Source organism: Budorcas taxicolor, chromosome 3 (genome assembly GCF_023091745.1).
Source record: "Budorcas taxicolor isolate Tak-1 chromosome 3, Takin1.1, whole genome shotgun sequence".
NCBI lineage: Eukaryota > Metazoa > Chordata > Mammalia > Artiodactyla > Bovidae > Budorcas > Budorcas taxicolor.
This window is the reverse complement of record NC_068912.1, coordinates 15794542-15930374: the sequence shown is the minus strand read 5'-3', so window position 1 is coordinate 15930374 and position 135833 is coordinate 15794542. Positions and strand designations below refer to the sequence as shown.

Here is a 135833-nt window from a genome sequence, read left to right as displayed (position 1 = left end):
GATCATCGAAAAAGCAAGAGAGTTCCAGGAAAACATCTATTTCTGCTTTATTGACTATGCCAAAGCCTTTGACTGTGTGGATCACAATAAACTGTGGAAAATTCTGAGAGAGATGGGAATACCAGACCACCTGACCCGCCTCTTGAGAAATCTGTATGCAGGTCAGGAAGCAACAGTTAGAACTGGACATGGAACAACAGACTGGTTCCAAATAGGAAAAGGAGTACATCAAGGCTGTATATTGTCACCCTGATTATTTAACTTATCTGCAGAGTACATCATGAGAAACACTGGACTGGAAGAAACACAAGCTGGAATCAAGATTGCCGGGAGAAATATCAATAACCTCAGATATGCAGATGACACCACCCTTATGGCAGAAAGTGAAGAGGAACTCAAAAGCCTCTTGATGAAAGTGAAAGAGGAGAGTGAAAAAGTTGGCTTAAAGCTCAACATTCAGAAAACGAAGATCATGGCATATGGTCCCATCACTTCACGGGAAATAGATGGGGAAACAGTGGAAACAGTGTCAGACTTTATTGTTTGGGGCTCCAAAATCACTGCAGATGGTGACTGCAGCCATGAAATTAAAAGACACTTACTCCTTGGAAGAAAAGTTATGACCAACCTAGATAGCATATTCAAAAGCAGAGATATTACTTTGCCGACTAAGGTCCATCTAGTCAAGGCTATGGTTTTTCCTGTGGTCATGTATGGATGTGAGAGTTGCACTGTGAAGAAGGCTGAGCACTGAAGAATTGATGCTTTTGAACTGTGGTGTTGGAGAAGACTCTTGAGAGTCCCTTGGACTGCAAGGAGGTCCAACCAGTCCATTTTGAAGGAGATCAGCCCTGGGATTTCTTTGGAAGGAATGATGCTAAAGCTGAAACTCCAGTACTTTGGACACCTCATGCGAAGAGTTGACCCATTGGAAAAGACTCTGATGCTGGGAGGGATTGGGGGCAGGAGGAGAAGGGGACGACCCAGGATGAGATGGCTGGATGGCATCACGGACTCGATGGACATGAGCCTGAGTGAACTCCGGGAGATGGTGATAGACAGGGAGGCCTGGCATGCTGCAATTCCTGGGGTTGCAAAGAGTCGGACACGACTGAGCGACTGAACTGAACTGAACTGAAACTTATACAATGCTGTATGTCAATTATATCTCAAAACTGGAAGAAAAAATAACTTTGAAATAACAAAATATATTTAAAGAGTTCATCTCTACTGTCCCAGAGCAGGAAATGAAGAATCAGTTTAGAGCTCGAGGCAATAGATGAATACCTGGCACAGAATGGTAACTGTTAGGCATTCTGTTCACTTTGGCTGGTGGGACGCTTTGGAGCTTGCCCAGGACAAACCTGCCCCACGTGCTCCACTTGCCTTCTTGTTTGTAGGAAAACATTAGCCTCCTAGGCTTTCCCCGAGTTCCAAAGAATAAATTTAACCAGAGAAGTGAGGAAATGTAGAAACAAAGGAAAACAGTCAAGCAAGACAAAATAATAATAGTTTAGCCATTAAATGAAGTTCAGGACTTTCAGTTCCTCCTCTAGGGCTATAGACAATATCTTGAGCCATATCCTTTGAGCTGTTTTGCAGATACTGAAATCCCCACAGGTGGAAGATGTTAACTATATGCTGTCCCAGACCAGCTGGAACCAGAAGGTTCATGATGTTGACTCCAGATTACCTCACCACCCACCAAGCAGAAGAATGTCCATGAGCTGATCACGTACCCTACAACCCCCCCTCCCTCACCCTGTCTGGAAAAACCTTTCTCAGAAAAGCACGCAGGAGTGCAGGTCTTTTAAGAACTAGATGCCTGGACTCCTTGCTTGGTACCCTACAATAAACTCTGCCCCCTCTTTCACCACAACTTGGTGTCAATCAACTGGCTTTACATTGCATAGACAAGCAGACCCAATTTTGGTTCTGTTAACAGGAACACAAAGTATGCCTGGCATTGTCTGAGCTCAAGGGATGGCCACCTTCCCTGTGGCTCTACCCCTGCGCGCGCGTACACTGCTCAGCACACAGCTGAAGGCCTGGAGCGAATGCTCTGCGGATCTCCAGAACTCTGTCTCCACGCAGCTCTCTTCTCTGCAGTGTCCTGGCCTGTGGACTGCTCACCGCGGCCTCCCCACATTCCCAGCTCCCTCTCCTCAACTCTGGGAGACCACCAGGCTCAGCCTGGACGCCCGCCCCCGCCTCCCCGCCCAGCCCCCCCCCACACACACATCCCCGCCTGGAAATTCTCTTCAGGCAGTAATCTGGGGAAATCTTAGAGTTCATCCTGTTTGTTTTCTGTCTCTCAGGGATCACCATCCTGTTCTGCTGTTGTCCATTGTCTGAATATCATTGTTTCATATGGTTTGTCCATTTTTTAGTTGTTTAATGCAGGAAAGTAGAGGATAGTCCCTATTATCCCTCTGTGGATGGAAACAGAAGTTGGCCTATGACTTTGGGGGGCTTCCCTGGTGGCTCAGTGGTAAATTCCTGCCAATGCAGAACTGGGGAGATGTGAGTTTGATCTCTGGGTTGGGAAGATCCCCTGAGAAGGAAATGGCAACCCACTCCAGTATTCTTACCTGGAAAATCCCATGGACAGAGGAGCCTGTTGGGCTACAGTCCATGGGGTCAAAAAAAGTCAGACACAATTTGGCGACTGAGCACGCGTGCTCTGCCTTTGGAGGAGCCAGAAAGTCGGTCAGTCCCGTTGCTGGGTCCTGCCCGACTCTGTGCGACCCCATGGACTGCGACACACCAGGCTTCCCTGTCCATCACCACCTCCCAGAGCTTGCTCAAACTCATGTCCACTGAGTCGGTGATGCCATTCCAACCATCTCATCCTCTGTCGTCCCCTTCTCCTCCTGCCTTCAATCTTTCCCAGCATCAGGGTCTTTTCCAAGGAGTCAGTTCTTCACATCAGGCAGCCAAAGTATTGGAGCTGCAGCTTCAGCATCAGTTGAGACTTTGTTGTAAACACGACTTTGATTGCTTCTTGGGCCTTCTTCAGTCCCCTTTAACACTTCTGGCTGCAATGCTGCTGCTGCTAAGTCGCTTCAGTTGTGTCTGACTCTGTGCGACCCCATAGACGGCAGCCCACCAGGCTCCTCTGTCCCAGGGGTTCTCCAGGCAAGAGTATTGGAGTGGGTTGCCATTGCCTTCTCTGGCTGCAATAACCGGCATAAACACTCCTGTGTATCACATTCCATTGTATCTTCCTACTGAAAAGGGGGAGGCTTTATATTGTAATGTACACACCACCTATTTTAATTGTGTATAATTAACTTTGTCTTATCACAGGAATGCATTACGTAGTTTAGAAAGTCAAATAGGACAAAATAACTTTGTTGAAAAACAATAGCCCCTGTCACACTCCTCCCTAATTCCCAGTCCCTACGCCCAGGGGCAACCGCCCTCAAAATTTCTAGTTGCTTTCTCTGATATTCACCTCCATATTTCTAAACAATCTGATTTAGCAAGTACTGCTCTTTGCTCTTTCTGTTTTTTAATCTTTCTCTATGACTTTCTCATCTGGAAGGTGAGGATTTAGTTCTCCGTGTCTTACCCCTCAGCGCACAAACACATGCACGCTGCTGCTACTTTCCCAGTATCATTAAATCCAAACTTAAAGTTAATTCAATATTTAGCATTTAGATAGATGCTAAGTATTTAGACAGTTATGAAACTGTAGTAATTATTCACGGTTGAGCCAAGTAATATACTATGGTCCATTCTATTTCTTAAAAAACTGTATATTTTCTTTGTAGTTAATAATTATCTGGAAAGGCCAACAACCCAGTAGAGAAATGGCCAAAGAACATAAATATTTCACAGAAAAGAAATGCAAATGGCTCTTAAATTATTAAAAAGATGCTCAATCTCACACATAAGATAAATGAAAATTAAAACTACATTGAGATAGCATTTCCCATTTATCAGCTTGGCAAAAATCCAAGAGTTTACAACACAGTCTGCGAATGAGGCTTCAGGGAACAGGCATTTTCATATATTGCCAGTGGGATGGCAAAACAGCACAACTCACATGGAGCGGGATTTGGAGATATCAAGCAAAATTACAAACGCATTTACCCTTTCACCCAGCAATCCCACTTCAGGGAATTTGTCCGGCAGCTATAGCAGCACACACTTGAAACGATGTGTGTATATAGTTATTCATTGTGGCATTCATTTACAACAGTAAAGTACTGGAAAAAAACCAAGCGTCTTTGTAAAGAGAGCTGGTCAAATAAACTACTGTACACCCACACAATGGAACACTAAGCCACTTGACAGAAGAATGAAGACGTTTTCCACGGAAAGTTCTCCAGGATATAATGGAAAATGAAAATAGCGAAGTGTAGAACAATGTATATAGAGTATTTAAAAAATAAGACAGTATCAGGACTTCCCCAGGGTCTAGTGGTCCACCTTCCAACACAGGCAGTGCAGGTTCATGGAATTAAGATCCAGCAGGCTGCGTTGCACCCAAAAAAATTAAAGAAGAGTCTATTCATATTGACACATACCTTATTTAAAAAATACTGGAACTTAATATGAATATAATTAGCATACTGAACTGTACACTTGAAAATGATTATGATAATAATTTTATTTGGTTTTTCGTGCATGCTCAGTCACTCAGTTGTGTCTGACTCTTTGCCACCCCATGGGCTATAGCCTGCCAGGCTCCTCTGCCCATGGAATTTTCCAGGCAAGAATACTGGAGTGGGTTACCACTTCATCCTCCAGGGAATCTTCCTGACCCCAGGACTGAACCCACATCTGTGTCTTTTGCACTGCAGGCAGATTCTTCATGTGTTTTTTTACCACAATTAAAAAAAAAAATTCGGAAGCGTCTATGAGAAGTTAACATAACATGGTTGCTTATTTGGGAGGAAACCATGTGCATAAAGTCATTTATTTTGCTCTTTTTTTGGCTGTGCTGGGACTTCATTGCTGGGAGGGCTTTTCAAATATTGTCTGGACTTATTTTTATTTTCTTCTTCTGATCACTCACTTATCCCCAAACCCTCTTCCTCTCAATGTGGTCATACTCACCCAGTAGCTTGGCAGCATCCTTTTTCTTGGAGACAGCCTTCTGGAGTCCTTCACTCTCCTACTCTAATCTGGGTTGGCTGGCCCTTGGTTCTGCTGCACAGCTACACCTTTGAGTTTACCTTCACCGACAGTCTGAGAATTCTCTTCCCCTTTTTCCTGTGTTAGAGCCCTGTTTCCTGGATCCCATGTCCCGTTCTGTTTACTTCTTCTTTGTGGACATATTCTCAAGAACTTCCTGGGAAACATTTGTTTTGCTTTCTGTGTTTAAGTGTCTTGAAGTGCTCGTGATCCTAATCCCATCCTTAATTGCTAGTTTGCCTGGAGTAGAATCTTAGGTTGGGAAACATTTTCCCTTAGGATATCAAGGTCTCCTAGTTTCTAGCATTGCTACTGAGAAATCTAAGACTAATTCCTGAGCTTTTGTGTGAATGCAAATCTTTTATCACTCTCCCTTTAAAAGTTTGGGGCTTCCCTGGTGGCTCAGATAGTAAAGAATCCACCTGCAATGCAGTTCGATCCCTGGGTCAGGAAGATCCCCTGGAGGAGGGCATGGCAACCCATTCCAGTATTCTTGCCTGGAGAATCCCATGGACAGAGGAGCCTGACGGGCTACAGTCCATGTGGTCGCAAAGAGCTGTATGCGACTGAGGGATTAAGGCTTTCAGTTTTCCAAAATTTTGGTTGTTAGAAAGTTTCTAGTATTATTTATTTGATAGAATGTGCTCAGTCGCATCTGACTGTCTGTGGCCCCATGGACTCTAGCCCATCAGGCTCCTCTGTCCATGGAATTTTCCAGGCAAGAATGCTGAAGCAAGTTGCCATTTTCTACTCTAGAGGATCTTCCTGACCCAGGGATAGAACCTGCCTCTCTTGGGTCTCCTGCATTGGCAGGCGGATTCTTTATCACTAGCTCTACCTAGGAAGCCCCCATTATTTCTTGGATAGCTTCCTCCCATCTCCTTTCCCTTATTAGTTGGATATATTAGTCTCCTGGGTTGCCTCTCTAATTCTTATATTTCCTCCCCTACTGCCCAATGCCTTGTTTTCTTCTGCTTTCTTAGAGATTTCCTCAGCTAGACTTTCCATTCCTTTGGTTAATTGTTTTCACTAATTTATATCTAATTTCTGATTAAAGTTCTAATTGGTTTTTAATATGATCTTGTTATTTCATGAATCTTCTGGAAAAATATTAGTTACCATTTTTGAAAGATTTCTTGTTTTCTTTGTGATTTCTTTTTCTCTATGTGCTTTATCTCTTTCTTTTTCCCACTGGATCCCTCTTCAAATGCCTGCTGATCCTTAGCTATCCATTCATACTATCCATCCAGTCAAAGACATGATTTTTCCAGTAGTCATGTATGGATGTGAGAGTTGAACCATAAAGAAGGCTGAGCACCAAAGAATTGATGCTTTTGAACTGTGGTGTTGGAGAAGACTCTTGAGAGTCTCTTGGACTGCAAGATCAAACCAGTCAATCGTAAAGGAAATCAGTCCTGAATATTCATTGGAAGGACTGATGCTGAAGCCGAAGCTCCAATACTTTGACCACCTGATGCGAAGAGCCGACTCACTGGAAAAGACCCTGATGTTGGGAAAGATTGAAGGCAGGAGAAGAAGAGGACCACAGAGGATGAGATGGTTGGATGGTATCACCGACTCAATGGACATGAGTTTAAACAAGCTCTGGGAGATGGTGAAGGACAGGGAAGCCTGGCACGCTGTAGTCCATGGGGTTACAAAGAGTCGGACACAACTGAGCAACTGAACAACATGTGCTTTATTTCCCATTGGGTCCCTCCTCAAATGCCTCAAATGCTTGGATATCCATTCACACTTCAGCATGAGGCACAAAAAAATCTGTTGGGTAACTGTATGTACTAGCTGGGTCCTGACTATACTCCAACAGAATACTAGCTCTTCAAGGCAAAGATCTTGTTGACCTAAAAAAAAAAAAAAGCACAATGTGAATGTTGTGAGATAACTTTTATTTGGGAAAAAATGAGGACTTCAGCCTGGAGACAGCACCTCAGATTTAGCCCCGAGAAACTACTCCAAAGAGGCAGCGGAGGGGAAAGGTCAGTATATATGTGATTTTGGTGAAGGGGGAGTACATGGAACCAAGCACATATTTTTCCAGAAAGTTTCTACTAGTCTTGTGAAGCTTTTTCTAGTCACGAGGAACAGTCATCACCAGGAAGGACTTTAGTGTTTTTCTAGATATAGGGAGATACCAGAATTGGGCTCATAAAACTGGCTCCTGAAAATATCTAACTATCTGAAGACCTGCCTTGCCGGTCCCCCCTCCCCCACCACCACCCACACCAGCGCAGAGTGCCTCATCTCTGCCCTGCACCCTGAACTTCTTCCAGCGGGTGTTGAAGGTCAGCAGCTGCAGCAGTACACGATTTAGTCCTTGCAGAGGGAGACGGCAAGTGCCCGTGGCAAGGGCCAATTTGTAGTCAACAGTCTACATCAGCTTTGTTTACAAATAGAGCACCTAGTAGATTGTCTGACGCCAAGTAGATGCTCAACAAATATTTGTAGAAGGAAGAAAGGGAGGGGAAGATGGAAGGAGTGAGGACAGAAGCAAAGAGGGAGGGAAACAAGGACATCGAGAGCTTCCCTGGTGGCTCAGATGGTAAAGAGAGAAAAAGCGTGTCCGACGCTTTGCGACCCCATGGACCGCAGCCTACCAGGCTCCTCCGTCCATGGGATTCCCCAGGCAAGAATTCTGGAGTGGGTTGCCATTTCCTTCTCCAGGGGATCTTCCCGAGTTTCCCACATTGGAGGCAGACGCTTTAACCTCTGAGGCACCAGGGAAGCCCTAAGGAATCTGCCTGCAATGCAGGGGCCCTGGGTTTGATCTCTGGGTCAGGAAAATCCTCTGAAGAAGAGAATGGAAAGCCACTCCAGTATTCTTGCCTGGGAAATCCTATGAACAGAGGAGCCTGGCGGGCTACCGTTCATGGGGTCACAAAGAGTCAGACACAACTGGCTAACTAACAGCCCTAAGTAGAGGCTTTCTGATCTTTTCTGAAAGGTTAGCCTTTTCTTTGGGACCATTCTCTGGGACATTTTCCAGAAAAGAATGCTCTAATTTTGTTCCTGGGAGTGCAACCTTAGCTTTCAGGAAGCAGGTAGGGAAAGACGCAAGGGGTGGCATCATTCAGTACACAGATTATTTTTATTCATATGCTCCTTTTACCTATTTTTGCCTGGTGTTCCTAAGGCTAGATTATTTTTCCAAATCCTATCTTCCCAGCAATGTTCCCTACAGTAGGGGAAAGAGTCCTTGACTCATGAAACTTAAAATCAACTGAGAAGAAACATAAGCAAAAAAGAATATATATATATATATTAATATATACATGCTTGCTCAGTCTCCACGTCATGTCTGACTCTTTGCGACCCCATGCACTGTAGTCCGCCAGGCTCCTCTGTCCATGGGATTTCCCAGGCATGAATACTGGAGTTGAGTTGCTATTTCCTTCTCCAGCGGATCTTCCCGATCCAGGGAAGATCCATATATACATGTATGTGTGTGTGTGTGTGCAATAAATATATTAAGCCTGTTTTAAATATGAATACATATATGTGTGTATATAAATGTCAAATAATGACAGGTGCTATGAGGAAAATAGAGCAAAATGAGAGGATGAAGATGAGTAGGAGTGCATGTATGTGACCTTCCCAGCTCATGCAGGCTTGTTATCATAAAAGACATCTCAATGGAGGCAACATAATGACTAAGTGTATATCTTGGGGAAAAGTTTTCCAGCCTGACATTCAAAGTACAAATTCTCGGAGGCAACAGTATAGTTAAGGAGGTCAAAGAGCATCAAGAAAGCCAGTGTGGTTGGACAATGGTGAGTAAGGAGGAAAACAGTTTGAGATAAGATGGAGGAGGGAGCCAGGGGTCAGATAATGAAGAGGTTGATAGGTCACAGTGAGAACCTGAATTGTACTGTGTGACTGGGAGCCACAGGAGGGTTTGGCCAGGGGAGCCCAGGATAAAATTTACATCGAAAAGGATCTCTTGGTGGTCGTGTACAGAACAGGATTACAGGAGTGAGAGAGGAAGCTGGGAGCCCAGAGGGGAGGCTATGACCTAGACCCAGGTGAGAGGTGCCCGTGCCCTGCCCAAGTGGTTGAGGTCAGATTCTGGAAGGCAGACCTGACCAGATTCAATGAGGACTGGATGAGAGAGAGGGCAGTCGAAGACAACTCCTGTTTCACTTTGTTTCAGTTTTGGCAACTAGGTGGTGCCATTTGCTGAGGAAGGAGTTGCTAGGTGAGGAACGGGTTTGGGGGTAGAAATCAAGAGTGTGTTTTGACCATCCCAAGAGTCTGGGATGCCAATCAGATCCTGATGGAGATGTCACGTAAGCAGCAGATCTGCAAGCGTGATGATTAAGAGGAGCTTTGGGTTAGATATAAATGTGTGAGTAGGGATTCCCTGGCGGTCTATGGGTAGGGCTTGCAGAGGCATAGTTGTTTCACTTCTGAGGATGCAGGAAAGAGTTGGGTGCCTAACTGCCCTAGGGCCCCCTTCCTTAAACCCATCTCTATTACCAGCCCTGAGCCAGACTGTGCCTTGAGAGATGCCATACTCTTCCAAAACCCTTTGACAAGAGTTCATTCTGCAGGCATCCGCCTTAGAGCTTTTTCATTTCTCAAAAAAATCAGTTCCCACTCCTTCACCTTTTGCTCATCTTCCAAAATGTGCTAAACCTCTCATACTTGAAGGAACTATGTTATTATTATTATATAATGATTCATAGTCATTCTAGTATGGTTTTAAGAAATAGACATGTGTGATTAACCCCTCATGTTTCCACAAGTCTTTTTGAAGGACAGGATTTGTGTGTCACTACAGAAAAAGCTGAGGATTCAAGGTCAGACAGACTGAGTTCCAGTCCCAGCTCCACCATCTACAGATCTGCCAGACTGGAAAGGCTTTTAACTCCCTCCATCCCCACTCTGGTGGCTCAGATGGTAAAGAATCTGACTGCCATATAGGAGACCTGGATTCGATCCCTGGTCAGGAAGATCCCTTGGAAAAGGGAATGGCAACCCACTCTAGTATTCTTGCCTGGAGAATTCCATGGACAGAGGAGCCTGGTGGGGTATAGTCCATGGGGTGGCAAAGACTCGACTGAGCGACACTTTCACTTTCTTCCCACTCTAGTATGGAGATGATACCTACTGTTTGGTAATCATGAGGAAAGATTGGTACCTTTGCTCTCCCATCCCCTCATAGAACAGTCCCCCAACATGGAACTGTGTTCAATGTCATGTGCCAGCCTGGATGGGAGGGGAGTTTGGGGGAGAATGGATACATGTATGTGTGTGGCTGAGTCCCTTCACTATCCACCTGAAACTGTCACAACATTTTTAATCAGCTATACCCCAATACAAAATATTTTTGGTGTTAAAAAAACTATATTAAAAAAAAAGCAGCTCCCCAGAATACATATGTTAGAATGGGAATAAAAATAGACAAAAGGGGAATAAGAAGAAAGAACCAGCCAGACTATGAAGGTGAAGGCCCACCCCCTTGCTCAGATGTATTCACAGCTATAACCATTCACGCTCATCAGTCACTTCTTTCTTCCCTGGGAACAAAATGTGCTTGACCATGATGCATTTGTCTAACTTCGGAGCACAAGCGAGGAAGTAACATTAATATGATAATTGAGGTCCAAACCACAAAGGAGCTGCATTTCCATTTGGTGATCATAAATCTATCTGCCCTCACCCCCACTCCCAGATCCTCTGCGTCTGGGTGAAGAACACCCATGGAGATTGGATATCGGAAATGGCTGCTCAGTTATGCCTAACATCTTTGCAAAAAGGACCACGCTGCTGCTGCTGCTAAGCTGCTTCAGTCGTGTCTGACTCTGTGCAACCCCATAGATGGCAGCACACCAGGCCCCCCTGTCCCTGGGATTCTCCAGGCAAGAACACTGGAGTGGGTTGCCATTTCCTTCTCCAATGCGTGAAAGTGAAAAGTGAAAGTGAAGTTGCTCAGTCGTGTCCGACTCTTAGCAACCCCATGGACTGCAGCCTACCAGGCTCCCCTGTCCATGGGATTTTCCAGGCAAGAGTACTGGAGTGGGGTGCCATTGGTAGCTTCCTATAGTTGCTTCCTGAGCTTAAGCCAAAACCAAAAACTCCAGAGGAGTATGGGTATCCTCAGTCCTGGCCAGCCCCAGGTCTCTGCCACATGCTAGGTAGACACTAAGCATCCTACACCACGCTCTACGGCAGGTGGTGTCAGAGAGGATTTTGCTTGCTGATGAGTTTCACAGTATTGGAATGAACAAAGCTAAGTTATCCACACACTAAAGCAAACGGCACTTGAGACATTTCTAGAAGTCTAGAAACTTCCTTGATCTTGTCTGAAAACCCATGTCTCTATCTTGATGTTGTTTAGGACTCTTTTTTTTTGGCGTGGCTCATGGAAATCTTAGTTCCCCAAGCAGGGTTCGAACCCACACCCCCTCCAGTGGAAGGAAATGTGGAGTCTTAACCACTGCACTTGCAAAAGTCCAGCCCCAAATCAATTCTGATACTGGTTGGTACTCCTTTGGAGAACCACCGTCCATAACAATAAATGTGGGCAGCTGCCGCTGTGGGTCAGGAACTGGCAGAAACCTAGGGAGCAGCAGCATGGGCATGGCTTCATTCCTGCCCACATGGACTGAAAGGGTGGTGCCACTGTGTACCAGCTGGGTGGTCTTCATGCTCCTTAGGCCTCTCTGATGATGCTAATTCCAGCCACGTAAGGTTAGTGTGAGGGCTAATCTGGCAGGTTGTGTAACCCTACATGCCTGACATATTATAGATGCTCAGCAAAAGGTCACTATTATTAAGGATAATAAGTAATAGTGGTACTGTTTCCTAGATGACAAACAAATATCAAAGTCATGAAAGTTTACAGAAGTTCAAAGGGTGGGGCTTACTAACTTGACCCGGGAGACTTTGTGAAGGAAATTGCAACTTGACATACAGTTGTCAGATAAACTACAGAACCCCCAGTTGAACTGGAATTTCAGATAAGCAATGAATACTTTCTTAGTGTACGTATGTCCCAAATATTACACAAGACATACTTATAATAAAATATTCTTCATTGTTTATCTGAAATTCCAGTTTAATTGGGCATGCTCCGTTTTTATTTGCTAAATCTGGTAAACCTAATCTGGAAGAAAAGGTGGCATAGATGGGATGGAAGAAGAGGATGGGGAACCCCCACAAGTTAAGTGGAAGAACTACCACATGTTTTTACACCTGTCGGGTGCTGTGCTGAGCCATTTACAGGAGTATCCCAAACTCTTGTAAAGAAAGTGAAAGTGTTAGTCACTCGGTCCTGACTCTGTGACCCCATGGACTGTAGCCCACCTCTGTCCATGGAATTCTCCAGGAAAGAATACTGGAGTGGGTAGCCGTTCCCTCCTCCAGGGGATCTTCCTGACTCAGGGATCAAACCCAGGTCTCCTGTATTGCAGGCAGATTCTATTACGGCTGCAGATGAGGGAACTGAGACTCAAGACTCAAGGACTGAGACCTGAGACCCATTAAATCCCCACCCCACCCCCACCCCATCTGCCTGGCTCCTAAGCACCTGTCTCTTTGCAAGCACCACATCCTCCCAGGGGGCAGCCAGGAAGCAAAGAAAAAAGAGTGTGAATACCCACCTTCATGAGAGAGCCCACCCCACGCATCTGTTCCAGCTCTGTTCCAACACAGCCTCATTTCTGAACACTCAGGAGCCTTCAATTTTTGTTTTTTGTAATTTTTTTTTTGAGAGCTGAATACAGCAGCTAGGCTTATAGATTGCCCCTCCCTTTAACATTTCTATTTAACCAGGATACATTTGGGGTGCCTTTCAATTATTCATACGAATCAAGTGTTTTTTCCACTCTCAGTTTTGAGTTCCACGTTATCCATCCCAGAAACCACAGCAGGGAATGGTGCCCAGTTGCCAGAGTGTCACCATCCTTCATCAATCAGATGCCAGGAAATTTCATTATAAAGACAAATTTACCACAGGTCATCTTGCCCTCCCACAAAAGCTATCCCCAAACAAAGGATTGATTCTCTAAGAAGATAAACGTTATATATCAGAACTACAATAACCTAATACCATATTTTCTTCAAATCAGATTTTGAATTTCACTGGTTCTATATGCAGCATAATTACAGCAACACTCTAAATGGGGCAAAGTTCAAAGAGTATGAAATAAAGATACCCTAAAGTGTGATGGCTTTTACCAAATTAGTTCTGTGCTAATGCAGGGTCTTTATTTGCTGCAAAGTAATCTTCTTTAAAAAAAAAAAAAAAACAAAACCAACATGCAGCTTAATTTCACAAACACTATCCGAGAGCCCACTCTGGGCACAGACTGCAAGGGAGACTCTGGGAGCCAAGTCAGTTCTGGCCCTCCAAGGATGTGTGACAGGGAACGGACACATATTCAGCTAAATTTCAGAAAGGAAGGAACGAAGTAAACATTGTAAAAGACAAAATGTCATGGGGGCCCAGAAGAGGGAGTGATTAATTCACACTGCGGGGAGGTGGTACCGAGCCAGCTGGGAAGGATGACTAGGACTCTGACAGCTGGGGAAGGCATCCAGGCAGAGGGAACAGCTTAAGCAAACGTGGAAGGCCATGGTGAGCAGGACTGATCATCATCTAACTGATCAGAATGTGTAGGGCGACATTCTAATTATTCTATGTTGTCAAATATCATCACACCTACTCGCTTCAGAAGTAAAAAAATCACATACCTGCATGATTACCCCTATAGGCCTTTAACTAATGATGTACAAGCAGGGTGGTGTTTTAAAAAGATGCTAATTTCCCAGACTAAACCACCCTCCCGGGTCCCTGGGCCCTTTACACACATTCCATCGCGAGAAACACATACCCTGGCCAACAACAGACTCCTTTCTTGCCCCTGATTCTCGTCACTTCTCGGCATCACTACCTCTAAACTCCCTCGTTAACACATACTCCAGGCCACACAGGCACACATATTACCGAGTCCCCATACGCAGTGCCAGACAGGAAACACATTTGGAGGATTTTAAACAATTTTAAAATGTGCCTTCAAATTTTACAACTTGCTTTACTCGCCTGAGGGAGGAACCAAGACCCTTGTATAACTATCACCCCAAACAGGAATGCTCTACATCCCACCCAGCTTGGGGATCTTGCTTGTTCTATGTGAGGCTCAGGGTGGCTGTAGGGGGTTTTGTTTATTTTGATTTTTCTTTTTTTCATTTCATCTGTGTCTTCTGTGAACACTGGCTTTTTCAGTCGTGTTTATTTTATAGGCACTCCCAGTAGCCGATGGGACAGAAGCAGCGTTCCTTTTTCAGGACATGAGCCACACAAGCATCCCAGGACAAAACTATTAATCAGGCTCCTGGTAGACTTATGAGGAAACTTCTCAAGGATATAGCTTCCTACCTTGAGTTGGACAGTTCCTAGAATGAGGGTGGCTGCGGCCAGAGAGGACCTCAGAGCAGAGTCTGGGGCACCTGGAGGGTGCTGGCTGAGACGAACCCCTCTCAGCCCCGCAGCGTCTGGCCCGGTGTCTTTATCTGCAGAAGACCCTCAGGAAGCCCCCCCGGCTGCTTCACTCACTTTCCCTCTCACTGGTTCACAAACCAGAGTCTCCAGCTAACTTGGCTGTTAATTGTTGTATTTTTTAATCACCCTTGTTGTTGTCTTTATTCAGTCACTCAATCATGTCTGACTCTCTGCGACCCCATGGACTGTAGCCTGCCAGGTTCCTCTGTCCATGGGATTACCCCAGCATGAATATGGGAGTGGGTTGCCATTTCCTTCTCCAGGGGATCGTCCCAACCCAGGGATCAAACCAACATCCCCTGCACTGGCAAGTGGATTCTTTACCACTGAGCCAGCAGAGAAGCCCTTTTAATCACCTTTCAGTTCATTTCAGTTGCTCAGTTGTGTCTGACTCTTTGCGACCCCAGGAATCACAGCACGCCAGGCCTCCCTGTCTATCAGCAACTCCCGGAGTTCACTCAGACTCACGTCCATCGAGTCGGTGATGCCATCCAGCCATCTCATCCTCTGTTGTCCCCTTCTCCTCCTGCCCTCAATCCCTCCCAGCATCAGAGTCTTTTCCAATAAGTCAACTCTTCGCATGAGGTGGCCAAAGTACTGGAGTTTCAGCTTTAGCATCAGTCCTTCCAAAGAAATCCCAGGGCTGATCTCCTTCAAAATGGACTGGTTGGACCTCCTTGCAGTCCAAGGGACTCTCAAGAGTCTTCTCCAACACCACAGTTCAAAAGCATCAATTCTTCGGTGCTCAGCCTTCTTCACAGTGCAACTCTCACATCCATACATGACCACTGGAAAAACCATAGCCTTGACTAGACGGACCTTAGTCGGCAAAGTAATGTCTCTGCTTTTGAATATGCTATCTAGGTTGGTCATAACTTTTCTTCCAAGGAGTAAGTGTCTTTTAATTTCATGGCTGCAATCACCATCTGCAGTGATTTGGGAGCCCAAAAAAATAAAGTCTGACACTGTTTCCCCATCTATTTCCCATGAAGTGATGGGACCAGATGCCATGATATTCGTTTTCTGAATGTTGAGCTTTAGGCCAACTTTTTCACTCTCCTCTTTCACTTTCATCAAGAGGCTTTTGAGTTCCTCTTCACTTTATGCCATAAGGGTGGTGTCATCTGCATATCTGAGGTTATTGATATTTCTCCTGGCAATCTTGATTCCAGCTTGTGTTTCTTCCAGTCCAGTGTTTCTCATGATGTGCTCTGCATATAGTTAAACAAGCAGGGTGACAATATACAGCCTTGACGTACTCCTTTTCCTATTTGGAACCAGTCTGTTGTTCCATGTCCAGTTCTAACTGCTGCTTCCTGACCTGCATACAGATTTCTCAAGAGGCAGGTCAGGTGGTCTGGTATTCCCATCTCTTTCAGAATTTTCCAGTTTATTGTTATCCACACAGTATAATATGCACACAATAACAGTCATATGATTGACTTTCTCAACAAATGTATTCACCCCTGTAATCACCACCCAGTCAAGATAAAGAACATTTCTATCTCCCAAAAGACTTCCTTCATGCCTCTCTTCCAGTCAGTATCCCCAGCCCCACCCTCAGCCCCTATCCCAGGAAACCACTGAGCTGCTTTCTGTCCCTGTAGATTACCTACCAGTTCTAAAGTCAATTAGAAAAGACCTTGATTCATTGGAAAAGACCCTGATGCTGGGAAAGATTGAAGGCAGGAGGAGAAGGGGACGACAGAGCATGAGATGGTTGGGCGGCATCACCGACTCAATGGACATGAGTTTGAACAAGCTCCAGGAGTTGGTGATGGACAGGGAGGCCTGGGGTGCAGTCCATGGGGTCACAAAGAGTGGGACGTGACTGAGGGAATAAACTGAGCTGAAAGTTAATTAACCTTTTCTGGAGGGGCATTGTCACTGGCTGGGTGGTGTCAGACATTGCCTCCCTCCCAGCACCCTCCCCTTCTCCAATTCTACAGAGGACCCAGGTGCATCTAATGACACATGGGGTTTTTTTTTCTTTTTTGGAAGGACAAGGACGAAAGAGTTCTGTTTAAAACAGGAGTGTGGGAAGAGATAGAGACTAGTTGGAGGGAGGAGGAGGTCTCGGGTCCATCCTTGCCTAGTAGAAGGGTAGGGGCAGAAGACAGATAACTGGGTTTGATAAGGGCTTTGATAAGGAAGATAGTGATGGACAGGGAAGCCTGGTGTGCTTCTGACATAGACACTTAGTGAGTGAACAACAACAACAACAAAGGGCCTTTGGTGCCTCGGGGTTGATTCCAGGCCTTTGGTGACTAAGCTGAGCATAGAATTGGAGAGAGGGCCCACCCCCCACCCACCTTGCCAGGGGCCCAGCTCTGCCTGGAGCTGGGGATTGACAGCTGTGTCCTCGGGCCCCCTCACTGTTATCCTTGGCTGCCCTGGCCTGGGGCAGATCTCTTTGCCTGAGCTTTCTGCTGAGGGGCTGGGCTGGGCTGCTGTGGCAGGAGGGGCTGCAGCAGGTCACTCACCAAAAGCCTTGTGTGTGCCCTGGGGCTGGCAATCGCCAAGCAGCTGGAAAAGAACACCTCACAGGAGGGCCCTTGCTGGAGGGGCTGAACAAGCGCCCCAAAGGCTCCGTGGCAAAGCTGCTGTCCTCAGAGAGGCGTATGGCAAGGTGGCAAATATGCCAACCATCCTCAGCCTAGCCCCAGGGAAGCCTGTCGGGCCTCATACACTGAAGTAGTTGCGGAATGAAAAGTGAAGAACTGACTCACCAAACAACATCATGTGGAAACGCCAGCGGCCTTTCTCAGGGACCTTCCCCATCCCCTGATGGAGGTGACACGGGAGAGGAGAGGGAGATGCCCGCCGCCCCACACCCTACCAGCAGCAAAGCCCTGCACCCAGCAGGACACCTGCAGCGCGGCGTGCACAGACACGGTGATGAGCCCACGTGCAGCGCCCCGTGGGGACCATCAGCATTATTTGAGGGGGACTTAGCAGGGGGCTGGAGGTCCAATGTCAGCAGGTAGGAGCCAGAGCCAGTTGTGTTGGAATTCATTACTGTCACTGTGAGCCCTCTGTAATAAAAATCATAATAATTACCATCATAATAGCTAATCCTGAGGTTTTTCCATATGCCAGACATACCAGCTTTTCTAAGTACTTTGCATACATTATCTCATTTAATCCTCTCTGTGATCCTTTGGGTGGACCCTGTTATTATCATCCTCATTGAATTAAAAGAGGAAACTGAGGCACCAAGGTCATATCCTACTAAGTGACAGAGTTAGAATTTGAATCTCTATAATCAGCATCCAAAGCCCAAGCTCTTAGCTTGGGTGAGGCCTGGGAACAGGCTCTCACAACTTCTTCCAATACCTCTCAGCCTCTTCCCACTGTCATCTCCCTACCTGCCTCCACTCACAAATAGCTGTTCCTCCCTTGGCCAAGACGAACTCCTACCCTCCCTCCTGAACCCCATCCCCACACATCCTTCCTGGGGCCTGCTTATTCAGTTTCCACAATGTATTTCCAGGCCCTCTCCAACAGTTTTCTTCTCTTTATCTATAACCGGGCCCCGATTTCTCCATTCAAAAAAGATCCTTCCCTCCATTCTGAAAACCTCTCAAGCTACCAAGCTCCTCTTGAGGAAATCTGCTTGTGTGCTTGCCCAGTGTCCATTTTCCCTTCTGGGAACAGAAGCCCAGTTTTCCTGTGGGACCCCCCGTTTCATCCTCAGTCCACCTCCCAGGTCTGTTAGCCAGCCACTATCTCGAGCCTGTCCCAGCCTGTCCCAGCCTGCCACAGTACAGTAGCCCCCAGCCACAGGGATTGGTCTGGGGATGGGAATGTGATCCAATGAAGACAACGCGAGTTCTCTTTGGGCTCTTACTGAAACATTAAAGACGTTCTCCTTCGGGGATGACTACGGTGATGGGTTGCTCGCCTGAAGCCTGCATTTGGCCTTCTTGACAAATACACCTGGGCTCCCTCACTCTTTCATGATTCCTGCCTGGCTCCCTGCAGGCACTGTTCCAGTTAGCTCTCCACCGTCTCACATCAATTCCAGGGCTTCAGACCCTAATCCTCTGCTTCTTCACCACACTTCTAGCTCAAAGCACTGTCCTCAGGCTCAGTCCCTAGTAAGAAACTTCTTCTCAATCCATTCTCCAGGTTTTTCCAAGCACTTTAAACTTCACCTCCTGAAACAGAGCGTCTCCCAAAGTACACATCTGCAAATGATCCTTCTAATCTCCCAGGCTTTAGACCTTGTTATCATCAGCAACTCGCTCTGTACCCATCCAGGTTCTGGCTTGCCAGTGACAGAAACCGACTACTTAAAGCAGAAAAAATGATTTATTGGAAGGAATTCCAGTAGTTCACACAGTGGCCGGAAAGGCTGGGAACCTACCTTGGGAGATGGGCAGGGATCAAAGCACATGGGGCAGCCCAACGTAGAGAACTACAGCCAGGATCAAAGGAAGGGTGTAAGAAGAAATGAATTCTAACTCCTCACATCTCTGGGCCCTTCCTTTATACACAGCAAGAACCCTGGGTTGAAGCATCTGGTTGACTGAGCTCTAACAGAAAAGACTGGGAGAGCAAGGATTTTATCTGCAGGCTTCCACGGTCCTGCCTCCCACCTGGGCTGCACACGCTGAACTAACAACTCCTGTCTTTCTGCCGCCTCCAAACAGCTGCTATGTCATGCAGAGATAATTTCCAGAGTGGTCTGTGCCCCCAGTGGGCTGCACTAGTGGCCTCTCTCTAGAAACAGTGGGATAGTATGGTGCAGTGGTTAAATCAGGATCCACCAGCCCGATTGCCTTGTTTCAGATTCTCGCTTCGCCACTTACTAGCTGTGTGACCTGGGGAAGTTAGGAACTTCTCTGTGCTTTCACTTCGCTCATTTGTAAAATGAAGGGATGATAATACTCCTGATCTCTTATGATGATTGCGAGGTGTAAGGGTTTAATGTACGCAAAGTGCTTCCAATGAGCCTGGGATGGAAAACATGTTCATAAACGTGAGCTGATATTATTCCCACGGCAACCTGCCCACTATCCACTCCCAGGTCTCCAAACCTCCCCTCTCTCTCTGCCTTCCCTCAGGCTAGGGTGGATTCCCCAAGGAAACACAAGGAAACACAACCCCCTCCCTCCGCTTGTCTCTGAGGCCATACTGGTTTGCCTGCTCCAGCCCAGTCTGGACTGTCCTCAGTCCAGTTAAAAGCAGTTTCCCTGTGAGCCACACCACCACAGGGCCTCCTCCAGGATGTCTGTCCAGACGCCTCCCGACACGGGGACTCACACCCACATGAGGAGCTCTTTCTTCAGTCACACGGCACAGGGTCAGAGGGCACCGGAAGCACACCCTGAGGCAAGCACACCCTGAGGCAAGCACACCCTGAGGTATTTAGCACTCTCCGCCTGTATTCCCGTGATTTGCCCACGCCTGCCCCTCCTCTCCGCGCGGTTCCAGCCCCCTTCCCTGTGCCCAGCCCCGAGCTGTGTCACCCTTCCATGCTGCGTGCCTTTCTCCCATCATTCCTCAATCCCTACACCTCTTTAAGACCCAGCTCAGGATCCCTAGGACCCAGCAGTGACTGACCCACAGTCAGCGGATGAAGAGGGTGAAGGAGGGGACAAGATGGAGCCGGGGGAGCAATAAACAGGGAAGGGGACAGATTCACTCCCCGTCTCCTTCCCCTTGCCCCTGCAGGTCGGGGAGAGAGGCCTGTACTGTCTCCCTGGGCATGGAATGCCCTTGCCCACCATCTCTACCTGGGGAACCCTCAAAAGGATTTTTTCCCCCATTCACCTCTGCCCCCCTGCACCTCAGAGCTCTTGGCTGCTGTGTCCCTCCGGCATTTATCAAGTACTGCCTGGCAGAACAAATATTTGTGCTCCTAAGACTCCTCCCCCCTTGCCTTTCCTGGCTCCCCCTCTTCACCCCCATTTCTTCACAGCACATTTCTCCCCAGTCAGCCCAGGTAAAGAAAAACACACACCAGTCCTTACTGACAGTCTGGTCCCCCAGGCTTAGCACCAGGCCCCTCATAGCTGTTATTTCCTTTGATCCAAATAATTTTTAAAAAAAGGAAATAAAGCAGTCTCGCCCCCATTTTACAGATGAAAACAATGGCGGCTCCATGTCATCAAACATCTTTTCCAAGTTTTCACAGCTAGGACTCAGACCCAGCTCTCGAGGGCACTGCTCTCTCTCCTGCTCACAGGTTGCCTTACCCAGCTTTCCCTGCAGTGCCTCGGTGCCTAGTCACTCAGTTGTGTCTGACTCTTTGCCACCCCATGGACTGTAGCCCACCAGGCTTCTCTGTCCATGGGATTCTCCAGGCAAGAATACTGGAGGGGCTAGTCATTCCCTTCTCCAGGGGCTCTTCCCGACTGAGATCAAACTCACATCTTCAGTGTCTCCTGCATTGGCAGTTGAGTTCTTTACCACTGAGCTACCTTGGAAGCCCCTGCAGTGCCTAATAGAGTACCTAATAAACAAACACCTGACCTCAAAAAATGTTTGGTGAAGTGGAAAGTGAGCCATTTTCTGGACATTTACTGCCTGCAGGGACAGGCCAGGGCCCAGGGCGGGCTGCAGCCCTGGAAGACTGATACCATCAGCCTGACCCAGGCCCCTCCCCTCTCACCTCCCTCTTCCCCGTCTCTCCCAAGGGCTCTGGGGAGGGAAGGAGCTGCCCCTCTCCACCCTCTTCCTTTCCCTTCACCATACATACTCCCCTCCTTTTGCCCACAACAAATTCAGCACTTTGGGCCCAGGGCCTTTCCTTTATACCCAGGACAGTTGGGCAGTGAGGTGTGGGGAAGGAATAAGGTGGTGTGAACCCAGCCTTACTGAGGCTACCCCTGCCCTCTGGATGCTGAATACCATCATCTTTCCGAGCCTCAGTTTCCTCAACTAGTCAGTGATGGCCTTTGCCCGCCTCAAAATGTGTAGGAGTCTATAAAGGTGAAATAGTAACGTGATAAAATACACAGCTGAAAACACTGGAAGATCATAAAATATTACACAAATGTAAGGGGTTCCAAGCTGGCTGTCACATGGGCATTAAACTATAACCTCTCCAAGATATTTACCATAAAAATTTCCAGAGCCATGGGGAAAAGAACTGTGAAGTGTGCTTGCTCCTAAGACTTAACTTCTATGAGTGATTTTGTTTTTCATTTGTGCTTCTCCAAGTTTTCTGCATTGATCATGTATTTCTTCCATAATTAGAAAAAAAAGTTACATAAAAATAATACCTCTGGGGAAAGAAAAAAATAATACCTCTGAAATAAAAGTGTCTAAACTCCCGCTTTTACACTATGTTATAGTGAAAGACTGGGGAGAAAGGAGGTATAGGCGGGCAGAGGAGTAGAAATGAGGTTTATCATCAGCTGATAAACCTGGGGTAAATGTCTTCCTGCCCACCCTCACCTGGCTTTTCTACCCCAGAGAACCCAGGCTGAGTAGCTGGGAAGGAAGAATTTCTTTCCGGTTAGAATCACAGGGCAAGGATTCCTGGCTCCCATCCCCTACCGCTGCCCTTAGACACCTCCACCTGGAAATTCCAGTGACCCCTCAAATGCAACACGTCTGCACAGGCACTGTTCAGTGCTCATCCCTGCTCCCAGGCTAACAAGACCCCTGTTTCTTTGGGGAACAGAGCAGATTCCATTTGGGGGAGGGGGCCCCAGGCTCATCCCCAGCCCTTCAGAACAGTCGCTTCTCCTTCACAGATGCTGGTGTAGCCATGGACACAGCTCTGTCCCCTGAGAGCAAGCTGTCTAGAAAGCTGCTAGGACAGATTTTCTTATCAGATAAAAAGAGCTCCTTAGGAAGAGAGACTCTCTTGCTCCCCCCCACCCCCCCCACAGCCCCCCCCCCCGCCGCCCGCCTTCATCCTGTGGCTCCTGTAGCTCGAATGTAGCTCATAACCAGAGTCATGAGGACAGCAGGGCAGAGAGGCAGACAGCACTGGGTCTTTGACGACACTGTTGAGCTGCTGACCCACATCAAAAGACTTTGGTGTGGGGGAAACATAAACCATCTTTTTATTATTATTTTTGGCCACGCCATGCAGCTTGTGAAATCTCAGTTTCCGGATGAGAGATTGAATCTGGGCCATGGCAGCGAAAGCGCCAAATTCTAATCACTGGACCTGCAGAGAAGTCCCCAAACCTCTTGTTTAAACTGCTAGAAGTTGGGCGTTCTGTTATGCAGCTGAAATCACTCCTAAAGATACAATGTCCAAAACTTTCCTCTTCATTTGTCCCTCCTGGGTCTGCCCCTGGCCTCCTTGTCCTGTATGTCAGTGGCACTCCCACCCACCAGGCATCCCAGACTCCTCCCTATCTCCCGCCTGTGGCTCCTCCAACTCTGTTTAGTCTGCCCTCTGCTCTCCCCTCTCTGCCCCTCCTCACTCCACCGAGCTCCTGCAGCTCAGGCCTAACCAGCACCCCTGCCTCTGAGCCTCCTCTTCTACCCACATTCTGTTAACTGCGATGATTTTCCTAAAACACAAATCTGATGTTTCCTACTTAAGCATCTATGGACTACAGAATAATGCTCACGATCCGGGGCATGGCATTTAAGGCCCTTGGCAACATGGCCCCAAACCACTTTCTGCTTTCACCTCCTGCCACACTGCCCCAGACCAGTTCTGTAATTTCAGCTATACCAGAGTATTCACTGCACAACTCTCACCTCTCTACTTGTGCTTCTTGTTCCCTTATCCCTGAATGTGAATTTCTACTTATCTTTCAAAACCCATTTCAAATATCTCCTCCAGAATCAGCCAGGCTGGCAAAGACTCAAAGGCAGGCAGAGGAAAAAACATATATATCCCTTTCCTTGTGAAGCACTCCTGACCCCAAAGAAACATCCTTCCTCTGTGATCCCACGGCCTGTTGTTCCATTTATACCTCTACTATAATCCTTATTTTATATTCTCAGTATATATCTGCAAGCAGATTAGATTCCTTTAGGACAAAGATATGTTTCAGAGCCCCCAGGACTTCCCAGTACAGAAGCTGATGTAAGTGACTAATTAATTTTTGGTGGACGAGGCAGCATTAAAAAAAACAAAAAACAAAAACAAAAACAAAAAAACCTTCCTGTTGCTTTCTAGGCAGAAATTACGGCCCTATCTTCCTTAACACTACTCCTCCCATCTCCCTCCCACTCCCCATCCTGCCCAACCTCCTTTTCCCTGCAGGGGACTCCCAAGGGAAGAATTCCATCTTCTCCCAGAGTTTGGCCCTCTTTTGAGTTGGATGTGGAGGAGAGATAGATCCATTAGGTTCTAGCCAAAAGAATCTGGTTTTGGTTTGGCAGTATCAAAAGTATTTCCCAAGAGTTCGATCCCTTGGTTGGGAAGGTCCCCTGGAGGAGGGCACAGCAACCCACTCCAATGCTCTTGCCTGGAGAATCCCATGGAGAGAAGAGCCTGGAAAGCTGCAGTCCACAGGGTTGTATAGAGTTGGACACAACTGAAGCGACGTAGCACACACACATATCCATGAAATTCTCCAAAATCCAGATAATCTTATGCCCCGGTATCATCTGAAACTGCAAGCTCCAGTAGAGGAGGGCCCTCACCTACTGTCCTCCACTGAGGATCCAGCCCCAGTTCAGAGCCTGGTCCAGAGCAGATGTGCCACAAGAACTTGTTGAATGAAAGTCAACCTCAGAGTTATTTGCAAGTTCTAGGAAACAGCTCGATTGCTCAGTGGCTGAGGACTACTTGAATGTGGGGATGTGTTTATTTATCTCTACTCTGCCCCATTACAACAGCAATCTCTGAACCATTCAAGGAACACTATGCTGTGGTTAAAAATACTGTTTACAAAGAGGTTATACATGAAAATATTTTCTGTCATAAAGTTAAAGGGCAGAAAAAGAATTACACAATAGAAGTGAATCATATTTAACACAATTCCTAAAGACAAAGAAGCAAAACCTCATAGACTAAAGGCTGGCAGGGAAGGGTTGAAGATATTCATAGTAGCTGGTAGCTCCCCTTATTCTCCTGTCCTCTTTTTCAACTTCTGAAAAACACACGCACATATCACTAATAAAATGGGAAACATACACTTTGTTCTTTTTTAAAGATGTGGGGAGTGGGGCAGAGGCTGCTCCAAGCTCAGGATCACCTTCCCTGCACCCTCCCCATCACCTCACTGCCCAGGTTAGCTGTGCCCCAAGGCCTTGTGCTTTGGTCCTTCCCCACCCCAAACCACAGGGGGCTCAGCAAGGGAGTAGCAATCAAGTAGCTCCGCTGTTCCCCAGTGGAAATGGTACCTCCAGGCCAACAGTGCCCCCATAGGTGGACAGCACCTCCCTCCAGAGGCCAAGCCTCCCCCAGAGCACTCAGAGAGTTAATCTGTCTCTGAGGAATTCCCAGAAAGGACTCATAAGGGGAATTTCCCAGACAGGCAGGCAGACAGACAGACACCTCAGACAGCTCCCCGACACTGAGCCCAGATGTTCGCCTGAGGGTGGCGGTGCTGAGAGCCAACACAGGCGCACGACTTTGTGGTGAGAGGTAACCCAAAGCAAGAACCAAGACTAGACCCGCCTGGGCAGGCTGGGGGCTGCGATGAGGGAGGGCACTGGGCTAACTTGGTCTTGGTCTGCAGGTCGTCTCCGAGCCGAAGTCCCTTCAGTCTCGGTCTGGATCGCTCAGTGCCTGCAACTCTCCTCCCAGTCCACCAGGTGTCGCAGCGGCTCTCGAAGTGTCCAGGCAGCGCGAGTGCGCATTGTGGCTCTGAAATCTCGGCTTTTCCACTTAGCAAGTTTGTTGATAAATGGTGGCTTGTCTGTTTCCCCTATTGGCCTAAGGATTAACCAAGGGCAAGGGTTTTACCCTAAACGCAGTCTTATCCTCGGTGTTCATCACAACAGCCAGGATCTAGAGGCGCCCCATTAGTTTGCATGAAAGATCCCCGTACGCACAAACCCAGGAATAGAAGAGTGATGAGCTCCAAGCCTTAAGAGAGACTATTGGGGACAGTGCCAAGCTGGGGAAAGAGGGCTCCGCGTTCCGTTCGTGTGCCCCGAATTTCCCCCCACCTCTTCTCCACCCGAGTTGCTCCAGTCCTAGACGCAGGCAGGGCGGGAACGGACGTGGCCCCGCCGGGCTGGGCCGAGCGAGCCCGAACCTGCCCGGTCTGAGCGGCGCAGCCCAGGGACCCCACACGTTCCCGCCCAGAAATCCCGGCGGTCAAAAAAACTGAGGAGGGGGGATGTACCCCAAACCGTCTCCTCCAGGGGGCAGTTGTGGACCACCCTCTCTGAAGAACCATCACCCCTTCCGGTTTGTTTTCAGAGCAGTACATCTTGCAGAAGTAACACTGAATAGTGATTTCACTTACTCAACAAATATTTCTTGACCGCCTACTACGTGTGCTAGGTGCTATGCCAGGCGCTGGCAATACAGCAGTGAACAAGCAAAAACCCCTGCCCTCGTGGGACTTCGAGCCTTTGGGACAAGAGCAGGGGGATGGGGTTATCTAGCCGGGGACACGTGAGTGGACGACACCCAGGTGTCCTCCCAAGTGAGCAAAACGCGCGTGAGGTGCACTGCCCTGGGGCTGGTCGGCGGGTAGACTTCGGCCCCGGCGGGAGGGGTGGCTGCACTTGGGATAAACGCGTGGCCGGGCACGTCGCCTGGGGCAGGTGCGTGCGAGGGGGTGGGGGCCTTGCGCAAAGCCTGGCCCGGACCTGGCCGTAGGGTTACCCGGCCAAATACCTAATCCGCGCGGGGGTAAATATTTATCCTACGCGCGATGAATCGAAACGAGTCGGGCCTCCAGCAGCCTGAGCCCCACGCGGGGTGGGACCCGCCCGGGCCCTCCCTCAACCCCAGGCTCCTCCCCGGCAGGGGTCAGCGCCCGACTAGCCGCGGCGTCCCGGCACCGCCCCCTCCCGCCCCGCCCCCCCCCCCCCCCCCCCCCAGGTAATTACAGGCGTTGTGGCCAGGCCTGTAAAAGAAGAGGATGAAACAGCTTGGGCACTGGGGAAGCTGGGCCCGAGCTTCTAGGGGCAGAATGGGGGAGAGGCGGCGGGGTGGGGGGGGGGGGGCGGGGCGGGTCTGCAGCTTCCCGCTTTGCGCAGCCGCATGGAAGGGCTGGCCAGGGGTGCACACAGACTCGCAAAATCAACTCTGGGCGGGCATACAGTCACACAATCGCACACAGGAACCACCAAAGGCACGCAGGCACACAGCACTGGGACCTCCAGCTCCAGATTCTCTCTCTCTCTCTCTCTCTCTCTCTCACACACACACACCCCCCCACACACACACACCCCTAATCAAACACCTGCCCGCCCTCTCCACCCCGAGAGCTGGGAGGCAGACACCCCACCCCCCAATCCCCCACTCCAGACGGCAGCAGACCCCAGCGGAGAGAGGAGCCCCGAGAGGCGAATTCCAGCGGGTTTGTTTACACGGCTCGGGGGGGAGGGGGCCGAGTTGGATACTGGGGCCCGATGGACTGGAAGACCCAGCCCAAACTGGGCCAGACACAGCCGCCACCCAGCCTGGGACGCCGCGCACAAACACCCCTTCCGGGCCTTCAGCCCGCAGCCCCGGCTCGCCAGTGCACGTTTCCCCCTCCTCTTCACACACTGTTCACAGACATTAGCATACGTTCGTCAAAGTTTCACACGCTTCCCCACAGGCGGCTGTGATACTACTCACAAATGTTTTCACGCTTGCGCGCCATCACACGTATTTACACATGCCAGATGCACGTGTGGTTTCAGTTTGTCACCCTTCAGGCCGATTCTCAGTCCATATTCAAAGTCTGTTCGCATGGTACACACGTGTCGGCGCGCACACACACACACAGGTCACTAGTGCCCTTTGGAGCCCTAGAAACAAGAGCGAACCCCCTCGGGGGCCCACGAACCCTTGTTCCTCCCTCTCACAGGCACTGACGGTCAAAGGCGCCCTTAGCCCTAGCCGCACACGTTACACACTTGATCACACACAGGGTCGCACTTTATTCCCGGCATCTAGGCGATGACACAATCTCCCGAACAAAGACAACATTGACAGACCCAACAAAAACAAACAGCCTCGTGTGTGGGGAGGGGTAGCCGAGCAGAGAGTCCGGGAAGGGGGTGGATAGGAGGAAAGTGTGGGAACGCGGGCGCCCAAGCCCGGGCGTACAAGGCTCGGGAAAGGCGCGGGACCTGTCCACAACCTCGCACCCGCCAAGATCGGCGCGCGGCGCCGCCAGCCAGGCCAGACACCCGCCAGTTCGCAGACCCGCATGTGGAATGCGTTCCCTTCTCCCGCACGCGACTGCGCCCGGGACACAGACCCACAAAGCTTCACGCGGACCCACGAGTGAGCAAACACAGCGCCGAGCAGATTTACCGGGCAGAGGTGCGCGCCCCGCGCCCCGCTCCCCTCCCCCTGCTCTCCCCTCCCCCCCTCCCCCCCCCCTCCACCTCCCCAGCCCCCAGGCCCCGGGCAGCCGCGCGCCGGGCGGGGCGGGGGCGGGGCGGGGTGTCGGGCGGCGCCGGCCCAAAAGGCGGAGTCGCGAAGCGGAGGGGCCAGAGCTACGAGCGCCGTGCTGACTGCGCTGCCGAGAAACCCTGCGGGAATCCAGACTCGGAGGAGCCCCTCGTCCCCGCCCGGCCTGGCCAGGCCCCGCGCTATGGAGTTCCTCTGGGCCTCTCTCTTGGGTCTGTGCTGCAGTCTGGCCGCTGCTAACCGCCACACCGTCTTCTGGAACAGTTCAAACCCCAAGTAAGCCCGAGTCACCGGCCGACAGCCTGGACGCCCGGTTGGCACCGCTCCCCCCTTCCAGGTTAACTGTCCCGCCCGGCCCCTAACCTGAGTCTTGGGGAGGTGACCAGCGGCGGGAGGGCTCCCATAGATTTTCTTCTCGACCATAACCAGGAGTTCCACCCCAGGGCAGGGCCCTGCCCGCATCTGCTTGCACCGTACGGTCTCTGCCTCTCTTTTCCTTCCCTCTGCTACAGCTGTTACTTCTGTTAGGTGGGAAGTTAGACAAGAGCAACAACGGGAGGCCTCGCTGAAAGGGATGCAAGCTGATCTCTAAAATCCATCCCAGACACACCCAGGAGAGCTCACTGATGTGCTACAAAAAAACCACAGAGACCTTTCAACGCCTGCACATGCGCCCTAGGCACACAGTGGATACAAAATAACCGCAGGGGCTTCTCCAAGTAACCTTAGGCAGTTAGGAGCCCAGTAAGAGCTCATGAATATTCTACATCTAAGTGTAACAGACCAAATTATGGGAAGACAAAAACAACACAGCCTGCTGTTATATGACTTACAATTGTCAATCGGCCTTGAGTGTATGCCCGTTTGCATTCCCTGTCATTCACTGGTGGTGGGTACAAGCTCTGCTTTGGACCCGCCATAACCATAAGGAGAAGACTGGACGTATGAAAGGGGGAAGCCTTACTGGAAGGGTAAGGAAGGCTCTTTTGAGGATCAGTCTGTTCCCATGTCTTAGGAGTGTCTGTGTAGTAAAAGATCTGTCTGCTTGAGCTGAACTGAGCTGTAACTTGTCTGTTGCCCTACACCCTTTAGACTGTCAGTCCTTTCGAGGCTGAACACCTCCTGCCTCTGGCAGGAGCGCTCTCTCTGACCTTCAGGGCTCTTATTCTAAGCCCTTCCACCACAAAGGCCTCTATGTATTTGGGCATTTACCTACGCTGACAGGTCTTGACATCCGGAGTAAGAAGAATTCTTAGAGTAATCCTGGAAAGACCCTTCAGGAAGGACCTGGGCTTGCCTGAATGCAGTGTTTATTCTGATTTTAAGGTGTCCCTGGAATGCGCCCCCCCCCCCAAGGGTCTTCTGAGGTGGCAGGAGTGAGGCATATGCTGTGTGTGGGTAGGCTTGAAGGAGTCACCTGTATCTGAGGTTCAGGTAGTAAAACTGAAAAGAAGGGGAGAGACAGAGGTCATGGGGATGGTTCCGGAGGACAGGAAGGGGTTAAAAGAGTTACAAAGGGCTCTGGGTGGGAAGGAGTTAATTTCTCCTGGGCAGCTTTAGGGCTGTGAGGCAAATGGTACCGGGAGGAAGAAGCTCCCATCGGATTCTTTGTTCTTGAGTTTTCTGAAGTTAGGGGAACAATATTTGTGGGAAAACAGGAGAGGTGGGTAGGGTGGAATAAGGAGAGGAGAGCTAGGCAACTTGGGGTCAGGGGAAAACACTCGACTTGGCTGGGCCACCCCCAGCCCTAGCAGGCCTACCCCCCACTCCCCTCGAGAAATAGATTGTGCCAGTTTCCTCTGACCTTGGGGCAGCATTGCCTGGTGGGGGGTCTGTTGGGAAGGGAAGGAACAGACAGCTACCTGCCAAGCGAAAGGGGCAATCCCCTCTTGCCCATGGGTCTGATAGGACTGTAGTCAGTGCTCCCCCATCTCACCTCTTGCGGCCTGTTCTTGCTTCTTTGACCCAATCTTGTCCTAGAGGGAGGGAGCAAAGTCCCTGTTTATGCCCATGCCAGGTGTTGGCTGCAGGAGGAGGAGGGGACAGGAAGCCGTGAGTAGGGGGAGGACCCTGGCCTTTTCCGTTCCCAAGCTCCCACGTTTCCTCTCTTTCAGGAAGGAGCCTCTTCCTTGCCCCCCCTCCCCGCCTTCCCTGACGCCGCTGCCCCCCTTTCCCAGATAGTGAGCAAGAGTCAAAGGAGTGCTAAGTGGAGCCGATTGTAGCCCCAGGAGGAGGGTGATGGGTGCTCCCACCCAACATAACTTCTGCCCTGTCCATCTGGACACACACTGCTATGCCCAGGACTAAAGGGAAGGCAGCCCAGAGCAGTCCACAAGCAGCCAAGCCAAGCCCAGCCTGAGGGCAGGCATGAGGTGGCAGTGAGCTGGGCGGGCGAGAGGCTGGCAGGGGTGACTCAGGGCAGTGGGCATCAGCCCTGGGATCTCCAGGCCCCAGGCAGGGGCAGCGTGGGAAGAAGGGCAGTGCCGCCTGAACTGTGCACTGGCCTCCTTAGTACTCCAGGGACAGGAACACCCCCTCTGATTCAGACCTGTCAGCTCCCTTTGCCTGAAGTGGGCACTGGGCCATCCTGAGGGTCCTGGAGGCTGACCACATTTGATGAGGGAAATTTTCACAGGTTCTCATGAATACTGGGGCGGGTGGCAGAGGTAGATGAGGAATGAGTCAGTGCCCGTCACGGGAATGGAGGAAAGACGCCAGGCCCAGAGCTGAAATACCTGTTCTGAAATGGCTTCTATGTTTATCTCTCCAGAGAGGAATTTTAAAAGCCTCTCTCTGCTCCTCTCTCTCTTTTCCCCAGGGTGGGGGAAGGGCCTTGGTAAGCCTAGCCGATGTGCTAGCATGCTCCTGTAGGGCCATGACCCTCTTAAGGGTCATGCTGACTGGGCAGTGGGTGCCCACCTCAGAGGCCTCTTGGCCTAACCCCTGCCCCGACCCCCCACCCATGCCCCTGGCTTTGGTTTGAAGCAAGTTGGCAGCCAGCTCTGCTGAGTCTCTAGCTGGCAGTGCTTGGGGGGATTTGGAGAAGCTGACCGGCTTGGGAAAGGGAGGTGGGGAGGCCCTTTTCCCCTCTACTAGGACCCCACCCAGACTGGAGCCAGGTGTCTAGAGCTGGGTGGGGGAGGGGCCGGTGGGCAGTCAGGCTGGAGCCTGTGGAGCCTGGGGGGAATGGGCTGGGGGAGGGGAGCTAGCCCCACCTTGGGAAGAAGGAGGGCCTTCTCTAGAGCTCATTTCACAGGAGGTGAATGTATGGCTTTTGGAGACAAAAGAACAAGAGAGGTTTTGGGGTGCTTTGAGAGAAGTGGACCAGGAAAGCTAAGCACTGATTTGAGAAGGGGGGGATTTGAGGGGACTGGAAGAATTGATGAAAGCAATTTAACTTAAAAGGACTGGGCATTATGTGTGGGCGTGGATGTCCTGGGTATTGGGAGAAAAGTTAAGTTGAACAATATGAGATATAGTCAGTGGGTCAAGGGGAAAATGAGAGGAGTAAGAAAAGTGAAAACAGATTGTTGGGTGCCAAGCACTAGCATGGGAAAGAGAAAAGGTTACGTGAATTTTGATTACTGAATGGGCCAGGAGGGTCTCAGGCTGAGGTCTAACAGCATTTAAAGGAACAAGTGGTAGAACAGAGCTGGAGAAATATTGATAGGTAGAAGAGGGAGCTGAGCAAGTATTTAGAAGCCCATCCTTGGGTAAATATCAGGGACGTTATGGGAAGAGCTTTGATACCTGAAAGATACCAAGTGGATGCTATTTAGAGGATTAGTGGCAGACAATGATGGTGAGGGGAATGTTTGGAGATAGTGGAAAGATATTTCAGAGATCAAGATCAGTAAATACTAGGAGTTAAGACTTTTTAAGAAATCTTTGGGGTAGGGTCCAGTATGAAATGTGAGGGGTCATGTAAATATTCAGAAGCTCAAAGGCTCTGGCCTGGCTTCTGAGTGACCACCCACTCTCTCCACCTTTGTGCATGCCCAGGTTTTGGAATGAGGACTACACAGTACATGTGCGGATAGATGACTACCTGGACATCATCTGTCCTCATTACGAGGATAACTCTGTGCCAGATGCGGCCATGGAGCAGTACACACTGTACCTGGTGGAGCACGAGCAGTACCAGCTGTGCCAACCCCAACTCAAGGACCCTGCCCGCTGGTTCTGCAAGAATCCCAAAGCCAAGCATGGCCCGGAGAAGCTGTCTGAGAAGTTCCACCGCTTCACAGGTTTTACCCTGAGCAAGGATTTCAAAGAGGGACACAACTACTACTATATCTGTGAGTACCCGTGAGGCATGCACACAGGTCCACAGACTCGGGGACACACCTGACATGATGCATACACTTCAGTACATGCTTAGTGGGGAGGCAAGCAGCAGACAGCCCCTTCCAATCCTGAATTCTATTTTTATTCATTCCCATTATAAATGCAGAGTGAGCTTCTACTGTGTCCTGGGCACTCTGCTTGGCACTATCGTCACAGAGATAAATAAAACACTGCAGGGTCTCTGTCCTCCAGAATCTAGAAAGGGACATACATCTATTAATACCATTAGAACAGGGGGATATGGTAGCTCTGAGCTCAGGGGCCCTGAGAAAATGACTTGAACACCTGCCAGTCTGGGGGAGAGGGGTGCACCTCATAGAAGGCTTCCTGGGGAAGATGACCCAAGAGTTTAGGGCAAGCAGAGGAGCTGCAGACAAGAGGTCATGTACAAAGACAGCATGACATCCTCAGGGAACTCCAAATGGTTCAGACTGACTGGAGTAGGAGGGACACTTGGAAGTGGGGAGACAGCAGCCTGGAGAAGTACACAGGTTAGGGCATGGGGACCCAAGAAGTGCTAAGGACTTTATCCTGAGGGCAGATTTTAGGAACTGTAAGATCAACTTTGTGTAGAATGGATCCAGGCCTCACCCTATCAGGGGGCTTAGGGAGAGCAAGGACATGGTGGCTGGGAGGAGTGGAGAACGGACTGTGGGGAAGGGACAGTGTCTGTGTTCTTTTTATCATCACTTCGAAAGTCAAGGGTTATCCCCAAGAATGGGAATTTGGACTGAACTTGGGGTAGAAAGTGGGCAGAAACTTTCTGGGCAAGTGGGAAGGTGAGAATCAAAGATCAGAGGGAAGAGAGGGGTTAAAATGAGCAGGGACCAAGAAAGCAGGGCCAGAGGCATTTGTACTTATATTTTCTTCCAACAAAGTTTCCCTTCCTTAAAACTCTCTGGATTTATTTTGTAGCCAAGCCCATCCACAACCAGGAAGACCGTTGCTTGAGGCTGAAGGTGATGATCGCTGGCAAAATCAGTGAGTGTCAGGGTCCTGTGGGCCTTCTTTCTCCATCCTGTCCTGGGCCAGGTCGAGAGATCTGGGATGGTTGGGAAATCCCGTTGCCCAGTCCAGCCAACACTTCCACTCCTTTGCTTCCTGCGTGTACCAAGTCACCTGACCTATGACCACCCTTATCTTTCAGCTCACAGCCCTCAGGCCCATGCCAATGCACAAGAGAAGAGACTTCCAGCAGGTAGGTGGCTGGAGAAAATTGGGCCTGGGGCACAAAACAGGGTCTGCTTGAAGAGACTGGGTATAAAAAGTGACTCCTTTGCCAGGCAGGGGCAGGGGAAACCTCGCTGGACTGAGGGCCAGTGCCAGCAGTAGGGCCACTCACCTTGGAGGCCTTTGCCCTCTCATCTTGCAGATGACCCGGAGGTGCAGGTTCTGCATAGCATCGGTCACAGCGCCGCCCCTCGCCTCTTCCCACTAGCCTGGGCTGTGCTGCTCCTGCCATTGCTGCTGCTGCAAATCCCATGAGGGTGTGCACCACATCTATTGTAAGGATTGGAACCAGGCTGAGGAGGCAGGCGGGCCTCCCTCACCTACCTGGGGCCCCTCCCAAGGCCCCAGTCCTGGGAACCACTCCCACCACATGCTCAAGCTGCCACCCAGCAGCCTCAAAACGGGTCGATATTTAGGGTTTCAACCCTAAGGAGGTCAGAGAGCCTGACAGTGCCATTCCCCACTCTGCATCAGAGGGATGGACAAAGAAGTGGAGACAGTCCTTTCCCCTCCGTTCCTGCCCTTAAGCCAAAGAAACAAGCTAGACGGACATGGCCTCCTAAGGGCACCGTGGGAGCCGAACTGGAAAGGGCTTGGGGGTCACAAGATGGACACTGAGCTTCGCAAAGATGCCCCTTCTATGGAGAGCCAGGATGGCTCTGAAGGAAGAGCAAGAGACAGTTTCCTGCTTGGGAGCCAGGGACAGGAGAAGCAGCATGCTTGCTTGGGTTGACCCAGCATCTCCCCCAGGACTTGCCTCTGTGGAGCTGCCACAGGGAGGTCTGTAGTCAGACACTGCATCCTCTCTCATCCTGGGACATCACTCTGCAGAGCTGCACCAGCAGGGGGGCTGTGCCAACCTGTTCTTAAGAGTGTAACTGTAAGGGCAGTGCCCATGTGCAGAGTCTATGCCTAGTCTGTAGCCTGAAGGGCAGGGCCCACAAGTACGGAATGTATATGAACTTGATGTGTGTCTATGCTGATTTCTACAACTGGAGTTTTTTTTATACAGTGTTCTTTGTCTCAAAATAAAGGAATGTGTTTGTTTTTTTGGACATGATTTTCTGCCCCTCCTTCCTAATTTATGACCATTGAGTCCTGCTGCTTGCCAGGCTCTGCACTATATCAGTAGCAAGGGGGGTTGAAGTCTTTTTCCTCTCTAGAAATAATGCCTTTCACCAGCCCATAAGGGTGAGTGTTTCCTCCTCTGAGGTTTGTCCAGGACAGGAGTGCTCCCTACAGCAGTTCCAGGCTGCACCCCACTCTGGAAGTTCCTTCTGTCCAACCGCTGCCCTACTCCCACCCTCTCAGCGCTGGGCTTCGGCATACTTACTCTTCAGGTACTCACGCTGCTGGGTGAGTCAAGGCAGCCGCTTGGAACGCCAGCTGAGGCATGCGGCCCGCCTCACAGCCCGACCAGCAAAGACGTGTGGGAGGCTGGGAGGGAAAGTTCCCAGCAGCAAGCTGGTTGGACTGGGGCGGGGGGGTGGGAGGGATGTCAGTGATACATTTGGCCAGTGGATTCGCCAAGTCACAGAAAGTTGGCAGTGTTGGCTGCAGGGGGAGGGCATTTCACAAAGACTCGGTGATTCCTGGCAGTTCCAGTTATTTAGGGAAGAAACCGGAAACAGGCTTCAGCAAACGGGGAAAAATCTCCCAAACTCTGGCCAACTTGAAGCTGTGAGCTAGGGTCCTGCATCGGAAGCATGCTGAAGTCTGCCTAGCAAGCTTTTGTTTCAGTTCTACCACGTAGGCTCGCTGGCCAGGGGGAGAGTTGAGGCTAGGGGTCTAGGTGATCCAAGGAGTAAGCAGAGAGTGTGGAGCCGTTGATGCCAGGACAAACCCGCGGAGCCTTAGGAAAGGGGCCTTACGAAAAATAGCAACGTGAAGACCCTAAACGCTGCGCAGGGTCGGGACACGCCCTCGGAGAGGCGGGGCCTGAGCTCGAGCTTGAGGTTCTAGGGGTGGGCCAGGTTCCGGTTCAGTTTCCGGGGGGACCGCCGAGCGCGCAGGGGCGGAGCCAGGGGCGCGAAGGGGCGGGGCTCCGGCGTCTGGGGCTCCGGATCGTGCTAGCTGGCCCCGGGCGCGGAGAGCGGGATCTGCCACTCGGGGAGGGATGGAGGCGGGCGGATTGGCCGACTCGCTTCTTTCTGGAGCTTGCGTGCTCTTCACCCTCGGCATGTTCTCCACCGGCCTGTGAGAGAGCGGAGGGGCTGGGCTGGGGCAGGACCAGGAAGTCAGGAAAGGAGAGAGAGGGGTCAGAGACGTGGCCGCTCTGTCAGGTTACATCTGGAACCTAGGATCAAAGTGGAATCGGGTCGAGGGGAACGGGGTACAAGGGCAAGGCTGGTCATTTGACCTGAGAGAGAAGGCCAGGGAGTTGAGGGTAGGGCTGGGGATCTGCGGTTGTCCGGAAAGGATGACAGGCATCGGGGATTTCGACTCCCCAGCAGCCTGGCTATCCCTTTCCACCTCTCCCCCCTGCCTTCGGGGCCCCGTTACAGCTCGGACCTCAAGCACATGCGGATGACCCGGAGCGTGGACAGTGTCCAGTTCCTGCCCTTTCTCACCACGGATGTCAAGTGAGAGGGGGCGATGCCTGCTGGGGGGAAGGCTGTCTGAGGGAGGCTGGGGAGGGGTGAGGAGGAATGTGGACGAGGCCCCTTGGGCCCCCCCCCCCCCCGTTCACACTCAACCCCGCGGGACAATGTCCCTCCCCTGCACCCTGCAGCAACCTGAGTTGGCTGAGTTATGGGGCCTTGAAGGGAAACTGGACGCTAATCGTCGTGAACGCCGTGGGTGCTGTGCTTCAGACTCTGTATATCTTGGTGTATCTGCACTACTGCCATCGGAAGGTAGAGGCCCTTCCTCTGCTGCACGCCCTGCCCTGCCTTGCTGGCAAGGCAAACACTGTTTTTCCTAGAAGACTATAACAGGCTGGCACTGCCACCTTTTCCTGGAAGACCCCTTCAGCCTTGCAGTCCTCCTTCCGCCATAAAGTCAGCCTTCTGAGATTCACATATTGTCCCCATTCTGGCAAAGCTGATAGCTCTGCCAAGCCTCAAAGTGCCTTGCTGCCCAACAGAGTGAAAAGAGATTTTTGTCTCCACAGTTCCTTCAAAGCCAGTGCCAGTGGCTGCAAGTGAGATGATTAGCTCTGCTTCCCCATTCACACAAGCATTAAGCTCCTACTCTGTAGCAAGCTCACCCCAAAAAGACAACTTTCCCGCTCTTAGAAACCTCCAGGGTTTGGGTAGATCAGACCTGTGCTGAAGTCACTGGTGGGAAAGAGGCTATGGCAAGTGCCATACTGGAGGCTTAGGCAAAGGCTGGCTCCCCCACTGGAGCATGGGTGAGGGTGGGATGAATTAATTCCAGCAGCAGTCAGAGGGCTCCTGGCACATCCAGAAGTATAGCTACTCTCTCTTCTGTAGCGTGCCGTGCTCCTTCAGACTACAACCCTGCTGGGAGTCCTTGTCCTGGGTTTTGCCTACTTTTGGCTCCTGGTGCCTGACCCTGAGATGCGGCTTCAGCACCTGGGCCTCTTCTGCAGTGTCTTCACCATCAGTATGTACCTCTCACCACTAGCTGACTTGGTGAGTGGGGGTGTCCGGGGAGGTAAGGGAGATAAATCTCCCACAGACAGAGACTGTAGCTTTCAGTCCAGGGGAAGGGCAGACCCAAATCCTGGAAGGAGACAGGGCAGTGGGGCTGGGTGAGTGGGAGGCAGGAGGGAAAGGCTGGGTAACAGATCATGGGGGCTGTTTGACCTTTTGGGTTTTTTTGACGAAATTCTGGGCAAAGTGGGAGATTTACCATGTGCCTGGTCAGGAGTGTCTTTCATCCTTTCCCATAGGCCAAGGTCATTCGTACTAAATCAACCCAGCGTCTCTCCTTTTCACTCACCATTGCCACCCTCCTCACCTCTGCCTCCTGGACACTCTATGGGTTTCGACTAAAAGATCCCTACATTGTGGTAAGCAGAACAAGGGCAGGGTGACAGGTGTGTGTGAGGTGGAAAAGCAGCTCCTCTCCTCACAGCAGTCCTTGTGATTTCAGGTGCCCAACCTTCCAGGAATTCTCACCAGCTTCATTCGCTTCTGGCTTTTTTGGAAGTACTCCCCAGGAGCGAGACAGGAACTATCGGCTTCTACAAACCTGAGGGAGTTCACCTGACCACTGGGCACCTATAATGCCAACCTATTACCAAAGAAACTTTCTTGTTTCAGCCGCTCCTGCTGGTTAGCTCCACAGGGGCAGTGGTTTGTGGTAAAGAAAAAAATGCTTTGAGAATCCAGGGACTAAAGAAAGAGCTTTAGTTAGAACATTGGATGGAACCTGGAGATAAATTCACTTTTTTTTTCAAGATTGTATTTTTTAATTTTGGAGGTTGGGGGGGGGGAATCTTTAGAATGTGCCTTAAAATAAACTGTTCCCTACCCCCCTGCCCATCAAGACTCCTTCTATATTCAGGGATAATATTCAGGGATATAATTCAGGGATAATCCACCTGGTTTGGTAAAGGATAGAGGGGCACTGTCTGACTCACAGTTGCTCTTGGACTGGTAGGGTTAGGCTTGGGTGTTATGAAGAACTGACTTCAAGAAATCTCTCCTAACAGGGCTAAAAGGACCAGGAAAGTGAAATGACTTTTCCATTCTGAGAGATCTTGAGAAAGGGGGTCTGTGCCTCCTTCAGAGCAAAAAGGAAGAAGCACCAGCAAAATGCAAAAGATAAAGGCTGAGAGAGCCTCAAGAAGCCTCTCAACAGTTAGTACACATCTGTTCCCAGCATCCATACTCAAACCAAACAAGCTTAGAAAATAAACTGGTCCTTTAATGGGGAATGGGAGAACAGGCTGTCCGGGAGGCAATCGGAGTTAGGGGGTCAGAAGCGAAGTCCCCTGCGGGTCAAGTCGGCTCTGGCCTCTTGGATCTGGCTCTGCAGCTCGCGGGCGGCGTCCTCGCAGTCGTGAAAAGTAGCGACACGGTAGCCCACGGTGCCCAGGGCATAGCAGCCGGCAGATACCAGCAAGTAGGCGGGCAGTGGCCACAGGACCTCCCGGCAAGACGAAGGCAGCTCCAGGCCCAAGGCTCCCATAGTCAGGGCCGCCCAGGCGGAGCCCAGGAGCGCCAGCCCCCACAGCCACTGCGCTAATTTCGTCATGGACACTGCGGGAAGAGGAAGCAGAGCTCGAGGTCCCTGACACCCCGCGACCTGCTCTTCATCTGAGACCACTCCCTGTCCTTCTCCCTCACCCACCTTCCAAACCACCTTACCTCAGGGACTGCCCCAACGATCCCGCCCTCCCCAGTCGGCCCTCCACCTACACTTACCTACCCGCCCGCCGTCTTCCCGGCTCCACACAGCGCCGACGTCAACTTCCGGAATCCTCCGCGGCTCGCGCTCCGCCGCCGCGCTGTCTTCTGGGAGTTGTAGTCCTCGAGGGGTGCCCGGCCACGGTCTTGACCTAAGCTGCACTCAGCAGACTCTGCTGCTGCAGCTGCAGCCTGGGCCGGAAGCGCTTTCAGTGCTCCTGCTCTCCCTTGAGACCCCGCTCAAAGCTGGCGTGGGGCTTGTAGACAACCTAAAGACACCCTTAAATCCTGCAACAAGGTGGGAATGTAATATCGTTCCCCTTAAACTCACTTCTCTTGCACAAAAATTCTACTCATTCATTCATTCACTTATTTACGCTTTTTATTCATTCATTCAGTGGAACGTTTTTTGAGCGTCACGCTAGACTTTGGAGAAATAGAGATGTCAAGACACAGCCCCTTCTCTGGTGGAGGGAAGAAAGCAGGAGTCAAGAAAACAGATGCATTGGCAACTAAACGTGGTGCTCTGAGATAGGTGTTAGAACAGAGTTGTCATACGTTAAAAGAGAAATTCAAAGACGCAACCGGTAGGATTTGGAGCCAGGGGACGAAGTGCTCCAGGAAGGTGTCTTTAAGGGAAAACACTTGTAGGGACAGAGCAATCACCTGGTGTGTTTAGGGTATTAAGAGAAGGTGTGTATACAGCTTTCAGAATTTGGGGGATGAATTCATGGCAGGTGTATAGAAAACCAAGTAAAAAAACATCACTCATTATCAGAGAAATGCAAATCAAAACCACAATGAGGTACTATCTCACGCAGGCCAGAATGGATGCTATCCAAAAGTCTACAAGCAATAAATGCTGGAGAGGGTGTGGAGAAAAGGGAACCCTCTTACACTGTTGGTGGGAATGCAAACTAGTTCAGCCACTATGGAGAACAGTGTGGAGATTCCTTAAAAAACTGGAAATAGAACTGCCGTATGACCCAGCAATCCCACTGCTGGGCAGACACACCGAGGAAACCAGAATTGAGACATGTGTACCCCAATGTTCATCACAGCATTGTCTATAATAGCCAGGACATGGCAGCAACCTAGATGTCCATCAACAGATGAATGGATAAGAAAGTTGTGGTACATATACTCAATGGAGGATTACTCAGCCATTAAAAAGGATACATTTGAATCAGTTCTAATGAGGTAGATGAAACTGGAGCCTATTATACAGAGTGAAGTAAGTCAGAAAGAAAAACACAAATACAGTATGCTGCTGCTGCTGAGTCGCTTCAGTTGTGTCCAGTTCTCCAGGCAAGAACACTAGAGTGGGTTGCCATTTCCTTCTCCAATGCATGAAAGTGAAAAGTGAAAGTGGAGTTGCTCAGTCGTGTCTGACTCTTCGAGACCCCAGAGACGGCAGCCCACCAGGCTCCCCTGTCCCTTGGATTTGCCAGGCAGGAGTACTAGAGTGGGGTGCCATTGCCTTCTCCACAAATACAGTATACTAACACCTATATATGGAACTTAGAAAGATGGTAACCCTATATGCGAGACAGAAAAAGAGACACGATGTATAGAACAGTGTTTTGAACTCTGTGGGAGAAGGCGAGGATGGGATGATCTGAGAGAATAGCACTGAAACATGTGTATTATCATCATATGTGAAACAGATCACCAGTCCAGGTTCGATGCATGAGGCAGGGTGCTCAGGGCTTGTGCACTGGGATGACCCACAGGGATGGGATGGGGAGGGAGGTGGGAGGGCGGTTCAGGATGGGGAACACATGTACACCCATGGCTGATTCATATCAATGAATGGCAAAAACCACTCCAATACTGTAAAGTAATTAGCCTCCAACTAAAATAAATAAATTAAAATAAAAAAAGTGATCCAGTTATACATTAAAAAAAAAAGTTCAGGCATGGAGTTCCCTGGTAGTCCAGTGGCTAAGACTCTGTGCCCGCACGGCAGGGGGCCTCAGGTTAGATCCCTGGTCAGGAGACTAGAGCGCGTTTGCTGCAACTAAGACCCAGTCCAGCCCAATAAATGAATAAACATTAAGAAAAGGAAAATAAAAGGTCAGGCAATTATCAACTTCGGGAAAACAAAGAGTTATCAAAGGAAAGAAAGAGAATGCCTGTCTGATAAAGACCACTAAGAACATAACTGTAAGTGGACAGTTGGGTTTATTTACTTGCTACTACAAGAGAGAGCACGAACCAAAGGCACTGTGGAGACGCTCATCAAACAAAGGAAAAAGCCAAATCATTACAGAGTATGGGAAACAGTTGAGTTCAGATGATATTTAAATGAAGTAGTATTTTGATAGGTTCAAGGTAAGCACAGATTAAGTGAAGGAGTTAACAACAGCCTAGACTGAGAAGTAAACTGTGGGTCCACTTGGAAACTACAAAGTTTAGTTAAATAAGTTTAGATAATTATGTAATAGATAACTACATAATTAAGATAAATGTGGAATGATATGTCCAAAACCCCAATATCTGAAGCTTTGCACCTAGGTTGGAAATTGAGGCTGCTTCTCTTTATCAAAGTAATCAACATGGGTTAACCCTCCAGCAAGAGCAGGGTATGTCCCATTCTCACTTTTTGATTTCAAAGAGAAAAGTTGTGACTGTATGATTTTAGAGAATGAAGTTTCTCAGCCCCATGTCCCCAAGGTTAATTAATAAAATCAGTTTTGACAGATTCACAGAGTCTTAGTACAAACACTACATAACTCAGTGTGTAGAATATTTTCACAGCCATAATAATGTAAACACAAGCGTTGATTTAACTTAAATTTGGAATATATTTAAATTGAGAGGGTGGGGGGAGGGGAGTATATGAGGAATCAGGATTAGAGAGAACTATATCCTCATTTTCCATGGCAGGCAATTGATTGATTATATCTAAAACAGAAAAAAAGAAGTAATAGCATGAGCATGTTATTTAGAAATATAGAGGGAAGTACAAAAGGAAAGCATCTTAGAAACTTGGGAGTAGTTTACGGAGGAGTATGTATAGAGGCAGGAAATGGAGCAAGGGACTGTTATTTTTCTTTCCTTTATTTTTATTATTATTATTTTTTAATTTTTATTTTTACTTTATTTTGCTTTACAGTACTGCATTGGTTTTGCCATACACTGACATGAATCAGCCACAGGTGTACATGAGTTCCCAATCCTGAACCCCCCTCCCACCTCCCACCCCATATAATCTCTCTGGATTATCCCTTAATTTTTTTTCTTTCCTTTATTTTTAAAAGGTATTTATTGATTTATTTGGCTGTGCTGAGTCTTAGTTGTGGCATGTGGGATCTAGTTCCCTGATCAGGAACTGAAACCTGGCCCCCTGCATTATGAGATTGTAGCCTTAGCCTCTGGCCCACCAGAGAAATCCCTGTTATTTTCACTATCTTATAGAACTAGATGGCCTTTTAAACTATGCAAATTCCTTTGTTAAAGTAAAAATTAAGGCAAAATTAAAATATTTTCAGAAACCTGCCATATGAGCTTCAAAGGCCCACCCCAACTCCCTTCTCCATTCTTCCCCAAATCCTACTGGTTACCCATTCATGACCTCACTAGTCACACTGACTTTCAACACAGTTCAAGAGGCAGGCATCAGCCTTGCAGATCCAGAAATTCTATCTTGTTCACCCATAGTAGACCTGGCCTTGAAAGATTGCCACTCCCCAGAAAATTTGGAGGGGGAAGATAATGAGAAGGAGCTTGCCTTACAACACATGAAAACAGATAATAAATTATAATGTCATAATAATAATCAGCAGAAGATTAAACATTCATTGAGGGGCCATTATGTATCATGTCCTATGTGACATTGCATGTTTGATTTTCACAACAGGCTGCAAAAGGTACTTTTATTAATATATCCCCAGGTATGAATGAGGAAACCAAAGCAGAGAAGGTAAAAGGTAAGTAACTTGCCTGAGGTCATGCAGGTAGTAAGTAGCAGACTGTTCCAACTGACTCAAAACTTTGTGCTTAGTAATTTCATCTTCCTCAGTTACTGGTATAGGAATGGGCAGATAGTATCGTCATAGCAGCTGACATTCATTGATTGATTACTCTGTGCCAGGCACTCTAATAGGTACTTTATATGCATAATCTCACTCAATCTTCACAGCTACCCTATGAAGTAGGTATTATTATTATTATCTCCATTTCACAAATGAGGAAACTGAGGCACACCCCAGATAATCAGACGGTAGAGCCTGCTAACTATGTCACTATGGTAGCACATCTTCTTACCTAGATCAAGGGGTTTCTCTGGCGGCTCAGTGGCAAAGATCCACCTGCCAGTGCAGGAGACACGAGTCCAGTCCCTGGGCCAGAAGATCCTCTGGAGAAGGAAATGGCAACCCATTCCAGTATTCTTGCCTGGGAAATCCCATGGACAGAGGACCCTGGAGGGCTACAGTCCATGGGGGTCACAAAAGAGTCAGACACAACTAAATAACAGCTACCGAGATCAATGGAACAAAATAAAAAGTGAAGAAATGGGCTTCCCTTGTGGTCCAGCGGTTAAGAATCCACCTTGCAATGCAAGGGACACCCAATTTGATCCCTGATCTGGGAAGATCCCACATGCCGCAGGTCATCTAAGCCCTGTGCCACAACTACTGAGCCTGCGCTCCACAGCAAGAGAAGCCACCACAGCGAGAAGCCCAGGCACCTCAGTAAAGAGTGTCCCCCACTCACTGCAACTGGAGAAAGCCCACGTGCAACAGTGAAGATCCAGAACAGCCAAAAATAAACTAAATATCTTTTTTAAAGTGAGAAAAAAAAGATCAAACATATACCATTTCAGCATATGATAGAAATGGCATCTCAAGTGAGGAAAGAGGAATTATTTGGAAAACACTTGCCACAAGCTTAGCATTTGGAGGGCCTTCCTGGTGACTCAGATGGTAAAGAAATCTGACGGTAGTGCGGGAGTTCTATCCCTGAGGAAAATCCCCTGGAGAAGGACATAGGAACTCATTCCAGTATTCTTGCCTGGGAAATCCCATAGACAGAGGAGCCTGGTGGGCTACAGTCCATGGGGTTGCAAAGAGTCAGACATGACTGAGCGACTAACACTTTAGCATTTGGAAAAGTAAGTTAGATTTCAACCTAACATCTTAGAAATAAATTCCCAGTGCATTAAACAAAACAATGTGAAAGTGAAACACTCAATATGCCACGGTTGGCATACTTATTGTGTGGCTACATGTTTCTCAGATGTCCAGCTCAGGCATCATGTCCTCCTGTTGTAGCCACGGTTTCTGGGAAACAAACTCACTCAAGGACGATGCGGATAGTGGAGGGCAGTTTATTACAAACGTGGGCCCAAGGCAGAGTCTACTCCTAGCCAAGGACCCCGACCAGTTTTTTGCGAAAACCTTATATACCCTAAGTATACGTGCCCAAACCCACCTCCCCAAATTCCCTGAAACTAGTCTGAACAAAAGAAAAGAAAGATACAATCAAAGTTAACCTGTGATTCATATGCCTTAAGCCTAGGTAGTTAACAGTGGACAATTATCAATAGGCCTGTGGTCATACCCCAATAAGCATAATAGAATTTATGATTCTATTTGGTTACACAGATAATAAGGGTATTCTTTTAGGGGACAGAGCCCTGGGGCTCTTCCATCGAGGGGTGGAGGGGGGTCTGATTTTCCAGTTGGTATGTCGTTTCCATAGACACTGGGCATATAGCTCAAAATCCACAGTCCGGCCCAAGATGGTGTCCTGATTTCAAGATGGAGCCTGTTCTGTCTGTTTCCTCCTTCACTCCAAGCAGCCTTCCTGCACCTTGACCCTGTTTTGCTGGTTAGACACCATCTTCCTCTTCTGAGCTTCCACAGACTCTCTTTCATAGATGGCACTTTCCATGTTGAGCTGTAGGTGTTTTGTGTCTTTGCTTGGCCCACCTAGGAACATTGTAACTCCAGGACCAAGCACAGTGTGGGAAACCCAAAGGGCTTCTATAAATGTAGGATGGGGAACAGAAGGAAGGACAGGTTAGCATTTGATAGTCTCCAGGAAAACTGACCCAGCTCTTCTGATCCCAGGAAATATAACTACTGCGGAGACTCCTGTCTGCTAGACACGGGGCCTTCGGCTTTGTATAGCACTGGACAAAAGCCAGCAGATTCTTATGGTCCAGTGCCTCTCTCTTCAATCTTTCTGCAGAACATCACTCTTCTGCTGTCACAGCAGGCCACAAATACAAGTGATTATGGCAGGGTATTGAGAAATGGAATATTTCCTGCCATATCAGTAAACAAGGTTGTCACAGTCGTCAGCAATGCAAGCCCTCCAAATGTTAATTTCTGAGCCCCTAGGGCACCGGAGAAGGAGAATACCTGTGATTCAGCAGACATCAGGCTGCAGCCACTCCGTGCAGCAAGCACTGAGGAACTCAGGATGTGAAAAACACAGGATGCTGGCCCCAGATAGCTGAGATGAACATGAAAGGAATGATTTCAGTGAGCCCGGACTGTTGCACCCTCCCATACATAGAAAAGCACTAAATTCCTTCACTTGAGGTATCTGGTTCTTTAATTCACAATAAATAATTTTGATGTTCAGAATACCTGCTCCTTGTTGCACATATCGATGTAACCTGACCTCTCCCCTGCCTCCTTGGAGCAGTTCTCTCAGGGTTCCTTGAGATTCTGTTTTCTGGGCTTGAAGTCCTAAAAATTCTCACCGAATAAAACATAACTCTCAACTTTTAGGTTGTGACTGTTTTTTAAGTTGACAATAGGAAAGGCAGTGCAGCTTGGGGGCTAAAAGTTTGACCTTTTAGAGTCCAGAAGTCCTGAGGTTGTGTCCTGGCTCTTTCCACTCCTTAGCTGTGTGGCCTTGGGCAAGTAGCTTAACCTCTCTGAGCTTCAGTTTTCTCGTGCTTTTTGGAGTTCTCTCCTTTGGCAAGCTTTAGTTTCCGAGAGACATAAATTCCAGAGATGTAAATCTGGAATCTTTATGCTAAACTAACGATGGGAGAATAAGCAAAATTACATGCAACATGGAGGAAGGGATTGACTGTTGCAGGGAAGACGTGCGCCTCTATGAAAGAGGCCCTGAAGCCCGAGGTGATATGGGAAAGATGAGTGAGAGACTTGAAGCAGGGGCTGGGGGTGGAGTGTACAAAGCAAAGGGAAAGCCTGAACAAAGGCTGGGGGGCTTGAGTTCATAGTGAGTAATCCTTTGTGTCCATCTCTGGTGCAAGACTGCCTCGTGGAAGAGTGGCAGGAGCTGAGGCTGGGAAGGCTGGCCAGGGTCAGGCTATCTAAGAAAGACCCCTGGAAAGTGTTTGTGTTGGGGCTGGTCCCTCAGGTCAGCAGCTTCCCCCATTAGAGGAGAGGGAGGTTGTGGTGTGTGTCCTGTCAGGCAGCCAAGCTTTCTGGATGCCCACAGGTGCCATGGTGATTACTGGGTCCTTGAAGAAGTTTCCAGGTGATTAGGTTGTGTTGATTCCATCAGCGTCCCCCGGGCAACTGCAGCTCCATCAGAGTGACAGGACAGACAGACATGCAATCAACAAAAAAACATACAGACGGAAATTACAGCCAGGCTTTCAGGGGAAATGATGGGTCAGAGATTGTGCCCCCGATTGGAGAACGGAGAGTCAGGTGAATCAGAGGAGACCAAGATGGGAAAAGATGATAGCCTGAGGGAGGAGGGACACAGGACCAAGCCTGGCAGCTGAGAGAGACACTGAGGATTCAGCAGCTTGGAGGTAATGTAATCTGGAGGCTGAATTTCAGCAAAGAGCTCACAGTATGACAATGGTGTGTGGCTAGCAGGGTTCTTGATTATTATTATTATTTTTTTAATTTCGTTTTACTTCTTTGGTTCCACCAGGTCTTCTTTGCAGCATGTGGAATCTAGTTCCCTGATCAGGAATCAAATCCAGGTCCCCTGCACTGGGACCTTGGTGTCTTACCACTGGACCACCAGGGAAGTCCCAGGTTCTTGATTCTTTTAACAAACATGTATTGAGCACCCCCTATACTATACATCAAGCAGTATTCTAGTGACTAGAAAGGGACGAAATCTCTGCTTTCAATGAGGCCTGCAGTGAAAACAAACTGCTTCAACAAAATGATGGGAGACGGACAGGAAACACCTATTGAATATATCAAATAGTGAGAAATTCTGTGAAGAAAAATATAGCTAAGTGAGGGGCTAAAGGATGACAGTGTACCATATTATATAGTAGGGTCAGAAGGGAGTCTCTGAAAGGGAAGCATTTGCATGGAGACCTGAATGAGACCACGGACGGAGACAGAAGTGTAGATAACTGCCAGACAGCTGTTCTGGGCAGTGGGAACAGCATGTGCAAAGGCCGTGAAGTGTCACAGGAGACACGCAAGGGCTTGGGGTGGAATGGACGAGTGTGGAGAAGAGTTTGAGGCAATGAGGTCAGAGGCAGTGGGGGCCATGTGCTGTGTTGGAACTACACTGATTAAGCATCATGGCAAATATCACTGGACCTGAACTTCAACTCCAGCTCTGCCTTCCCTTATAATTCTGAGCAGGTTATTTTAGCCTCTATTTCACTTTACCCCATTTCATTTCACTAAAACAGGTGTATTAGAATTCTCCAGAGAACCAGAACCAGTAGGAGATACATGTGTGAAATTTATTTTAAGGTCTTGGTTCATGGGGTTGTTCAGTTCAGTTCAGTCGCTCAGTCGTGTCCGACTCTTTGCGATCCCATGAATCGCAGCACGCCAGGCCTCCCTGTCCATCACCAACTCCCGGAGTTCACTCAGACTCACGTCCATCGAGTCGGTGATGCCATCCAGCCATCTCATCCGTTGTTGTCCCCTTCTCCTCCTGCCCCCAATTCCCCCCAGCATCAGGGTCTTTTCCAATAAGTCAACTCTTCGCATGAGGTGGCCAAAGTACTGAGTTTCAGCTTTAGCATCATTCCTTCCAAAGAACACCCAGGACTGATCTCCTTTAGGATGGACTGGTTGGATCTCCTTGCAGTCCAAGGGACTCTCAAGAGTCTTCTCCAACACCATGGTTCAAAAGCATCAATTCTTCAGCCCTCAGCTTTCTTCACAGTCCAACTCTCACATCCACACATGACCACTGGAAAAACCATAGCCTTGACTAGATGGATCGTTGTTGGCAAAGTAATGTTTCTGCTTTTGAATATGCTTCTAGGTTGGTCATAACTTTCCTTCCAAGGAGTAAGCGTCTTTTAATTTCATGGCTGCAATCTCCATCTGCAGTGATTTTGGAGCCCCCCAAAATAAAGTCTGACCCTGTTTCTATTGTTTCCCCATCTATTTCCCATGAAGTGATGGGACCAGATGCCATGATCTTCGTTTTCCCAATGTTGAGCTTTAAGCCAACTTTTTCAGTCTCCTCTTTCACTTTCATCAAGAGGCTCTTTAGTTCCTCTTCACTTTCTACCATAAGGGTGGTGTCCTCTGCATATCTGAGGTGATTGATAATTCTCCCGGCAATCTTGATTCCAGCTTGTGCTTCTTCCAGCCCAGCGTTTCTCATGATGTACTCTGCATAAAAGTTAAATAAGCAGGGTGACAATATACAGCCTTCACATACTCCTTTTCCTATTTGGAACCAGTCTGTTGTTCCATGTCCAGTTCTAACTGTTGCTTCCTGGCCTGCATACAGATTTCTCAAGAGGCAGGTCAGGTGGTCTGGTATTCCCATCTCTTTCAGAATTTTCCACAGTTTATTGTGATCCACACAGTCAAAGGCTTTGGCATAGTCAATAAAGCAGAAATAGATGTTTTTCTGGAACTCTTTTGCTTTTTCCAAGATCCAGCAGATGTTGGCAATTTGATCTCTGGTTCCTCTGCCTTTTCTAAAACCAGCTTGAACATCTGGAAGTTCACGGTTCACATATTGCTGAAGCCTGGCTTGGAGAATTTTGGGCATTACTTTACTAGGGTGTGAGATGAGTGTAATTGTGTGGCAGTTTGAGCATTCTTTGGCATTGCCTTTCTTTGGGATTGGAATGAAAACTGACCTTTTCCAGTCCCATGGCCACTGCTGAGTTTTCCAAATTTGTTGGCATATTGAGTGCAGCACTTTCACAGCTGGCTCAGATCATGAACTCATTATTGCCAAATTCAGACTTAAATTGAAGAAAGTAGGGAAAACCATTAGACCGTTCAGGTATGACCTAAATCAAATCCCTTATGATTATACAGTGGAAGTGAGAAATAGATTTAAGGGACTAGATCTGATCGAGTGCTTGATGAACTATGGACGGGGGTTCATGACACTGTACAGGAGACAGGGATCAAGACCATCCTCGTGGGGTGTACAGGCTGGCAAACCCAAAGTCTACAAGGTCTTCCTCCGTCTTGACTTCATCCTGACCAGAGCTGGAAACAGTGGGGAAAGGGCCAGGTCCCAGGCCACGTGAGCACAGACCAGTAAGAGCATCCAGCAGACCAGAGCAGCTCAGGTCCCAGGGTTATCTGCCACTGAATTCCCTCCATCTCTGCAGAGGTCAGTCTTTTGTTCGATGTGGTCCTTCAGTGCATTGGATGAGGGCCAACCACGTTATGGAGGGCAATCTGCTTTACTCCGATTTTAAGTGTAAATCTCATTCAAAAACACCCTCAAGAAACATCCAGAGTGGGAATTTCCTGGTAGTGCAGTGGTTAGAACGCATCCTTTTCATGGCAGCGGGCACAAGTTCAATCCCTGGTCAGGGAACTAAGATCTCACATGTCACGTGGCATCCCCAAAAAAGGAACATCCAGACTAATGTTTGACCCAATATCCAGGCAATGTGGCCCAACCGGGTTGACATATAAAGTACACAGTAAGAATATCAATCTTATAAGGTTGAGGTAAGTGATAAAATTGAGAATATCTGCAAAGCACTAAGTTGGCTGAAAAGGTCGTGGTTGCTGTAAGGGACAAAAATGACATTTGTCAAATGTCTAGTGGATTGAGTGCTATGCTAGGGTCTTCCACGTTGTTATTGAATTCCAGTCCTCTTTACCACAATCTGAAGCAGGTATTATCCTCATTTTACAGGTGAGGAATTTAACTCAGCTTGCACAAGGACCCTCAGCTGGTGTCAGAGTGGAACTAGAACTCAGGTCTGTCTGATTTCAAGACCTGGGCTCTTTCCTACTGTCCCACAGATGTCCAGAACCTGTAGCCGTCAGCGTCAGAAAAAAGGCCTCCATCACAGGGCCTTCGCCTGAGGCTCCACGGTAAAGAATCTGCCTGCAATGCAGGAGACGTAGGAGACTGTTTTAACCCCTGGGTCGGGAAGATCCCCTGGTGAAGGAAATGGCAACCCACTCCAGTATTCTTGCCAGAAGAGTCTGGTAGGCTATAGTCTGTGGGGTCACAAAGAGTCAGACACCACGGAGCATTCACACCCAAGGGCTGGAGATGGGCTGAGAGCAGGAAGGGGAAGGGTCTCCCTGGAGGATGAGCCTAAACCCTCACACAAGCGTACAGGCACTTCAATCCAGAAAGTGCTCTGAAGTAGGCTGTAAGCCCTCGTGGCAACTCTTGGCCCAGAACAGGGGTGTGCGGGAAGAGTTTTCTGTGGGGTCTTGACTTGTGGAGAAGAATCTCTTTTCAGTGCCCCCTGATGGTGTGGCTTCAGCCTAAAAGTGGGGGAAACTTCCAGCTTATTTGAGGTGAGGGGAATTCTCAGAGAAGGGCTCCTCACAGCCCATAAGGGCCATTTGGCTCAGGCCTCATTGTCACACAGGGCCTCAAATTTAGGCTTCGGATGTTACTTCTAGGTGTGGTTTCAGACAGTCTCCCTGTCACTCTCCCACAGAACAGAAAGAAGGATACAGTACACAAGATTTAACTTTTATTATGGAATTTTTTCAAGTACATACAAAAGTAGAAAGAATCCTAATAACTGATATGCCCATTATCATAGAATGTTACATTATAAAGTCAGGTCTGCAGTTCCCTGTGAAGGAAACATCCCAGGTAGGAGAGCTGGAAGGAAGGAGGCCTAGCCCAAGTGCCCAGGGCTGCAGAGGCTGGGGCGGGAATGGGGGGCTCTTCGTGGCTCAGGGAAAGGCGGGGGGGATGCGGGCCCACAGCTCTGAAGTCTGCTTCCTGCCCCAGGACAGGAATTTTGCACTTTGCCCTCCACCCCAGGTGATGTGGTGCCCAATTCTAGAGCCAATTAGGCGGCTTCTCTGCCAGGGCAGGAACTCAACCAAATACCACTTACAGTGCAACCTATGGTGGCCAGTTTGCTCTCAGCCCCCAGGGAGCAGGGAGGTGGGATTTGGGAGCAGGATCTTGGCCTTGCCCCGAGAAACTTACAGTCTGCTGCCAGGGAGGCAAAGAAATGTACCTGTGGTGAAGCAATCAAGTGCCACTAACTGTGCCTGCACAAGGGTTCCGGCTATTATTTGCTTAGGAGGCGACCCTGTGAGTGACCCTAAGTCAAGGAGCAGTGTGCACAGGGCAGGCCAGTCCGGAGGTCCCTGAGGGCAGGGCCTCCAGCTTCCCGTTCTTTCCCGGTTCCCACAGTGCCCAGGGCTCCGTCAAGCTACAATGAGTTTCAATACTGGCTTTTGACTGAAACTTTTCCCTTTGTCTCTATCTCTGTCTCTCAGAAGCTCTGTCTCTACCAGTCTCTGGTTCTCTCTTGTTTCCCAACATCCTTCCCCTGGGGAGCAGAGCTTGGGGGGGGGGGGTGCTGGGCAGTGGGAACAGGACTGCGTCCTGTTCTCACCAAGGACAATAAGGTCCGGAAAGGGCTGGAGCCAAGGCCTGGCGCAGACTCCCCCTCCCTCCCTGCCCTGGGCGCCCCCTTCCCTGCAGACCCTCGATATGCCCTTAAATGCCAGGCATCCCCTCCTGCCAGCGCCAGTCCTAGGGGGGTTCAGCCTCTGTCCGGGCAGGGGAGCCCCCTCGTCTCACCTTCCCACCGCCCTCTTCTTAGGTGGCATCACCTCCTGCCCCAAGGAGTCCATCTCTGGGACAGGAGCCCACCCTGTGTTATTTACTCCTGTTTCCGGAGCAGGCAGCGGGTGTCAGGGCCACGTGTGAGGGAGCAGGAGGAAACATCTGGCTTCCCCCGGTCCTCCAGGGGTGGACTGCCCCTCTCTCCCCTAGGCCTCCAGCCTCCAGGGTGGAGCAGAGCCCCAGGCGTCCTGGGGCCAAGAGGTTAGCACCTTTGCCCTTCTCACCTTCAGATTTCCAGAAGCTCTGATGGCCTCACGCCCCCTTATTTAATGATGGTGTTAGATGGCTGGGATACCCCTGTTAGGGTTAATTGGCAGGTCAGGTGCAGGCAGCCGGTGAGGCACCCCAAGGACAGGCTGGGTGGAGAGCTGATGTCGGCGCCAGCCTGCCTGATAAATGTACCCATTCCCTGAGGAAGGGATCATTATTCCTGGCCACATACTGTCCCTGAGGCCTACGCAGTGGGTGGCAGCAGGTGCCCAGATCCCTTGGCGTTGTCCTGACACCTGCTTTAGGCTCCTCCCCAACCTCCAGTAACCTGGCCCCCGCTCTCATCTTGGAAGGTATGATGCCCCCAGGCGGTCAGATTCCCCACCGTGTTGGTGCTCACTTGGGCTGGCACCTGCCCTTCTGCCCACTCCAGGACAGGGTTTGACAGACTGAGACCTAGAACTAATCCAGCTTCCTGCAGGTCCAGGACCCTTTGGGGGCACCATTTCTTCTCCCCAAGGGTCCCACATATGGTAACCCTCCCCCCCCCCCAACCATCACTAGCTAAGTCAAAGCCTAGGACTACCATTCCTTCTCAGGAAGGCTCTGGTCTCCACTGAACTGTCTTTGCCTCCACTCATAGCCAGGAGCAAGGAGACTTGATTCAGGTTTTAGCCAGTCTCTCATGTCCTCCAAAAGTTGGCTTCCACTGGAGAGACTCAGCAAGAACCTTAAGAGCCAGCAGGAACTTTCTAAGCCCTCAATGCCAACTTGCAGGTGAGTGTTGCCAGTCTCCTGGAGGAAGACATGAGCTCGCGGCACCCTCTGCAGGTAACCTGGGCAAACTGCATAGTGTTCCCTCAGCCTAGAGACAGAGGTGAAAGGGTCTGGATTCTGGCTACAAATGGGGAGGGTGGGGATGTCTAATTCTGGACCAGAGTTCCTTTGACTCACTTTTTCACCTTCACTGGGTCTCATTCCCTAACTCAGGCACATCCCATGTACGGAATTTTCTGTTCCAGGAGGGCAGGTTCTTTCATTCAACCAACCCTCTAGTCCTCACTGCCCATCACCAGGCTCTCTGGAGAATATCAAGCTGACCAAGGCACAGTAAGCACCCTAAAGCCCACACCACCCAAGAGGGAGGGTGCCTAGGTGCTCCAAAGGACAGACACTCTGGTCAGAGAGGCACTTCTCATGGCACAGCATGGACAAAGACCTGAGAAGTCACATTCCCTCACTTCCACTAAGGCTGGCTCCAAGGTTGGTGGCCTTGTCCCTATCGTTCTATATACTTTGCTATTATAAAAACTTACGATGCTTCCTAGTCCTTTGGTTACCAGACAAGAAAAATATGAAGGCACTCAGACCAAAGAGGATAGAGACAGTGATCAACCTGGGAGTCTTTCTAAATACAGGCATACGTCCATGCTGGAGAACACATAGGCTTAGGAGGGCAACATCAGTAGGAAATTCCCACCTGCAGACTTGGAGCAGAAGGGCAGAGGGCTCGTTTGCTCAGGGTGGAGAGCTGGAATAACAAAGCCCCCAGAGGTGTAAATGGAACCCCATGGACACACACAGGGGTGAGGGGCCTTTCCCTCCTTTATTCCTCTGTTTCAAGATCTATTCCAGCTCCGATGAGCAGGCCTTAATGCATTGCAGTCTTCACCTCTTTTCCCAAAGGGCAAGACTGTAGATCATTCTCACGCTTTTCCTCTATGAGACTCTTACACATGCATATGCCACCCCAGCTCCTGGCAAAGTGCCTGGCACTGATGGCACTCAATAAACAGCTGGTAAAAATGAACCTTGGAGGAAGGAAAGCTCCTCCATCCCCAAGGACTGAAAGCAGCAGGTGCCCATCTGTCCCAGCATTCTGCACACACCCATGTACACTCATGGGCAGGAGAGGCCTACAGTGTATCACAGCTCAGAGCTACAAAGAATCAACTTTATTAGACATTCAGGGTCAATTTCTCTTTTTGCCCTTGCCCGTAACCTTGGCTGGTGTGAGGACTGGAGCTGTCGCCTGGTACAGAGTGGAAGAGATCTTGTTGATGTAGTACAGACCAACCATGGAGAAGATGAAGCTACAGGGTGAAGAAAAACAGTCATGGCATTAGTGGGCATGCTGCTAGCCTGGTGCCTCCTACAGCAGACACCAGCATGAGGGAAAGAATCTAGGCTCAGCTTTAGGAAAATGCGGAAGGGGACAGGAGGGAGAACAGAGCAGGAGGGAGGTATGGGGAAGTCTGGAACCATCACAGGAGGGTCAAGTGCCAAAGGGCAGGATGCTACACCCTTTATCCAGCTGTCAGGCACTTACCAAGTGGTGACACAGACTCTGTGGATGAGCCCTGATGCAAAGAGAGCCAACAGGAGGCAGAGGAGAACTGGGGAGGCAAAAGGTGACAAGAAGGGTGGTGGTCAGAATGGAAACACCAGGCATTCATATGTAGGGTCTAGGAGAAATCTGGGGCTCTCTGAATCTTGGGGGACCTGCTTAGAGAGGTTAAGGCATGACAGCAGGGGGACATCAGATGGCCTTATCGATACCCAGGACATGGAAGTACCAGATGCATTCTCATTTCCAGCTCTGCCCCAAATATCACCTAACTTTACTAGCCTGGCTTGCGTCCATAAAAGGAAAGATGACAGCAGAGTCTGAAGGGTAAGGCCTGCTTGCATTTGAGGAAGAGGGTCATGGCCTTTTCAACAGAAGCCAGCCAAAGGGGATCAATTCACTAAACTGGCTGGCCAGTGCTGCAACTGAGGGCCTCACTCCCTGGACATAAAGTGGAGAGCAGAGTGTCTGGACACACACCCATGGGGGCAGAAAAGGGTCTCCAGACAGCTAGAGTAGGACTGGAGAGAAGGTGGGAGGGCAGATACCAAGGGCAATCCCACCTGCCCAGCTGAGGAGGGCAGGTGAAGAGGGCCAAGCAGCTTGCCCCACGACAGAGGTTTCTTTCAGAAGAAAATGAAGACAATACACACAGAAAGAAAACCTAATAGAGAGATGTTCTGAAGCTGCTGTATGGAAGGAGCTCTGGAAGCCTGCAGAGGGGCCAGGTGAAGAGGGCAAGAGGTAAGGAGGGTGAAGAAATGAGGACCACAGTGACAGGTGAAGGCTTCACAGGAGACGGCATCTGCTATCAATCTGGGGCATGTGGCATCCTTAGGTGATCTGGCCTTGATGCCTAATTTGCTTTATGAACTTAATTCTCCATACGTAACTAAATCATCAATTCTTGATTACATGAGCAATAACAAGGATCCTTTCAAATGGAAAACAATCTAACAGTTACTCTACTTTGGTGAGGATTCCTGCTGACACAGAAAGCTGGTGTATCTAATACTTTAGGCTCTTCACAATCATCTCAAACAAATACAATTCACTAGTATTGGGTCCATGTCACCTTGGAACCCTTCAATGAATTTGGCCCTTCTTTTTCTGGTGGAAATAAAGAACACCCTCCTTGGATATATTCATTACAGGCCCAGACCTGCCTATTCCCTCAAACCTTCCCCGGAAACTGGCCAGAAAGTAAATGAGTTTCTTGCTCTCAGAAGCCCTTTCTCCTAGCTCCAATTCCAGGAGTAAAAAGTACTGTATCCAAAAGTTATCTGTTTTCAGACAGTCTTAGTACACATGGTTCCTCCTCCGCAACAGCCTTTACTGTCTCAGCACCTGGGAGTTCAGCACAGTGTTGGGGGAGATTAAAGGTGAGGGTTACAAGAAAGGGTTCAAATACTTAACCTCCAATTTTCACTTACTCTCAGGGAAGATCTTTGCTTGGAATCCTTTACCAAAGACAAGATTCTCCAGATTATTGAAGGCCTGGGTTGAGGGAGTTAAGGTGTCCGTCGTGCCATGGGGGCTGAGATGTGTGGGTTAACGGGAAGGGTACAAGCCTGCGTGACCCTCCACCCTTCCTACCCTCAAACAACTCTGCCCACTCCCCCGCAGAGAGGATACAGTGAGAGAGAAGACGAAAAGGCCGGAACCAAGCAGGCCGCCCTGGATGGTGAGCCACTCAGTGGAGGCCAGCTGGCGACTGTACATCTGCATCCCAGCGAAGAGCAGAAGGGACAGGAGGGAGGACAGCGCCAGCGACGTGCCTGTACCCACCACTGGAGCGGGGGAGGGGAGAGACGGAGTCAGGCCCAGCCCTCCCCGCAGGAGCCGCAGGCAGATTCAGCAGGCCCGGGAGCTCGAGAGCCCGATCACTTCCAAGCACTCCGGGGACTGCAGCCACCCTCCCCAACTCCCCACACCTCGCGGCGACCCCCCAGGAATTCCTAACCTCTGGACGCCCCGAACCCTCCCGCCCCGTGGAAATGCCCATCGCCTGGAACCCAGGACACGTCAGCTCCGTGGGGAGAGGACCAGGAAAGCTGGTCCGCCCAACTCCGACCCCCACTAGTCCGCCCGGGTTGGGGGAGTAGAGGGGATCCCGTTGGTCCCGTTACCCATCATGCCCTGCCCTTGGGTCCAATCCGTGCTTCTGTCCAGGAGGCGAGCCGAACCGGGGACGATTGGCTGTGCGCATGCGTCAGGCCCTAACGTGGCCTTGTTTCTCCCTTACGCCTTCCTCTTTCTCCCCCTCAGAGCCTGACTGCAGCGCCCTCTTCCTGCAGGGAGGAAATATTGCGTCCAGGAGCATCCTTGGCCACCACCCTGGTTCCCGGCTCTTCCCCGCACCCAGAGCATCTGCTGCCTCTCAGTGCAAGCTGCACTTAACTCTTCAAGTCACCGGGCCCGTGGACTGCTTCTGTCTTCTTTGTCAATTATGTCAGCCTGTTCTTCAAAACTAACCCCCCATGAACACTGCCTTCATATCTTCCGTGGACTCTCGCCCAAACCAAAATCTAATCCTTCCATCCTGGAATCTATCTTTCTCTAAAACTATCCTTCTGCTTTCTATGAGTAAGATTAGAAGCCAGTGAAGAATTTGAACATAAGAAATGGCTCCCCCTCAAATACCATTCCACGTTACCTAACTACTGCCCCGCTACCCGACCGCCTGCTGAGAACCACGTGGGGAAAACTCTTTCCCACCTCCTACCTCGACGGGCGCTGTTAGATGCTGGTCCCTGGAGCATGCGCAGTGACATCTCACCCTCACCCCTCCCCACATCCCCACCCGGCTCCTGCATTAAGCCCGGGGTTCGCAGCCGCAGCCGGGATCGGGCACCCGGGGGCGGGCGGGCATGCTAGGGCCATGGCTGAGGGTGAGGATATGCAGACCTTCACTTCTATCATGGATGCACTGGTCCGCATCAGTGTGAGTTAAGGTGGGGTCGAGGGGAAGGGGAGGGGGAGCATAGGGGTCTGGGGCAGGCCGGGATCTCGAGCAGGTGGGGGTCCCGCAAGATGCTGGGATGTAGCCAGGGGGTTGTCGATGGCAGAAAGGACTGGGAGGATCGGGATGCAGGTATGAGAGGGTAATCCCGGGGGCAGCCCGGAGGTGAATGCCGTGAAGGCGTCCATCTGCTAGGGTGTAAGGAACATGGAGCTGCCTGGATACAGCGGGTGGCTCGGGGTAGCCTCCAGCCGTGCACCGAGGTTGGGGTTGCAGGGCAACGGGGCTATGCTATGAGGAAGGGGCGTGAGTGAGACTGGGTATTTTCCAAGAAAACTGAGAACAGGTCGGGGGCAAGGAAGGAGCCGCACCACGGTGCAGTTCCCAAATTGGACCCCTTCACGAGACCCCACCCCACCGCACCCCCACTCAGGGCTGCCTCCGAGCCTGCGGTTGTCATGGCAACCCGTGCCCGGCTCTCCCAGGGGCGGTGCCAACCCTGCTCCCCCCCACCACTTCCTTCCCCCTCCCTCCCTGTCCCTCCCTCCTTTGTGTCAGCTGCGCCCCTGACCGGGATGGCTGCGAAGAGAGGGACCAAGGTGAGGTGTGGGGGTGGGGCATAGCCTGAGGACCCCCGCCACCGAAAAAGGGAGGGGTACTTCCGGTGGGGAGGAGGCAAATAGGCGGCGCGCCCGTTTCTACCCTACCTTGGGAGGGGTTGCGACAGGCCGGGTTATGCCTGGGGTGGTAGCAGGAGAGCCGGATGGTGGGGGGCAAAATGGTATGGGTTAGGAGGAGCCAGATGGGTTAGTGGTGAGCAATGGAGGCGAAGGCGGCTGCAGGCCGGAGCCACCGCAGGAGGACAGACAGGGTGAGCAGGAGGATGGAGAGAGCCTGGTTATAAGGAGAAGTCACGCGGGGGAGGAGGGGAATGGGGATGCCAGAGAAGCGGGGAGGGGGGGGCGGTTGGTGGGGGGCCTCTGCACAGAGCTGCAGAATGGGCGGTGTCCTTGAGAGATGTGCCTGGGGCAGGCTGCCGGGAGATGGGGGGATGGGGGCAAAGGCCAGGTGAGAGGGCTGTAGGTCCGTCTGAGACTAGGACAGGGGGTGGGGCTTGAGACTGGGGGAGACCTGAGCTCCAGCCATCTCTCCTCCTTAGGTATGTAGCTCTGCAGGAGGGAAGCCTGCTGGAGACAGGGAGTTGGAAGGCCTGTGAACCAGGCCAAGGCTGATGCTGGAGAAAAATCCATAACTTGTCGGGTCCCTTGTAGTTTTTCTTCCTCATTTCCAAGAACCCTTGGGTCTTTAAATGCAATTGAGGTGCCTGTTGAGATATACCCAGGTGTCCAAGCTCTGATCCAACCTCCTGGTCCCTCCACAGACGAGCATGAAGAACATGGAGAAGGAACTGCTGTGCCCAGTGTGTCAAGAAATGTATAAGCAGCCACTGGTGCTGCCCTGTACCCACAACGTGTGCCAGGCCTGTGCCCGGGAGGTCCTGGGCCAGCAGGGCTACATAGGCCATGGTGGGGACCCCAGCTCCGAGCCCACTTCTCCTGCCTCCACCCCATCCACCCGAAGCCCTCGCCTCTCCCGCAGAACTCTCCCCAAACCAGACCGCTTGGATCGGCTGCTTAAGTCAGGTGGGGCTGGTACCCATGGGGTTGGGATGGGGATGCTGGGATGTCCATCAGGAAGATGGAAGGGGTCCATCCCTGGCCAGGGGCACCTGTGTGTTTTTCAAGGGGTACTGCCCATCCAGGCTCTGCTAAGAGCTGAGCTCTGGCACAATGAAAATTAATTCTTTAATTGAGCAGACTTCCCCCACCCTGAGCCAGCTGTGATTTTCACCTCCCTACTTCCTGGCCCGTCCACAGGCTTTGGGACATACCCCGGGCGGAAGCGAGGTGCTCTGCACCCCCAGGTGATCATGTTCCCGTGCCCAGCCTGCCAGGGTGATGTGGAGCTGGGGGAGCGGGGCTTGGCAGGGCTTTTCCGGAACCTGACCCTGGAGCGTGTGGTGGAGCGGTACCGCCAGAGTGTGAGTGTGGGTGGCGCCATCCTGTGCCAGCTGTGCAAGCCCCCGCCACTAGAGGCCACCAAGGGCTGTACCGAGTGCCGCGCCACCTTCTGCAACGAGTGCTTCAAGCTCTTCCATCCCTGGGGCACCCAGAAGGCCCAGCATGAACCCACCCTGCCCACCCTCTCCTTTCGCCCCAAGGTGAGCCAGCCTTTGCAGGGCCTGGGAAGCGGGGGGAGGGCATGGTGGTGCTGGGTGGGAGGGCATGCCCGGCACTGTAGGCTTCCAAAAGGAGGTGGCCACAGGGTTGCCATTGCCAAACTCCTTTTTCTGTAACAATAGAGGCACTGGACAAACCTTTGAACATCTTTGAGCCTCCGTCTCATCTGCTGAATGAGGCTTGCAATATATCTGCCCTGCAATCTCCATACCTGCAGGGTTGATGGGAGGATCCTTGAGATAATGTTTGTGAAAGTTATTTAAATACACTGAAAAGGTCTATCAGGTATTCATTCATTGAACAAATATTTATCAAGTACCTGTGTGCCTGGTGCTATCCGAGGTGTTGGGGCTAGAGCAGTAAACAAGATAGACATGGCTAATTATTAACCATTATTGTTATTACCACATGTAGAGGAAGGGAGGAGCAAGGCTAATAGCTGGCGGTTTGCAGGAAAGGCTCTCCTTGATTGCCAGGGCATACCAGCAGGTGGCACCATGGAGCACCGCGCCTAAACTCCCCTCCACCAGCTTGGGTCCGGTCCAGGGGAGGACGGGCAGGGAACTGCCCTGTGGTAGGTCAGCACCCTTACACACACCATTGGCTGACTATTTCCTTGCTGTTTCTGTCCCTAGGGACTAATGTGCCCAGATCACAAGGAAGAGGTAACCCATTACTGCAAGACGTGCCAACGACTGGTGTGCCAGCTCTGCCGTGTGCGGCGCACCCACAGTGGCCACAAAATCACGCCAGTGGTCAGTGCCTACCAGGCCCTCAAGGTGAGGACCCTGCCTCATTCAACGCCAGGACTGCCTACACCCACACCCGCTCACATCTGCTCTGCTGGCTTCCTCAGGGCCAGGTGTGATGCCCACCTCTTTCTTTTCCCCTCAGGACAAGCTGACAAAGAGCCTGACATACATCCTGGGAAACCAGGACACAGTGCAGACCCAGATCTGTGAGCTGGAGGAGACCGTGAGGCACACGGAGGTGAGGGAGGGCACGGAGGTGGGCCCTGGGCCCTGCCTGGCAGTGGGAGCAGGAAGGGGGTGGAGGTGGGTACAGCCCAATCACCTGGCTGCAAACTCAGGAAGCCTGTGTGGGGTCCATGGATGTGTCAAGGCTCTGGTTAAACTAGGTTGTCAGAAATGGCAGTGTCCCAGGCCAGGCGGTACCCAAGGCCACAGTGGAGACAGGGTGTCTATCACCCGGGAGAGGGAGAGCTTGAAAAGCCCCAGGGATGGAGCTAAGATGCCCTCAGGCTCAGCTGCCTGCTGGGGATGGCACACATCCTTGGACCAAGGAGGGTGAGGCGATGGCTCTGATACCTTTTGCCAGATTGCTTGAATCAGCTGACGTGGGGAAGGGTGATAAGGATGGCGCAGATGCTGGTGGACGTTAGTGCGGTCCAGGTGGATATTAGTGTAGTCATGGCCTCTTTTATTTGGGGGAGTCCTCAAGGAGTCAGGATCAAGGTGTTGGCCTCCAGGAAGATTAACACAAATGGTCAGGATTTGAGCCTATGTGGGTGTACAGGAGGCCATGGAGCCATGAGCCTGGTCCCATTTGAATGGGTAGGTAGGATTTCCCCAGATCCTTTGTGATCCTAGCCATGGTGTGGTGCCCCAGGAGGCTGGAGCAGATGCAGCCTTCAAGAAGGAGGCAGTCAATGTTGCTCTCTGCACAGGTGAGTGGTCAGCAAGCCAAGGAGGAGGTGTCCCAGCTGGTGCGGGGCCTGGGGGCTGTGCTGGAGGAGAAGCGGGTGTCACTGCTTCAGGCCATTGAGGAGTGTCAGCAGGAACGGCTGGCCCGTCTCAGCGCCCAGATCCAGGAGCACCGGAGCCTGCTGGACGGCTCAGGTCTGGTGGGCTACGCTCAGGAGGTTCTTAAAGAAACAGACCAGCCTTGCTTTGTGCAAGCAGCGAAACAACTGCACAGCAGGTACTCGGGGGGCAGGGCCCAGGGTCACAGGCTCCTGCAGGGTCAGGGCATCGTGGGTGTAGCCCACGTATCAGGCAGTGTCGAGAGTCTTGCCCGGCGGAGAGCTGGGCTCTGAGGACTTTTCACCAGGCCAAATGGATAGCAGCTCTTGCCCAAAGGGACAGGGAAGAGACCCATAGCCGATACCAAAGCTCTAGGGCCAGACACGGCAGAATCAAGGGGAAGGGCGGCGGCCCAGACAGCAGTGCCTGACCCTTGGCGGTGTTGGTCGCTCCATCCTGTCCGACTTTTTGTGACACCACAGACTGTAGCCTGCCAGGCTCCTCTGTCCTTGGGATTCTCCAGGCAAGAATACTGGAGTGGATTGCCATTCCCTTCTCCAGAGGATCTCCCCGACCCAGGGATGGAACCCAGGTCTTCTGCATTGCGGGCAGATTCTTTACCGCCTGAGCTACACGGAAGTCTGACCCTTGCCTGCCCCCATCCCAGGATTGCCCGAGCCACAGAGGCCCTCCAGACATTCCGGCCAGCTGCCAGCTCCTCCTTCCGCCATTGCCAGCTGGATGTGGGGCGTGAGATGAAGCTGCTGACAGAGCTTAATTTCCTGCGAGGTGAGGAGATGGCCAGGCCCCATGTCCAATTAGAGCCTTCCGCCCTTCCTCCCCAGCAGCGGGCCCGGGGGGCAGTGCCCACCAGGGAACTAACTCCCAAGCCTCCCGCCCGGCCTGGCCAGCCGTCCTGCCCACCCAGCCCACCCGGCCACCCCGTCCCACCGCGCTCAGCGCTGCTTCTCCCTCTCTTTGTTTGTAGGCTGTGGCCACCGCGGACTCTGCTCCGGAGCACCCCAGGCAAGTCAGCGGCCCTGCCCTGGGGGTCCTGCCCCCTCTGCCAGGTCCCCTGCCCTGCCCTGCCACTCCCACGCAGCCTGGCTCCCCACCCATGGCTTCCTTCTCTTTCCTGCCCTAACCAGACCGCCTCCACCATCCTCTTCCCTGACCCTTAATCCTGGCCTTTCCGACTTTTTGTCCTTATGACCTTTGCCCTCTAGGCTTTCCTTCTCTCCCCCTGACCCCTCCTGTGCCATCAAGCTTGGGCTGGCCCTCCGCCCCCATTTTCTGCCTTGCTGCCTCTCCTCGCATCTGTCTCCCATGCAGTTTCCTCTTCCCGTTCAGCGCCCTCTTGCCTGGGTGGGCTCCAGTGGCCGTTACCTGCCTTTCCCTGGGGCTCCTCTGTATTCATAGACTAAAAAGGGTCATAGAAAGAAAGGACAACATGTGATCTTATACCTTCATTTGACAGAGGAGGAAACTGAGGCCCAGATCGAGGGAGTGGCAGCCCAGGACTGGCATCAGGCCACCTGCCTCTTCTTTTCCCGCACCCAGGGCCCAGACAGACGTCTCCCCAGATCCCTCTCACTCGCACTCACCCCCCCGGCTCCCGCTGCTTTCCCTTTCCCCGCCCACCCTCCACACCATGCCCGTGGCCAGGCCGTGACTGACCCCCGCTGTCTCTTCCAACAGTGCCCGAGGCTCCGGTCATCGACACCCAGCGCACCTTTGCCTACGACCAGATCTTCCTCTGCTGGCGGCTGCCCCCCCACTCACCACCTGCCTGGCACTACACCATTGAGTTCCGACGCACTGATGTGCCGGCCCAGCCAGGCCCCACCCGCTGGCAGCGGCGGGAGGAGGTGAGGGGTACCAGCGCCCTGCTGGAGAACCCCGACACGGGCTCTGTGTACGTGCTGCGTGTCCGCGGCTGCAACAAGGCCGGCTACGGCGAGTACAGCGAGGACGTGCATCTGCACACTCCGCCCGCTCCCGGTGAGTGGGCCCTGGGTGCCTGGGACCCAGGCACGGACAGCTGCTGCTGGGCGGGCCCCATAGAGACAGCATAACACACCGGGTCATCCTCACTAGCTCTGGAGCCAGACTGCCTGGGTTCAAATCCCAGCTCTGCCTTTTACCAGTTGTGTGGCTTTGGGTGAGTTATTCACCCTCTCTGAACCTGTAGTTCCTCCTCTGTAGGTATAGTAACAACACCTACCCCATAGCCTTGTTGTGAGAATTAAGTGACTTGCTAATGTGTAAAGTCTTAGCTGAGAATTTGAGCTGGTGGCTCAGAGGTTAAAGCATCTGCCTGCAATACAGGGGACCTGGGTTCGATCCCTCGGTTGGGAAGATCCCCTGGAGAAGGAAATGGCAACCCACTCCAGTATTCTTGCCTGGAGATTCCCATGGACAGAGGAGCCTGGTGGGCTACAGTCCATGAGGTCACAAAGAGTCGGACACAACTGAGCGACTTCACTTTCACTTTTCAAGGGCTCAATAGGGCTTCCCTGGTGACTCAGATGGTAAAGAATCTGCCTGCAATGCAGGAGACCTGGGTTGGGAAGACTTCCTGGAGGAGGGTGTGGCAACACACTCCAGTATTCTTGCCTGGAGGATCACATGGACTGAGGAGCCTGGCGGGCTATAGTCGATGGGGTCACAAAGAGTCGGACACAACTGAGCGACTAAGCCCAGCACAGCACCAGGGCTCAATAAATGTTGGTCAAGTGACTCTCCAGAAAATAGCGGAGGCTCTGGAGTATAGGCATAATAGAGGAGGCAGCCAGAGCGAGTCAGCTGGGGCCGGGAGACTGGTTTCCATTCCCACTAGCCATCACTAAAACTCTTCCTGGGGTCCCATGCCCACTTGGGATGCCCTTTCTTCTTCCCTTATGCTCCCCACTCCAGCTTTCCAGGCCCTGTTCCCAAGAGCCCCCTGCCGTCCCTTGGCAACTTGTTCTGTGTTCTGAAATCTCCCAGTGTCTCGTGCTGACACCTCGAGGTCCCCAGTGCCAGTGTTTGTCCCTGAAGTCCTTCCTTCTGTCTCAACCCTCCCCTACTCCAGTCCTGCACTTCTTCCTGGATGGCCGCTGGGGCACAAGCCGAGAGCGGCTGGCCATCAGCAAGGACCAGCGAGCGGTGAGGAGTGTGCCAGGGCTGCCCCTGCTGCTGGCTGCCGAGCGGCTGCTGACGGGCTGCCACCTGAGCGTGGACGTGGTCCTGGGCGATGTGGCTGTGACCCAGGGCCGCAGCTACTGGGCCTGCGCCGTAGACCCAGCCTCCTACTTGGTCAAGGTGGGCGTCGGGCTGGAGAGCAAGCTTCAGGAAAGCTTCCAGGGTGCCCCCGACGTGATCAGCCCCAGGTCAGGCCCCTCTGGGAGGTATGGGGTTCTGGGGATCTGGGTGGGGGAGCTGGGAACACACGGGGTTGACGAGGGGACCACACACTTGCTGGGATGGAGCTGGAAGGAAATCAGGAGGAAATAACATGAGCCAGGCTGGAGGCACTGTGGTCAGGAGAAGTGTGGGCTCCGTGAAAGCATTTTGGAAGTTGATCTTTGGAGTGACTGGGGAAAGGGGCAATAGAAAAGGAAGCCATCTCCACTCCCCACCATCTGTCACTCAGGCTAACACACCATCTCGCCAAGTCTCCGTGCCCTTTCTCCCTCACACCCCTTTGGCAACATCTTTTCACCACAAAGCTTTTTCTCTCCAGTACTGCCTTCCCCCACACCTTGTCTCAGCCTCCTCAAAATCTTCCCTTAAACTTTCCATCTCCATACCCTCTCATCCCCAGCATCCTCTTTTTCAGCCACCCACACATGCTCTTCTTCCCCCTCAACACTCTATCCCTCAACACCCCATTTCTTCAGAAGCGGCTTCTCTTCAACATTAGTTCCCTCCTAAACCTGTGATCCCCAACCTGCATCCCTGCAACATCCTTCATCTAAGACACTGACCTGCCCTCATCTCTCTCCCAGCATCCCCCTTCCCAGCATGTTTTCTCTGCTCTCGCCTCTCCCCACCGCTAACCCCTCATCCTTCCAAGATTCTCTAACCCTCAAATCTCTCTCCCAGCATGATATCCCAGTGCCATTTTCTTCGCCACTTGCCTGCATTGGAGGCACTGCCTTTCTCCAGTGTGCCTGAGTGATATCCTGTCTCTGCTCCCCTTCCCCCACCCCTCTGGCCAGTGTGCTTGCCTTTCCCCAGTCTCACCGAACCAAACCCCCAGCCCTACATTATAACGCCCGTCTCTTCAATGTGTTCTCTTCTCAATGCCCCCAAATCCTTGGAACTGCTTGCTCCCCGACATTCCATCCTCCCAACATCTCAGCCCTTGGGTACCATCTACCCCACCCCCCGACGTTCTTCTACCCAACATGCATTCCTGCAGGTACGACCCAGACAGTGGGCACGACAGCGGTGCCGAGGATGCCACCGTGGAGGCATCGCCACCCTTCGCTTTCCTGACCATCGGCATGGGCAAGATCCTGCTGGGGGCCGGGGCCAGCGCGAATGCGGGGCTGACAGGCAGGGACGGCCCAGCGGCCAGCTGCACAGTGCCCCTGCCGCCCCGCCTGGGCATCTGCCTGGACTACGAGCGGGGTCGCGTTTCCTTCCTGGATGCCGTGTCCTTCCGAGGGCTCCTGGAGTGCCCCCTGGACTGCTCGGGACCTGTGTGCCCTGCCTTTTGCTTCATCGGGGGTGGCGCAGTGCAGCTACAGGAGCCCGTGGGCACTAAGCCCGAGAGGAAGGTCACCATTGGGGGCTTCGCCAAGCTGGACTGACCCTACCAGGCCCCTGCTGGGCCCTGGCCCTCCACACCTCCTGAAGCCGGGTCATCTCTCTGGCAGCTTCTCCCTCAAGCTCTTCCTCCCACGTGGTCCTGTCCCTTCCCCTATCTGTGTCTTCCCAGGGTCTTTCTTGACCAAGGGACTTTCCTCTGCTCACCTCTCTGGATGTCCCCCATTCTCCCTATTGCCTGTTAATCCAGGTTCCCACACCCACCACGTCTCTGCCCCATGCCCTGCCCTTGGCATCTTGCTCAAATCATGGAGAGAGCCCCTACCCCACCCCTGCCCTACCCCTGCCCTGTGCTCCTCCCCAGGCTGATTGGGAGGGAAGGCACCCGGAACACTGGGCATGCTCCCCAGCTCTGCCCTCCGCCCTGCAAAGCTCCCTGCCCCATCCATGCTGAACTGCAGCCTTGGGGCAGAGAGGCTTTTTGGCTGGACAGTGCCCAGGCACTCTTTGGTGAGGGAAAGGGACCCTCTCATCCTGCTTTATTTATTTGGGTCCCTGTACCCCCAGCCGCATGCCTTTTATCCCCCTCTCCTCCCCCTTGCATGCTTTAACCTGTCCTGCACCCATGCCAACGTGCCAAGTCTCCCTTGGGGTCCCAGCTGAGGTTGAGCGTCCCCACTGGGTTGGGTCTGGCAAGGCCTCTGGTGCCTGCTGCTGCCCCCCTGCGGTGAGCACTGCTAGGCCTGTGCCAAGCAACAGCTGTTATTTTCATGGTTTATAAACAATAAACTGTGATGCCAGGCCTTCCTGTGATGTCTGCCTTCCCGGAGCCTATTCCTCTTCGCTTCTGTGCTGGATGTGGCAGGCCAAGGGGATGGAGGGTTCCCTGCTATTTCTTAGAGCAGGGGTGCGCGATGGAGCTGGTGCCTGCGGGAAGGAGGTCCCCAAGCCCTGTGCTCTCCAGTCTTCTGCCAGACCTGTGCCCAGCCCAGGTCCAAACTGACTATGGCTGCCAGGGGGCACATCGCTCTGGTGCTCCCCGCCCTCCCACCACCACCACCCCACCCCCATGGGGCGTCTGGGCGGAGCCCTGCAGGAATGCGACTTAGGGTGCCCAAAGAGAGCAGAGGCTCCTGGCACAAGGCCTTTCTGTGTTCCCCCATTTCTTGGATTATAGGAAACAGCCTTCATTCAGCTTCCATGACCTTCCCTGAGTTCCAAGGGGCAGATTCAAGCAATTGTTAACTAGGGAAAGGAGGGAATGGAAGACCAGAGAGAAACAAACAATCAAGAACAGTCTTGAGCAACACCCTGTTTCCCCATCAATGGATATTCACAATACCTTTGAGCTGTTTTGTAGAAATGGATATCCCCTGCAGGTGGGAAAAGTTAAAGATGGGACCCCAGAGCAGCTGGTCCTGAAGGTCGATGATGCTGAATTCCAGTTACCTCACCACCAACCCATCAGAAAAATGTCCATGAGCTGATCATGTGCTCTTTGAGCAATTACTGTAAATCTTCTCCAATTTGTGACATACGGTTTTGAGGGCATTTGCCCACTGTGGCTGCCTTCACCTGGCAACACAATAAAGCTATTCTTTTCTACTTCACCTAAAACTCTGTCTCAGAGATTCAATTCAGTCCCGGTGTACAGAGAAGCTGAGCTTTTGGCATCAGTGCGTCAGTCAGGGAGTGTGTGCGTGCTCAGTTATGTTTGACTCTCTGTGACCCCAAGGACTGTAGCCCGCCAGGCTCCTCCATCCATAGAATTTCCCAGGCAAGAATACTGGAGTGGGTTGCCATTTCCTTCTCCAGGGGATCTTCCCAACCCAGGGATTGAACCTGAGTCTTGTATCTCCTACACTGGCAGGCCGATTCTTTACCACCGAGCCATCTGGGAAGTCTTTGACATCAGAACCAGAACTATTTCCCCACCCCTGGGGCACCAGGTAGTAGACCCCAGAGCCAGTAGGCAGGTGGGGCAGTCTGGCATCAGGCCCTGGATCTGACACGGACCTTATCGTGGCCCTGTTGACTCTGCTGCCTTAGGACTTACTTCACACCCGGACAGCTAAGAATAGAGCCGCCTGAGGGCACCATGCCAAGTGGAGAGGAGGACGCGGGAGTGAAATCCAGGCCTGGGGATAGGGGCGAGCCCGGCTCTCGGGCAGGCAGAGCTGGGTCATGCTGGCTGCTGGAGCCTCAGGCTTTTGTTTCCTCCTTCCTCGTGCGCTGCTGGCCATGCAGGACAGGCGATAGGAGTCCGTCCGCCTGCACTCCAATGCCATCTCCTCTCCAGCCTCCTGCTTCTCAAATGAACCCCGCTCCTCTGGCCTTCTCTTCCCCTCCTCTCCCAGAAGTCTCTTCCAGACGCCCCCGCCCCTCGCCACACACACACACATTTTGACTGCCCCTCACCCATCCACAAGTCACAGACAACAGATCAGAAGCTGGTAGTGGGCGCGGAGGAGGCCCGCGTTTTATTCAGCAATGTTCACGTTCCCACTCCCGTTTCCAAGCACTCCAGCCAGTCTTCCTGGGAGCCGCTGCCTCCGGCATGTCCCCAGGGGCTCAGGTGGGCTTCACCAGGGCTAAGATGGTTTAGGGGACTTGATGGGTCCTGTGAGGGAGGCTGCGAGCAGCCCACCTGAGTGCCCAGTTCACTAGCCCGGAACAGAGCTGGGGGCGGGGGTCCCCAGAAGTCAAGAATTCCAGGGAGGCAGCCAGTACTGGCTGGACTCTCAGCAGACGTGTCCCTACAAGTTGGCGGAAGTGGCTGCCAGGTTTGTATAAGAGAGGTTGCTGCCACCGTTGCCTGCAGAAACCTAGGTAGGGGCAGAAGAGATCCGGGATGAGCGGCAGAGGCTTTCCTGGGACAACCTTCCTCCCTGGGGTCCCTGGATGGCACCCCAGGATGGGTTGAATGGTCCAGGAGCCTGACTAGCTTTCAAAGGGTTAATCTGGAGAGAGCACCTGCTGGTCACCACCACCAGCCAGATGACTGTAAACAGGGCCACTCCCCCTCCTCCTCCTGCTCCGGTTCGGTTCACTCCCTCCCCTTGGCTCTCAGCACCCCCTGCTTTCCCCTCCTGCCACTTTCTCCCTCCATTCTCTGCTCCTCCAGCCCAAGGAGGTGTACACATTTCTGCAAAACTGGAAGAAGGAAGTCCCCAGGCAGAGGAAAAGTCAGGAAAAGGAAACTCTCCCTTCCCCCACTTGGAGTGGCCTTTCAGCCCCAGATGGCAAAGTAATTATTTACTAGGTCACGGAGGGAGGGAAAGGCAGAAAGAAGGAAGAGGGGATCTGTGCCTCCCCACCTTGCACCCAGGCTCACCTGGCTTGGTGAAACTTCTTTCCCAGTTCAGAGACCCCCTTCTCCCCACCAGCCTTTCCCAATCTACCCTCCATTCTTAGGAGACAAGCTGGGACAAGGTGCTCCTTCCATGAAGGGTTCCCCTGGGTGCAGTGCCCCGTTCATGCCACCTCTGGGCATCCCAGTTTAGTTGAGCTGTGAACGCTCTTCTGGGGGTGCTAGTTGTGGGGGGCACACCCTCCTAAGGTCCCCCTTCTTCCCTAAGCCTTTCCCACAGAACTCCTTTGACCTCCACCCCAGCCTTGTCAAGTCACGGCTTATTTCATGTCACCTCTTCTAAGTTCTTTGGGTCTTCCCAGTACCCTTTCAGAACCACTGCCCAGACAAAGCCCTTTCGCCCCACCGCCGCCCCCGCCTCCCTCACCTCCTCATAGGGGCTCCGTTTGGTACTGCCAGGGGGCACAAAGCGCCCATGGGTGTGGTAGGCGGAGTACTCGCTCATAGGATGGTAGGCATCTAGGGTTGGAAAGATGTCCAGCTGCTCACATTTCTTTCGTCCACACTGACACACAACCTGGGGAGACAGGAGGTTATGGGGGCGTGCGGCTCCTTCCAGCAGGGGGACTCTATCAGGGCTGGGGACTGGGCACTCACCAGGGCAATGAGATAGATGATGGCCAGCGCAACCAGAACGCAGACCAGCACCAGCAGGGCAATGCCCCAGCCAGGCACCTCAGATGCAGACGGGGCAGAGGAAGGAAACTGGGCATCGCGCACTGAAAGGAAAACAGTGGTCAGAGCAGTCTCCCAAAGGAGGTGGCTCTCCCCCTACCAGCTCCAAGAGAAAAAGCAGGGACCCAGATGCCGGAGAGAGAGGGTCCCAGGCAGGGTGGTGCTGGCTGGCAGCTGGGGGAGAGGACTCACCACTAACTCCACTGATGGTCAGGCTATAATTGGCTGCGTGTGCTTCAAGCTGACTGAACTGTGCCTTCACCAACTCGGCAGTGGTACCCTCTTGGAAGGCCAGAGTTAAGTCTACCACCACAGATCCTGGCCTGGTTACAAAGAAATGGGGAACTCAGCCATGGGCCCCAGTTTCTGGGTCAGTACACCCTCCCCACAGTCATGACAACATTCGCCAGTCCCACAGAGTCCACACCCAGAACTGTACCTGAACTTGATCTCTGAGAGGCCCAGAAAATCCCTCTGTTTATAAGTCTGCAAAATCTGGGGTGAGAGGGAAAGGTCTAAGATTTGATGCAAGTGCCTCAAAGAGTTCTGAAGGCCGCTTCGGGGGTGGGGGGTGGGGGTGCGTGTTAGAGGAAAGGCAGCTACTCACCACATCCGAAATGCTTCTCTGCAGCTCCTGATAGTAGCTGGTTTGGGGATTTTCCAGGGAAGAGTTAAACTGGAGGTTTGTAATGCGAAAAGACAGGAAGAACAGGGAGACCTGAACAGACAACTGCTGAGAAGTCTTAGGATGGGAGGTGGTGGAAAGTGCTGTACTAGGGCTAGTGCTCACGGCAGCTGTCCTGGTACTGTGGCTGGCAGCAGTGGGGGCAGTTTCAGAGCTGGGGACTGAGGATGGAGTGCCCTTGCTGACTGGGGTCGTGGTAGCCCTGGATGAGGTGCCCTTGTGTGCTGAAGTGACCATGGAGCTCGACATAGAGCTGGTGGTCACGGACGAGATGTCACTGCTGGTTGGGGATGAGGCGGCGTGCTGACCTGGAGAGGCAGCCGGGCTCGGGGCAGGGCTGCTGATTGCAGTTGAGGCGCCGTGGCGGCCTGGAGAGGCAGCCGGGCTCGGGGCAGGGCTGCCAGTTGGGGTCGAGGCGCCGTCGTGGCCTGGAGAGGCAGCCAGGCTCGGGGCAGGGCTGCTGGCCAGGGATGGGACAGTGTCATAGCCTGGAGAGGCAGCCGGGCTCGGGGCAGGGCTGCTGGTTGGGGTCGAGGCACTGTCGCGGCCTGGAGAGGCAGCCGGGCTCGGGGCAGGGCTGCTGGTTGGGGTCGAGGCGCTGTCGTGGCCTGGAGAGGCAGCCGGGCTCGGGGCAGGGCTGCTGGCCAGGGATGGGACAGTGTCATAGCCTGGAGAGGCAGCCGGGCTCGGGGCAGGGCTGCCAGTTGGGGTCGAGGCGCTGTCGTGGCCTGGAGAGGCAGCCGGGCTCGGGGCAGGGCTGCTGGTTGGGGTCGAGGCACTGTCGCGGCCTGGAGAGGCAGCCGGGCTCGGGGCAGGGCTGCTGGTTGGGGTCGAGGCGCTGTCGTGGCCTGGAGAGGCAGCCGGGCTCGGGGCAGGGCTGCTGGCCAGGGATGGGACAGTGTCATAGCCTGGAGAGGCAGCCGGGCTCGGGGCAGGGCTGCTGGTTGGGGTCGAGGTGCCGTTGCGGCCTGGAGAGGCAGCCGGACTTGGGGCAGGGCTGCCGGTTGGGGTCGAGGCGCCGTCGTGGCCTGGAGAGGCAGCCGGGCTCGGGGCAGGGCTGCTGGCCAGGGATGGGACACTGTCATAGCCTGGAGAGGCAGCCGGGCTCGGGGCAGGGCTGCCGGTCGCAGTTGAGGCGCCGTCGCGGCCTGGAGAGGCAGCCGGGCTCGGGGCAGGGCTGCTGGTTGGAGTCGAGGCGCCGTCGCGGCCTGGAGAGGCAGGCAGGCTCGGGGCAGGGCTGCTGGTTGGGGTTGAGGCGCTGTCGTGGCCTGGAGAGGCAGCCGGGCTCGGGGCAGGGCTGCTGGTTGGGGTCGAGGCGCTGTCGTGGCCTGGAGAGGCAGCCGGGCTCAGGGCAGGGCTGCTGGCCAGGGATGGGACAGTGTCATAGCCTGGAGAGGCAGCCGGGCTCGGGGCAGGGCTGCTGGTTGGAGTCGAGGTGCCGTCGCGGCCTGGAGAGGCAGCCGGGCTCGGGGCAGGGCTGCCGGTTGGGGTCGAGGCGCCGTCGTGGCCTGGAGAGGCAGCCGGGCTTGCGGCAGGGCTGCTGGCCAGGGATGGGACAGTGTCATATCCTGGAGAGGCAGCCGGGCTCGGGGCAGGGCTGCCGGTTGCAGTTGAGGCGCCGTCGCGGCCTGGAGAGGCAGCCGGGCTCGGGGCGGGGCTGCTGGTTGGGGTCGAGGCGCCGTTGTGGCCTGGAGAGGCAGCCGGGCTCGGGGCAGGGCTGCTGGTTGGAGTCGAGGCGCCGTCGCGGCCTGGAGAGGCAGTTGGGCTTGGGGCAGGGCTGCTGGCCAGGGATGGGACAGTGTCATATCCTGGAGAGGCAGCCGGGCTCGGGGCAGGGCTGCTGGTTGGGGTCGAGGCGCCGTCGTGGCCTGGAGAGGCAGTTGGGCTTGGGGCAGGGCTGCCGGTCGTAGTCAAGGCACCATCATGGCTTGAAGAGGCAGCTGGGCTTGGGGCAGAGCTGCTGGTTGGAGATGAGGCGCCATCGCGGCCTGGAGAGGTAGTTGGGGTTGGGGCAGGGCTGCTGGTTCTGAGTAAGGTGGTGGTTGTACTCCAAGAAGTTTCTTTAGTGGGACTGGACGTTGGGCTGCTTTGTGTACTGGAAACTTGTACAGTACTGCTGGGGCTTGTGGGGACAGAGGCTGTCAGGGTAGTGACACTGGCAACTGTAAGAAATCGGGGTTACAGAGTATGGTTGGGGGAAATTTCAGCATAAGGAGAAAATACATTCTCTGGCATCTGGGGAAGTAATGCCAGAAGGATATGGGGAGTGGGCCCCTGAGTCAGCTCTCTTTCTCCTTCCCGGCTGGCAACCTCCATCTCTCTTCCCATATCATCTGTCTGCTCCTGGACTGTGGGCTTTCCCACTCCTAAGATTTTCCTCTCCCAATTCCACCCCCAACCCCTCCAGACCTCTCTTCAGGACACTTGCCTGCTCCTGGCACCCACTGTCCTCCAGGTGTGCGTGTGGGGTCTCTCCTCAGGTTTCCCTTAGCCTCACTCCTTTATTCTTCCTTCTGGCAGAAACTAGGCCACCCCTGTCTGCAACTTCTGCCTCTTGGATGCCATCTCCCAGGAAGCAAAACCCACAGAAAGCTGGGAAGACCACAGGAGCAGGGCAGCCCCCTCCCCGCCTTGCGCCCCTCACCTGTAAGCACTTGGAACAGCAGCAGCAGGGAGAGGAAAGGGGCCTGGATGTCCGGTGTCATGGTGGTGGCGGAGCGGTGGGGAGGGGACAGAACAAACTTGGGCCGGAGCTGCCCACGAGGTGGAGCGGACACAGGCGCCTGCTGCTTTATACCGGTCCCCCGCCTGCCCTAGGCTCAGCCAGAGCAGGTGACAGGTGACAAAGCTCCACCCCCTCCCCCTTTCCCTACCTCCAACCTCTTCCTCCTCCTCCCCAACCATTTCTGGCCCCTCAAATAAGGTATGTGGGCTTCAATCACTCAACTCCCTGACAACCTGTTTGTTTTCTAACTGGCCTCCCCCCTTTCACCAACCACTCCCTGGCTCCAGAAGGTGGTGGAGGAAGTCTGGAACCTGACCTGGGTCCCCATGGTCCTATTTTAGCCCCAGGACAACAGCCTTGGTGAGACGAGTAACAGAGAAATTGAACTAGGTCAAAGTCCTAGCCCAGGGCCGGCATTGTGGGTCCTCCACACCATTGTCCCATTCTCACTGGGTCGCTTGGAGTCCCACTCTGGGGGCTGAGAAAGGAGGGGAAGGCTCGACAATGCGTAAACTCGGTGCTAGTTTTGGACCCCTTCCCCCCACTACTTCCTGGATAGCCCCACCCTTCTAACCTCTCCCTGTCCAGTTCTAAACACGGTTCTACCCCGAAACCCACAGTCCCCGCCCCTGCCGGACTTTCCAGCAGCCCAAGTTCCTTCCTTGACTTTCTCTCGAGAAGGGGGCGGGGGAAGAAATTTCCACTTAGCGAAGTACGTAACTCCACCAAACCCTAGGGTCTTTCCTTTCCCCGAATCCACCAGGTAGCGGAGGCTCGCTGGCCGGGCTCTCCCGCCCTCTAGCGGTCACCGAGAGCTTCACCCGGCCTTCCCGAGAGGGCTGAGGGGCTACCCGGGTCAGGGGAGAGGAGGTTGGGTGGCACTGCCTAACTAGGGGCAGAGAGAAACTGGAGAGAGCAGGCCCTAGCCAGGAGGGGCAGTGGCTTGGACATAGAAGGGGAGGAACACACTGTATCATCGATGGAAGGGTTGGGGGTTTTAGGAAGGGGCTCAGACCTGTCGCAGAGCTGTCTGGAGGAAATGGCGCTAAGTGGGTGGGGTACTGAGTTATGTGGAAGGGGCACACAGGTATTTGGGCGAGGACATCGGAATGTGGGAGGCGGAATGGGGCAGTTACGCATTTAGGAAGCAGAGAATAGGTGGGGCGACAGATGGTATTTAGGGGCACGAAACTATCCTTCGGAGAGCAGAGTGGCTTTTGGGGCAGGTATGCACAAGGCGGGGGGGTGGTGCAAAACAGTATATGAGGGTGCGTGATTTGGGAAAACCAAATTATATTTTGAAGGGCAGACACGTGGGACCGAGGAGTGTTTGGGGCCACAGCGGCGCACGTGGAGTTATCCGGCCCCATTCGGAGGTCCTGGCTTGCAGTCTAGACCGACAGAAGCAATTACGTCCGCATTAGGAAACAATTGTTAGTCCCAAAGAACACAGATTGCGAAATGAACTTTAAGAACACTTCGGTGCGGCGGGATTGAAGCCGGAGGAGCAGGACCGTAGCTCTCAGGCCCGCGCGGCTCCGCCGATTTGGCGCGGCTTTGTGCCGCGGCGGGACCCGGGGGCGGGCTCGGGGCTGGGGGCGTTACGTCATCGCGCCGGGGAGCTGGCAGAAGAGGCGGGGAAGCCGCCCCCCTGCCCCAGCAGGCTAGAGAAAGCGCGAGTATCTAGGTGGGCGGCCCCAAAACTTCAACCCCGGGCGTTGCCAGGCAATAGCCATTCAGTTCGGTTGCTGGGACACGCGTCACCATGGCGACGGCTCCGCGCCTAGCAGTCTGAGTATTTAAAGAGCAAGCGCGCGCAACGCCGGGGCGTCGGAAAGCGGCCTTCCGGGATATCGCGGTCTCCCCTTCTCCCTTTTTCCCTCCCCTTACCACCCCCTTCACCCTCTTCCGGGCGCCAAGTCTCTCTGGCCTCCGAGGTGAACCCAACTCCCCAGCGCGTCCTGGGTTCTCGGGCTGGTCCGGCTTCCAGCGGTGGAGAGCGGGATTCCGGGCCCCGGGCGGGCGGGAGGGACGGGACGCGGTGCAGTGTTGTTCTTTCCCCCGCCAATATTGCACTCGTCCCGGCCTCCGGCCCCCTCGGCCCCCCGGCCTCCCCCTCACCCCGAACGGGGCAGCCCCAGCCCTCCTGGCTGTCGATCCCGGCTGCTCTTAGACTGGAGTGTCGCCGCTGCCACCGTGAGTAAGTGGGGCTGGGAGGACTTTAGCCATCCTCCGACCGGCACCCCATCCTTCACCTAACCCCCGTCCTCCATCTCGTCCCCGTCCACACCTTCCTCTCCAAACTAGATCTCTAACTTACATTCTACTAGTCCTCTCCCTGCCCCGGAAAATCCCTAAAATAAGTAACTGCACTGGCTTAGAAAAGAACTGAAACTTTATGGCAATGTTCTGTTATCTTTCCTGGGGTTAGTGCCTGAGAAATACCCCCTTGAAAACTTCCCATCTCCTGAACAGTGGGGTCACCACCCCTCTGGGGCTGAACTCGTGGGTTCAGAGGAGGGTCGATGTTTAGCTGAGGGGCTGTAAATTAGACTCCAGGATGGACCCCAAGGCCCGAGGGTCTAAAATCAGGATTCTGAATCCAGTGGCCACCTCTTCACACTCTTCCCTGAAGCAGCTGCCTCCGGAATGGCTCAAAGTCCTCGGGCACTGTATCTGAGAAAGGAGATATGATTAAAGTCAAGATGTGACTCTCCCGTGAGGGCATAAGAGGTCAGGCTGTTCTCCGTCTCGAGCCTCACCATTGCATCGATACTGGAGATTGGACCAAATGATGTTTTCTTGGGAGAAGCAGAATACACCAAGACGCCCCCCTCGCATGGATGTGTCAATGATCACCCCAGAATCGGCCACTAGCTGGGGACCCTCATAAAGCTTCACCCTGTCCGGGATAGGAGTGTCCATTGGTGCTAGGTGCCAGTGGGCACTGCGCCACCATGAGCCAGCCCTGTTCATCCCCAACCCCCCTAAGGCTCACCGGGCCTGAGACAGAAGGGAGGTGGGGAAAAGGGAGGAAGGAAAGGGGGGAAGGAGGGGTGCTTTTCTCAGGCCTGGGGCCCCTGGCTCTTTGTCCAGCCCCCTTTGCATCTCAAAGCACCGGCCACATTCCTAGCGAGGATTGGGTTGCCATGACGATGAGTACAATGGGCTGGGGGGTGAAGTCACCCGCTTCCCAGGCTCTAGTCCACCCCCACCATCCCCTGCCCTGGCACCCCGCAGCCCCAGTCACCTTAAAGGGGAAACCAACCCAAGTCCCTGCACTCTGGGCTCTGGGCCATTTCCCCTCCCTTCCCTGTCATCCCCACCAACTAGGAAACGCAAAGTTGTGGACCAGAGCTGAACTGAGAGGCCTCAGCCTGGCTACTAAGAGATGCAGTGTGGAGTCTGGGCTTCGGTTGGCTCTTCTGTAAATGATGATCCCTTCCAGTCGGACTCTGATGAGACAGGTTCTGGGCTGGACCAGTGATGAGGTGGATTGATGTGCCTCTCCACAGACTGGCCTGGGCTTTGGAGGCTCCCAGATACACCCTCATTTTACAGAGAGGGAAATGGAGCATGGCAAAAGAAGGGCTTGCCTAACATTGTTTATAGGTCCTCAGCAGCACCAGAGCCCAGGCTGCCTGATGTTAAGAAGCAAGCAGGGCCAGGGCAGCTAGTCTGGTGAGAGGGGAGGTAGAGAGAAGTGGTTCCAGTCCAGGCCCATGGCACCACAGCAGTGAGCAGAGGGGAAGTCACGGGTGAATCCCAGCTGGAGAGGAAGGAAAGGCTGGGTGGGCCTGGGGTCTCTTGGGAGGGCTCAGCCCCTCCCCTCACCGAATATAGCCAACTTGAGGCCGGTGCAGCAGCTGCCAGCGGTAGGAGGTCTTGTCACGCCAGCCCACATTCCGTGGATCAGTCCACAGCAGTCGTACCTGATCAGGAGTATTGCCTGTATGCCACAAGGCATTCCTGAGGTGCTCACCTGGGCCAGACACTGATGTAACTGCCTACAGGGCATCAGCAAAGATAGTGGGTCAACCATAGTACCAGAGGAAGGGAAGACAACAGGCTGGTAAGTGCAGGTGGAACAGGGAGTCAGGAGAATGTTCTGGAGCCCCAGGGAGCCCACCTCCAGGCCAGATGTCTGGGTAAGAGGCTTCCCCCTGCTCAGGCGGTGGGGGCGGCCCCAGGGTTGGTGGGGAGGCCTTGGGAAAGGGCCCTGGACTAGGGAGTCTGGGCAGCTGTGGGACCTTGAGCTGCAGCCCCGGCTGGGCCACAGCCCGGAAAGGCGTGGCCTGCCAGTAGGTCTGCTCTGTTTGCTTCCACATGACCACGTAGAAGCGGCCGCTGTCCTGATAGCTGAAGAGAAAGCCTGCGTAGTCGTCATCGGTCACAGTGTTCACATGGAAGGTGCCTTCAAAGTCCACACCGTTGAAGGCTGTATATCCTGGGGGTGGGTGGGAGGGGAGGTGGGATCAGGGGCAGGGGTAGCAAAGCTGCTAACTCCCGTTGTGGGGTGGGGGTGGGGTGGGATGCCCAGTGGGAAGGCAGTGGCCCATCCTCTGCCTGTAGGACCCCCTCCATTTGGAAATTATTGAAATTGCTGAATTGGGTGCCCCTTACATACCAACTGCCAGGCCGGGGTCACTGTTCATGGTCTGAACAATTTCCATGCCCTGGTGGTGTGCAGTAAAGACAAAAGCCCTGGTTCCAGTGCGCTGCCCTCCCTAGGCTCTGCCTACTAGTCAGGCCTGACAGCACCCACCCAGCTCACTGCCCTAGTACCTGGTTGAGCACGACCCAGTTGGGGTCAATCTGAGCATCACCCTCAGGATCCAGGACCACGGTCTGATAGGCACGAAAATCCGTGAGGGTTACCTCTGCACTTTCAGGACACACATCCAGGGGGTCGGCCACCGCATCATTGTCAAAGTCATCCTCACACACGTCACCGACACCATTGCCTGGGCAGGATGAAGCCAGGTGCTCAGGGAGGCCCTGGCCACTGCCATAGCCAACACCACCACCTCAGGCCTCGAGGTGTCGACCTCTCCCCAGCAAGGCTTGCCACCTCTCCCTGAACAAACCCCACGCAGTCCAGTCCTCTGGCGACGCCAGCCTTACCATCTGAGTCCTTCTGATTGGGATTGGGTACCAGGCGACAGTTATCGGGACCAGGAGGCACGTAATCCGGAACACCGTCATTGTCATCATCCCCGTCACACTCATCTCCAAGTCCGTCGTTGTCTGAGTCCAGCTGGGAGCTGTTGGGCAGCTGTGGGCAGTTGTCCTTGGTGTCCTGATGTCCATCCCCATCACTGTCCAGAAGAACAGGCACCAAATAAAGGCTTTTGAAGGTACCGTATCCTTCCCCACTCTTCTGCTTAGGAGTCTCTGGGGTATACCCTCCATTCGGCCAGAACCCTTGCAGTCAGCCAGATGAGGTGGAGGTTCAGCAGTAGGAATGGGAGGTAGACTATGGGTATCGCCTCCTGCTCAACAGTAGTGGAGAGTTAAAGTTGGACCCTAGAGGGGATTGAGAACATGCTAGAGGAAGCCAAGGTTTCCCCTGAATTTCCATCTCTTGGCCCAAACCCTACCTGTCTTCATTGGTGTCACAGGCATCTCCCACTAGGTCACTGTCTGCATCTGTCTGAGAGAGAGGGACCTGCTCTCACCATCTCCTCTGGAGAATTCTAAAAAGGGTGACCTGACCACTTCCCATCCAAAGGGCTGGGCTTCATCCGCCAGTCACCCACCCCTTCCTTGCCCTCTCCATTCCCCTGTACCTGGGTGGGATTGCTCATTTCAGGGCAGCTATCGCAAGCATCTCCCACCCCATCCTCATCCCTGTCTGTCTGCAGGGGGTTGGGGACTTTAGGGCAGTTGTCCAGTCCATTGGGGATGCCTGGAAATATAATGGGGGTCACACAGGGTCACCGCTAGAACACAGTCACACTCTTGTCTTCTAGGTTGGTGAAAGTCCTGGGCTTTGTCTCCCATCCAGAGAACAGCGGGTCAGGAAATCTGCTTGGAGCTCGTCTCATCCTTTTGCCCACTCCCGGCCTAACCCCACACCCTCCTTCACGTGCCCACTGACATCTGCCACAGGTAACCTCTCACCCAGTCTGACTTCCCCCAGGCATCACCCTTCCAGAATTCTCAGCCTGCCCGCTTCATTGCTACCCTATCTGGACTCTTCATGGGGTTCCCAGCCACGCCCCTAGCCCCAGGCCTGCACCGTCGCCATCTACGTCGTTGTCACAGGCATCCCCTTCCCCGTTGCCATCTGTGTCTTTCTGGTCATTGTTGGGAACGTTGGGGCAGTTGTCACAGGCATCACCAAATGAATCTGTATCTGAGTTTTGCTGGTCCTTGTTGGGGAACAGCCGGCAGTTGTCCTGGGGTGGGAGGCAGAGAGTCAGGCCACCTTGCCCCATCCTTGTCCCTGCACCCTGTCTACGGTCCCACTCCTATGATGGTCCACTGCTGTGGCACAGTCCCACCCATCCAACTTCCCATGTCGTCCACGTCATTCTGGGTACCAGGCTTATGCCTCCCTAATGTGGAGCTCTGGGGCCCTTCCTTGGGAGCTGCCCGTGGCCAAGGGGGACGGGGTTATGGGATAAGGCAACAGTTGCCGAGGAGCTGGAAGGGGCAGGACATCTAGCCACCACCTCAACGTTCTTTATGCCGTCCCCGTCTGCATCATCGTCGCACTGGTCCCCCACGCCATCGTTATCAGCGTCTTCCTGCCCAGAGTTGGGTGTCAGAAGGCAGTTGTCCTAAAGGTCAGGGAGAGGAAATGGCTGGGTGAGCCCCGTTCTGTGCCAGCCTGGGGTGCCCTGCCCGCTCACTCGCTCGCCTGCCCCCGCACCTGCTTGCAGTGTTTATAGTTGTCCATGCAGGGCAGTGCCTGGTCCGGGTAGCCATCGATGTCCGTGTCGGGCCCACACACATTGCCATTCCCGGCCCAGCCCACGTTACACTGGGGCGACACAAAGGGTGGGGGTTAGTGGTCTGGGCTGGCTCCCCACACCCCACCTTCTTCAGGCTCTATTCTTACCAACCAGTTTCAGGGCCAAGGCCCACCTCCCGTTCCAGCGCAAGACCCCATACCAGTCCCTAGATGTGGGCCTTAGCCCGACCCCTTTCCCCAGATCCCCTGTTTCTTCTGAACCCTAGGCCTGGCTCACCGAGCAGGACACTGCACCGTTGCGTTCAAAGAGACAGTGAGCGTGGGCATGGCAAGGGCTGTGGGCCGGGCTGCGGCAGGTCCGGGCCGGGAAGCAGCCCTGGCTCTGGTTACCCACAAAGCCCAAGCGACATGGACCACACTTGAACGAGCCCTGGGAGGAGGGAGCGAGGCAGTGTCTCAGGAAGGAGGGTCCGCCCACCACGAGCAACATTATCCCTGTCCCTCGAGGCGCGTAGGAGGGACCCTCAGAGATGACAGGCCCGGTCTATCACTTATCTCCTTTAGTTCTGTCAACCTTTCAAGGAGAGTAAGAGCCCCATTTTTCAAGGGAGGACGCTGAAATGCAGTAAAGGTAAATAACTTGCTAAAGGCTAGTGAGAGGCAGAATCAGAATTCCAAAGCAGGCCGCGTGGCACGCCTACCATGCAGAATGTCCTGGGTAGAAAAGGAGGGGGGAAGCAGGAAATCTGAGGAGGGGGTCGCACTGCCCCACCACCCATGCGTGCAGAGTGTTCAGCTCACCACAGTATTGGTGCAGATGGAGTTGGGGTCGCAGCCACCATTGTTACCATCATTGCACTCATCGACATCGTTGCAGACCTGAAGGAGCAGACTTGGGGTAGAACCAGACTTACTCTGGGTCTCCTCAGGCATAGAAGAGAGCACTTGTATGGCATTATCTATGAACACAGACATGAAGCCCAGACCCAAGACCAAGGCAAAGCTGGCAGGTAAGCCAGGAGCCTCATCCCATTTATCCCAAGGGCTCGACATCGAACCCTGAAGCGCTCACCCCTGCAAGGCCCAGATCTCTTGTCCACGTACTCTGCCCACCCTGACCTGTTTGCTGGCCCGGGCGTAGTCAATGCCCACACCAGACACCCGTGTGCCTTTGTAGCCTCGGGGACAGGCCTCACAGTGGAAGCCAGGCATGGTGTTGATGCAGCTGGAGCCCGGGAAACAAGGGTCTGCGTGAGCACACTGGGGATCAGACGAGAAAGAAGGGGTCAGGTTCCTGCCTGTGGTCCTGGCCCCCGTTTGCGGGCCTCCCCTCACCCAACTTCGCCGAGCTCTGACCCCACCCTGGCCTCCTGTGGGTTTCCCCTGGCCGGCCCTCTCCTCTCACAATGCCCCTGCCGAGCTCCCGACTCCTTCCCTGCATGAGCTTGTAGTCTTTGTCCCAGGCCTGGCTCCTTCCCTTCTCACCTGTCTATTTTGGTCTCCAACCCCAGGTTCCTCTGCTTCTGACCAACATTCACCCCACCTTCCTGGGCCTCTGATAGCTCCCTCACCCCAGCTTTCTATGCTCTTCCAGAAAGGGCCCTCTTCACCTCATTGATGTCTGTGCAGTGGGTACCATTGCCCTTCAGGCCAGGAGGGCAGGGCCCACAGCGGTAGCCGGGATACTCATACACTTCCATGCAGTCCACGCCTCGGAAGCAGGGGTTGGGGCTGCAGTGAGAACGCTGTTCGTGGAAGCCTGGGGGGTGGGTTTGGACACAGTCAAAGCCACCCAGAGGTCACCATTTCGTTCACCAGAAGTGGAGGCTAAAGCCCTGGAGGTGGGGAGCACACTGATGAAATGTGGAGCCCTCCCCTACTCTCCCACTCACCGCACACCTGACACTCCATGATGGTGTTTCGGATCAGGGACATTTCTTTCACCTGGTAGACAGAAGGATGGGGAGGAGTCAGCTCTTGGCACCTGCCACCCCACCCAGAGTCAGCGCCACCCTTCACCAGCCCAATAAACCTGGTCTCGGATGTCATCCCGCAGTTCCACCAGGATCTGGTTGAAGAGGGTGAGCTGGGTGACCAAGGCCTTGGTCTGCTCCCCTGTCAGGGTCCAGGGTGCAGAGAGGCTTAGAACTGGGGCACCAGCCCTGACCCCTCTCTGGGTAATAAGCCGGGTGCTGCCACTGTTGCCCACCCCCCACCTTTAAACCCCACCCCATTCCTAGCTGAAGAGGACTTCATTTCAGGCTGCTGTATCTCCTCCCCACCCTCATGCCCCTTCATCTTGGCATGGCCTACTCACCTAGGATGGAGTGGAGTGCATTGGTCACTAGAGAGGACAAGAAAACACAGAGGGTGGAGATGTGAGGAGGGGCCTGGCTGGTTGAGGAGAAGGAAGGAGAAAAGGGCTGGTGCCTTGAAATAAAGATGTAGTATGAATGGCAGGAGGGCAGTGGTGATGGGCCAGCCCCACCAGCTCCTTCCACTGGATGAGGGTCCCTCTAAGGGAGCTGCCGCACAGTCAAGGCCCAGATCCTCCTGTTCCCAGGCATGGTTGTGGCAGAAGGGATCCAAGTGAGAGGTGACCGGTGCAGGGCCAGGGCCCCACTACATTCCATTTCCTCCCTCTTGAGCTTCTACCACAAGAGCTCTTTGAAAGATCTGGGAGAAGTGGACATTTTATTTACTTAAGAACCTCTGAGTATCCTTGTCAGAGAGACCAGGCAGATGAGAAATGCTTAGGGAAACTGCTGGTAGGTGACGATGCCAGTGGGAACTAAAAAAGTCCCTTAGCTCAGTCAACCGAGAAAGACCCAGCCACAACCTTCCTTGCCCCCACTAAAAGGTCTTCGGAGTTATACTTTTTTTTTTTTTTTTTTTGGATCCTTCTATTTTTCTGGCCACCCTGATAGGCAGGATGACCTTAACAGAGATTTTGTTGAGCCGTGCCTCCTGGGAATGTATTATTTGGAGATCACAGAGTCAGAGGTGAAGGGGATTTGGGGTAACAGAGTCAAGAAGCCCCAGGAATAGATGAGGAATAGGTGAGCCAAAAGAACTGTTGCTAAGGGGAAGAGAGGTCAAGAGGATGGAAAGTATCAAAGATGGCAGGACTGGGGCCCAGGATGCCCACTCACAGAAGCATGTGTTACCTGCAGTGTGGATGGACTCGTCTCCCTGGAATGGACACTCACTCAGGGCTCCAACCCGGGCCATGGACCCGCCCAGAATCATTTTCATGGATTCCACGAAGCCCTGTGGGGGGAGACAAACATTGTCACGGAGGAGAACCTACTAACTCCTCCTCCCACGGGTGCAAACTGTTGACCGACACTCAGAGGGTCTTCCTTTTCTGCTCACCTGCATCCTCAAATAAGCCTTCTGTCCAGTCCTAATCTCCAGCCCATTGACCTCTGCGGGAGGAATGGGGGCCAGTGCCGGCAGTCCAGCATGCTGGTCGCCCAGTTTGCAGTCCACATAGAGCTGCAGGGCAGGGCTGGGTTTGGACGGACCTCGGAGTCGCAGGAGAGCCGTGTGTGTGCGCCCGTCAGCCAGGCCTGCTTGCTGGAGGTTCACTGCATGCACTTTGCCATCCTCCCGCTGGTACCGCACCAGCACTGCCCGGAAGGGGAGGTCAGTATGCGCACTGTCCCCATCCCCTGTCTCCCAGCTGAGCCTTGGATCAGTTCTTCTGAATACCACATCTCTAGGGCTGTCAGTGCTCACTCAGCTATGTATCTCTCAATACCTTGTACATAACAGGTACACGAAAAATGGTTTTCAAATTGATTCAAAGACTAGGACTTTCTTAGTCTTCAGTGTCATCAGATCACTCTGTCCTCTATCCTTCAGTGTTATCAGATCGACCTATCTATCCATTACCACTCTATTATGCCATCTGATTACGTGAGGCCACTCTATCCCCTGCTAGGATGGCAACTGGTTCCATACCCCCTGAACTGTTCCAGGGATCTAAGAGACCTCTATACCACTGCTGGGGCACAGAGACAAGCCTCCCCTCCCCCCAGACATCCCACATCCAACTCCCCACACCCGCAGATGCCTCACCCCATTTCTTGGGTGCCTGGCCTCCTGAGGCACCTCCTAAGCGCCAGGTACCCCTGGTGCCTGGACATAGCCTGATGGGTCCTCAGTCCCCAGTGGAACCCAAAGAGAATTAAGAGGGCTCTGAGAATGGGGATGAGGAAGAGTGTTCAAAGGGGTCACCACTGCAGGAAAGGAGATGCCCACCAGTCACCTTTGTTGATCTTGCCGACAACAGAGGCCTCCAGCCATCGTGTGTTGTCCTGGCGCGAGTAGAGGCCAAAGAGGACACCACCCTGCTTGGGGGGCAGGCGGAAGGTGGACAAGAGATAGATGTCCCCAGTGGTGAGCAGGGCTGTCCGGATCTTCTCCACCACAGCTATCATCTGCCGGGACTCGCCCACTGTCAGCAGGTCGATCACTGGCCAAGCAGGGATGATCAAGGTCAGACCCCTGTTAAATGCTAAGGCCCGCCCTCTCCTCTGAGCCTTCAGGGGTGGGGCATCCGTTATCCCCACCCGATAGTGTTCACTGCCCCTTGAAATCCAACCCTTGTTGCTATCAGAGGACAAGGCATTGGGCCTCCCTTACTGCCACTCTGGGAACCAGCAGGCCTGAGGCTCACTTGAAAATACAGTAACAGAACCCCACAAACTTGAGATGCTCCCACCAGGTGGCGCAAAGGAGTCACTGCTGATTTCCAGCAGGAGAAGCACCTGGTGCCCACAGCACAGAAATGGGAAGGCAGTTTCTCTTTGCACCGCTGGGTTTGGCTCATCCCACACTCTAGTGCCCCTCCTCCCATCCTGGGGGTTCACTGCACTCGGTCTAGATGAGAACAGCTGCCCACTGAAGGCTGTGACCCTCCTGCTGTCTGGCTTTCTCCCACAGGAACGTAGGACCCAGCTCCTCTGCCTCCTGTGTCCTGGCCAATCTGTGGTTTCCCTTCCAGCCAGTAAAGAATCTGTGCCTGTGTCATCTGCTCCAACTACCTCTCCCACACCCATAGGCCCATCCCACCACCAGACCTCCAGGAGAGCCCAGACCTCTTGCTCCCCACCCCCATCCTGTTCTTAGGCAGCCAGGAACCCAGGGGTGGAAGAAGCCCACCTTTGAGCTGCTCTCCCAGACCCTGGGGTGCCTGGGGATGCTCAGACACCAACCCAGCCAGGCAACCCTAGCTAGCATCCAGCCCCTGAGTCCTCTGCCCTGGCCTCATGCTGACCCTGCCCAGCTCCCACTCATCCACCACCTTCCAGTGTCAACTCCTCCCCCACAGGGCCATAATTTCATCAACTCTTCCCTCTGATTCAGTTTCAGAACTCTGCCCTCTCCTTTGGCCCACATGTTCCCAGCTAGTCGGCTGGGGGCAAATGGGGAGGAGGCAGAGAAGGGGCTAAGAGGATTGGTACAAGCTTACCCTGCAGGTCCTGACTGGCAGATGCGAAAGTGCAAAGGAGGAGAAGAGCCAGGGCCCCCCGAAGTTCCTGTGTCTCCATGCCGCTCAGCCGGCTCACTACCCCTGGCAGGCAGGCGGCTGGGAGGGGAAAAGGCTAGGCGGAGAGCAGGAGCGGGGGGCGGAGGGACTGGAAGGGGGAGTTGAAGGGGGGGGGGGCCCCGGCAGGCGGTGAGGGGGGGCTGAAACAAAGAGCTGCCAATCACCCTGGAGACATCCCCAGCCCTGGGAACCAGGGACACTGGGGAAGAGTCCTGGAGGCCTCCTAACCTCCTGCCTCTCCTTAATGGTGCTCTCCCCCAGGTGCCTCCCTTTCGCCGCATCTCCAGGCATCTCGCTGTTGGGGGCTGCTACCGAATGCTACTGTTTTCTGGAAGCCACAGTTGGAGAAGGCAGGAACCCTTGGCAGGGGTAGTGCCAGACAGTGGGCATTATTCCACAGCTGGCATGAGAGAATTCCAAGGGAGTGGCTGAAATTAGCTTGCTATAGTGCCCAGGGGATGTCCGTATGGAATGAAGTTTGCTGCTCGGGTAGAGCAAGTGCTCTTCGTCAGGATGGGGGGTTGGGGGGGCGTTCCATGACTTGTGCTTGTGCCTCCATTTTCCCCTCACTCCTAGGAAAACTTGGAATCTGGAAGTGTCCGGTGGGAACTGGAGGGAGAGCCTAAAACAGTGGTCAGTGAGGCTGGAGTAAAGAAATCAGGAAAGAGGAAAGGGACACCAAGGACAGGAGTAGGCCAGAGGACCGGCCAGGGACCGGGGGGCTAGACTGGGAACACTGGGGGGTACTGGCGGACAGGCCGTGACCCGGATGAGGCGGAGGGGCGCCTCAGTTCCCGTTACCAAGGCAACAGCCCGCGAGCCCCACCTCCCCTCCCCCCACACACACAGGCCCCAGCCCAGCCTCGCTCCGGCCGCCGCCACCGCCCCTGTTTTGTTTCCATGGCAACAAGAGGCGCGGGGCTGGTTCCAAACATAACGCGCTGTGGAAAACATGCGGCTCGGGGGACCCCCCCCCGCAGCCCCCGCTCGGGGCCGAGCCCTGAGGGGCCCCAGAGCAGCCCAGACGTCTTGCAGATTTGCGAGGACCCCCAGAACCCGTCATGGAGCACAAAATCCCCTTCTCCTGCTTCCACCGCGTCCTCGGGTGTTCAGGGCTCCCCTCCATCGGGGCGCCCTGATTCTCCAAGGCGCGCAGGGCTAAGGATCCACCCCCCCCTTCGGGAGGCACCTCTGGATCAGGCGGCAGCCGCCCTCCCCAGAAGCCCTCGGCTCCGCCCCACGCCGTTTTCAGGCCGCCTCTCGGGCCTGGACAAGCCGCGCCCTCCTGACAGCCTCCCCTGGGTCCCGACCGCGATCTGCCGACGGGGAGGGGGGCGGATCCACACAGTGGAGGGCTGAAGCGCAGGGGGAGGTGCTTCCGGGACAGAGGGCAGGCAAGATGGCGGCGCCCATGGAGCTGTTCTGCTGGTCAGGGGGCTGGGGGCTACCGTCCGTGGACCTGGACAGCCTGGCCGTGCTGGTGAGGGGTGGCGCCGGCGCTCTCTGCTGCGCCCTGGAGGACTGGGGAGGGGGCCGGACTAGCCGGTCATCCGAATTTTGCCAGGGCGCCTCAGTACGGGCACAGTGGGGTAAACTGAGGCAATCCAAGAGCGTGCCTGGCCGGTATGAACTCTATTCGGTGCCTTGGTAGCCTAGATTTTGTTTAGCAATGGAAAGAGGCTTGGTCGGGGGTTCAGAAGATGAATTTTAGTTCTTAAACATCCATTTACTGGCTATGTGACGTTGGGGCAGTCTCTTCTCTCTGGGCGCCGTTTCTTCATCCGGAGGTTTACGAAGGCTGGATGACCTCAAGGTTCTCCGGCTTGGCATTACTGCCTTCTCCTCAGTCTCCCCTTCCTCCTCCTCACTCAACGGCATTTACTGACGTTATTGTTTATTGAACCAAAAGGCCCACTCACCGCTAAGGCTCTGTAGAAAGAGCTTTGGAGTCAAACTAGTGAACTCATTCACTCACTCTTTCATTTTCACTCTTCTCATCATTGTATTAGGCCTCTTCCAGATACCAAACATTGGCGTGCAAAGACGAGTAGCATTTGGTCCCTCCCCTGGAATTGTTTACATAAAGTTAGAAACGTCAGCAAACAAGTGTAATAAAGTGTTCAGATGGTGAAGTAGGAACAGACCAGACTGCCCAAGAAGGAATGGCCAGTGCTTCCAAGTGAGGCTAGGTGTTCCCAGGTAGATGGAACGAGAGGATATAAGAGGGAAGGGTTTTCCTGACTGATTTGTAATCAGAGACACGTCCATAAGGTCTCTAATCCCTGTGTTTGCCCGTTGTAAAATGGGAACAATAATGTCTACCTTTTTTGTGTGAAGCAGTCCCTCGCTGTAGAGCATAGCACAGAAGGTATTCAATAAATGTTATTTCTTGTCTTGATTTCCCTCTGTGGGCCGTGTTCTTGGCCTCTCTGCCTTCTGCTTCCTTCCCTGCAGACCTATGCAAGATTTACTGGTGCCCCACTCAAGGTGCACAAGATCACCAACCCCTGGCGGAGTCCTTCAGGTACCCAGTGTTCCTGGGGGGTGAGGAAGAGAGTGTAACAAGGGGAAGTGCAGGAGACAGACAGGGATGTGTTGTGGCTATGTGTGGATAGGTGGCTAAGGGTCTGGTGGACATACTTCTTTCTCAATGTCAGGAACTCTGCCTGCCCTTCGGACCAGTCATGGAGAGGTCATCTCAGTACCACACAAGATCATCACCCACCTTCGAAAAGAGGTAGGTGGTTTGGGTAGGGTGACTGCCAGCGAGAGTTTAGTCAATTCAGTGCCACACACACATTTATTGAGTACCAAGTATATGCCAAACCAGACGCAGGTGACCCGGGGCTCCAGGGGACATGTAGTCTCGTGGAAGAGACACAGACGTGTTGCTGTGATGCAGTAGGCTAGAGAGTCAACTAGGCCACTGTCGAGACATCTGGAGCCACAATGCCTTCTGCTTGCTGGGCAGGGAGGGAGAGATGAACAGGCTGTTGACACATGGAAGGGAAAGGAGAGTAGGAAATAACAGATGAAGCCCTCAAAGATGAGACCAGTGTGGGGGTGGGGTGGAAGTTCTCAGAGAGGGATTCTAAGGGCCATTACTCTTTTTTCAGGGACCAGGTCAGGCTTTCTAATATGGGGCTCAGGATTTACAAGACCAAGTGCCACGATGGGAAAGTTGAAAGAGCATTACAAGAGGACTAGAGAGACCTAGGCTGTGCTTGTCACTGTCATTGGCTCTGTGACCACCTTGGGCAAATTGCTTAATCTCTTAGAGCTATAAGCTTATTTGTAAGACCAGGGGCTTAGCCAGGATACTTTCTCAGGGCTCTTCCAGCTTTCATGGTCTGGTTCCAAAAGGGAACATACTGTCAGAAGTAGACCCCTCTTATTCATTTCTACTTTCCCAAAGGTGGAGGAACTGGGGAATTAATGGAGGCTTGAGAGGAATGGAGAGAAGGGATCCAGGTAAAAGCCAAAACTCCTGGTGGGACTGGGCCACTGTTTCTTTTGTATGAGCACAGCTTTCCCTGTTTCTCCTACCACAGCCATATTGAGAGAAAGATTATTACCCCTATTCCATGGAGAATGAGGCTCAGAGAGCTTTAACGATCACACTCAAGAGGTTACTTGGGGACAAAGTTTACTCAGGATATGGAGGAGGGTGCTGAGGAGCAGACACTGGAGCCTAGGAAGGTGTGGCAGGCTGAGACCTGGGGGTATGGTTGGAATGCGTGTGGTGGTGGCGCCTGGACCGTGGAATGAAGCAAGAGACGGCCAAGAGCTGAGCATTGAGAGAACAAGCCAGGGAGCCCTTGACATGGGTTCACTGGGTCCTGGGAGCATGAGGATGGCGTCCCCTAGTTCCTGAGGCATTGAGGCCCAGCTTGCATCTGAGCTCTGCGCTGCTAGTTTTGTGGTGTCTGGATTGGGGAAGTTACTGTTAGAAAGTTGCCGTCAGCAGGCATCCCGCCAGCTTTCCGTGGAAACTCTGGGAGCTGCTCCTGGTTTGTGGCTGGGCCTTCCTTCCTCCCCCCAGTGGGCGCGGGACCTTGACGGCCAGCAGGCTCCAAGGTCCAGGCTTTCCGCCAACAGCAACAGGCTACTGACTGGGCCCAGGCGAGGGGGCCTCCGCAGGAAAAGCTCCTTGCTCTGCCTCTGCTGCGCTCAGAGGTCAGGCTGGGTGGTGCCAGACAGGAGGCCTCCGTCCTTGAAGTGTCCCTGCAGTCCCCCAGCATCCACCTCATCATGGACGTTCCCTCCACAGAAGTACAATGCTGATTACGACCTGTCAGCCCGGCAGGGAGCAGACACCTTGGCCTTCATGTCTTTGCTGGAGGAGAAGCTGCTCCCAGTGCTGGTGAGTGCCCAGGCCTACACAGACACACACACACACCCAGCATGGGAACCAGAATCCCACCCTGGGTCAGGCAGGTGCAGTGGCTCAGACCAGCCTCTTCCTTCCTACATACCCAATGCAGATACATACTTTTTGGATAGACGCCAAGAACTATGTGGAAGTGACCCGGAAGTGGTACGCAGAGGCAATGCCCTTTCCCCTCAACTTCTTCCTGCCTGGCCGCATGCAGCGGCAGTACATGGAACGGCTGCAGCTGCTGTGTGGGGAGCACAGGCCTGAGGATGAGGAGGAGCTGGAGAAGGAGGTACCTCTGGGACAGCGGGGTGTTGTACGACAAGAGCCCCCAGGATGATGGCGGAGGGGCCAAGTGCCTGCGAGGGGAGGCGGCACCCAACCCGCAGCTGCGAGCTGACCTCGTGTCCCCTCCATAGCTATACCAGGAGGCCCGAGAATGCCTGACTCTTCTCTCTCAGCGCCTGGGCTCTCAGAAATTCTTCTTTGGAGATGCGTGAGTCTCACTCCAGGGGAGTCATAGGTGGCTTGGAAGAAGATACAGGTTCAAATGTAGCCACAGGGGCTAGGGTGGGGGCTCAAGCTCTGGACAGGAGGCGCTCGGCACAGACATTGGGTCTGGTGAAGGTAGGGCTGTGTGTGGGGCCGGAGCCGCCTCAGTGGTACAGGAGGGTGGGAGGGCCGCCAGGCCCGGGACAGGCCTGCTGAGCTGTGGGGCACTCAATGTGCCCTTTATGCAGCCCTGGGATAGAGTCCCATTCAAGGCCAGGCTGGCGCCACCTGGGGCACTTTCCCCACCCCAGGACCAGAGCTGTGTGTCCTCTTCTCCCCCGGTGGTCCCCCGCTGCCCAGAGCCTATCTTCCCTGGGCCGACTCTTCCTCTGACCCCGTCTCTCCCCTTCTCCATCCCACTCTTCTCTGCTGCAGCCCCGCCTCCCTGGATGCCTTCGTCTTCAGCTACCTGGCCCTGCTGCAACAAGCAAAGCTGCCCAGTGGGAAGCTGCAGGCCCACCTGCGGGGGCTGCACAATCTCTGTGCCTATTGCACCCACATCCTCAGCCTGTACTTCCCCTGGGACGGAGGTAAGGGGCGGATGGGTGGGGAGGTGGGGGGTGCTAGTCCTGGGGAGAGTGGGCAGGGATCCAGGAACCAGCCTCCCACCCACCTCCCTTCCTCTCCCCTCAGCTGAGGCACCCCCTCCACGCCAGACACCAGCGAACCCAGAGTCTGAGGAGGAGCCACACCGGCGCCGGAACCAGATCCTAACCGTGCTGGTGGGGCTGGCGGCCATGGCCGGCTACGCCTTGCTCAGCGGCATTGTCTCCATCCAGCGGGCACCATCTGCCCGGGCCCCAGGCACCCAGGCCCTGGGCATGGCTGAGGAGGATGAAGAGGACTGATTTATCCTCATGCTCTCAGGACTGATTTTTCTACTGTCATGCATTCCAGAGGCTCCTGTGTTTCCCCATTGTTGGTATGGTGGAAATGGGGTGCCACCCCCCCGAAATAAAACTGCTCACATGCACTGAGATCAGACATTCTGTCTTTTAAGCAGCTGCCATTTTTCCTAGCTGGTACCAGGGGGCCATCTGGTGCTTGAGTCTACTCTCTGGTGCTTGGCTTCTTTCACTGCCTGTGCCTGGGTGCGGACATCTGCGTAGGCCTGGTTCTGCATCTCCGAGAAAGACAAACAGTTCCCAGTTTTGGGTCCGGCTTTCCTCGTCTCTTCCTTTCCTTAACCTCTCTCTCCATCTACCCCACCCCCCACCCGTGTTTGTACAGACAGTGAGCTCACCCTGGGCCGGGGCCCAGTTTCCACAGGCAACCAGCGCATAGCACACGCTCACACAAGCACGGGGGTGGAGGACCACTGGGGCTTCCTGATCCTTTCCCTAGGGCCCTCCAGCCCCTGGCACCAACTAGAGGGGAGAATGAGTCACCCAAACCACTGCCTCTGGGCTCACGTCACTTAAGCTCCCCCTGGTCCTGCTGTACCCTCTGTAGCCACAGACGGCATGTGGGCTGACCGTATCCCTTTAATGTCCAAGCTGAGCCCAGGCGCAAGCGTGGGTATCAGCTCCATCACTGGCGACGCCACAGGTAGGTGTGAATGGAGTAGCCAGGTGAGACAGTCTCCATGAAGCCCACGGCGGGATCCTTGATGGTGAGAGGCACGTCCTTAGAGGAGCTGGAGGAGGTAGGGAGGAGAAGCGGAGTGTGTGATCCCGCCAAGCCCACCGGCTCGTCTTCATCCCAGTTCCCAGGCCCCGCTGCTCTCACCGGTTCAGCACGACCACAACCGCAGAGCCGTCAGGCCGAAACAGTGCCACCGTGTCCAAGTCGCTCTTCTCGCTGCCAACCAGCCCCACTCTCTGCGAGCCCTCGGGAATGAACTTGCTGAAGTGGGAACAGGCATTGTCAGGGACCCCAGCCCTGAGGGTAGCTTCCATCAGTCTATCACTTGAGAAGTCACCTTCCCTACCATCTACACCACCCTGCCCACCCCGACACCGGCCCCCAGAACCATTCCTAAGACGTGCCCTAACTCTCCAGGCCTCCAGCCATGTGGTTAGATATGCCCTGCCCTCCTGCCTCCTAACCTCAGCATCAGGCATTGAGGAACTGTCTGTCTCAAATGCCATCTAGTCACTTCCTACCTACATGGTGCAAAAGGGACAGATGTGAGCCTCCCAAGGTTCCCACTCTCCACACCTTCCTGCTTCCTCATAGTGGGTGATACAAGCCCAGTGCAGGAGATGCTAGGCCTGGCATGGAGTCGGAGTGCCCACCTTCCACTCACCTGAAGTGGCCAAGGTGGTAAAACATAGGCTGTTTGTAAAATGTGTCCTTGGCGATATCCACAATGATGGGGCTATCAACAAAGTTGCGCACCCAGTTGGGTCCCCCTTCAGGATTTAGGGCGAGGTTCCAGTCGGTCCAGCCAACCACATGGTAGAGGAGGTTCTAGGGTAGAAACAGGGCAGAGACAAAGGTTCCATGTTGGGCCCCCAGTGAATACAGTTAAGTGTCACATGAGGGAGATGGGCTGTGGGGCCTCGGCCCTGGGAGGGGTGTGTTTTATATCCTTAATATCTAAGGAGGGGACTTCCCTGGTAGTCCAGTGGTTAACGATCCTCCTGCCAATGTAGGGGACACAGGTTCGATCCCTGATCCAGGAAGATTCCACATGCCACGGGGCAACTAAGCCCATGCACCACAGCTACTGAAGCTGGCATGCCAGGAGCCTGTGCTCCACAGCAAGAAAAGCCACTGCAATGAGCCTGTGCACCAAGGCTGGAGAGGGGCCTTGGCTTGCGACAGCGGGAGAAAGCCCGAGCGGCAACGAGGACCCAGCACAGCCAAACACTAAAAATCTACGGAGGGAGGGGTTTTGAGGGCAGAGGCATCGCCAGAGAAACTCAGAAATCTGAGGCAGCTACAACGGCTCAAGCATTCAGAACAAGGTGATGGGGTGCACAGATCTCCGAAGGGAAGGCAATAGAGGGCATCATGATATCCCCAAACTTTGCCCCCAAGAGTAAGCAAGCTGGGGAAAAGCTGGAGAGGAGGGCGCCCCGTCAGCCTCCGGTGAGACTAGCAAGGGGCCCAAGGTGGTCTGCTGTGCGGAAGGAGAGACTGAGGTGGCTCACTGTGATGATACTGTGGCTGTACTGCATCCCTCGATCCCAGGAGCCCAGCCGCACGCTCTGCTCCCAGAACTTGGAGCCCACACAGGCCTCTGAAGCAAAGAGCATGGTGTTGGGGAACAGGCGGTGCGTCTCCCCCAGGGTGGCTTTTGCTGGAGCCAGGAAGTCCAGGTACCAATGTACAGCGATGCCATGAACATACTTAGCTGCTTCTGGGTCTGCCAGCACCTGGACAGAGAAACGGAAGGGCTACTGGGGAGACAGAACCATGGAGCCTGGGTCCTACACGAGGGATCTGGAGGAGGCACTAGAACTTGAGAGGTGGGCGCAGGATGAACACAACTTAGAGGGGGTTAAAGTGACAACCTAGGAGATTCTTGGGGCTTTGGAGACCCAGAGGGGGGTCAACACTACCCCCAGCATCCCAGGAGTGCCACCTGGGCACCTGGCCCCAGCCAGGGTACTCTAGGAATCAAAAGTTGGGGCAGGGAAGGCACTCTGTTCCGGAGCTAGTCATCTAGATGCTGGATTTGGGGTCACTAGGGTACTAAGGTCTTCCCAGGTGGCTCAGTGATAAAGAACCTGCCTGCCAAGGAGATATAGGTTCAATCCCTGGGTTGGGAAGATCCCTTGGGGAAGGAAATGGCAACTCACTCTGGTATTCTTGCCTGGGAAATCCCATGGACAGAGGAGCCTGGAGGGCTATAGTCCATGGGGTCAAAAAACAGTCAGACACAACTGAGCATCCAAACAAGGCGCCCAGAGGAGTCCTGGTCCTTACCACCTGGGCCCAGCGAGGCAACAGCAAGCGCTGGTCATCCAGCATCAACAGTCGGACGTCGCGGTGTGTACTGTTGGCGAGGATGGGACCCAGGTCACGGGCAATGAAGTCTCGCTGGTGCTCAGGAGTGAAACCCAAGCATTGGAAGGGGTACCCGCTAAGGAGCCCTGCAGTAGGCTCGTTCTCGGCTGTCACTGCCCAGAATCGTAACTTGTGCTCCGCGTAGGCATCCAGGAACCTGGCGAGGGCAAGGGTGTGAGGGATCATGGCCAAGAAAGGGGACCAGGGCCCTGGGGACTAGGAGGTCGGACTGAATGGGGAAAACTGAGGGGCCTAAGCCTGAAGGCCCAGAAGGTAGAAAGGTGAGCTGAGAGCTGGCAGCCGAACAGGTCAAGGGTTGGGACGCAGACCAGGGTGTGTGAGAGGGGAGCCTGGTTCAGGCCCGATGGCCCTGCTGTTTCCTTACTTGACAAAGTATCTGGCCCAGGTCTTGTGGTAGAGATCCCCCGGCTGACCCTTGAGTGTCCCCTTCCCATTCACGGCCCCATTAGTCTTGAGCCAAGTGGGTGATGTCCAGGGACTGGCAAAGAGTGAGACAGAGCGGTTGGCCAACTCCAGAGCTTGGTGAATCAGTGGTATCTGGAAACAAAGGTAGCGAGGAGAGACACCCAGAGTTGGAACATAGACAGACTGGCCCAACCGGTGTATCTGGCCTAGCCATCAGCCTCTACCCTCCCATCCCAAGAGAGGGCAGGGACAAGTTCTATGTCTCTCTGCAAACTGTTCTAGCCTGAGGCCCCTCAATCACCAGGCATCAATGCTGCTGGGGCCTGAGGCAGCCAGAGTGCCCACCTTGAGCTTGACATCTTCCTCTGGAAGGCTGAAGTTGAGCAACTGGAAGTCATCAGGGCTGTCGTCATAGGTATAGGTGCGGATGGAGAAGTCACAGCTGGCCATGGGGACCCGGATGATGTTGTATTCAATTCCTGTAGAAATTCCCGAGTCAGGGCCAAAGGGAACTGGGGTGCAGGGTGAAGGGCAGACTGTCTGAGCTGGAGGCCCCCGGCACTCAGCGGATGGATAGGACAATTTTTTTTTCCCACCAGGCATTAACAGAGACCCAAATGTCAGGGATGGGTGGATGTCAGGGAGAAAGGAGAGGTCAAAGAACCGACTGCACTATGTCATCCTGTCCCTTCCTCCTCACCTTCTTCGGAGAAGTATGATTTGAGCAGCAAATTCCGTGCAGCAGGTGACAGGGCAAGGATGTTGAGGGAAGCAGCATCCGTCACGGCCCCTCCAAACCCCTTCACTTTCTGGAATTTCTGATCTGGCTGCAAGGTCAACAGCAACCCTGGGGACATCCGCAGGGAATAAAAGGCGTCAGTGCACAGGGGAGAAACTCCACGCTGATCGCTGGCATGACTGGGCTCCAGAAGGACCATAACCTGGGTGAGAGCTGGTTACCTGTGCCTGTGCGATTGGCCTGGATGGTCCCCAGACTCAGCTCCATTCGGCGCCCACTGCGAGTGCTCTCAAAGCGGCTGAAGGTGCCAGGGTCAGGCAGGGTCAGGGGGTCCAGAGAATCACAGTATGTGGCATTGCAGACACACACCACCGAGCTGTAGCCAAAGCTTTTAGGGATGCAGGGGCGGGCACCTGGCAGGGAGAGTGCACAAGAGAGGCAAGGGCTGAGGGATGAAGATGGGGAGAAGGGACCCACTAGCTGAAAAGAAAGACAAAATATTGGTTTCAAAAATTCCTGGGCCTCCCTGGCAGTCCAATGGCTAAGAGTCTGAGCTCCCAATGCAAGGGGCAGGGGTTTGATCCCTGGTCAGGAAACTAGATCCCACATGCCGCAACAAAGACCCAACTCACACAAATAAATAATAAATAAATGGCTTTAAAAATTATCTTGCTGTACCTCCACCCCACTGTTGCTCTCAGTCACGCAAAAGGATTTATTGAGCATCTACTTAAGTCCACCACCAGTATGCCAGAGACTGCCAAAGACCATATGGCAGAAGGGGGGCCTTGGGGCTCCTTCCCTTCTCTCTGACTCACTTACCTGATACCCACGACACTGTATGAAGTAGAAGTAATCCCATGAGGCTGGCAGCCATGATTTCTACTCTGCCCCGAGGCACAGGATACTCCTGAGAACACAATGAGGAGTGGCTAGAAGGCAAGCCCCTCTCCACCTCTCATCTACTCTCCTAGGCAGGGCTCGACTGCCTAGTCTCCCACCTTTAACAGAATGGAACAAAGTCCACAGACACCTGAGTTCAGCCCTCCCTCCAAGCTCTCGGCTAGTAATAGCTCTCTGCCTACCCCAAGCAGGACCCTCCTGCACCCCTCTTCCCAACCACTTCCCCTTCGATCCCACCTTCCCTCCATCAAAAAGGCATGATGACCTGCTTCAAGGAGAGCCCGTCATTCATTGAATTCCAGAGCCGGGTTAGCCAGAATTCCAGCAAGTGCATGACACCACCAATTAGAAGCCTTGTCCCCACTCACCTCTCTGGAAGGACTTGAAAGCTCCATCACCAGGCAAGAAGACGTTGGGGTTCCCAAACTTCTGAGGGATAGAGGATCAACTAAATAAAAACAGGGATGCAGGGGCCTGTGATAGCTATACAGGCCAGATTAGCCCTGCGGGTTAATTCCGGCATAATGGAACAAGTCACGTGAAACCATGGGAGTGTCACATGACCCAGGAAGTGAGGCAACTGCAACCATACTTGTAAAGGGCAACCGACTGGCTTCCTGAGGGCTTATACATCCTATGAAATTCTAGAAGGCATGTATGGATGACAGCTTTAGGAAGAATCTAGATGAAAGATCTTAATGAAGGATTGGGTAGAGGTTCCCGAATCCCAAAGGATGGGAGCCACAGCAGGCACACTGCCTTCTTAAGGAAAATATTTTAAAGATATGCTGATAATGGTTAATACTAATAAAAGAGGATCATGGTACAAAAATACTGAGGCCAAAATCCTGAGTGATGACTAAGCAATCTGCACTATAGACGCTCATAAGCAGGGGAGTCAGACACACAGATGTTTATAGATAAGGACAAAATTGGTAACAGCTGTGCACAGAGACCCTTCATAAAGGGCTTCATGGAGAAGGGGTGAGGGATAAGGAGTATTAACTAGAGAAGTGCAGGGAGGATGGGCCCTGGGCAGGGGGCCGGTGCCTCCCAGGCCTCTCATTTCATCAGCAGATACAGATGAGAAGGAATTCTTTTTCCTTTCTCACAGGACAGAGAGGTTGTGTAGAGCAGTTCAGGAACTGCAAAGTGTGGTACAAAGCTGTATCCTCAGTGGATGTGAGAAGGAGCTTGTATTGCCTCATGGGCCACATCACAGATTTAGTGGGAGTGACATACACATTCAAGACCTGGCTGACTCTAGCTCCCTGAGCCTATTTCCTCATCAGTTAAATTTCCCCATCTGTTAAATGCCACCACCTCACAAAGTCATTACTACAATCAGTAAGATAAGCACAGTGCCTGGTACACAGTAGACCCTCGGGAACCACTTGTTGGTCTTTTTTTTTTTTTTTTTTAATTATCTCAGTGAAGTGTTTCCAAATAAACTCCAGGGGAAATTAACCATTTCTTCTTCTAGGTTCCCATAACCCTAGAGGAGCTATGGTCTCGGTGAGAGGAGCTTGGTTTGAATCTTGGCTCCACTATTTATTGGCTGTTTGACCATCAATAAGCTGGAAGGACTGATGCTGAAGCTGAAGCTCCAATACTCTGGGCACCTGATGTGAGCAGCCAACTCACTGAAAAAGACCCTCATGCTGGTAAAGGCTGAAGGCAAAAGGAGAAGAGGACAGCAGAGGATGAGATGGTTGGATGGCATCATCAATTCAATGGACATGAGCTTGGGTGAACTCTGGGAGATGGTGAGGGACAGAGAGGCCTGGCCTGCTGCAGTCCACGGGGTGGCCAAGAGTCAGACATGACTTAGTGACTGAACAGTGACAAACTGCTTATCACGCTAAGCCTCTGTTTCTCATCTATAAAAGGGAAGTGATAACTCCCATCGCACAGGATTGTAAGGGGTCAGTACGATAATGCCTAGCACACTGCCAATTCACTTCAGTCTTTGCAACCCCATGGTTCGTAACCTGCCAGGTTCCTCTGTCCATGGGATTTTCTAGGCAAAGACACCAGAGTGGGTTGCCATTTCCTCCTTCAGAGGATCTTCCTGAACCAGGGATCAAACCCTTGTCTCTTATGTCTCCTGCACTGGCAGGCAGGTTCTTTATGACTAGTGCCATCTGGGAAGCCCAAAAAGGGCGTGTTGCCTCCCCTTGGGGAATTGCACCTGGTCTTCCATGTGACAGGCAGGGGCTCCCCAGTATGTTAATGGAGACTGGCACCAAATACTACAACAAGGTAGGACTGAGTTTACATAAGGAGCTTGGAATTCCACAAATGAGATCTTACTCATTCAAGCAGAAGGCCTGATCCAGGATGGGTAGGTGCCAAATTGTTCCGTTTAATTGAACCACTATCATTATGTCAAATCTGCCCCATTCAGACTTCCTATTTCTCAAGGAAATGCTGTACATGACTTGTTCTGGGGAGGAGAGCAGGTGACATCCAATATCTTACTTCCCTTGAGTTCACTTGTTCCACCAATATTTATTAAGCACATACTATGTTTGCCCTGACCTGCTCTGCTGGCTCCAAAGTCCCTCTCCCTTGCCTGTTTCCCTTTGCAGGCAGAGACTTTGTTGAGTCTTCTGTTTCGTTTCTATCAAGGTGATCTGCCCTTGAGGCTTTTGTATTTTCTCTTCTTAATAAAGTTGGTTATTAGAAGGGCTAATATTCATTGAGTACTTACTCTACGCTGCCTTCTGTTCATCGTCTCATTTCATTCTCAAGAGGCAGGTACTAATTTTTTCCCCACTTTAGAGATGAGGAACTTGAGACTCTAAATGGTCATGAAATTGCCCAAAGTCCCTTGACTACTCAGTGGTGGGACCTGGATTTGTAATAAGCGGTGGAGCAGGTACACATGGGACCCTATGGCTGCCAACACTCAACCGGGCAGTGGTCCTCAAGGCAGAGAGTGGGTGAGAGATGAGAGGCCTACTCGTTGGGGCCAGCAAGTGAGCTGGGGGTCTGGGGACAGGCTAAGGGCTGTGTCCCACAAAGCTCCAGAGCCCTCGCCACACTGTCCCCTGGCCAGGCCCGGGCTTTGAAGCAGCTGTGCCCTCTCCATTCCCCATCTGGGGTCTAATGGAGGTGCCGGTCTCCATGGGTCACCATCCAAGGAGGCCTCAGCAACTGGAGCGCATGGCACTGCCATTAAGTGTCATGCACAGCTTCAACCAGCTTCAGTCTCTCCATTCACATTTCAAAAACCGATACAGCTGAGATCAGCTGTCCACCCGCTTAGGAGGTGGCAGAGGTCAGGGTTAAGCTGCAAGGACACTGCCCATCATGACTTCAGGTCTGCCTCTGTGGGTGGACCTGTTCTCAGAGAAGGGCAACTGCTGTGAGCTGGGCACTAACCCGATAGGCATTTGCTACCACACGTATTCCCACTGACCCTACACAAATAATTCGCTCCTGTTTAAATGAAAAACCTGACTGGCTGGGTGCTGGGCGCCTGGCTCCCTCAGTGATGACGGCTGGGCAGGCTCTGGGGACCCGCCCCTGAGTGCGCCACCAGCTGAGCTCTGCCTCTTCAGCAGGGCCTGGGCACTGGTGGAAGGACACAGACTGGGTGCTAGACCGGTGCTCCCGGGCAGAGAAACGGGCCTGCCCAGGGTCCCCGTGGCTTAGCCTGGGCCTTGGAGAGGGGAAGTTGAGCCTTAGCACTTTGCCCTTTGTCAGAACAGAGAATAACATTTGCTCTGCTGGAGGCTTCCAGCAACATGGTGACCTGACGATGACCTGACCCTAAGAACAAATGATCTGACACCAGGAAGTTTGCAACAACTAACCACGGCCCCCCACCCTTCCCTATAGAAGGGCTTGGCTGAAAGCTTTCCAGGAGTTGGGGGTTTTTTAAGGCATAAGCAGCTTTGCACGGCCCTGCAGGAAACATCTCTTTGGCCCAGACTCGACGTTTTGGTCTTATCTGGTCTCACTGCACTGAGCACACAGACTTGTGTTTGATAACAGATTCATATCCAGAGTCCTATGACACACATCTCACCTGGAGGTGAGTGCCTCCTGCTGTGCCGAATGCTACCTTAGCTGCTGGTTATTTTCAAAAGCTGCTGTGCTGGTCTGCAGCGTTGCTTTGTGTTGTTTTAAAATTGTCCTGTGTTTTCCACAGCGTGTTTTATCTGCTAAAAATGAAGCCCAAGTTGGCTTCCAAAGTGCTGGCTGCATGGCACCATTTCTGGATCTGTGTTCTTCAAAGGCATTGGTCAGGGGATAACTGGTCGATAATGAAACAGAATCCAGGACTCCCAGGTTGAGCAAGATGGACTGGTTTTCAGTTGGGGAGGGGCCAGTCTGCCTCTGTTCCCTTTCACGGGAAATCTCCGCCCAACAGCCTGAGCACCCCCTTTTCATAACAAGCATTTCCTCACATACTCTCTACTATCCTGAAATAAAGGTATAGATACTATGACTTACCTATACACATAATTTAAGAGACTAAATACTGTTGCCTTAATTGGAATATAAAGGAAAGATAATGGGACTTTTATTTATAGGAAAATATGTTTTCAATAAATAAATGCTTAGGAAGGACTATCTACAAGACATTATAGAATAGTTAGATATGTACTAACCTAAATGGAATAAATTAGGATTTAAGAGAAGGAAAAATAGCCCATGAATTAATAATCTCAGTGTGTAACTTTCACGTAATTTTTACAAAATGTAATTATTATGATGCTGTAAAAATATAAAATACATGATGAATAAAAATGCTTAAAATCAGTCTTTATGAATAAGATTCAATGCATTCCACAAGTCTTAACAAATTTACTATTTGATTCTAAGCCTTAGCAATTCAGTAAGGAATTTCTTTTCAACAAATGGTGCTGAGATGACTGGATATCATGTGCAAAAAAGATAAACTTAGACCCTTACCCCATTCCACAATCAAAAATCAAAGCAAAATGAATCACAGACTTAAATATAAGAGCTCAAACTATAACATTTCTGGAATAAGGAAGATTAGCCAGTGGTTTCTTTTTCTTTGTTTTAGGCAACAATAAACATTTGTTATCTCACATTTTCTGTGGGAAAGGAATGCAGGAGTGGCTTATCTGGATGGTTCACACTTGCAGTTTCTAAAAAGATGATTGCCAAGACATTGGTCAGGGCTGCTGTCATCTGCAGGAGGCTCGACTGGGCTGAGGCTCTGCTTCCAAGTTAAGTGAAAGTGAAAGTGTTAGTCAGTCAGTCCTGTGGAGTCTTTGCAATCCCATGGACTATAGCCCACCAGGCTCCTCTGTCCATTGGATTCTCCAGGCAAGAATATTAGAGTGAGTTGCCATTCCGTTCTCCAGGGGATCTTCCCGACCCAGGGATCGAACCCAGGTCTCCCACATTGCAGGCAGTAAACTGTCTGCGTCACCTGGGAAGCCTAACATAGGTTCATCACCTAACATAAGTGATAAACTGGGGCTGGCTGTTGGCAGAAGGCCTCAGTTTCCCACCACGTGGAATAATTCATAGGGCTGCTTAGTGTCCTCACATCATGGCAGCTAGATTCCTCCCCAGTGAGTGGTCTAAGAGAGACTAAGGCAGAAGCCACAATGTCCTAGCCTCAGGAGCCACACATCATCATTTTTACAATATCCTATTGGATAACAGTCATCTTCTTTTTATTAATATATATATTTTTTAATTTTTTTTTTAAATTGAAGGATCAAGTGAAATTTCCTCAATCGTATCCAACTGTTTGTGACCCCATTCTCCAGGCCAGAATACTGGAGTGGGTAGCCCTTCCCTTATCCAGGGGATCTTCCCAACCCAGGGATCGAGCCCAGGTCTCTCACATTGCAGGTGGATTCTTTACCAGCTGAGCCACAGTGGAAGCCCAATTGAAGGATAGTTGTTTTATTTATTTTTTTGTCACACCTGTGTGGCATGTGGGATCTCAGTTCCCTGACCAGGGAACGACACTGTGGCCCCTGCATTAGGAGCACACAGTCTTAACCACTGGACTACCAGCAAAGTCCCTACACAGGTCTTCCACAGAGATGTGTGTGGGACAGAGAGGCTAAATAAAGGTATGCCCACAAAATGGTGGGGATCATTTGGGGGCCATCTAGGAGGCAATCTACCATAGTCCGCCCTCTGTTCCCCAATAAGGCATGTCTCTCCCACAGGTAAACACTCTTACTTCCTCCCAAGGTCCCCCAAATTCTCATCTCATTATAGCTTAAGTTCAAAGTCTCATTAGACAATGGTTTCTTATTTATGATTCCCAAATACAAATGATAGAAGAAAAAGATAAATTGGACTTCATCAAAATGAAAAATGTTTGTCTTTGAATGGATGCCATCAAGAAAGTGAAAAGAAAACCCACAGAATGAGATAAAATATTTTCAAATCACATCTCTGATACAGGCCTAGTATCCAAAATATACAGAGAACTCATAACTCAATAAGAAGATAACCCAATTAAAAACAGGCAAAGGACTTGAAGAGACACTTATCCAAAGATAATGTACAAATGTTCAACAAGAACACAAATAGATGCTTGACAACATTTACCATTAAGGAAATGCAAATCAAAACCACTATGAAATACCATGTCATATACATTAGGATGGCTATGATCAAAAAGACAGACAATGACAAGTGTTGGCAAGGATGTGGAGAAATGAGAACTTGGGAATGTAAAATGACGCAGCCACTTTGGAAAACAGTTCGGCAGTTTCTCAAAATGTTAAACAGAGTTACCATTTGACCCAGCAATTCCACTTCTAGGGAGCTACTGAAAAGAAAACATTTATCCACACAAAGACTTGCACATGAATATTTACAGCAGCGTTATTTATGGAAACAGACCAAATGTCTATCAGCTGGTGAATAAATACACAAATTGGTATTTCATTAAATGGAATAGTATTCAACAGTAAGAGGGAACAAAATACCAATACATGCTACGACATGAATGTACCTCAAAAACATCACGGTAAGTCAAAGAAGCCAGACAAAATGACCACAGATTACATGATTCCATTTATATGAAATTCTAGAACAGCCAAATCTAGAGAGACAGAAAACAGATTAGTGCTTGCCTGTGGGTGGAGTGGGAATCAAAATCACAAAATTCTATTAATTTACTCAAAACCATTGAACTGTACACTTAAAAGGAGAAACTTTTATAGTATATAAATTAAATCTCAATGAAGTCAGTAAAAAAAATTTCATTACATATTTGCAGTTGGTTCATTGTTTTGGCAGGAATACTACCACATTGAAACTCTTTACAACTAAATATATTACATAGTTGGAAGTGCTCTAATATGCTGAGTCAGTTCAGTTCAGTTCAGTCCCTCAGTCTTGTCCGACTCTTTGCGACTCCATGAACCGCAGCATGCCAGGCCTCCCTGTCCATCACCAACTCCCGGAGTTCATTCAAACTCATGTCCATCGAGTAGGTGATGCTATCCAGCCATCTCATCCTCTATTGTCCCCTTCACCTCCTGCCCCCAAGCCCTCCCAGCATCAGAGTCTTTTCCAATGAATCAACTCTTCACATGAGGTGGCCAAAATACTGGAGTTTCAGCTTTAGCATCAGTCCTTCCAATGAACACCCAGGACTGATCTCCTTTAGAATGGACTGGTTGGATCTCCTTGCAGTCCAAGGGACTCTCAAGAGTCTTCACCAACATCACAGTTCAAAGGCATCGATTCTTCGGTGCTCAGCTTTCTTCACAGTCCAGCTCTCACATGACCACTGGAAAAACCATAGCCTTGACTAGACGGACCTTTGTTGGCAAAGTAATGTCTCTGCTTTTGAATATGCTATCTAGATTGGTCATAACTTTCCTTCCAAGAAGTAAGCATCTTTTAATTTCACGGCTGCAATCACCTAGTAGACAGATGCAATAATTTCAAGACAATGTATTTAACTTCTTCCTCCATAATGATCTTCTCCTAAGTTATTGGGCTTTTCAACAACAACAAAACTTCTAAAACTTTTCTGCATTATTATAAAGTCTTGCTAATTTATGTTTGATCTTATACTTGCATATATTGTTGAACAGAACATTCCAAAGTAAGTAGAATGAGAGATACTTCTTTGTGCAGAACTGTCGCGCATGTTATAGTCTCTTTCCTGTCCTCCTTCCACTAAATTCTCAAAGTACTCCTAATTGTTGTTGTTCGGTTGCTTAGTTGTGTTGGACTCTGCGACCCCATGGACTGCAGCACGCCAGGCTTCCCTGTCCATCACCAACTCCTGGATCTTGCTCAAACTCATGTCCATCGAGTTGGTGATGCCATCCAACCATCTCAGCCTCTGCCGTGCCCTTCTCCTCTTGCCCTCCATCTTTCCCAACACCAGGGTCTTTTCCAATGAGTCAGTTCTTCACAAAGTATTGGAGCTTCACCTTCAGCATCAGTCCTTCCAATGAATATTCAGGACTGATTTCTTTTAGGATTGACTCATTTGATCTCTTTGCAGTCCAAGGACTCTCAAGAGTCGTCTCTAGCACCACAATTTGAAAGCATCAATTCTTTGGCGTTTGGCCTCCATTTTGGTCCAACTCTCACATCCGTACATGACTACTAGAAAAGCCTATTGCTCCTAATCATGGTCTCCACTAAAGACATATTTCCAAAATGCCCTCTAGGGGACAACTGAGACCCACTGCCCTAGGGGAGTCACCTCAAATGCCCAGGCTGCAGTAGTCACTATGGATGTCCTGCTGCTGCTGCTGCTGCTAAGTCACTTCAGTCGTGTCTGACTCTGTGCGACCCCACAGACGGCAGCCCACCAGGCTCCCCCGTCCTTGGGATTCTCCAGGCAAGAACACTGGAGTGGGTTGCCATCTCCTTCTCCAGTGCATGAAAGTGAAAAGTGAAAGTGAAGTCGCTCAGTCGTGTCCGACTCCTTGAGACCCCATGGACTGCAGCCTACCAGGCTCCCCTGTCCATGGGATTTTCCAGGCAAGAGTACGTACAAGGTGGCCACAAATGCGTTCCTCGTTTCCCTTTGCACAGCTCTTTTAAAAGACTTAGCTAAACACCAAGGGAGGGCAACTGGGAAATAAATATAAGTGAGAAGCTGAAGCACAAAAATAGTTTGGCTGACCCAGCACAGAAGTTCTGATCTCACTTCAGCCAACCCTTGGCTCAGACAGCAAACTCCAGCCTTGGAGCCTGGCAAGCACCATGTCACAGGCTCCTTACTCTGTAGGTCTCAAGTCAACTGCCCAAGGAGGGTGCCTCCTCCTGGGCCCACTGTTGCCTCCATGGTCAAAGTGAGACACTCTCCTGTCATGTATGGCAGAGGAGGACTCAAAAAAATACTTAAGAGATAAGTGAATGGATAAACCTTACCAGTCAACCTTTAATCTATCCTTTCAGCTCTGGTTTCTGATCTGAAGAAACACCACTCTTACTGATTACTGACACCAAATGATTCCTTCTTCCACTGAGACCCTTCTGCCCCTTAATTACTAGGTTGTAGGTTCATCTCCGGATTCATCTGATCAACAAACTTTTTCTTCAGCTCTATAGAGATAAAATTTTTTACGTCTCTAGCTCAGTCATTAAAGAATCTCCCTGCAATGGAGGAGACCTGGGTTTGATTCCTGGGTCGGGAAGCTTCCCTGGAGAAGGAAATGGCAACCCACTCCAATATTCTTGCCTGGAGAACCCCATGCACAGAGGAGCCTGGTGGGCTACAGGAAGAGTCTGAAACGACTTAGCAACTAAACTGCGACCGCCACTGAGATGTAATATTGTGTAAGTTTAATGTGTACAACTGATGATCTGATACATAATTTGACATGTTGCTGAATGATTATGGCAATAGTTGGTTTAATTAACCAACTCTTAAACAATAATCATAGCATGCCTGTAAAGTCCAGTGCAAATGGAAAGTGTTTATACCTCATATGCTTTCCTATAATTTTTCTCAAGATACCAATAGCTAATCTTTCATGGGTGGTTACTACATGCATTAGCCTGACAACCCCATGTTATGGGGAGAACTGACTCAGAGAGGTTAAGTAAGTGGCAAAGTCAAGCCTAAATTCAGCTCTTTCCTACTGTGAAGCCCAAGCAGCTCTTAGTCATCATGTCATACAGTCTCCCTGACATTTCAGTAGTATATTTTTAGTCTTCAGTACGTTTTTCTTTCTTTTTTAAACAATTATTTGTCTATTTATTTGTTTATGGCTGCACTGGCTCTCCGTTGCTGCGTATGGGCTTCCTCTAGCTGTGGTGAGCGGGGGCTGCTCTGTTGCAGTCGCACAGGCTTCTTGTTGTGACGGCTTCTCTTGGTGCAGAGCATGGGCTCTAGGTGTGCAGGCTTCAGTACTCGCAGCGCACGGGATCTGTACTTGCAGCTCGCAGACCCTAGAGCTTGCAGGCTTCAATAGTTGCGGCGCATAGACTTCAGCTGCTCCGTGGCTTGTGGCATCTTCCCAGACCAGGGATCAAACCTGTGGCCCCTGTGTTGGCAGGCAGACTCCCATCCACTGTCTCACCAGGGAAGTCCCTTCTGTAAGTTTCTAAATGGCCACAGGGCAAATTCCACAGTTCCTATTTCTCTGAAACCGAAAACTCTTCCTCAAGAGACAAGCACAGAATTGGGGCTCAGGTTTACTGAATGAATGAATGAGTTAAGTTACTAACTACATTCACTGTTTAAGGCCCTGCTTGTCAGTGTTTCAGGGAATGTCTTTGGTGTGATATGAAGCAAAAGAGTGATGAACTTCCAGAAGAATGAAGCTAACTCTGAAGAGGTCTATTAGAGCCTGAGTGAGACTTAATTGAGGGGATTTGGTTGAGGCAACAGGAAGTATGATTCAAATGCTGAACAACTGTGAGCCTGCTCACACATTCCTTACTGTCCTGAGCCTCCCATGAGGCTGTCATGAGTCTCACTGCAGATAAAAAGGTATGAGAAGGTGGTCCTTGTGAACTGTAAAGTTCCATATGGATGGCTGGAATTATTATTGCTACTGTTATCTAGCCTTTGTTTTTTTCCTCCAGGTACAGCGGAAGGAGTCTTCAGTCCCAGCCTTTACCCCAACCCCTGCTCCCTCTGGCTGCCACCAATTCTATCCCTCAAGAGGAGGCAATAAGGAAGGGGAAGGGCGTTTTGACATGGACACCCTAGTGATTATACAGGATTAAAACCCTTGCTTCATTCCTTACTAGAACTGAGATGCTGGGAAGTTACTTGACTTCTTGGAGCTTCAGTTTCCTCATCTTCAAACCTCTTGCCTCATGGGTTGTTATGAGAACCTCATGCAACCATGCATGTAATATTACTCAGAGCCAAACCTCTGGGATGAGTTGCTACACTTGGTGAGTCTTCTCTCCATTTCTTAACGTTGCATGGGCTGAAGCTGGTCCTCTTGGCTCCCCAAAACTGCTCTTGCCAAGGTCACTGATGATCCCTCTGTTGCTAAGTCTAGTGAATCATGCCCAGCTCAGGGATTCCCGGGTGCTGCAGACAGTAAAGAATCCACTTGCAATGTGGGAGACCTGGTTTTGATCCATGGGTTGGGAAGATCTCCTGGAGGGCATGGCAACCCACTCCAGTATTCTTGCCTGGAGAATCCCGATGGACAGAGGAGCCTGGCGGGCTGCAGTCCAGTCAGACACAACTGAGCAAGTAAGTACACACCTCAGCTGACACAGGCCCCTCTGCTCTGGAAGCACTCTCTTCTGTTCTTCTGACTCGCGCTCTGCTGCTCTGGAGGTCTTCTCTCTTCTCTGTCTGTTCCTTCTCCTCCGCAGGCTTTGCCTCCTCTGTCTGTTCCTTAGGGTTTTGTCCTAGACCTTCTCTTCTCATACGTCATGCTCTCTCCAGAGATAACCCATGGCTTTGATTATCTTCTAGTTGACTTTGGTTCCAAAATCTGCACTTCCAATCCCAATCCTCCTCTTGAGATGGACTCTGTGATGACTCTACCCTCCAGACCTTTCCTGCTGGAGTCTCACAGACACTTCAGCAGCACTATCACGAGGGCATCGTCTCCCCCAGTCAAACCCACTCTTCCTCCTGTGTTCTCTATCACCATGAACAGAACCTCTTCTTGAAGAACTTGGGGCTTGTGCCTGACTCTGTCCTCTCCCCGAATCCTTCTTCCTATCATTTCTCTTGTTAACTACTGAAACACCTCTCATTTGACCTCCTACACTCTTTTTCTCCTCCAATCCATTCTTCAAGAAGCATTCAATGGTGTAACTCAAATACAAACACTGAAGCTACCACTCTCCCTCCTAAAATCCTTCAATGGCTCCATACTACTTTTTAAGAGGGCTTATGGGACCTGGCATCTTTGTTCCAGCTTCATTTCTCATCTCTCCACGTGGACTATATGCTCCAATCACATTTCACCTAACAGGCCACATTCCATCTTGCCTCTGCTCTGAGCTAGGATATTTTCTTCTCTCTTAAAATAAAAAAAAAAAGAATACTCTTTTTCATCAGTAAGACCATCAGTACCATTTTCCTGACACCCCTAAATGGGCAGGGCACCCCTGCTATGTGCTCCCCAATGCACATATTTGACAAATAATAATTGGGCATCTACTACGGGCCAGGCACTGTTCTAGATACAGTAATGAATAAGATGATAAAGTCCCTTATGTTCTACTGGGGATGGTAGACAACACAGAACTTCAGATGGCCATGAGCACTATGAAACAAAATAAAGGGGTAGGGAGTGTTGGACAAAGGGAGTGAGGGGGAGAGTGGTAGGAAGTGAATTTGGGGAAAAAGGTTGAGGGTCAGATTCTGTAAGGCCTTCGTGGCCACTGTGAGGAGTCTGCGTTTTATTCCAAGATGGAAATTCACTGGACAGTTTGGTGCAGGGAAGCGCCACCATCCGGTCTGTATTTTTAAAAGATCACTTTGGCTGCTGTGTAGAAATCAGACTCTAAGGAGTAAGTGCCAAGGCACGGGGACCAATCTCTAATTACAGCCTGCCGTGGACTGGCCCCCTTGTTCTCTATCCTTTCTCCTCAGAATCCTCGCAAAGGCTCTTCTTCAGTTTGCACCACTCTTCACCTCCAGGCCTAGTTAACGCCTATTCATCTTTTTTTCAGATCTCAGCTTCTGTCATTATGTCTGAGAAATTCTCTTTCTCTCACACACACAGCCTCCTGTAACAAGCTCACAAATCTCGCATCTCCTTTGTAGCTCTTGCTAGTTGCAGTTAATTGTAAAAATGACTTAATGTCAATTATAGCACCCAGTGGCCTAACTCCTTTGTTGATCCGTCCTTGCCAAAGCCTAACAGAGCAGGATCAATGTGTATCGCCAGTAGCCAGGGTCAATGTGTATCGCCAGGTAGCACAGCACCCGACGCTAGTGCTGCGCTTACTGAACATTTGTCGGATGACTGAAGAATGGATAAATTATACAGAACTTTTCCCCATTCCAGCCCTCAAAAATGCAAGTGCTTAGAAGAGGATTTGAAGATTTCTCCCCTCTTCCTCATTAGTAAAACACGACCATCCCTACAACTAATGATAACAGTGCTGATAAAAGGGTGAGCTGCAGATGCAGGGAAGGGAGAGTTCAGATCTAAGCCGTGCAAAATCCATTACGCCTACCGTCGGTGAAGCGAAACAGCAGCCCCAACCGGAGGCGAAAGGAAATCCCAAAGCAGCCTGTAAAGCTGGTAGGCGGGGCTGGAGAACAGGGCTCAGCGGAGACACGGTGCATCTCACCACGCGCAGCCGCAAGGCGCGCAGGGCGGGTTGGGCGGGACCCGGGCCTCGCTCGGGAAGGGAGACCCGTAATCGTCAGGAGGCGGGACGCAGGCACTTTCCGCACGTCTTATTGGTAGTGCTGGGGACGGACTGTTTCCGCTGGCCAGCCGTAGCCCAAATACGGCGCAAGCGTATTCGGGGTTCTATTTGGAAAGACGGCGCGGGAAGCAAGAAGCGCGCATGCGCCTCCGTATATACTCGCCAGCACACCCTAATGGATGGGGGAGGTTGCTTTCCTTCAGTGAGTGCGGGTCACTGGAAGCTGAGCCGTACTCTTGAGTTTCCTCCTTTGGGAGTCTCGGGATAGGGAACATTTAGTGCCCAGAAATTGCCCCGTTGGGAACCCCAATCTCCACTCCCTCCTATCTCATTTTGTCGTTCTGGCCGCGCCCTAACCCTCTTTCCCTGAAGCTGCGTTGTTATGATGGTGAATTATTCAAGAAGCCTTGCAGCCTGACGCCATCTATGGGCAGTGCCCCCTCCCTACTCCCTCTCTCCTGAGGGTCCCACTACTATCCCCAAAGTCATAGGGTCCCGAAGCTGTTTACAAGACCTCACGCTTTTAGTAACTTAATGAGTTTGTTGAGGACCTACTAAGTGTTAGACCAAGTGCAATGAGCAAACCCCTGCTCATAGGAGTTTGCATTCTATGGGACGACACAAACAAGATAATTGGAAATAGCAATTAAGTATTCAAAACAACAGGGCGGTATAATAGAACGCGAAGTGCTCAACGAGAAGATGAATATTGAACTAAGACTCTCGAATTAGGTGAAAGCAACAGCTATAGGGCAGAGTTTCGTGTTGGTGAAGAGCTGCTGCTGCTGCTAAGTCACTTCAGTCGTGTCCGACTCTGTGTGACCCCAGAGACAGCAGCCCACCAGGCTCCCCCGTCCCTGGGATTCTCCAGGCAAGAACACTGGAGTGGGTTGCCATTTCCTTCTCCAATGCATGAACGTGAAAAGTGAAAGTGAAGTCGCTCAGTCGTGTCCAACGCTTTGCAACCCCATGGACTGCAGCCTACCAGGCTCCCTCGTCCGTGGGATTTTCCAGGCAAGAGTACTGGAGGGGGTGCCATCGCCTTTTCTGTGGTGAAGAGCTAGCTGGTGCAAAGTCTCTTGTGCAATGGCAGTTTGATTGGACCAGGTTGTACCTGACCATAGTTTGATAAGGAGTTTGGAGATTATCCTAAATACAATGGGAAGCCATTACATTTAGGCAGAACTTTAATATGACATGATTTCTTACCACTTTGCTGACTGGAGAATGGATTGTGGGAAGAATGGAAATAGATCAATTAAGAGGCAAGGAGAGAGGGTGGTGACTAGAGCTAGGTAGCTGGTGAGACATGGAAGAGTTCAGGGTAAGACTGGACATACCAGATGAGAAAAAAGAAATGAGGCTAGCTCCTATGCTTATGGAAAGTGCAGCAAGGTGAGTGGTGGTGCCATGTATTAAAAGAAGAATGTTCGGAGAGGAACAGGCACAAGGGTTGGGAATCAAGAGTTCCACTGTGGCCATGTTGAGTCTGAGACACCCACGAAATATCCAAGGAGAGATGTCACATTGGAGGTTGGAGCTCGTGGAGAGGTAAAGGAGAGAATTATCCATGAGCACATAGATGGCAGTGAAAGCCATGGGTCTTGCAGGGCTACCTACAAACTGGAGGTAGAAAAAAGAGGGCCAAGGGGAGAGACCTGGGGCTCTCCAGTGTTAATCAGCCAGGCAGAGGTGTGACTGCTGACAAGTGATACCAGGACAGCAAAGTAGGAGGAAATATAGAAGACTATGACGTCTCTGGGCTTCCCTGGCGGCTCGTGGGAAAGAATCTGCCTGCCAGTGCAGGAGACTCAGGTTCCATCCCTGGATTGGGAAGATCCCCTGGAGAAGGAAATGGCAACCCACTCCGGTATTCTTGCCTGTGCAGTCCCATGGACAGAGGAGCCTGGTGGGCTACAGTCCATGGGGGTCTCAAAAGAGTCAAACACAGCTTAGCAACTAAACAACAACAACGTGATGTCTTTAAAGACAAGAAAGGGGAAAATTCAAGAGAAAAGATGCTGATTACGTGGGTTAAATGCTTCTTAAGAGGTGAAGTGAAATGCATGCAAGCAGAGAAGCGGCCACTGGGTCTGATACTTCTTATGGTTACTGAAAAATTTGTTTCAAGAGCAGTGTCTGGGGAGAGGGAGGGGAAGGAGCCTGATGGGAATGGGTGAGGAGAGAATGGATGTTTGAGTAGAAGGAAGGAAGAGAAAAAATGTTTGGCTATGAAAAGGGGCAGAGATACTGTGTGGTAGCTGGAAATAGATATCGGTGTCTTGAGAGTTTTCGTAACTAAGAGAGATGCTAGTACAAATCTCAATGGTGATAAAGAATGATCCAGAAGAGAAGGGAAAAACTGAAATTTATTGAAGGCTTACTTAGTGTGTTAAGAGCTTTACAAACTTTCGTCCTCACAATGTTCTATGGATCAGGCAGTTGAGGTTAAATAACTTGCCCAAGGTCATGCAGTTAGAGGTGGTAGAGCTGAGAGGCCAGCCTGATTTTTCTGACCCTTCATACCCCACCACCCCATTGCACAGGCATACATCCCCCTATGTTTAAACATCCGGGACATGCCTGTGCCCTGGCCACAACCCCTGGTGAATCAGAGTTACTGTCACGCCAGGGGAACTGGGCTTTATTTTCCTCCTCCAGCACCGGAAGCACAGGCATGTCCCCCCAGAGCCTGAACACCCGTGCAGCACAGGACAGGAGCTCTCCCAGGCCAGACGGCGGAGGCAAGCAGCAGGAGCCCCTAGAGGTAGGAGGGAAACGGATACTTTTGGGACTGTTCAGCAGGTTTCTCTGTGTGTCAGCCAGTGCAAGAGGGTGCTGGGGTCTGCTGTGGCCCCAGCATTCATCTGGATCTGTTCAGTGTTGGGGGAGGCCTGGGTCAGAGCCCAGTCTCCCGGCTGCCCCCATTGAGGCTGAGGCTGTGGGGACGGGTAGCACGCTCCAGCCTGCGGCCGGACAGGAGACGCCTCAGGGAGGAGCCGGAGCTTAGGTCGCCGCAGCTGCGAAGGTGGAGGCTCTCTCGGCCTGGCCGGCCCCAGGGGCTCCGGGGCACCTAGATGGGGCCACAGGAGAGAGCATCAGTATGGCCCCTAACTCGAAGCTCCAGGCTTTCCTGGGTGTCTTCCTCGGCTCCCCCGACTCTACCTGTTTATGCCCATGGGCTCCATTCCCATTGGAATCTGGGGCCTTCCTGGACATCTGGAGGAAACGGGTGACCAGGCCCCGGCCTGGCCAGCTGCCCTTCAGGTCCCCCAGGGAGTGGGCTGGTGCAGGGCCCGAGGGCAGGGGGACCTTCTGGAAGGTGGGCACAGGGCGCCGCTTCTCTGCTGAGCGGGCACGGAGCAACTTGGGGGAAGGGCAATGGGCTAGACGGAAGAGGCAGGCTTCAGAGCAGAGCCCTGGGGGGAGAGAGAGGGAGAGTGGGTGGAATGGGAGGTGCAGAAAAGGCCAGGCAGCACTGCCCTATCCCCCGCCCCCGGGGAACCAACAGTGTGCCTAACCTGTATCTGCAGAGGAAACGGAAGCAGCTTCTTCCTCAAGCACTTTGGTATAAAGGTCCCTGAATTCAGCTGAAGAGGGGAGAGAAACAGACTGAGTTGGGAGTGTGCTGTAGACACCCCTACCCATCTCACCGCCCTCCTGAGAACACAAGCCCAGCTCCTACAGCCCACTCCCAACCAAGGGGGCACTGTCGCTGCCCATGTCTGCCAGCAACTAGATGGAACGATCCACCAAATCAGGGACTAAGGCGCCATCACTCTCTGCTGTATCCTCCCCAGTCCCTGGCACAAAATGGTAACGACAAGCCTGTTCTGCGCTAGGGCAGAAGCATTTGACCTGCATCTCTTCTCAGTAACGCCACAGTATGTACAGTGAGGTATTGTTATTATACCCACTTTACAGGTTAGAAACCGAGGCTTGGAAAGAGTAGGTAACTAACCCAACCTGGGGCCTGTGAGACTGGATTCCAACACCAAATCCTCTTTTTTTAACCACTAAGCTACTGACTGGTGTGTTTTTCACAGGTGATGTAAGTGTCTGATGCAGGTGCGAATCAGAATTTCTGCCTCCTCAGAAACCCCAGTAATGTCCCAAATCCCGGCGGGCATCATTGGCCCTCTCACTCCCAGTGCCTACCCTCTCCTGAACCTTGTGGGGGCTCACCAGTGTTGCTGGAGGTGGTGATGCCCGGGTCACTGTGGGACCGTGGCAGCAGCAGCGGTGGCGGGGGAGCCGGGTGAGGAGGCCGGTGCCCCGGCGGGGTGAGGGAACCTGAGCTATCGCTGAAGCGGCGAGCCGGGGCTCGGGGGGAAGGGGCCGCAGCTGGCCGGCTGCCTCCCCGGGGGACCCGCCGCCTCAGCTCGGGGAAGCAGGGTCCCACCCAAGGCGGCCAGCCCTCCAGGCGGTGGCAGCTGCGGGCCGCTGTGGGGGCACCCAGTGCGGGTGGGGCTTCGGGGGCAGAGCAGGAATAGGAGCGGGCTGCCCTTGGGGGCCGCCGGGGAAGGGGGCTGTCCTCGAAGGGGCCCCGAAGGCCGCAGTCCAGGCTGAGGCAGTAGCCGGCGCGGCTGCGCTGAATAGAGCGGAAGAGCACGTAGTCAACGGAGCGCACGGAGCCCTGCAACTCCAGCAGGCACGAGTCCTCCGACGGGCTGGAGCCCCCCGGGAGGTCGCCGATGGCTGACAGCACCAGAGACCCGCTGTCCATGGACACTGTGGGCAGTAGGGGTGGCTGGGTAGCATCAGCTTGGCCAGGGCTAGGCAGTGCCTCTTTCCTCAGGACAAGCCCCCTGGGGGCCAGCCTGCCTCCAGTGTTATCTCAGAGGAGACCACTAAGTCCAGTTTTCCAGGAAAACCCAGCTCTCGCTTGTCATGCACCCACCAACTCAGTCTAATCCCTGCCCTGCCCACCCACCAGCTCCACTCTCCCAGGCGTCCCAGTCTTTGTCCACCCTCCCCACTTTTTGCTCACCGTCTACAATGGAGGCCACTCGCTCGCAGATGCAGGCGCCATCATGCAGCTGAGGATCAAACAGAGTGGCCTGCAGAAGACACAAGGGTCAAGCATCCAGCCCTGCACACCGATGATACGGCCACCCCAGAGGCTTGACAGAGCTCAGGAGACCTAGATTCCAGTCCCGCTCTGTCACTTTGTCCGAGTCACTTTATGTGGGCCTCAGTTTCCACGTCTGTTAAATGGAAATAATAGTTCTTACCCCACCCACCTCACTACCTTCTCAGGCAGGTCAAAGAGACAGTGGATGTGCTAGTGCTTTAGATCATGAGAACTAGTATTATCTTTATCCAGTACCAGCAGCTCACTCAGATTTTCAGGCTCTGTCTTAGAGTCCCCAGCCTGCACCAAGCCCTGCTCTCACCTGACTGTCTCCTCGTAGCCCCATGACGGCCTCATAAGAAGGGGGGCAATCAGTAGGGTACAAGGGCACTGGGCTGTCCATGGAGCCATTGTAGGTGATGCTGGCAGAAGGAGGGAAAGGGTCAAAGCCTGGAAAAGAACTATTCTGAAAAGATCCCTCCCCACCAATCTGGTCCCAGCCCCAGTCTCCTTCCTTAGTTCCCCCAATAGGACTTTGCCTGGCCTCACCTCTGCGCATCTGTTTCTGAGCTGCAGGTATACTCTGGGGGGTAGTACGGTGGCGGGGGCACAGGTGGTACAAATTCCTCCAGGTCCAGCATGGTGTGCAGGAGAGGGTCTGGGGGCGAGGAGGTACAGCCCAGAGGCCCCAGAGGGCCTGAGACTGAGCGTTCAGGGGCCAACTGCTGGGGAGCAAGCAGGTCAGCGCGCTTGTATCCTGGGAATACAGCTCCTTGATTCCCACATTCCTCTCTCCTCTACATTTTCTGACCCCGCCCCCTCCAAGAAGCTCAGTTCCGGCCCCTTCCTTTGCCAGAACAAGTTCCTCTTCTAACTGCCCCAGCTGAGGACCTTCACCTCTTACCCTGCCCATCTAGAAATTCCTCCTCTTTATGGACTCTTCTGCACCCAGAATCACTCTCTGTTCTGTCCCCACCAGAACATCAGCCCGTTATCCTTGCCCCCATCTAAGACCTTCTGGACTCCGCCCAACTTTTAGTCCCATTCTCCAATGCCCTGGGGCTGACATCACACACTTCTGTTACTCCCAGTGACTCCCCTCCTCACCCTCCCTCTTAAATATTCCTACAGTCAACATGCCTATTAGGTGAGCCACAGCCCCTGGTGCTCAAAAGCCAGCGCTGCAGCCATTCCCTCCCCCCAAGACCAGTCCCAGCACACACACCCCTGCCCCCAGCCTACCTTCGTGGCTTGGACCCCAGCTTCCCACTCACCGTGTGCACAAGGTCCAGGGAGAAGATCTGGATGCAGCAGACAATGGCAGAGAGGGTACAGATTACGGCGGCACAGACGGTGAGCCCACAGACGCTGAAGAGTAAGTTCTGGGGAAGGCGAGAGAGAGGAATGTGAGAGCAGCCTAGGGTGCAGTAAGTCCCACATATTCAGGGCCTGTGAGGACTCAGGAGGAGACACAAGAGTGTGAGCCAGGAAGATGGTGGGAGGGAAAGGAATGGTGGAGATGGGGGTGCATGCTTACCTTGAGGACCCCTCGGGCTTCATCACAGGTGGAGTTAGGGGCAATTTTCAGCTCCTGCCCCGACTCTGGACAGGGCCTGAGAAGACGAGCAGAGGGGCAGCACACGCAGACCTTTCCATCCTGAGTGGGAGTGGAGAGAGTGAGGCAGCCTGAACCCGGACAAGCCGAGCTGTTCCACACACCTCCCCCAACTATTGTACTCAGGCTCGCCCTCCTCAGATCTCACCAAGTTGCATTCTTGGAAGTCTCGGGCCAGCTGAGCGTTTTTACAGGAGAGAACAGAGCCGGCCATGCTGAGCATGACACAGAGCACCGAAAGCAAGGAGAAGAAGGAGATCTGGGAAAAAGAGGGCATAGACTCAGGGCTGAGACCCCCAAAATACCCTCTACTGCAAATGGAGCCACCCTCGTGCACAGGCATTCATGCCTGGTCAACATGAGTGGAAAAGTCAGTTCCCTTCTTGGGGGCATAAATGGGCATCCCCTCAGGTGCCAGGCACCTGCCTCCCAGTGGGCATCAGACCCTGGCACCTACCACTAGAGTGAATGGCCGCTTCCAAGACACGATGCCAACAACCCCGGAAAATGCCAGCTGGGGATAAAGCGGGCACAGGCTCAGCATGAAGGGGAGGCACCTGGGTGAGCCCCGCATCACAGGGTGTACCCAGCTCTGTAAGGAGTAAGAGGACCAGGAGAGGCCAGGATTTGGGCTGGCAGCTGGTGTTGAGGGGTGGGGCCCAAGGAGCCTCCCACACCCAACAACTGTGCACCCAACTCACCGAGAACCCAGCCCAAGACGGGCAGGATCTCTTGACGCTCTCGGTGGTGGTGATGGAGGAGGCCACCATGCTGAAGGTGACCACCAGGATGCCCAGGAACACCTGACCCAGCCCCAGAGTGAGCAGGGCCTGTAGCCAGGGTCGGTGGAGGCGGAGGTGTGTAAGGCCCCGGGTGCTGGGCCGGCTAGTCAGCGAGCGGCTGGAATCGCTAGGCGAGGGCATCATGCCTGCCGCCGGGTTGCCTGAGCCTTGCTCGGCACCCCCTGGCGCTTGGGAGCATCTCAGAGGAGCCCAAGGCCCCGTCCTTCCTCCTCTCCACCCCCCTCCCTCTAGAGCCCACCCCCTGGCTGGGTCCCCTGAGGCATGGCCCAGGGACTCCAGCTGGGGGGGAGTCCGAGGGGGAGGCCTCACGGAGGGGCCGCGGAGTGCTCCCTCCCCACCACGGGTACTGGACGGGCACCGTAACCGTTACGGCGCTGAGAACGCGGGGGCACCGGCTCATCGCATCTCCCTAGGGAAGAAGGGCGCGGAAAAGGGCCGGTCAGGGAGTGAAGAGAGGGAGGCGTTCCAGAACCGGGAAGGGTGGGAAGGGTAAAAGGCGAGAAGGATGGGAAAGAAGTCTAGAGAAGAGGTTCGGGTCGGCGTGGGGTGACTCTAGAGGCGCGGTCGGTGTGCATTCAGAGTGTCCAGTTGGATCCGAGGCCGCCTGGTGGGGAGAGGCTGCGGCGCCGCCGTCTCCAGGGTCGCCAGCCCCACTCCCCTCCCCACCACGCTCTTGCTCCCCTAGCTCAGGCTGCAGCAGGTCCGGGACTGGAGACGGGGGATGGGGGATGAGATGGTGCGGGAGGAGGGGCGTGGTACGAGGGCCAGCGCGCTGCACCCCGGGAGTTGTAGTCCCAGTCGGAGACCGTGGGAGAGAGGGGGTGGGAGAGAAAGGGGGTGGGGTGGGAGAGGAAGGGGGAGGGACGGGAAGGGATGGGGCGGACGGCCGGGCGAGCTGGCCGCCCCCGTTGGTCTGGCGAGGAGCTGCGGCCCCGCAGGGCCCGAGCTAAAGCTTTCGGCGCCTACTTGGGCCCCGCCCAGCCTCTCATGCCCCTAGGCCGCTGCGTTCCCACAAGAGGTAGCGGCTCTATCTTAAAGGAGAAAGTCATTAAAGGAGCGGGGTGGAGAGCTGATTTCACTGGCAGCTCCGCGATTCCACGCCCAACCGGGGACTTCCCTCCCACTTCCTGAGCCAGCCAGTGGGCTCTGCTGTCCCGCCGCCACAGCTCTCCGTTTACACTAAGGCCAGGTCCGACCTTCCCTCCAGAGTCCACAATTCAGCTTCCACTCCAGTCGCTTCCACTTTATCTTCTGCAAGACCTGCTGCTGCTGCTAAGTCGCTTCAGTCGTGTCCGACTCTGTGCGACCCCATAGACGGCAGCCCACTAGGCTCCTCTGTCCCTGGGATTCTCCGGCAAGAGTACTGGAGTGGGTTGCCCTTTCCTTCTCCAATGCGTGAAAGTGAAAAGTGAAAGTGAAGTCGCTCAGTCGTGCCCAAGTCTATAAGACCTAGTTCCCATTAAAATTCCAGAAACAGAGATTTGTGTTCCAGTTCCATTTTATTTAAATAACCGAAGCAACAGCCTTGGCACAGCAGAGGGAAGCGGGTCGGGTGTGTAGTTGTGGCAGCAGTGTGGCCTGATGGAGGGGTGAGAGGGAAGCAGTGACTGGGTCACGCTGGCCTCCCCACACCCTTAAGTCAGGTTCAGCAGTCATGGCTGTATCATTGGGGGTACTATAGTGGAGACATCAAACAGTGATGTCTCAAAAGTCCCAGAGACCTCAGGGATGGGGGCTAGTCGCCTCCCTCAAGTGGAAGGGCCAGGGCATCCCAGTTAGGGGTCACGGGGCCCGGAAGGCATTTTCTGCAGCCCCAGCGGCTGCATTGGCAGCTGCGGTTCGCACCGCAGGGTTGGAGAAAACACCAGCTGCAAACTCTTGCTGGGCCTTCTGAAAGCTGGCACCTGTGCGGCGATACAAAGAGTGGATCTGCAAGTAGAAGACACAGACTTTACAGCATGTTCCAGCCACTGTTAATCCCACTCCAATCTAATACCATCACGACCACTCAGCAGCCTGTAGCTCTAGCTTTTCCTTCTTGGCTCCCGACCAGCACACATGCACACATACCCCTACAACCGCCCCCTCCGCTCAGGTCCATTAGCTGAGAATCCTTCCATCTGCCTGGCCCTCCCCAGTTGCTCCTGAATGTTCCAGTCAAGTCCCCAGGGACACGTGATATCACTCTCCACGCCCCACCTACAGCCCCTCACCCGCTTCAGCATAACAATTCCCAGCACAGCGATGCCAGTGAAGAACAGGGCAACCAGCAGCATGAGTACAGCTACAGCCGTGTTGACCTTCAGCACCACCAGGGCAGAGATCCAGCCACTGCAAGGAGGAGAAAATCCACGGAAGTGAGGAGAACTGCTCACAGCTCGGTCCCAGTGTTTCCAGCTTCTCCACTCGTCCTGTCTTCGAACCAGGGGCCGTTTCCCTGTGGGCCTGGCAACTTGCCGTGCACTGCAGTCCCAAACTAGCTTAACCTCAGCTTCTGAACCATCCTAGCTCTCCAAGCTCTTCCAGACATCCTCACTCCAAACAGACCTTTCTGTTGAGGATGCTTCCTCTTCAACATTACACATGCCTCCTCCAGGAAGCCTCCTCAGACTGAGCATGTCCAACCAGCTTTCCCTTAATCTGTCTGTTGACAGTACTGTCTGAGCTCTCTATCATGGAGGGTGTCCTGTAACCCTATTAAATCAGTATCTCCCAAGGATTAAAACCACAGTTCCTTTTTCTGAACAACTCCAGTATCCAATGCTGACTTGATCAAAAGGAGTGGGAGGAAGGGGTGAGTGTAAATGGCAGTCTCACAGACCTGAACCCCCAACCTGGGATCCCAATGGCCTGGAGGACAAACAGAACATCCTGGACGAAGAAAATGAAGAAGAAAACGAAGAAACTGAATGAACTGTCACTCCTGCAAAGAGAAAAAAATGGGAAGTGTGGGCAAAGAATCAGGGTTGTAGGAGCAGAAAGGGGCCCCTCCAAGTCCCTTCCCTGCCATCATGCCCACTGCCCCTTCTTACCGGAAAGCCTTGTACATGGGGCGATACCAGCAGACGAAGGAGCACGGAGTGAAGAGGAGGATCCAGAGGATAGAGAGCCCAAAGCCTGAGCCATTGCTGGTCTCCACACAGAAGCTGGCCAGGCAGGCAAGAAAATTCAAGAGGAGAGCCAGAGTACTGCCTAAGGGTCAGAGGGACAGGATGATGGCTCTGTGAGAGCTCCTTTCCCGAGAAGCCCACCCCACAACCCTCACCGAATGCGGCAGAGTAAGGAAAGGAAGGCAGCTTCCACCTTCAAAGGATCCTCAACAGGGGAGACAACCAGCAAACCTCAACCGTGTGTCATCCGGTTTGCAAAGACTTTTAAAAGGATCCAGAATACATTTATGCATATGGACAAGGAGAAGGGGGAGAGCGCAAGAACGTACATTTGCTAGAAGACTGGAGAATAAGTTCTGAGTACTGTAAAAGGAGTAATCTGGAAAATGCCAGAGAAATGAGCCTTCAATGATACTTCATTCAAAGTATCTAGTTCTGGGCGAGTGAGCTCCAGGAAAAGAAATGATGTACAACTTACTACCTATACTTTTCCTCCAAAAAGGTTTCTAACTACTCACACATCCAGAGGTAGTACATGGTGGATACTGTTTTCTGAAATTCTTGGGGGATCTCCATGGAGATGTCCTGGAAAAAGCAGGGCTGAACTGGGCAAAAAGAAGGCAGAGGAGGCCAATTGTTCTGTCGAGCTGTAAAGCACAAATAGAGCCGGAGGGCCCCACAAGTGAAACAGAGACCAACAAATCACTCCCCCGTCCTTTTACCCCTGGATTCTCTATTTCCAATTTGAGAGTTCAAGAAGACAAGGGCAAATAGTAAACACTATATTAGTAGTGTTTATTATGACTTTTGTTTACTATGGCTTATAACTTCTAACCACTATGCCCAGGATGTGGGCATCTCTACAACTATATAGTTATCTATATAACTTTGTTTAACCTCACAACAATCCTGTTAAACAGGTACAAACATTATTCTCATTTTACAAGTAAGGAAACTGAGGCACTCAAGATTAAGTAACTTGCCTAAGAGCTCATCCTTAATAAGCCACTGCACCCAAATTCAAACTCTGCAATCTGGTTCCAGTGCCCATGCTCTGAGCTCCTTTTTTGAGACTTCAAAGCTGTCAGACGCCCTCCGCAACCCTATCAAGGATCCACTTACTAGCTGCGCTGCCCAGGGCAGCATGCTGGAGTTCCCGCTCCCTTCGGTCCAGCTCCTCTGCCTTTCGGTTGAGCTCCTCCTGTTTCTTTAGCAGCTCAGCTGTGGCTGCTGCAGTTGAAGCCTGCCCAGTTAGAGCAGATGGAGATTTGAGTCCTGAACCACAGGGATGCCCCCTCCCCATACCCCTGCCTATACACCCCCCTACCTGGGTGCTGTAGGAGCCATAGTTCTTGGGTTCTGTGGGGCTGAGTTTTCTTGAGGACTGCAAGGGTGGAGCTGAGGGTGGAGCTACTGGAACAGGGGCAGGAGGCTCATAGCTTGGTGGTGGCTGTTGAGTTTGGAAAGACCTTAAGCATCATCTAGTCCCCCATAACACAGGAGGCTAGAGTCTACTTGAATACCTTTAGACCTAAAACTTATTACCTAAAGTGGCAGCCCCCCCCCCCCAGTTATTAGAAAGCTAGTCACTGTGTTTATATCATAGAACTCTCTAACAACTTGCAGCTACCCTCACATCAAGTTCCTTAGCCAAGATTCAAAGCATTCATCTACCAAATCAATCTCCTTAAACTCTTACATTTTTATATTTCAGTGAGACAACAACCAGGTCTAGTCTTCTTCATCCCTTGCTTTCTAATTGTGTACCTAAGCATACTTTGTTTTCTCAACTCCAACCAAGCCCATCCCTTTTCATTTTTAAAAAAGCCTCCCCAGACAGGGTCTTCATCAGGCCCTGATAGAATCCAGGTAATCCCAAGACTGATATTTAGAGCTCAAACTGACAGATCTCTGGCCTTGATGTCTTTAGATGGGTTAGGCATCCCATGGCAGACTGGCCTCTTCCAGGGAACAAAGATCACGGTGCTTCTTTCTTCTTTTGCGTGCAGAAAAGTCCCCTGAACCTCAACACAGTGGGCTTGTTGGCATACCCTACCCTTCCCGGCCTTCCTGTGCTCTCCAGAATCTCACCTCCCGGGTGTCAAAAGGGTTGTAGACATCAAGAGTAGCATAGTGCGTGCTGGGTCGATGCTGGATCACAGCTGGGTCCTGTGGGCAGAGAGCTGCGGCTCAGTTGGCACCTGGTGCCTCTGCGGGAACTCATAGGGGCCTCTTTTCAATTGCTGTGGCTCCAAGAACTGCAGCTTGGGGCCAGGCTGTTGGCCAATATATCTGCCCCCAACCTTTCACCCACACTACCAGTACCAGCGCCTTTAGGGGCAGGGCCCGCCCCCCAAGGATGCTCACTGGTTTGGAGTCGTCGTCACACCCACGTGGCGGCCCTTCCTCGGATCAAATGTCACGAACAGGAATACGTTAGCCCGACCCTCTAGAACCGAGAAACCACCCCAGCAGCCTAAAAGAGGTCGGCGCAAGTCACCTGAAAGGGGTTGTCAAGCTCGCCGGGCTCGGCGAAGGGGTTTCCACCGTCTCTGCTTTGAGCCATGTTTGCAACTTCGGCTTGGGCCGCCCCTGCCCTCCACGCCCCTGCCGTGGCAGTGGCGGCGGCAGCGGCTCTCAGAGCTCCCTCCGCTCCGCTCTTCTCGGTCCGCCCCGCTTCCCTGTGCACGGATTGGCTGTACCGACCGGAAGGGTCACAAGGATCCCCGCAGCAGCAGCGAGTTGCGCCTGCGTCTCGGATAAAGGAAAAGAAGGAAGTGCCCCCACGTGACGCCTCTAACTCGGTCTCAGGAGCCAAGTACCGCCCCTTCCCACGTGACTACCTTCAACTAACGAACTACATCTCCCAGTAGGCCTCGCGTTAGAATCCCGACCCGCCCTAGCCTTCGAAAGAGTATGATGGGAGTCCTCCGACCGGAGGTGGCGGTATCCCAGGAGACCAGTTCAGGAAGTTTTTTATCTGGACTTCTGACCCTACCCTGGGGCCCAACCTAACAGCTATACTAACCGAACCTCTTTCCCAAACCTCATTATTCACATCAAATATGTGCTCACTTTATAACCCTTTCTTACAGTCAAATGTTACCCACCCATCGCTCAGGTAAACTGGTAGCCTGAGGTTAATTTTGAAGGGTAAGATGGGACTCCCTTCGTTGCCAATCTAATCATCCCACCACCCCAGCATCTCCAAACCTCAAACTCCAGGGATGGGGGTCGGGTGAAGCACATCATTTTATTTCACAAAGACTGTACAAAATTCCTTATAAAACATGGTGTAGATCCCTTCTGGTTACCTCATTCTGCCCAGATCCAACTTAGCTGTTGAAGGGGCAGGTGAGGGTGGGAAGAGTGTGAGATGGAACAGCATTATGTACAAGGCAGGGGTTGAAGCGGTGGTACAAGTTCTTTCATATTTACACTATTTCACATATTCACAGGTACATAGGGAGCCAGGAGGAAGGAGTGAGCTCCGGCTCTGTTCTCTTGTATAAAAAAGCACCAGTGTCCTGGACTGGACACCCACTGCTGTTAGGAGACACAGGGGTGCCCAGGGACAGATCGTCACCGACTGATATCTCGACTGGAGTCCCACAACTTGGCGTTAGGTGGCTCAGCCCGAAGGCGGGCGAAGAAAGGGTGTTGAAGGGCTTCGCCCAAGGTCAGCCGCTTGGCAGGTTCATACTCTAGCATGCTTTCAATCAGATCGAAGAGCTGGTGGTGTTCCTCTGCCTCTGAGGTCAAATACCGCTGGTGGTGGAGGGCAGGAAAAAGGTGAGGCCCGATGCCTTATAAGCCCTGCCTTCTTCAAGGCCCTAGCTTTCAATCCTGAAGGACCAAGGATCTGCTCGTGACCATATGATGCTACTTGACTAGGACCACACCAGGGCCATCTCTGATGTTACAGCTCAACCTGCCTTCCCACTGGCACAGTTATTCCTTCATACTCTCTGAAAGTTCTACTTATTTTTATCCTTGACAACTTCATGAATCTTCTTTAGCTCAATAAAATGTAAGCTCTTCAAAAGCAGTTTATTTTTTTTGGTTGGCTCAAGAAATAAATGGCTGTCTAACCTCATTCCTTTCATAAAACCACTCCCTTTCTCTCCTATCAACAAAAGATTTCTTTCTGTTTTCCTCCCCTTGTTTCCTAACTCTGCTTGTGAAAGGCATTCCAGGGGCAAAACACCTTAGGAAGGAAGGGACCTCTGGGTGGTGGGCACTATTCACTCCCAGTCCGGCTCACCCGAAGTGGTTTGCAGTTTTCACGAACGTAGCGCCCAGCTGATGTGTTCTCATCCCAATCCAGGCGACCCCGATAAAAATATTTCTGCTTCCTAGAGGGGAAGGGGGAAGTTGAGGAATCAGGAGGTTCCTCTTGTTATGGGATTAATTTCCCTTATTCTCCCATCTGAGAGTAGCTGAGGGCAAGGCAGGTGTTGAAGAGAAAAGAAAATGTGATAGAGACCAATTTTGTGGAGAGAAAAGAAGGGTTACATTCCTCCCACTCCAGGTTCACCTTGTCTTTCGGATCATCCGGGAAGGGATGGGACCCAGGATCCTTTCCATCATGGCTAGATGCTCTCTGTTGTCATGGGTCTGGGAAACAAAGACAGAACTGAGCAAGGGACTGAGAAGGGATGCTGGGGTCTAGCTGCTGGGAAGCTAAGCAATGTGGAGGAATGAGCAGGCAGTTTCTCAGCAGAGAAGGAAATCAGGTAGAAGAATGCCTAGTGGTCTCATAAGACACCCAACCACTTACTTGGAAGAGGGTGAAGCCAACATAGTATTCGAAGATGATACAGCCTATACTCCACACATCACAAGGCTGAGACCAGCCCAACTCTAGGTAGGGATGGGAAGGAAAGGTATTATGAGGCTCGGGGGCCCCCCTCACCACCATACCACCTCACATACTTGGACCATCTTGTCCTTCCCCCTCTTACCAAGAATGACCTCTGGCGCTCGATAATGGCGGGTGGAGACAATGGTACTATGGTGCTCATGGTCAAAGGTGGCACTGCCAAAGTCTACTACCCGCACGGCTGTGCTCTTCACACTGCGCTCATCCCGCTTCTAGGAGGCAAAGCAGGAAAAACATGAACCTCTGCACCAAGACTGAGAGGAAAAACAGACCAAGATTCTACTGCTATTCTCTAAAGTGCTTCTGAGCCTTAAAAAACCAACTCTGACCTCCTGCCCGCTCCCACACGTCTTCTGCTTTTACAGCCTCCCCCATATCCATCAGAGTGGATGGATAGGGATGGATAGGAATGGGGGAGAAAGAGGATTTAGGAGTAACTATAGAATAGCATGCATCTGAAGAGTATACCTAAGTGACTGGTATACAGTTTTTCGATAACATATAGCAGATAGCAAAGTGAGGAATAGCTTCCTTAGCTGAGATCCCCATGATCTCCAGTTAGTCAACAGGGCTGAGCTTTCCTTACAGAAAAGAGAAGAAACCAAACCAAGAACCTTGTCAGCATTTTCACTGTACAGGAAAGTTAACTGAGGTTCTGCTTCCAAATTCTCTTTGAATCTAAATCTTAAATCTCTCCCTTTCCATCTATTTTGGTATTGTTTTTTTCAGAGCCAGAGCAGAAAGTGTGGGAGAAAAAAGTAAACGGGGGGACAAAAAGGGCTAAAAGAAAGGCAAAGGGGCAATGGCCACCTGTGCGCACTGGCCAAGGGACAGACCCTGTCCACCTTACCTTCTCTAGGTTGTAGGTGAGCTCGTAGTCCGAATTCACAAACAGAATATTTTCAGGCTTGAGGTCCGTATGTGTCAGCTTGTTATCATGCAGGACTGCAGAGGAGAAGGCCAGGTCAGGGTTGGTCCAGGTGGCTAGAACTAACTACTACCAGCTGACTCCACGCTTGGTCACCTAGCTCAAAGCTGGTGAGGAGGCAGGTCCAGAAGCACTTGGCTGCTTTCTGCTCTACTTCCAAATGAAATGCCTAGTCTGACAAGCACTATGCTTATTAACATAAGTTATATATATATTTCTCAACCAATGTATAGATGGTTTGCTATAGTTTTTTCCTTCCCCTGGTCACACCTCATGATATGCAGGGATCTTACTTCCCTAACCAAGGGTTGAACCCTGCAACAGAGTGTGGGGTCTTAACCAGTGGACTATCACAGAAGTCCCGATGAGTTGTATTTTTGTGCTTTAACATGTGTTTATCTGATTCCTGTGAATTTAATTCTGTGAAACTGTATTATTCTGATGGCTGAGGAGGAAGTATGTACTAGTCTGAATTCTCAACCTGGCACCTTGGCTACTCCCTGCTCCCACCTGGCTTGCTGAGAGCAGGGAGTGTCTCAGCTCCAGACGAGTGCAAACCTCTAGCGTGAGGAATCTTTTTGTCTCTTTGTGCTTAGTGCCTGACTTACTTTCCCAAAGAAGGGGAGTGAAAGAAAAAAGAGGTAATTAAGAGCTCTGACTTCAAATGCTTTCTCTTCGAGTTCTTGCTAGGTTGAATGTGGAGGAGAAACAATCAGTGATGACAAAAGTGAAGGAGTTAAGTCAGAAGAGGAGATGCCAACAGGACAGTGAACAGAAGAACTGCAGATTGTCGAGGTGCCTGTTTAGGGGCTTCACCAGTGCACAACTGAGACCCAAGAGGTCCAGTGGAGGAAGGGGCTGCCCGAGTCCGCCTTGGCCCACCCCACTCACACTTGACGGCCTGGCACAGCTGGAAGGCCATGTGGCGCACTTGGTGGATGGGGTAGGGCAGGTAGTTGTTGTCTTTGAGGAAATCGAAGGTGCTAAGGCCCAGAAGCTCAAAGGAGATACACATGTGGCCATGGTAGTCAAACCAGTCAAACATCTGGACACAGAGGCTGGGAAGAGAGATGGGAAGGGGATGTCTGAGGAGCTCCCATCTGTCCACCACCCCTCCAACAAAGGACTACTGCTGCTGACTGCACATACTTGGGTAAAAACATGCCAGCTATTATCACCAAGAAAAGTCAGTTCAACTACAGAATGGCCTTTCTGGCAGACCCAGGAAGAGAAGTACTACTTGCCAAACTTCAAACCATTTTCCTGCAACATTTCAAATAGTTAAATAGGAGCTGCTGAGTGCCAGGCTCCAATGTGGACCCTGAATTGTCAAACTGCCACTCCGTCAACATGACCCCAGCTCCTGCTCTTGAAATTCACTCACCATCAGCCATCACTGGGCCCATGTTTACACCTACTTATGTCTTTCAGTAATACTCTGAAATTTTACATTTTGATTATGCAACGTGTGAGAACAGAGAAACTATACATAAACACCTGCAACTTCATTAGCGTAGTTCTATTAAAAACTCAAGTACTTTTTTGATGAAAAAGGTTGATTCTCAGTCTCAGGGCCATTTCCAGGGCACATTCCTACAAAGGTCATCCTGAGTTGGAGCTCAACTACAGAGCAATCTAACTGCCCCCGAAACAAGGAGAATGGATTACAGCATGTCCCAGACCCTTCCTTCCTTTCAGTAACAGTAATGTTCTACTACTCCACGACGACGAACAGGAAACGAGGCAGTCTACAACTCCTCTGCCTGTCTAGTCCATGTTGGGAAGGTTTTCCCGTCTTGAGGTGTAGCCTCTCAGACGCCCCACATACTCCAGCAGCGCTTACTTCTTGTTGTCAGGGTCCTTCTCATTGATTTTCTCCAGCACATTGATTTCTAGTCGAGCTGCTTCCTTGTACTTTTCCACATTTTTAATGATCTTCAGGGCAACCCGAGCCCCACCCCTACAGGATGGCAGGAAAGGCTTTTGCTGGAATCTCAAGAATATCTCAGAAGGAACAGGGCTGCCTGGGGATTAAGAAATCCTATCTTTGGCTCATTAATGAAAAAAAGCCTCAGATAACCCTCACTACCTCTTTATGGCTAACAAGTGTGGAGTCTGGAGCGGGCTGACGTTTACCTGCGATGGTCAACACACTGTACAACTCGGCCGAAGGTCCCCTCTCCCAAGGTGCTGACAATTTCATCTGAAATGAAAAAAGCAGGGTGGGGGAGAAGGGGGGGAGAAAGGGTGGGGAATGAGTTCAGTTTGAAGAAAAAAGGGCACAGCAGTCTGGGGTGAGGAGATGAAGGAAGGGGGAACAGATACAGATGGTCACAGGGGAAGAAAACCCCTGCGTGATTCCCACCACCTTTAACCCAGGGGCCATGAGAGCTGGGAGTGGACAGCAGAGGTCAATTCTCAACAGCAACTCAAACCACCCAGATAAACAACACCACTGAGAAAAGGCAAAAGAGGCTGTGGCTTGGGTTGGCTCAGGACGTTAGGATGGCTATGGGACCATTACAGGCTATAGGATTGTTACGATTTGGCTTGTACATCGCTCTTGTAGCCAGTCCCCGACGTGGTAGATGAGGTGGCCCTCAGCGTCGTCCTCTACACTCTTGGCTCTCCGGCTGCTGTGCTGCTGTCGGGGGGCGGGGGGGGTCGGAGCAAGCCAGGTGTCGGAGCGGGGGCCGGAGGGAGGCGGGGTGGGTGGTGGAGGGGTCACCGGTCACAGGCGCCCAGCCAGGGGGGACAGACAATGATGGGGGACAGTGGAAGGGAACACGTCAGATGCAGTAAGGCGGATCGGGGTGAGAAGAGAGAGCGGCGCACAATCCCAAGTCCCCAAACCCAAAATGGGAACGGGGAGAGGCATGGGCAGAGCGGAGAAGTGGTGTTGTTGCCAATGTCACCCACAACCCCATGCTCTACACGGTGCCCTTCCAGGCAGGCACAGGTCTCCCCTTGCTCCCACCCAAGCCCACCTGCTGAGGGGGCCAGAGTCCAGGGCTTGGGGGAGAAAGGCTGTTCACAAGCAAGGTCCCCATTAGAAAATGGAGGCCTCTGGGGGGTGGAAGAGCTGCTCCCAACACAATAAGCCCAGCATGCCAGGGAGGGCACGGGGGTTCACAAATGCTCTGTGCCCATTCACCTCCGAAGCAGATTCAGGGCCCTCCAAGAGCTGGAGAGCTTCCAAGCGAATACCTCAGTGTTCACGCCCCAATGTTTCTCACTTACCGGGGTCCCAGAGGGCTGAAGAAGAGTGGGGAGAGGAAGGGCCTGGGCTAGCACTCACCGAAGACGAACGGCTGAACGTCCGGCTGCGCCGCCTCCGCCGTCGGTGCTTCCTACGGCTGCTGCGCTGGCTGCGGTAACTGCTGTTCTCCCGATGGTACTCGTAGGAATGCCGGTAGTCTGTGTCATAGTAGGCTTCTCCCCGATCTCGGCTGTAGTCATTGCGCCTGTAGCTGCCACAGTATCGCCGGTCATATGCCCTCCGATCAGATGAACGATCGTCATAGCTGCTGTTAGACAACAAACACCCTAATTAGGTGCATCTGTTCAGGTCACAGTCCTTGCCATACCATTTAACAAGGTCCCCCTGCACTGAGGAAAAGGAGTAACGTGAGAAAAGTAGTTCTCACACACTCAAGCCACTCTGAGAGGAACAAGAGCCAGGGCCGTGAAATAACTAAGCACAGAGGAGGACCCCCCTCATCTGCACATCACCATAACCTCTAAAAAGACACCTGCAGGACAACTCCCCCTGAGGGCCTCCTCCTCCCCTCCAGAGATGTAATGGCATGAAGAGTTGCTTCTCTCTCAAGCCATTTCTGACTGACATGCAGCTTTGCTCCAAACTATCCTTAACCCATCCCTTCCACTGAACATGCGGCTGACTTATTAAAACCATGGAGACCGAACTCTATTTTATCTATTAACTGATAAGCCATCTCAAGTTCCTAGTCCTTTGCATTTGCTTTCCCTTTGCCTACAACACTTCGCTTGTCATTCAGACAAGCTTAGACGCCACGTTCTCTGGGAAGTTTTCCCTGATCTATGTATCTTGCCCCCCTGCAATCAAACCTGTTGGAGGCTTCCTTAGCCCCTTTCAAACATACTTCCTCTATGATAACACTCAACACCACAGTGTAAATGGGTTAAATTGATACCCATTTTGAGCATCACATTATATTAGCTACTTAGGTTGAAACTGATAAATCTTTGTTGAATAAACAAATAAGTGAGTGGGTCTAATTTAAGTTTTTCTTCCTGAAGCCTCACCTCCGGGAACGGACATGGTAACTGTCTTCCCGTCGGCGCCGCCGTGTACGGTCACTGCTGCTTGACCAGGAGCGGCTTCTTCGTCGCTTATGCTTTCGGCTCCGATAGTGCTCATGGTAACTCCCCCTGCTGCCTCTCTCTGAAGAGTGGTACCTTCGAGGATGAGGCATCTGTAAGGAAAGGGAAAGGAGAAATAGTAGGGGCAGGATCTGAGTTTTCAGAAATCCCCTCCAAGAACTGGCTGCCCTAGAAATGCTGTTTTCTGCTCTTCAATTTCTACTTTTCTTTTTTTTTTTTAAACCATTCACAACTCCTCAGTCTTCCTCTGGGCTTACAATTTCTCCTTGATAGAGAAGTATACTAACTCTGGTTGAAAACTTAAGGAATCTTCCTCCTACTCAGGTCATTGCTCTGTTCTGATTTTCCTCAAACAGGGGGTCTCCTGAAGACACTCAGGTCTGGGCCCCAGCTCACATTACAGGTGAGACTGTGCAACTCATGAAGACTGCAACAATTCATCCTTGGCTGGTGTCTAGGGTAGATCTGAGGCATTCTGAGTTCCTCACAACTCAAAGAGAATAATGATTTACTACACAATATTATCACAGATGTTTTACAATTACTCAAAGTGTAGATTATCTCCCCAAATAGGCCATCCATGTCCTGAGGGCAGGCATCCAGTTTCCCAGGTTTCCAGGTATAGTTGTATAAACCAAATGTAAGTTTTAGGAATCTGGGTCTGGCCCTTTGAACTATCTTAATCATTTCTCACATCACTGGCCAAATCTCCCATAGTTTTAATACAATACACGAGGCTCCAGGCTGCAGTCAGCTCACATCCAGCCTCCCCTCTTTTGTGCTTACTATGTACAGAATAACTGATTTTTAATTAATATCAGCACCAGTAAACTAAGTTGGGCAGCTTTCAGTGATTGGATTGCAATGGCAATGATGCACAAACTTTTTTTCCTTCAAGGAAAGAATCAGAAAGAAATCAGTCACAATCAGGGAAGATGAGACTAGGACAGAATGAGATAGATCCAAAGATAGCAGGGAGAGAAGTCTTGTTGGGTGGGTTGGGGTGGCAGCATTAGGTGCAGAAAAGGCTTAAGAGACTCCAACATCTGGCTCCCATTTTGAGCTACTTCTCAAATTGAGGAGGCGAGTGGCATTCGATTCATTCTTGGCCCTACAGTGCTTAAGACAACCAAGAAGATGCAAACACACTATTCTCCCAAGTAATCCAACTGTGCTTAGCACAGCCACACAAATGTCATCTTACCAAATACACACTGCCACCAAAGCTCCTCACAGGCTTTCCTTCTCCCCATCCCCCAAGGATCTCCAGCCTACAACCTTTTTCAACTTCTTTATCTTTTTTTTTCCCTTTCTCACTTAGAAAATCCAGAACTCACTCCGGAAGTCAAACTCTCTCCATATCCTCCAAGCGACACGACGGTTCTCTGGTCCAACTTTGATATTCTGTTCTTTCTCATCTCTGAAACCACTCCTATTCGCACTCCATCACTCCTTCTCCTACTTTGATCTCTCCCAACTTCCCTCCTGCTTTTCCCAAAATACATCTAAGGCAGGTCGACCTTCCACCTCATCTTCCTACACTGCACCTCTGCCACTTTCCAGGTTTCAGCCCCTAGAAATGGGGCTCTAGAATGGGGCTTTTGAGCCCCTCTCCTAATCTCGCCCGGGCCCCTTGCCCCCAATCCAATCTTCTCTCCGCCCGCCCCACAGTCGCCGCCATCTTTCCGCGCGGCCCCGCGGCCCGCCAGCCCGCGCGCTCACCGTTCTGGCGGCGAGGCCCGTGCGCTTGTCCCACAGGAAGTCCGTGATGGCGGCGGCACTGCGGCCGGAGTCCCGGCACCCCCGCGGCGACGAAGTGCGGCTCCACCCCCCCCAACCCGAGACCCTGGGACCTCCCGCCTAGTTCCCGGGCTCCGCTCGAGTCCCTCCCGCCCCGGCTCCGTCCCCGCCCCCAGGATTCGCTTGGCGCCGTTCGCACCGCCCCCGCCCGGGGCCCGATCCCAGCTCGGTCTCCGGCTCTGGCCTCTCCGATCCGCCGCCGCCACCGCGAGCGAGCACGTACGCACGTCCTGCGTCGCTTCCCAGCTACCCCTGGGCTCCGCCCCCCCCCCCCGCCAGGGCCGCGCACGCCTGCGCGTCCTCGCGTAGCTCGTTGCGGTCGGCCGGTTGGAGCAGAGGAGCTACTAGGGGCGGAAGTTCATGGGGCGGGGAGAGAGTCGCCGGGGATTACCGGGCAGAGCTGCCCCACCTAATGTCCTTCCGTTCAGTTCAGTCGCTCAGTCGTGTCCGACTCTTTGCGACCCCATGAATCGCAGCACGCCAGGCCTCCCTGTCCATCACCAACTCCCGGAGTTCACTCAGACTCATGTCCATCGAGTCAGTGATGCCATCCAGCCATCTCATCCTCTGTCGTCCCCTTCTCCGGCCCCCAATCCCTCCCAGCATCAGGGTCTTTTCCAATGAGTCAACTCTACGCATGAGGTGGACAGAGTATTGGCGTTTCAGCTTTAGCATCAGTCCTTCCAATGAACACCCAGGACTGATCTCCTTTAGGATGGACTGGTTGGATTTCCTTGCAGTCCAAGGGACTCTCAAAAGTCTTCTCCAACACCACAGTTCAAAGGCATCAATTCTTCGGCGTTCAGCTTTCTTCACAGTCCAACTCTCATATTCATACATGACCACTGGAAAAACCATACCCTTGACTAGACGAACCTTTGTTGGCAAAGTGATGTCTCTGCTTTTCAATATGCTGTCTAGGTTGGTCATAACTTTCCTTCCCAGGAGTAAGGGTCTTTTAATGTAGGTGGTGTGTCCTTCCGTAGTTTTCCTCAATCTTTTACCTATTTCATGAGACTTCTGTGTCTTGTTTTGTTAGGTTTGAAGGTTGAAAAGAAGGGCTTGTCGTTTACGGGATGTCGCCACTCTGCTAAGCTTTGAGGCTTGTGATGCGGTGTGATTCTCGAGCATAGCCTCTAAATATTCAGTTCTTAAAAAGCAGTTCGCAACCTAACCACAGCAAAGAGGGCTCCCACCTTTCCTCTTGAACAAAAGCTATGCGCTTTTGGGAGAGGGGCGGGGCATCGCCTTGGAGGTAAGGTTTGAAAAATGGGGTGATGGAGAATCAAGTGCCAAAGAAGGGAAAATTTGAGAACTTTATGTTACATACTTACACATAATATATGAGAAGTGTAAATTTACTGAATTAAAAAATAAAAAGGAAAAAGAAGGAGGCGTTGAGAAAAACTAGGTGAGTTAAAGACGCTATAGAAGGAATTGAGTAATGATAAGGGAAATGAAAAAAATAACCTGAGGATAACTATATTCAAGTAAAGAAATATCAGAGGGGAGCCAGGATGGAAGATAATCAGATGGAGCTTACATCAGTTGGCCAGAAATAGTTTAGAAAAAGTTCCTAAAATAGATGAGGAAGGATAATTAAGAGGTGAGGAGGAAGTGTAGTTCACTTCCTCTTCCATGAACACTTTCCCTTATTCATGCAACAACTATTTACTAAGTGTCCACTCTCTGTGTTCAGCATTGTGTCAGGTGTAACCCTCTTGTTCTTCAGAGCTCCATAGTCTAATGGAAGAGAAAGACCTCTCTTCCATAAAATAATGGCAGCCTTGTGACAAGAGCTGTTATGAACAGTGGTGTCCTGGTCACTGTAGGAAAGCTGTAGACTAGACCCTAGCTTGAGGGAAAAAAGAGTTATAAATGCATGTCTAGGTTTCCTAGAGGAGATGACATCTGAACCAACTGTTGAAAAGTGAATTGGAGAAGACCGGGCAGAGAAAATACAAAGGTCTAGAGACAAAGTAGAACGAAGCACTTAAACAGAATTGGAGTCCTGGCTTTCAAGAGAGGAACTATCAGAAGAGAGGTTGTTAAAACTAGGTTCAGATTTTACAGGGCCTTGTATGTCATTCTGAGTTTAACTGTAATCCCATAGAAGATGGGGAAGTTTGAAGGACATTAAGCAAGTGATAAAGCTACATTTGGATTTAGGAAGGTAACTCTGGCAGACTAAGGTAACTCTGGAAAACTAATTGCCCTGAGAGTTTGGAGACCCCTTAAGAGGCATCTGAAATAATCTAGGTGAACAAATTCTGAGCGCTTGAAATAAGGCAGTGATAATAAGAAGTGGAGA

General features: G+C 52.2%; 12 protein-coding genes across 22 annotated transcripts; 4 read left to right on the top strand and 8 right to left on the bottom strand.

Annotated features, from left to right (window-relative positions):
- The first annotated feature begins 28197 nt into the window (after positions 1–28197).
- EFNA1 (ephrin A1) lies at positions 28198–34754 on the top strand. The gene is made up of 5 exons (XM_052636926.1): positions 28198–28400; positions 32127–32422; positions 33387–33452; positions 33619–33669; positions 33844–34754. Exons 1-5 carry the CDS (start codon positions 28309–28311, stop codon positions 33954–33956), a joined length of 618 nt encoding a protein of 205 aa, XP_052492886.1. The 5' UTR covers positions 28198–28308; the 3' UTR covers positions 33957–34754.
- A 950-nt stretch (positions 34755–35704) lies between these two features.
- SLC50A1 (solute carrier family 50 member 1) lies at positions 35705–38150 on the top strand. The gene is given in 7 exon segments (XM_052637285.1): positions 35705–35897; positions 36206–36283; positions 36433–36556; positions 37136–37297; positions 37558–37677; positions 37761–37820; positions 37822–38150. Coding segments are annotated over 7 exon segments (666 nt in total). The 5' UTR covers positions 35705–35817; the 3' UTR covers positions 37864–38150.
- Positions 38151–38522: 372 nt separating this feature from the next.
- On the bottom strand, positions 38523–39075 carry DPM3 (dolichyl-phosphate mannosyltransferase subunit 3, regulatory). Its single transcript, XM_052637812.1, has 2 exons — positions 39038–39075; positions 38523–38872 (listed from the first exon to the last, which is right to left on the bottom strand). Exon 2 carries the CDS (start codon positions 38865–38867, stop codon positions 38589–38591), a length of 279 nt encoding a protein of 92 aa, XP_052493772.1. The 5' UTR covers positions 38868–38872; positions 39038–39075; the 3' UTR covers positions 38523–38588.
- Positions 39076–54131: 15056 nt separating this feature from the next.
- Positions 54132–56754, bottom strand: KRTCAP2 (keratinocyte associated protein 2). Its single transcript, XM_052637613.1, is given in 6 exon segments — positions 54132–54291; positions 54528–54594; positions 55979–56042; positions 56181–56335; positions 56675–56718; positions 56720–56754. Coding segments are annotated over 6 exon segments (486 nt in total). The 3' UTR covers positions 54132–54170.
- Positions 56755–58082: 1328 nt separating this feature from the next.
- Positions 58083–66309, top strand: TRIM46 (tripartite motif containing 46). The gene is made up of 10 exons (XM_052637563.1): positions 58083–58106; positions 58889–59150; positions 59385–59728; positions 60383–60526; positions 60642–60737; positions 61435–61688; positions 62178–62299; positions 63209–63511; positions 64584–64881; positions 65916–66309. Exons 1-10 carry the CDS (start codon positions 58083–58085, stop codon positions 66307–66309), a joined length of 2241 nt encoding a protein of 746 aa, XP_052493523.1.
- Positions 66310–69021: 2712 nt separating this feature from the next.
- MUC1 (mucin 1, cell surface associated) lies at positions 69022–73700 on the bottom strand. The gene is made up of 11 exons (XM_052637575.1): positions 73640–73700; positions 72984–73157; positions 72624–72743; positions 72084–72323; positions 71604–72023; positions 70918–71303; positions 70750–70805; positions 70503–70633; positions 70233–70354; positions 70003–70152; positions 69022–69090 (listed from the first exon to the last, which is right to left on the bottom strand). Exons 1-11 carry the CDS (start codon positions 73698–73700, stop codon positions 69022–69024), a joined length of 1929 nt encoding a protein of 642 aa, XP_052493535.1.
- Positions 73701–76127: 2427 nt separating this feature from the next.
- THBS3 (thrombospondin 3) lies at positions 76128–86226 on the bottom strand. 2 transcript variants are annotated; one of them, XM_052638111.1, is made up of 23 exons: positions 86119–86226; positions 84913–85119; positions 84015–84271; positions 83807–83909; positions 82957–82983; positions 82672–82754; positions 82532–82583; positions 82250–82398; positions 81759–81899; positions 81441–81518; positions 80917–81069; positions 80598–80708; positions 80398–80505; positions 79962–80121; positions 79510–79628; positions 79321–79373; positions 78845–79038; positions 78506–78684; positions 78348–78396; positions 77971–78167; positions 77555–77727; positions 76483–76622; positions 76128–76396 (listed from the first exon to the last, which is right to left on the bottom strand). In XM_052638111.1, the coding sequence occupies exons 1-23, from the start codon at positions 86195–86197 to the stop codon at positions 76338–76340; spliced, it is 2871 nt and encodes a 956-aa protein (XP_052494071.1). In that variant the 5' UTR covers positions 86198–86226; the 3' UTR covers positions 76128–76337. The 2 variants fall into 2 exon arrangements, with proteins under 2 accessions (XP_052494071.1, XP_052494073.1); XM_052638113.1 differs by lacking the exon at positions 79510–79628 and having other exon boundaries at positions 79321–79369.
- Positions 86227–86965: 739 nt separating this feature from the next.
- Positions 86966–92095, top strand: MTX1 (metaxin 1). Its single transcript, XM_052636587.1, is given in 11 exon segments — positions 86966–87036; positions 87038–87164; positions 87166–87366; positions 87368–87676; positions 88651–88720; positions 88854–88933; positions 90467–90559; positions 90681–90863; positions 90991–91067; positions 91499–91653; positions 91757–92095. Coding segments are annotated over 11 exon segments (1581 nt in total). The 3' UTR covers positions 91972–92095.
- On the bottom strand, positions 89168–97663 carry GBA1 (glucosylceramidase beta 1). 3 transcript variants are annotated; one of them, XR_008199097.1, is made up of 12 exons: positions 97517–97663; positions 97068–97155; positions 96467–96658; positions 96207–96353; positions 95852–95985; positions 95466–95638; positions 95000–95237; positions 94222–94446; positions 93372–93535; positions 92852–92968; positions 92599–92759; positions 89168–89186 (listed from the first exon to the last, which is right to left on the bottom strand). XR_008199097.1 is itself a non-coding variant. In XM_052636586.1 (11 exons), exons 1-11 carry the CDS (start codon positions 97541–97543, stop codon positions 92654–92656), a joined length of 1611 nt encoding a protein of 536 aa, XP_052492546.1. In that variant the 5' UTR covers positions 97544–97663; the 3' UTR covers positions 92074–92653. The 3 variants fall into 3 exon arrangements, 1 of the variants encoding a protein (XP_052492546.1); XR_008199096.1 differs by lacking the exon at positions 89168–89186 and adding an exon at positions 92076–92240; XM_052636586.1 differs by lacking the exon at positions 89168–89186 and having other exon boundaries at positions 92074–92759.
- Positions 97664–113306: 15643 nt separating this feature from the next.
- Positions 113307–119149, bottom strand: ENTREP3 (endosomal transmembrane epsin interactor 3). Of its 4 annotated transcripts, none has more exons than XM_052637013.1 (12): positions 118336–119149; positions 118092–118226; positions 117783–117893; positions 117557–117676; positions 117294–117401; positions 116569–116744; positions 116342–116441; positions 115936–116005; positions 115131–115676; positions 114467–114535; positions 114111–114364; positions 113307–114018 (listed from the first exon to the last, which is right to left on the bottom strand). In XM_052637013.1, exons 1-12 carry the CDS (start codon positions 118558–118560, stop codon positions 113845–113847), a joined length of 2088 nt encoding a protein of 695 aa, XP_052492973.1. In that variant the 5' UTR covers positions 118561–119149; the 3' UTR covers positions 113307–113844. The 4 variants fall into 4 exon arrangements, with proteins under 4 accessions (XP_052492973.1, XP_052492974.1, XP_052492975.1 ...); XM_052637014.1 differs by having other exon boundaries at positions 116569–116741; XM_052637015.1 differs by having other exon boundaries at positions 118092–118148.
- A 779-nt stretch (positions 119150–119928) lies between these two features.
- On the bottom strand, positions 119929–124260 carry SCAMP3 (secretory carrier membrane protein 3). The gene is made up of 9 exons (XM_052637072.1): positions 124048–124260; positions 123639–123716; positions 122875–122997; positions 122670–122790; positions 122066–122194; positions 121470–121629; positions 121259–121360; positions 120651–120768; positions 119929–120366 (listed from the first exon to the last, which is right to left on the bottom strand). The coding sequence occupies exons 1-9, from the start codon at positions 124111–124113 to the stop codon at positions 120220–120222; spliced, it is 1044 nt and encodes a 347-aa protein (XP_052493032.1). The 5' UTR covers positions 124114–124260; the 3' UTR covers positions 119929–120219.
- Positions 124261–124788: 528 nt separating this feature from the next.
- On the bottom strand, positions 124789–133574 carry CLK2 (CDC like kinase 2). Of its 5 annotated transcripts, none has more exons than XM_052636712.1 (13): positions 133445–133574; positions 131645–131814; positions 130656–130884; positions 129914–130001; positions 129494–129560; positions 129201–129317; positions 128249–128415; positions 127280–127374; positions 126512–126641; positions 126328–126410; positions 126085–126164; positions 125812–125902; positions 124789–125315 (listed from the first exon to the last, which is right to left on the bottom strand). In XM_052636712.1, exons 2-13 carry the CDS (start codon positions 131812–131814, stop codon positions 125130–125132), a joined length of 1503 nt encoding a protein of 500 aa, XP_052492672.1. In that variant the 5' UTR covers positions 133445–133574; the 3' UTR covers positions 124789–125129. The 5 variants fall into 5 exon arrangements, with proteins under 5 accessions (XP_052492672.1, XP_052492673.1, XP_052492674.1 ...); XM_052636713.1 differs by having other exon boundaries at positions 129914–129998; XM_052636714.1 differs by having other exon boundaries at positions 130656–130881.
- Between the last annotated feature and the right edge of the window lie 2259 nt (positions 133575–135833).

Coding starts and splice junctions, on each gene's coding strand:
- GBA1 (XM_052636586.1), bottom strand. CDS start 97,543: ATGGAGCTTTCAAGTCCTTCCAGAGAG. Junction 97,156..97,516: donor TTTCAAGTCCTTCCAGAGAG/GTGAGTGGGGAC, acceptor TTGTGTTCTCAG/GAGTATCCTGTGCCTCGGGG. Junction 95,986..96,206: donor ATCATACTTCTCCGAAGAAG/GTGAGGAGGAAG, acceptor GAATTTCTACAG/GAATTGAATACAACATCATC.
- MUC1 (XM_052637575.1), bottom strand. CDS start 73,700: ATGACACCGGACATCCAGGCCCCTTTCCTCTCCCTGCTGCTGCTGTTC. Junction 72,024..72,083: donor GAGCCCGGCTGCCTCTCCAG/GCTATGACAGTG, acceptor CTGCCTCTCCAG/GCCACGACGGCGCCTCGACC. Junction 70,806..70,917: donor AGAGAAGCATTTCGGATGTG/GTGAGTAGCTGC, acceptor CTCTCACCCCAG/ATTTTGCAGACTTATAAACA.
- TRIM46 (XM_052637563.1), top strand. CDS start 58,083: ATGGCTGCGAAGAGAGGGACCAAG. Junction 59,729..60,382: donor CCCTCTCCTTTCGCCCCAAG/GTGAGCCAGCCT, acceptor TTCTGTCCCTAG/GGACTAATGTGCCCAGATCA. Junction 61,689..62,177: donor GCGAAACAACTGCACAGCAG/GTACTCGGGGGG, acceptor CCCCCATCCCAG/GATTGCCCGAGCCACAGAGG.
- SCAMP3 (XM_052637072.1), bottom strand. CDS start 124,113: ATGGCTCAAAGCAGAGACGGTGGAAACCCCTTCGCCGAGCCCGGCGAG. Junction 122,791..122,874: donor ATGGCTCCTACAGCACCCAG/GTAGGGGGGTGT, acceptor CTAACTGGGCAG/GCTTCAACTGCAGCAGCCAC. Junction 121,361..121,469: donor CCCATGTACAAGGCTTTCCG/GTAAGAAGGGGC, acceptor TTCTCTTTGCAG/GAGTGACAGTTCATTCAGTT.
- ENTREP3 (XM_052637013.1), bottom strand. CDS start 118,560: ATGATGCCCTCGCCTAGCGATTCCAGCCGCTCGCTGACTAGCCGGCCC. Junction 117,402..117,556: donor AAGCCCGAGGGGTCCTCAAG/GTAAGCATGCAC, acceptor CGCCTTCCCCAG/AACTTACTCTTCAGCGTCTG. Junction 116,745..117,293: donor CCCTGGACCTTGTGCACACG/GTGAGTGGGAAG, acceptor CTTGCTCCCCAG/CAGTTGGCCCCTGAACGCTC.
- DPM3 (XM_052637812.1), bottom strand. CDS start 38,867: ATGACGAAATTAGCGCAGTGGCTGTGGGGGCTGGCGCTCCTGGGCTCC.
- CLK2 (XM_052636712.1), bottom strand. CDS start 131,814: ATGCCTCATCCTCGAAGGTACCACTCTTCAGAGAGAGGCAGCAGGGGG. Junction 130,002..130,655: donor CGTTCAGCCGTTCGTCTTCG/GTGAGTGCTAGC, acceptor GCCCCCCGACAG/CAGCACAGCAGCCGGAGAGC. Junction 129,561..129,913: donor GGACTGGCTACAAGAGCGAT/GTACAAGCCAAA, acceptor TTTTCATTTCAG/ATGAAATTGTCAGCACCTTG.
- THBS3 (XM_052638111.1), bottom strand. CDS start 86,197: ATGGAGACACAGGAACTTCGGGGGGCCCTGGCTCTTCTCCTCCTTTGC. Junction 84,272..84,912: donor TGTCGGCAAGATCAACAAAG/GTGACTGGTGGG, acceptor CCTTCCGGGCAG/TGCTGGTGCGGTACCAGCGG. Junction 81,070..81,440: donor CCATCTGCACCAATACTGTG/GTGAGCTGAACA, acceptor CCCTCCTCCCAG/GGCTCGTTCAAGTGTGGTCC.
- EFNA1 (XM_052636926.1), top strand. CDS start 28,309: ATGGAGTTCCTCTGGGCCTCTCTCTTGGGTCTGTGCTGCAGTCTGGCC. Junction 32,423..33,386: donor ACACAACTACTACTATATCT/GTGAGTACCCGT, acceptor TTTATTTTGTAG/CCAAGCCCATCCACAACCAG. Junction 33,453..33,618: donor GATGATCGCTGGCAAAATCA/GTGAGTGTCAGG, acceptor CTTATCTTTCAG/CTCACAGCCCTCAGGCCCAT.